General features: G+C 42.5%; 1 protein-coding gene across 1 annotated transcript; it reads right to left on the bottom strand.

The window, feature by feature from the left end:
• Window positions 1-33,550: 33,550 nt before the first annotated feature.
• Window positions 33,551-127,553, bottom strand: LOC141134080 (uncharacterized). The gene is made up of 12 exons (XM_073623667.1): window positions 127,199-127,553; window positions 63,245-65,101; window positions 61,989-62,102; window positions 60,852-60,967; window positions 60,667-60,725; window positions 57,782-57,909; window positions 57,284-57,343; window positions 54,122-54,290; window positions 51,629-51,796; window positions 39,430-39,524; window positions 37,009-37,064; window positions 33,551-34,935 (listed from the first exon to the last, which is right to left on the bottom strand). Exons 1-12 carry the CDS (start codon window positions 127,551-127,553, stop codon window positions 34,876-34,878), a joined length of 3,237 nt encoding a protein of 1,078 aa, XP_073479768.1. The 3' UTR covers window positions 33,551-34,875.
• Between the last annotated feature and the right edge of the window lie 16,626 nt (window positions 127,554-144,179).

Here is a 144,179-nt window from a genome sequence, read left to right as displayed (position 1 = left end):
TAAAAATGAAAAATTACTTTAACCACTTGCTGCCTGCTCACCGTCAAATGATGGAGGGATGGTGCGGCTTTCATTCTGGGTGAACGTCATATGACGGCGCACATGAAGGTCGATCCTGTACGCCAACAGGGGCACACAGTGTGGCGATCACGGCCGCGCCCTGTTGCTAGGACGCGGTGCGACCCCGATTTCTGTAAAGAGCCACTGACGCGGCTTTTTAACCATGTGGCTGTGTCCAAACAAGGAAGTTTCGTAATCGGCTCTCATCGCCTCACACTGTCAGAGTGTGTGGCGAGGAAAACCGATCAGCGGCATCTCGTCGCAGGGGACAGCAAGACAGGTAATCAGGGTACTGATCATCAGTGCCCTGATTATAATAAAGCGCCAGCAGTGCTAGCAATCAGTGCTAACCAGTGCCAGCAATCAGTGCCCACCAGTGCTACCAATCAGTGCTCATTAGTGATGCCAGTCAGTGCTAGCTTTTAGTGCCCATCAGTGCCACCTATCAGTGCTGCCCACCAATGCTCATCAGTGCCACCCATCAATGTCCAATAGTGCCTATTGGTGCCACCTATCAGTGCCTACCAGTTCCACCTATCAGTGTCCACCAGTGCCATCAATGAATGCCACCTATCAGTTCCACCTATCAGTGCCCATAAGTGCGGCATATTAGTGCCTCCTCATTAGTGCCACCTAATCAGTGCCCATAAGTGCCACCTCATCAGTGCCCATCAGTGCAGCCTATCAGTGCCCATCAGTGCAGCCTCATCAGCCCACATCAGTGAAGGAGAAAAATTACTGACAGAAACTAAGAAATACCTTTTTAATAAAAAATAAAAAACACAGCAGTGATTAAATATCACCAAAAGAAAGCTCTATTTGTGTAAAGCAAATTATAAAAATTTCACACGATTACAGTGTAGCATGACCGCACCATCGTCATTCAAAGTGTGGCAGTGCTGAAAGCAGAAAAATGATCTGGGCAGGAAGGGGGTGAAAGTGCCCTGTATTGAGGCAGTTAAATATAGTGCCTAGGGGGTCCGCTTAGTTTGCCTGTAAAGTGGCGCATCTGTAGCAGGCATAAAACATGCTGCAGCAAAAATGACATTTTTAAATAAAAAAAAAAAATGAGTCAAAATGACTCGTGGTTACAATTGCTGGCACCCGGCTATTGAAAAATATAAAGAAAAAAAAAACAGCGTGGGGTCTCTTTTTTTTAATTACTTCTTGTACACTTTTTTGGTGAATGGGTAGGGGTACTATGTACCTGATACTCATTCACATGGGGGGGCTTGTTAAAGGGGGCTTCCGGATTCTGATAAGCCCCTCACCCGCAGACCCCCACAAACACCGGCCATGGTTGTGGGGATAAGGGGACCAAGGTTCTGTGGTGTGGGGGGGCAGAGCCCCACCTGCCCCAAAGCATCTGCCCCTCCATGCTGAGGGAATGTGGCCTGGTATGGTTCGCTAGCTTGCCCCCCTCCTTTCCTGACCTGCCAGGCTGCATACCTGGATAAGGGTCTGGTATGGATTTTGGAGGGGCTGTGCCGTTTTATTTTTCATTTCAGCATGGGGTTCCCGTCCAAATCCATACTAGACCAGAAGAGACGAAGGGGAAGCCGCGCCTCCCCCCCCAAAAAAAATATACCACGAACCGCCGCTTAAACTCACCCATCCATCCATGTCTCCTTTTTTTTTCTTTTTAAGAAATCACTTCGAAAAACAACCCTCTAGCATTTCTAGATGCAACTATTTTGAGTAAGGGCAAATGATTGAGGTAGCATTTACTTCTTGAAAACCATCTACTCTTAGCTCAGACATCCAGGCATGAGGGTGTGCGTAGCTGAGAAAACCCCTACTCCTCCTCCTACACTGCCCATGAAGACATCTAGGATGACATCGTTTTTGGCCTAGGCCAGAAACCAGGAAGTAACTGAATAAAGTTTAAAACAAGTGAATATAATATACCTTTCTATCTTCCTGAAGTGGTCTTGACAAATACATATATGCCAAGACCACTTCTTTAGAATGCTCACATGTGCTGCATATGAGGGTACTATACTCTCCGTGAAATACAAGCTGCAAGAGAATGATACCTTGGTCTTTTACCTTGGTCTTTTGGCAGGGGCAGAGGCACTACTGCAAGAAAATAGAACCCCTGGAGTCACCACAGCAGAAGGTGAGGCTAAATCTTGCCAGGAATGCAGGCAGCAATAAAAAATATTTGTAAAGTCCAGAAGTTTATTTTATTAATGACTAAGATCAATAAATATCCGACGTGCTCAGATGGTTCAAATAAGCCCCCTTCATCAAAGCTTATTCCTGACTATTTAAACTGGCATTTGGAGCAGATTCTTCTAGACCTCCAAGTCCTCCAAAATTAGGTGAGCGGGAAGAATTGATTAAATGTCAATCGCACCAAAGGTGCAGATGCTCTTTGATGTATAACTAATAACTTCTAAGTTGTTATTGCTGTCTGTGCCCCCATTAGGGAGATTCACCCTCTCTACTTGTCCTGTTTACCATTATCACCAAAAGCGAAAGTAATAGAAAACTCCTAAATTTAGGGTTGCCACCAGAAAAGAAATAGAGGATAAATCTTCCAATGGCAATGTTCTGGTGACGATCAGGGATTCCTTGACTTTGGATGGCTTTTCTCTCACTTCCTGTTTTGGCTATGGGGCAGGAAGTCTCAGGAAATAACCCCAATGGGGCACAGATAGACAATGGTGTCAATACATGGTCAACAAATGGGCAACAATGATAATACATAAGTCACAAACAGGCAAATATGCCAATAAGTGTAAGACAAACAGGCTATGGTGGGAATACATGGGCAAGAAATGATCTTGTGTGGAAATACATGAGCAACAAATGGGCTATAGTCATAATACACAGGTAAGACAAGCACGTTAGGGACAATACACAAATGAAAAACAGGCTACCGGGGTAATACTTTGGCAACAAATAGTCTTTGGTAGAAATATTTGGGCAACAAATGGACTGGGGTGAAGGTACATGGGCAACAAATCAACTATTGTAACAATATATAGGTGACAATCAGGCTATACCGGCAATACACAGGCAACACATGTACACTCATGATATGGTATGGGAACCCTAGGGGCAGCAGACAGCTAACATCTCTGCACTGGCACTTGCACTTGTAGACAAGCGCAGTCTGTCTCAAGAATTGGGAGATGCACTTTGCTATCTGCTCCACGGGTGCCAGTAGACCATGGCCCGTTACCAGGGACACCTTTATTGTTGAGACCATTACTGAATTAGCCACTTGCCGACCGCCTCACGACGATGTACGTCGGCAAAGTGGCAAGGGCAGGCAGAATCATGTACCTGTACGTGATCTGCCTCCCGCGGGCGAGGGGTCCGGTCCGACCCCCCCCGGTGCCCGAGGTGGCCGGCATTTGTTTGCGGGCGATCAGAGGTGAGGGGGAGGCCATCCATTTGTGGCCACCCCCTTGCGATCGCTCCCGGCGAATGAAATCATTCCTCTGCCTCTGTAATGTAAACAGAGGCAGAGGAAGTGATGTCACATCTCTTCGAGTCGGTCTTTTCGTTCCGGCGCCAAGGAGAGAAGACATCAATGTGAGTTACACCAACACTACACGTTCAGTAGAACACACTAGGCACACTTTTCACCCCCCATCACCCTCCAATCACCCCCCGATCACCCCCCTGTACCCCCTGTCACACTGACACCAATAGCAGTCTTTTTTTTGCATTGGTGTCAGTTTGTGACAGTTATAAGTGTTAGGGCAGTTAGGGTTAGCCCCCTTAAGGTCTAGGGTACCCCCTTTAGGTCCAGGGTGCCCCCCTAACTCCCCCTAATAAAGGTTAACCCCTTGATCACCCCCCCGTCGCCAGTGTCACTAAGCGATCGTTTTTCTGATAGCTGTATTAGTGACACAGGTGACGCTAGTTAGGGAGGTAAGTATATAGGTTCGCTGTCAGTGTTTTATAGCGACAGGGACCCCCATATACTACCTACTAAAGGTTTTAACCCCCTGATTGCCCCCTAGTTAACCCTTTCACCAGAGATCACCGTATAAGTGTTACGGGTGATGCTGGTTAGTTTGTTTTTTATAGTTTATCATAGTTTTAGGGCACCCGCCGTTTATTACCAAATAAAGGTTTAACCCCCTAATTGCTCGGCAGTGATATAAGTTTTTAGGGTCAGATAAGGTCTGCGTCGCCCCAGGCAGCGTCAGTTCAGCACCAGTACCGCTAACACCCACGCACGCAGCATACACCTCCCTTAGTGCTATAGTATCTAAGCGGATCGATATCTGATCCGATCAGATCTATACTAGCATCCCCAGCAGTTTAGGGTTCCCATAAACACAGTGTTAGCAGGATCAGCCCAGATACCTGCTAGCACCTGCGTTTTGCCCCTCGGCCCAGCCCTGCCCAGCCCACCCAAGTGCAGTATCGATCGATCACTGACACTTACAAAACACTAAGCACACATAACTGCAGCGTTCGCAGAGTCAGGCCTGATCCCTGCGATCGCTAACAGTTTTTTGGTAGCGTTTTGAATCAGTCGCTAACAGTCAGGAGCTTTTTTGCCTGTGAGTCTCACTAGTGTACCCCTAAATTTAGAGCCTAAAATGGCAAATCGAAGGTACACTAGTGAAGAGGCCTACACGTTTCTGAGCATGACAGATAGTGAAGAGGAAGTCACTCATCTGTCAGATTCAGGCTCAGAATACGATCCTGTAGAGGACAGCGGCTCCATGACAGATAGCTCTGACGAGGGAGTTGTGGTCCCTGCTAAGGTCAAGCGTACCAGACCCCAATCTTCTTCTTCTGTCCTTGAAGTGCAAGAACCGCAGGTCCCTCGTATGGAGCAGAGAAGTACTAGCGCCGCTATTCCTTCTGGTGAACTGGCAAGCACTAGCGGCCTAGTACTCCCTGGATGAACACAGGACCGTCGTGCCCATAGTGCCCTTCCTGCTGCATTCGCCAATCCGAATTGGGAACCCACCACTCCTGCAGCACCCGTATTTCCCCCATTCACTGGCCAACCCGGAATTCAGGTGGAAACAGTTGATTTTACGCCACTGGATTTTTATTCGCTGTTTTTCACCGAAGATCTCTATAGATCTATTGTGGAGCAAAGCAATTTATACGCTGGTCAACACATCGCCACTAATCCCCAGTCCTCCCTTGCCAGAGATTGGAGACCAATTACGGTCTCCGAATTTAAGATCTTTCTGGGCCTTTCCCTCAACATGGGCATAAGTAAAAAGAGTGAGTTGCGGTCATATTGGTCCACTGACCCAATTTACCATATGCCCGTGTTCTCTGCTTCCATGGCCAGGGCACGATAAGAGCAGATTTTGCGGTCCATGCACTTCAATGACAATGAACTCTGTCGTCCTCGTGGAGACCCTGGATACGATCGGCTCTACAAAATTCGGCTCCTCGTAAACCACTTCAACCAGCGTTTTGCAGACTTGTTTACTCCCCATCAAGTTGTCTGTGTTGATGAGTCCCTGATTAAATTTTCTGGCCGCTTGTCATTCAAACAGTACCTTCCCAGCAAGCGTGCCAGATACGGGGTCAAGATGTATAAGCTCTGTGACAGGGCCACAGGCTATACATGTAGTTTTATGGTTTACGAGGGCAAAGATAGTCACGTAGAGCCGACAAACTGCCCTGACTACATAGGAAGCGCTGGCAAGATAGTGTGGGACTTGGTGTCACCCTTATTCGGAAAGGGGTACCACTTGTACGTGGACAATTATTACACGAGCGTGCCACTTTTTAGTCACCTTTTTGATCATCAGATTGGAGCATGTGGCACTGTGCGACCTAATCGCCGGGGCTTTCCCCAGCGGCTTGTAGATTCCCGTCTTAGGCTGGGGGAGAGAGCCTGCTTGAAGTGTAATAACCTGCTCGCTATGAAGTGGAGGGATAAGAAGAATGTTTTCGTTCTTACCTCCCTTCATGCAGACACGACGGCCCAAATTACTACGACGACTGGTGTTGTGGAGAAACCCCTCTGTGTCCACGAATATAACCAAAATATGGGAGGGGTGGACCTCAACGACCAGTTGTTGGCGCCGTACCTAGTTGCCCGTAAGGCCAGATGCTGGTACAAAAAAGTGTCTGTTTATTTATTTCAATTGGCTTTGCTGAATGCTCATGTGCTATACAGAGCTTCAGGATGGACTGGATCCTTCCTTAAATTCTAGGAAGAGATCGTCAGAGCCCTTCTGTTTCCAGACCACCTTCCCCAACCAAATGCAGTAAGCCGGCTGCACGAGAGGCATTTTCCTTATGTCCTCTCGAGTACCCCTACCCAACGAGCCCCCCAAAGAAGATGTCGTGTCTGTAGCAAGCACGGATTTAGGCGTGACACCCGGTCTTATTGTCCCTCCTGTCCTGACAATCCTGGTCTATGCATTGGTGAATGTTTTGAACGCTACCATACACTAGTTGAGTTTTAGCATAGGGTACAGCACTGCACAGACTAGGACACACTTTCACAGGGTCTCCCAAGATGCCATCGCATTTTGAGAGACCCAAACCTGGTACCAGTTACAAAAGTTAAAGTTACTAAAAAAAAGTGTAAAAAAAAAATAAAAAAAATAAAAAAAATAAAAACACAAAAAATATAAAATAAAAAAAACAAAAATAGTTGTTGTTTTATTGTTCTCTCTCTCTCTATTCTCTCTCTATTGTTCTGCTCTTTTTTACTGTATTCTTTTCTGCAATGTTTTATTGTTATTATGTTTTACCATGTTTGCTTTTCAGATATGCAATTTTTTTATACTTTACTGTTTACTGTGTTTTGTTGGTAACCATTTTTTTGTTTTCAGGTACACCATTCAGCTGCAGAGCGGATTTATTTATCTTGACAGCAACAGCGTTTGCTCCCACGATACATAAAGCCGTGACTCCAGCGCTGTCGGAGGTGATTTCACCACCACAGTTACATACTTCAGCATATATGCCGAAGCGTGGGGGCAGCAGTGGGTGGAGGAGCGATTTGCTCCTGCCTTTTGTGGGAGGATGCCCCCATGCTTAGGCATATATATATTTTAGGCACAGGTTGCGTTAAATGTTTTATCTTTTACTATGTTTTTTTTTCGTATTTGCTTTGCAGGTATGGTAAGTATTACTGTTATACTGTAATGTTACTTTGTTTTTTTGTTAACCATCATTTGCTTAGCAGGTACGCCATTCAGTTGCAGCGCGGATTTATTTATCTTGACAGCAACAGCGTTTGCTCCCACGATACATAAAGCCATGACTCCAGCGCTGTCGGAGGTGATTTCACCACCACAGTTACATACTTCAGCATATATGCCGAAGCGTGGGGGCAGCAGTGGGTGGAGGAGCGATTTGCTCCTGCCTTTTGCGGGAGGATGCTCCCATGCTTCGGCATATATAAACGGTGCATGTATGCCCATCATTAGAAGTGGGTGGATGAAAGGAGGTATTCTAATGGTGGGCATACCCACTGATCAATATCTTTTTTTCGTTCAGCCCACAGGCTGCATGAAAAAAAAGTTTACAATATATGCCCAACAAGGACCAGCAACGTACTGGTATGTTGCTGGACTTTGAGTGGTTATACCAGAATGATGCCTGCAGGTTTAGGTATCATCTTGGTATCATTCTTTTCAGCCAGCGGTCGGCTTTCATGTAAAACCAATCCTAGTGGCTAATTAGCCTCTAGACTGCTTTTACAAGCAGTGGGAGGGAATGCCCCCCCCACTGTCTTCCATGTTTTTCTCTGGCTCTCCTGTCTCAACAGGGAACCTGAAAATGCAGCCGGTGATTCAGCCAGCTGACCATAGAGCTGATCAGAGACCAGAGTGGCTCCAAACATCTCTATGGCCTAAGAAACCGGAAGCTACGAGCATTTCATGACTTAGATTTCGCCGGATGTAAACAGCGCCATTGGGAAATTGGGAAAGCATTTTATCACACCGATCTTGGTGTGGTCAGATGCTTTGAGGGCAGAGGAGGGATCTAGGGTCTAATAGACCCCAATTTTTTCAAAAAAGAGTACCTGTCACTACCTATTGCTATCATAGGGGATATTTACATTCCCTGAGATAACAATAAAAATGATTAAAAAAATAAAAAATAAAAATGAAAGGAACAGTTTAAAAATAAGATAAAAAAGCAAAAAAATAATAAAGAAAAAAAAAAAGCACCCCTGTCCCCCCCTGCTCTCGCGCAAAGGCGAACGCAAGCGTCGGTCTGGCGTCAAATGTAAACAGCAATTGCACCATGCATGTGAGGTATCACCACGAAGGTCAGATCAAGGGCAGTAATTTTAGCAGTAGACCTCCTCTGTAAATCTAAAGTGGTAACCTGTAAAGGCTTTTAAAGGCTTTTAAAAATGTATTTAGTTTGTCGCCACTGCAATTTTAAAGCATGTCATGTTTGGTATCCATGTACTCGGCCTAAGATCATCTTTTTTATTACATCAAACATTTGGGCAATATAGTGTGTTTTAGTGCATTAAAATTTAAAAAAGTGTGTTTTTTCCCCAAAAAATGCGTTTGAAAAATTGCTGCGCAAATACTGTGTGGAAAAAAAAAATGAAACACCCACCATTTTAATCTGTAGGGCATTTGCTTTAAAAAAATATATAATGTTTGGGGGTTCAAAGTAATTTTATTGCAAAAAAAATAATTTTTTCATGTAAACAAAAAGTGTCAGAAAGGGCTTTGTCTTCAAGTGGTTAGAAGAGTGGGTGATGTGTGACATAAGCTTCTAAATGTTGTGCATAAAATGCCAGGACAGTTCAACCCCCCCCCCCCCCAAATTACCCCATTTTGGAAAGTTGGCACCCAAGCTATTTGCTGAGAGGTATAGTGAGTATTTTGCAGACCTCACTTTTTGTCACAAACTTTTGAAAATTGAAAAAAGAAAAAAAAATACATTTTTCTTGTCTTTCTTCATTTTCAAAAACAAATGAGAGCTGCAAAATACTCACCATGCCTCTCAGCAAATAGCTTGGGGTGTCTACTTTCCAAAATGGGGTAATTTTGGGGGGGTTTTGTGCTATCTTGGCATTTTATGGCCTTCGAAACTGTGATAGGTAGTGAGGAGTGGAATCAAAAATTTACGCCCTTAGAAATCCTGAAGGCAGTGATTGGATTTTGGGGCCCCGTATGAAGCTAGGCTCCCAAAAAGTCCCACATATGTGGTATCCCTGTATTTAGGAGAAGCAGCAGAATGTATTTTGGGGTGTAATTCCACATATGCCCATGGCATGTTTGAGCAATATATCATTTAGTGATAACTTTGTGCAAAAAAAAAAATGTGTCACTTTCCCGCAACTTGTGTCAAAATATAAAATATTCCATGGACTCAACATGCCTCTCAGCAAATAGCTTGGGGTGTCTACTTTCCAAAATGGGGTCATTTGGGGGGGTTTTGTGCCATCTTGGCATTTTATGGCCTTCAAAACTGTCATTTAGTGACAACTTTTTGTAAATTTTTTTTTTTTGTCATTATTCAATCACTTGGGACAAAAAAAATAAATATTCAATGGGTTCAACATGCCTCTCAGAAATTTCCTTGGGGTATCTACTTTCCAAAATGGGGTCATTTGGGGGGGGGGGTTGTACTGCCCTGCCATTTTAGCACCTCAAGAAATTACATAGGCAGTCATAAAGTAAAAGCTGTGTAAATTCCAGAAAATGTACCCTAGTTTGTAGATGCTATAACTTTTGCGCAAACCAATAAATATACGCTTATTGACATTTTTTTTACCAAAGACATGTGGCCGAATACATTTTGGCCTAAATGTATGACTAAAATTGAGTTTATTTGATTTTTTTTATAACAAAAAGTAGAAAATATCTTTTTTTTTTTCAAAATTTTCAGTCTTTGTCTGTTTATAGCGCAAAAAATAAAAACTACAGAGGTGATCAAATACCATCAAAAGAAAGCTCTATTTGTGGGAAGAAAAGGACACAAATTTCGTTTGGGTACAGCATTGCATGACTGCACAATTAGCAGTTAAAGCGACACAGTGCCAAATTGTAAAACGTGCTCTGGTCAGGAAGGGGGTAAATCCTTCCGGGGCTGAAGTGGTTAGTGCAGTGTTTTCTGCTTTTGAGCTGTGCTTATTACATACATTTCTGATTCTAATAACAATTTAAAAATTGCAATATTTACACCAAATACCAGCCCCTGACTAACAAAATGGAATCGATAGCCACGGAACGGTGTGGTTTAAAATGTGGACTTGAAGCTTTCTTACTAAATATTGTTCTCTTGGGGAACGTTTTTCTTGGGGTATAGCTACTATATTTTTAATGCAAACATAGATATAGCGATTACTGAGACCAAAGGTATTTAAAGTTCAGGAAAACATAAAGATTACAAGATTGATATGATGTTGTCTTTATGTTGTAGAGCATTTCAAAGTCAACCTCTTTGGATAATTTAGTTGTTGATGAGGCTGATAAGAGTGGCGTACTTTGTTCATGTAATGTACGTAATTTTCCTTTATTCTTGCAATTGCATTTGCTTTTCTGTGCAGGGTTCACTAATATATGTTACCAGCTATAAACACATATACTGTACAAACTCTCCTTGTACAAGGGCTGTAAAACTCATCCACTTCAGGCAAACAGATAAGTACAAAATGAAATACGTATACGGGAGCTGTTTTATCTGCCACATCAGTTGTATTTCTGTCCATCCAGCCCTGGGATTTACACTGCTCTGCCACACATTACAACATTGTCTGGCAGGGCAGAAGACTTGATTTTTGCTGTTCGATAATACTTGTAGGTCTTGTCCCTCCTTTGGCCTTTACTAAACAGGGAAGGAAGAAGCAGCACAATGATGTTTTCATTTCTCAGAATGTTCTGTGCCCTGCAAACTCAACTGATCTTCTTCTTGTGCTGTTTCTTCCTGTGGGCAGGTGTAGTTTAACCTTCAGTCTGTAGGAGGCGTTATGTTGTTGCACCACCGAGCAGATGAAGTAGAGGTTGAGAGAAACATTGTTCTTCTGTAGACTTTTAATGGATCACCAGGGAAGCAGTGCTCTGATATGTCACTGCAATACTGAGTGAGCTTTGGGGGTCATCTTTAGTATGGGAAGTGGTATTATACACCAGTGTCCTGATGCATTTGGTGCTCATTTGTGAGTAGCTAGAGTAGGGACTTGTTAAAGACAGTGACCTAGTGGTAGGTTCCTGTTCTAAGAGTGAGAGATTAGGGACATTGCTGCATGCTTTGCTGCTGATCAACCACTGGAATCTCTGCATAGGTCTGATACAGTTGTTTTAAGAGCCGCTTGTTTGGCCACCTGCCACTCAGCCACCCCTTTTGCAGATGCTGCCCTGGAAATGTAGACCATGCCTGTGTTATCTGTGGCAGTGAAGATTTTTGCAACACCTGTAATACTGTAAGTGCCACTATCAGTGCTCCTGTACCAGTACAGTCCTTGTTACTGGGTTTGCTGTTATCTAAATGTTTGGAACTGGTGTTCTGCCACAATTACTAAAGCTATACTGCTAGTGCAAGTGATTGCAGTCTGCCCTATACCTCTGTTCTACCTGCAACTCATAAATACAGTTATTCAACCTTGTTCTGGACCACACTCTTTTGAACATGCTAAGAACACTGGAGCAATTGCATTATGAACGCTGGTACCAACGTGTTGGCAATGCTTTTTGGGCCTACAATCACACTGTCCATCAAGCCATGGGATACACACCTTGCTTTCTGATGTTTGGCCCTCCTGCCTGTAAACTTGTTGTTGAACACAAAGTAGACTATCCCCCTTTGCAAGCCTAATGATTGGGTCCAGGTGCAGTGGGATTGGCTGAGGTGAGCCAAGCAGTTGATTCTTAAACTTCGTAAGGACTTGGCTGACAAATCAAAAGTTTGAAAGAAGTATCAAGTTGGACCCCATGTGAGAAGCTTGCCCATGCAGGGTTAAAAAGCAATCTTTCCTGTCCTTATTTCTGTATGATGTGTTTGCTGAGGTTCCCAAAATGCCTTAATTAAAACTCACTAAGGCCTTGTTTGTTGAGTGGGGACTGTTCTGCCTTTCCCACCATTGATTGGGAGGAGGGGAGTACCATGGACATTCCACCAGTATAAGAAGTTCCTTTAGAATTGTACTTGTCCCCTATAGAGTTCAGGCTCTTGGATCCCGAGTGTCCTGAAGAACCTGTGGACATTCCTATGGAATATTCTGTGGACACCCTTGAGGGCACTATTGCTGATCTAAGTAAGGGGGGTTGGTCTACCCATGATAGCCTCCAAACACCCGAAGCCTCTAAGAAACATAAATCTGCTGAGGGCTCTAAAGCCTCTGAAGACTCCATAGGGGTCACCAGGGAAGCAGTGGCCCCATTGGACACTGCAAAACTCAGAGACCTTAAGTGGCCATCATGGGCAGTGGTAATATACACCAGTGCTCATCAGTCTTGGGCATGCATTTGTGAGTGGCTAGAATAGAGAGAGGAACCCTGCTTATTAGGGACAGTGACCTAGCATTAGGGAGAGGTTCCTGGTCAATGAGGGAGAGATTTTGGACATATATGCATATATACTATATGCTTTGCTGCTGACCAATCTCTGGAATCCCCTCATAGGTCTGATATAGTTGCTTCAAGAAAATCTTTTTCCACCATCTGCCACTCAGCCACCCAGCCACCCTATTACAGATGCTGCCTGGCAATGTAGGCCTTACCTGTGTGTTATCTGTGGTGTTGAAGATACTGTATACTGTGGAACATCTGTGACTCTGTAACTATCAGTGTTGCTGTACTGGAACGGTCCGTGTTTCTGAGCTTGCTGTAATCTAAATGTTTGGAACTGTTACTCAAGTGTTCTGCCACATTTACTAAAGCCATATTACTAGTGCTAGTGATTGCAGACTGCCGTATACCTAATTTTCTGCTCTACCTGCAACTCATAAATACAATTGTTCAACCTTGCTCTGAACTTCAGCTTGGAGTCTGAGCTCTGCTGTACAGGACTGCAAAAGGCTAACAGCAAGTGCAATGCAGGTACTTACACTGCCTGCATTTAAATATAATATATTTAAAGACAAATTGCAGTTAAGGCATTAGTTACATAATTACATTGGTCCAGCTTGGACCAATGTAACTATGCATATACTCTACCTGTGGGATCATTTTAGAAGCTGAAAATCATGGTAGTGGGCACTGCTCCTCCAGTGATCTTCACTAACTTACAGGTCCCAAGCCAAGAAGCTATGCTGTGAAAGGGTAACTTGCAGGCACCCCATGGATCCTTGCAATAAAGGTTTCAAGGTAGGGTTCAGCATAGCAGACCTCTTGTGCTTGTCTGCTTGCTCAAAAATGACTACCAGTTAGATTAAACTGCACTGCAGCTCTTCTATAAAGCTTGAGGGGATATTAGTATCTCTATCCTGATTTTATCATGTTCAAATGTTCCATGGGCTTACACAGTCAAACTGGCGTATTCGCCACAGCCTTCTGCAAAGTGTTCAGTGAAGTACCAGCTTATTTCTGGTCAAAATTATTAAACTATTTTTTTATTATTATATCATTTCCACATTGTATTTCAATTACTTTGTACAATATCTCAAGCCTCTTAAAGGTTATGTTCCCCTTAAGTAACATTTGTGTGTGTGAGAAGTGATCGCCAATCTCCCATCCAGCCAGTGTAACCAAAGAGTAAGGAGCAACCTCAGCCTACATGTCTCCACCAAACCACACCCCTCTGACACATTTTGCTCCTATCACCGAGGCACAGTCATAACTGAAGCCCCAGTGGGAGGGTCAAAACACGTCGGGGGAGGTGGTTTGGCGGAGAAATATAGGCTGAGACTGCTCCTTACTCTTTGGTTACATGGGCTAGATGGGAGAGCAGCAATCACTCCACAGGCACAATACATTACTGTGTCACATTTAAAATCAGCATGGCTGTGTGGGGCTCCATAATTGAGTAAACTACAAGTCTCGTCTGCCTCGCAGATCCTGACTTGCAACACTGCTTATTTAGAACAATTTACACGTAAGTATTCCAGGGAGATACACATCTTTTTTCCCCTTGCCCCTACCTTCTTTCTCACTATCTGGGCAAAACATTAGATGCTATTTGGTATCTTTTTTCATTCTTTTCAGATACGCTATGCGTTTCCTTCTGATGAGTGGCAACTGGCCACGAAACGCATCAAGCCTATCAATGTACCCAACACATAGCTTGACCTCTGCTGTGATTCATTTGTATCCTATAACCTATTCAAATGCCAGAACCCCCTTCCGGTCTTGTCTGCTCTGGCTGCAGACAGACTTGTAGTTCTCAATGTCCTACGAGTAAGTTGATCAGCACACATTTGTAGTCCATTGACACTTCTAGCTTCCTCCAGCATCCTAACTGAAAGCCTGTATGGAGGTACAGGCAGAAAGTTGGAGGATGTGTCTACAGGAGCCTGATATTGCACCCAATGATCAGGCTCCTGTGGAAAAAATAATAAATGCTAATGTTTTTCCTGCAAAAATGTATGTATTTATTACTATTTCCTAAAAGGTAAACTCACCCTTAGCCCTTAGGGAGTGACACTACCCATCTGGGTAAGCCCTGAAAAAAGTTGACACGAAAGCTTACCCAAGGTGGGCTCCTGCAGAGGGTAGGTGGTGGGTGACAGTGGATCAATGAGTACATTTTTCTGGGGAGACCTATCAGAAGACACTGTCGCCTTCTTTTTGATGAGCTGCCGAATAAGTTTCCTCACTTTTTAAAAACCTGTAAACAACTGGGTCCAGCACCCATCTACCGCTACCTCCTGAATAGGCAAAGCGGCAGCATTTATATAAATCCTGACAGCCAATATAAAATAACACCAATTTATTCAGTCATGTATTAATTTAGAAGAAAAAAAATCACATGTATTTTTAAATACCTCTAGTATAAGCATCTGGATGTTACCTAATATGAGTCATTATATAATTTGATGTACAGTAGAACTCTGTAAGATGTCCTGGATCAACTGGGAGAGGGAGGCGGGAGAAATTCAGGTCAATCAGGTGTGTGGACTAATAGGAGCAGAGAACTTTCTTCCTGTTCAGTCCCAGGCTGTGGACAAGGTGATGACCTAGTTAAATTACTATAACAGCATTAGAAAAAAGTCAGGTCATAATTCTGACTGTTGCGTCAGGTAGAACTGGGTAAATTATGCATGGGCTGGCTGGACAGTAAAAACAAACCTTATGGGAGGTATGATAGTTTCCACATATACTGTATACTTAAACTGTGCATTCAACTGTTTGTCTGGAATTCAGTTTTAACTCCTCAACATCTACCAGAAACCTGGACTGACTCTTAAAAATGTAAAATAATTATTATTTCATTAGACTGCTTCTGAAGTAAACAGGACTAACTGAAAGAGTTTCCTGAGTCACGTCTTTCTCCTTCATCACTTTCTTTCTCCTTGATCTCTGTGATCTGGTTTATAGCACCAATATGATAAGTCCCCGCGCTCTGCAATTCTTGTGACGCACAAAGAGGCATCACAAACAAAATACAAGTGCTTATTTATGGACGCTCACCAAAGAAACCAATAAAATGCTTTTATCAAGCACCACTTAACATGGGTCAAAGTTCAGAAGTTTGACGAACAACTTTGTTGAAGTACTTAACTGTGGGGTTCATCAAATCCCAGAGACGTGACTTGTGGTTAAAGAGTAACAGGATTATTATGGACTGTGAAAGTATGGCGCACTTAAATATAAACAAAGTTCAAAAGTCATTGACTCCTGAAAAGGGTCTTTGTCCTTTTCTTGAAAGTAATACACACAGTATACAAAAATGTTCACATTTAAAGCTGACCTCTAGGGTCATTTAAAAACTACCTTGCCAGTTGGGTTCCCCAAACTGCAAGGATTGAATGCTTGTTTTTTTTGTCTAGGGTACCACTAAAAATAAATTATACTTATCTTATCCCACACTCTTGATGGGCTGTGCCTTGTTTTCCCCTCTTATGCTGGTCTGGAGTGCCTGCAACCAACGAAATTCCAAAAGCAGCTTTGGTAGACAGGTCACACAGGGAGGAAGCCTGCAGGAGTGAGGGATATGGTAATTAAAAATGCTTTCTACTGGTATCCTAGACAAAAATGAGTATTTAACCCTTGCTGTCTGGGGGTAGCCCCACTGCAAGCGTATGTTATAAAGAAGGGTTTGCTTGGAGACTGTCTCTGTACCCATCCCCAAAATAACTGAAATGTGAACTTGGAAAAAGAGGGTGGTGGGGATTTTATAGGACAAACAAATATAAAGAAAAGTAAAAAGTTAAAATTGCATACAAAACAATATTTTTATCATGCTGAAAACCCAAAATAACAGCCACAAATTTTAAAGATATATCCCACATATAGTTACATAGTTACATAGTAGGTGAGGTTGAAAAAAGACACACGTCCATCAAGTCCAACCTATGTGTGTGAATATGTGTCAGTATTACCTTACATATCCCTGTATGTTGCGGTCATTCAGGTGATTATCTAATAGTTTCTTGAAGCTATCAATGCTCCCCGCTGAGACCACCGCCTGTGGAAGGGAATTCCACATCCTTACCGCTCTTACAGTAAAGAACCCTCTACGTAGTTTAAGGTTAAACCTCTTTTCTTCTAATTGTAATGAGTGGCCCCGAGTCTTATTAAACTCTCTTCTGCGAAAAAGTTTTATCCCTATTGTGGGGTCACCAGTACAGTAATTGTAAATTGAAATCATATCCCCTCTCAAGCGTCTCTTCTCCAGAGAGAATAAGTTCAACGCTCGCAACCTTTCCTCATAACTAAGATCCTCCAGACCCTTTATTAGCTTTGTTGCCCTTCTTTGTACTCGCTCCATTTCCAGTACATCCTTCCTGAGGACTGGTGCCCAGAACTGGACAGCATACTCCAGGTGCGGCCGGACCAGAGTCTTGTAGAGCGGGAGAATTATCGTTTTATCTCTGGAGTTGATTCCCCTTTTAATACATGCCAATATTCTGTTTGCCTTATTAGCAGCAGCTTGGCATTGCATGCCATTGCTGAGCCTATCATCTACTAGGACCCCCAGGTCCTTTTCCATCCTAGATTCCCCCAGAGGTTCTCCCCCCAGTGTATAGATTGCATTCATATTTTTGCCACCCAAATGCATTATTTTACATTTTTCTACATTGAACCTCATTTGCCATGTAGTCGCCCACCCCATTAATTTGTTCGGGTCTTTTTGCAAGGTTTCCACATCCTGCGGAGAAGTTATTGCCCTACTTAGCTTAGTATCGTCTGCAAATACAGAGATTGAACTGTTTATCCCATCCTCCAGATCGTTTATAAACAAATCAAATAGGATTGGTCCCAGCACAGAACCCTGGGGAACCCCACTACCCACCCCTGACCATTCTGAGTACTCCCCATTTATCACCACCCTCTGAACACGCCCTTGTAGCCAGTTTTCAATCCAGGTACTCACCCTATGGTCCATGCCAACGGACCCTATTTTGTACAGTAAACGTTTATGGGGAACTGTGTCAAATGCTTTTGCAAAATCCAGATACACCACGTCTACAGGCCTTCCTTTATCTAGATGGCAACTCACCTCCTCATAGAAGGTTAATAGATTGGTTTGGCAAGAACGATTCTTCATGAATCCATGCTGATTACTGCTAACAATATCGTTCTTATTACTAAAATCTTGTATATAGTCCCTTATCATCCCCTCCAAGATTTTACATACTATTGATGTTAGGCTAACTGGTCTGTAATTCCCAGGGATGTTTTTTGGGCCCTTTTTAAATATTGGTGCTACATTGGCTCTTCTCCAATCAGCTGGTACCATTCCAGTCAATAGACTGTCTGTAAAAATTAGGGTCAACGGTCTGGCAATCACCTGACTGAGTTCTCTAAGTACCCTCGGATGCAAGGCATCTGGTCCCGGTGATTTATTAATGTTAAGTTTCTCAAGTCTAATTTTAATTCCGTTCTCTGTTAACCATGGAGGTGCTTCCTGTGTTGTGTCATGAGGATAAACACTGCAGTTTTGGTTACTGAAGCCCCCCGATTCACTCGTGAAGACTGAGGAGAAGAATAAATTCAATACCTTTGCCATCTCCCCATCCTTTGTAACCAGATGTCCTTCCTCGTTCTTTATGGGGCCAATATGGTCTGTCCTCCTTTTTTAATGTTTACATACTTAAAGAATTTCTTGGGATTTTTTTTGCTCTCCTCCGCTATGTGTCTTTCATGTTCTATCTTAGCCGTCCTAATTGCACCCTTACATTTCTTATTGCATTCTTTATAAAGTCTGAATGCTGAGGATGATCCCTCAACCTTGTATTTTTTGAAGGCCTTCTCCTTTGCTTTTATATGCATTTTTACATTGGAGTTAAGCCATCCAGGATTTTTGTTCGCTCTTTTAAATTTATTACCCAATGGGATACATTGGCTAATGCCCTTATTTAATATGCTCTTAAAGCAAACCCATCTCTCCTCCGTATTCTTTGTTCCTAATATTTTATCCCAATTTATGCCTTTTAGCAAGGTTTGTAGTTTAGGGAAGTTGGCTCTTTTGAAATTCAGTGTCTTTGTATTCCCTTTATGTTTCCTATTTGTGTGATTTATGCTGAAACTAATTGAACTGTGATCGCTGTTACCTAAATTGCCCCGTATTTCCACATCTGTGATCAGGTCTGTATTGTTGGTAATCAGTAGATCCAGTAATGTTTTATTTCTAGTTGGTGCGTCTACCATCTGACCCATAAAATTGTCCTTCAAGACATTAAGGAACTGGCGAGCCTTAAATGAATGCGCGGTTCCCTCCGCCCAGTCTATGTCTGGATAATTAAAATCCCCCATTATGATAACACTTCCCATCCTTGCTGCTAATCCAATTTGTGATAGGAGATCCGTCTCCACTTCCTCCTTCAGGTTAGGGGGCCTATAGCATACTCCCAGTATTATTTTCCCCTTAGCTTCATCCCTTTGGAGCTCTACACATAAGGATTCCACCTCCTCTCTAGCTCCCTCAGTGATGTCATCTCTCACATTCGCTTGTACATTATTCTTGATATATAGGCATACCCCTCCCCCTTTTTTACCCTCTCTATCCTTGCGGTATAGGGTATACCCTTGAATGTTTGCCAGCCAATCATGAGAGCTGTTGAACCAGGTCTCTGAAATTCCCACAAAATCCAAATCCTCCTTGTACAACAGTATCTCTAGTTCACCCATCTTGTCTGCCATGCTCCTGGCGTTGGTGAACATGCCACATAGTTTAGACCGGTCGCATATTGTCCTCGTATTGGGTGTTTCAAAATTGCAACTAGGACTTGCTACTATACTCACCTTGTGTTTTTGTGCTTTGGTTAACCTACCACTAATGCCCCCAACACTACCCTCTGGAATATCATCCGCGCTGGCTATCACTGTCTCTGGACCCTCCCACCCATCGCCTAGTTTAAAAACCCCTCTAACTTTTTGGCCATCTTCATTCCCAGCAGATCTGCACCCTCCTCATTTAGGTGCAGTCTGTCCCTTCTATAGTACCGGTTACCGACTGAGAAGTCGGCCCAGTCCTCCAGGAACCCAAACCCCTCCTTACTACACCATGGTGTACATGTAATTAAAAGGTGCTATTTATACTATACACGGTATATTATTTGCAATCATCCCTCAAACGGAAAGGAATTACGTTGTGAATGTATAACAAACAAAAACTCCTTACCAAATGCCCAGTGAGTTTCGAGACTTGCACTTCTTCAGGGTGTAAAAACAGACTCAGAAAGCAGACTATCTACACTGTGTTGTATTGAGACTATAAATTAGATCAGATTTTTCAAAAGAAACATGATCTGTAGATACATATTAAATCCAAAGAAAGTTTGTGCATTTCATCCAAACCCCACTGGAGGCAATAGGGGAAACCCAGCACCGAAACAAATGCAGAGATCCCTCCAGGACAAAAAAGGATTGTCTTGCCAAAAATGTTTAGAAATGAAAAATATACCTAATATAATAACCAAAATCCCCCAAAAAAATATATACAAAATGTGCTGTTCCAAATACCCCCTACCCATCTTATATTTCACATAGGGCTTTTCCAGTGGCATGACAAGGTATATACTTTTTTGAAAGAGCACATTTTTATATTTATTTTTCATTATTATTATTATTATTATTTTTGATTTTGTTTATTATATTAGGTATATTTTTCTTTTTATTCTTTTTGGCACACCAATACTTTTTTGTGTTTTACAGTGTCCTAGAGGGATCTCTGTGCTTGTTTCTGAATTGGGTTTTCCTCACTGCCTTTAGAGTTTGGATGAAATGCATTGAATTTCCTTGGTTTTAATATGTATCTGCAGGCCATGTTTCTTTTGAAAATCTGATTTAATTTTTAGGTTCAATATAACACAGTGTAAGTAGTCTGCTTTCAGACTCTATTATTGTGTGAGAATGTATATGCTTGGTATAATTTATTTATTTTTCCATCTGCCCCTGAAGTAGAGCAAGTCTCGAAAAAAACACATTGGGTTTTTGGGCAGGAGTTTTTTTGGTTTACATTCGCAATGTAATTCCTTTCCCTTTTTAGGGAAGATTGCAAACTACACTATATTACCAAAAGTATTGTGACGCCTGCCTTTACACGCAAATTAACTTTAATGGCATCCCAGTCTTAGTCTATAGGGTTCAATATTGAGTCGGCCCACCCTTTTTAGGGAAGGCTGTCCACATGGCCACAAGGTTTAGCAGTGTGTCTATGGGAATGTTTGACCATTCTTCTAGAAGCGCATTTGTAATGTCAGACAAGAAGGCCATGTCTTTAGGAACCTTGCACTGGTCCAAATCATTTGGTGGAGGGGGGATTATGGTGTGGGGTTGTTTTTCAGGGGTTGGGCTCGGCCCCTTAGTTCCAGTGAAGGGAACTCTTAAGGCGTCAGCATACCAAGACATTTTGGACAATTTCATGTTCCCTGCTTTGTGGGAACAGTTTGGGGATGGCCCCTTCCTGTTCCAACATGACTGCGCACCAGTGCACAAAGCAAGGTCCATAAAGACATGGATGAGTGAGTTTGGGGTGGAGGAACTTGACCGGCCTGCACAGAGTCCTGACCTCAACCTGATAGAACACCTTTGGGATGAATTAGAACGCAGACTGTGAGCCAGGCCTTCTCATCCACATCAGTGCCTGATCCCAAAAATACACTTCTAGAAGAATGGTCAAACATTCCCATAGACACACTCCTAAACCTTGTGTACAGCCTTCCCAGAAGAGTTTAAGCTTTTATAGCTGCAAATGATGGGCCAACTCAATATTGAACGCCACGGCATAAGATTGAGATACCATTAAATTTCATGTGCATGTAAATGCAGGTGCCCCAATACTTCTGGTAATATAATGTATACACCATTTATTTTGTATAGCATATATGGCACCTTTCATTTACATGTACACCATACGGGATATAACTTTACATATTGTGGCCGTTAATGTGGATTTTTAGCTTGATAACAGTACATTTATGTATGCATTTTTAACTTTTGCCTTTTGTTTTTATTTGTATTCCCTAAAATAATACTTTAATACTGTCTTACTATTACTTCTATTTATGCTACTACTGAAAATTAACCTTTAAGTAGCATGGAGAGCCAAAGGCGAACGTTCCAACCATAAGATTGCAGTGAATGGCTCACACCTCCATGCTGGCACACATCTACAGTATATGGATATCTAAAACCAAAAATAAAATGAAATATATTGCAGCCTCCCAGTCCTTACCAGTGATTGCTGCATTGGTTTTTGTTTTACAAGCCAAGAACATTTTTTTACAATTAGAGATAATAATTTTTGGTCTTGCCAGAAATGCAGTGTACATTTAACTTCATGTAAACTGAACAGAAAACACAAACCATGTTCTCTTCCTTCTGTAAATCACCGATACCCCAATCTCCAATGTAATAGAGATGAATTGAGGAAGACATCTATGAAGTCCAGCCTACTGACAACTATAACTCTTTCCATAGATGCAGTGGAGTAACTGAGTGTAGCCACCCTGGAAAAGAAATAGTATTATTAATAAGTGATAATAAAATGGGGGAAGAGGGTTTACTACCGCTGCTACTGACCACCAATGCAGGGGGAAAGGGGTAATTAATATTGGCAATGCTGGGGGCTATTATTGCATTCACTAACACCATTGCGGGGGTTATCATTGCATCCACTGAATTTAACCACTTCATGCCCAGCCTAATGTAAAATGATGGCTGGGTGGGAGCACTGCTATCCTGGGTTGACATCATACGATGTCCTCAAGGTGCATGCCTCGTGCACAGTCTGTCACAATGCCTCTTACTAAATACCTTGGACTGTCTACTTTAGAAAAAGTTGTCATGGGGGGGGGGGGGGTATTTGTACTGTACTGGTATTCTAGGAAATGAGAAAGGCCATCAGAACAATCAGGATTGATTGTTTTTTAAATATACAGTGCCTTGAAAAAGTATTCACACCCCTTGAAAATTTTCCACATTTTGTCATGTTATAACCAAAAACATAAATGTATTTTTTTGGGATTTTTTGTGATAGACCAACACAAAGTGGCACATAATTGTAAAGTGGAAGGAAAATGATAAATCATTTTCAAATGTTTTTACAAATATATATCTGAAAAGTGTGGCGTGCATTTGTATTTAGCCCCCACTACTCTGATACCCCTAACTAAAAGCAAGTGTAACCAATTGCCTTCAGAAGTCACCTGATTAGTAAATAGAGTCCACCTGTGTGTAATTGAATCTCAGTATAAATGGAGCTGTTCTGTGAAGCCCTCAGTGGTTTGTTAGCAAACCTTAGTGAACTAACAGCATCACGAAGGCCAAGGAACACACCAGACCGGTCAGGGATAAAGTTGTGGAGAAGTTTAAAGCAGAGTTAGGTTATAAAAAAATATCCCAAGCTTTGAACATCTCACAAAGCACTGTTCAATCCATCATCCAAAAATGGAAAGCATATGGCACAACTGCAAACCTACCAAGACATGGCCGTCCACCTAAACTGACAGGTCGGGCAAGGAGAGCATTCATCAGAGAAGTAGCCAAGAGGCCCATGGTAACTCTGGAGGAGCTGCAGAGATCCACAGCTCAGGTGGAAGAATCTGTCCATAGGATAACTATTAGTCGTGCTCTCCACAAATCTGGCATTTATGGAAGAGTGGCAAGAAGAAAGCCATTGTTGAAAGAAAGCAATAAGAAGTCCCTTTTGCATTTTGCAAGAAGCCATGTGGGGGACACAGCAAATATGTGGAAGAAGGTGCTCTGGTCAGATGGGACCAAAATTTCACTTTTTGGCCTAAAAGCACAACGCTATGTGTGGTGGAAAACTAACACTGCACATCACCCTGAACACACCATTCCCACCGTGAAACATGGTGGTGGCAGCATCATGTTGTGGGGATGCTTTTCTTCAGCAGGGACAGGGGAGCTGGTCAGAGTTGATGGGAAGATGTATGGAGCCAAATACAGAGCAATCTTAGAAGTAAAGTTGTTATGCCGCGTACACACGAGTGGAATTTCCGTCTGAAAAATCTTGGATGGTTTTTCCGACAGAATTCCGCTCAAGCTTGGCTTGCATACACACGGTCACACAAAAGTTCTCTGAACTTTCGACCGTCAAGAACGCGGTGACGTACAACACTACGACGATCCGAGAAAATGAAGTTCAATGCTTCCGAGCATGCGTCATATTGTTTCCGAGCATGCGTGATTTTTTGCGCATCCGAATTGCATACAGACTATCGCATTTTCGGATAGGAACTTTTTGCGACCGAAATATAGAGAACATGCTCCCAATCTTTTGCTGGCTGGAATTCCGCCAGCAAAAGACCGATGGCGCATACACACGGTCGCATTTTCTGACAAAAAGCTCTCATCTGAGTTTTGCTGACAGCATTTCCGATCATGTCTGTGTGAATATTAAGGGGAACCCCGCACCAAAATTAAAAAAAAAAAATTGCGTGAGGGCAGGGGAACCATGTTTAACCCTTGTTTAAGGGGAACCCTGTGCCAATTTTTTGTTTAAAAATAGCGTGAGAGTCCCCCCAAAATCTATACCAGACCCTTATCTGAGCACGCAACCTGGCAGGCCGCAGGAAAAGAGGGGGACGAGAGAGCACCCCCCGAACCATACCAGGCCACACGCCCTCAACATGGGAGGGTGCTTTGGGGTCAAGGGCCTCTTCCCCATAACCCTTGCCCGGTGGTTGTGGGGGTCTGCGGGTGGGGGGCTTATCAGAATCTGGAAGCCCCCCAGATTCCACCCCCCCATGTGAATGGGTATTGGGTACCCATTCACCAAAAATAGTGTCAAAGTGGTAAAAATGACAGTAGACATTTTGGAACAAATCCTTTATTAAAAAATAAAAGTGTCCCACAATGCAACTCCATCGTCAATCACTCCGCCCAACGGACTGAAAAATGAAAAAAAAAATGCAACAACTCCGCCTCCATGGGAGGCTCCCGCCGACTGCAGGCTTTTCGATTTGACAGTTGTTATATAGCTAAGGGCGGTGCCACCTGGTGACGTAAAAGGGTGACCCTGCCCCCTCTGACACCATATGACATCACTTGGCGTCAGAGGGGGTGGGGTCACCCATTTACGACTCAAAGATCGGGCTCATCCCTATTCATGTGTTAGAATGGCCCAGTCAAAGTCCAGACCTAAATCCAATTGAGAATTTGTGGCAAGAACAGAAAATTGCTGCTCACAGACGCTCTCCATCCAATCTGATTCTTCATCAATTTAGGCCAATATGAATTCTGCTACATATTTTTGGTAACAAAAAAAAAATCCCAATAAGTTTATATTGATTGGTTTGTGCAAAAGTTATAGCGTCTACAAACTATGAGATATATTTTTATTTTTTTTTACTAATAATGGCAGTGATCAGCGACTTATAGTGGGACTGTGACATTGCGGTGGACAAATTGGATACTAATGCCCCGTACACATGAGCGGATTTGGATGGTTTTTCAGATGGAATTCCACTCAAGCTTGCCTTGCATACACACGGCCACACAAAAGTTCTCTGAACTTTCGACCGTCAAGAACACGGTGACGTACAACACTACGACGAGTCGAGAAAATGAAGTTCAATGCTTCTGAGCATGCGTCGAATTGTTTTCGAGCATGCATAGGAATTTTGTGCGTAGGAATTTGTACAGACGATCTAAATTTCGGAACTTTTTCCGACCGAAAAATTGAGAACATGCTCTCAATCTTTTACTGGCTGACATTCCACCAGCAAAAGTCCGATGGAGCATACACACGATTGCATTTTCCGACCGAAAGCTCTCATCGGACTTTTGCTGGCGGAATTTCCAATCGTGTGTATGGAGCATAACTGACATTTTTAATACTTTTTTGAGGACCAGTGACACCAATACAGTGATCAGTACTAAAAAAAATATGCACTGTCACTGTACTAATGACACTGACAGAGAAGGGGTTAACATCAACTTTCTAACTGTGTGCGAGGTGCTTTAACTGTGGGAAGACAGAGATCTGTGTTCCTGTTTAGCAGAAACACAGGATCTCTGTCTTCCCTACTAACAGAACGGCGATCTGCCTTGTTGACATAGGCAGGCCGCCGTTCTGCTTCTGTCAGGAAAACGATCGGCGGCTCCCACTGTGTCCATTCACAGTGGGAGCAGGTCGCTGGCGGCACGTGTACGCAGACCTGGAAGTGCATAGTCACGTACCTGTATGTGATTCTGCGCAGAGGAGCCGCCGCCCCGCCGTGGGGCGGTCGGCAACAGGTTAATTAAGGTTTTTGTCAAAATAGGCCTTGGAAAAGCATATGCAATGAGAGTTTCATTTTTTTTGCAAACGATTGTGCTGAGGTTTATGTGTGTCCATTAGACACTCTCTTGTGACACGGTCATTAAAAAATACTTGGTACAAGGACCGTAGCATGTTAATGTGCAGTCACTATGTACACTGTGAAATAAATAGAACAGCCTTTGGAATACAGAGTAAAAAGAAATAATTAATATTAATAAACTGTTTTAAATTGTCATACAAATATATATTTGAAATCAGATCTTTATTATTATGGCAATAACATGGTGTGGGCGGATTACTGCCAGTCACAGGCTGTAGCACACCCCTGCAGCCCGTGTCTTAGAATACCAGGGAGGTGAATCCTCCATCAATCTATTTGTAATAGATTTAGAGATCAGGTCCACTTTAAAATGTTAATAAAGCAAGAGATTGCCGCTCCAGTCTCCCAAATCTGTAACAAGACACCCACCCTAATAGAACTCACAGGTGCTGGCTCTGCACAAGCTTGAGGAAAGAAGAAGATCCTGGACGGCCGCACACCATGAATAAGTGCCACAATAGGGTGTGAAACGCGTTAGTTATTTTTCCTGTTTTTCCCTGTACATGAAGTGACTGCATTTGGATTTTACTTTTTCATATCAATAAAGATGCCTTCTGTGGTGTGTGGCTGTCCGGGATCTTCTTCTTTCTTTAAAATGTTCATGCAATGTCTAAAATAGTTTTTTTTTTCATTTTATTGTTGCAGCTTATAATAATACCTGGTGATCCTGGCATGAAGATCCTTGTTCAGATACTTCTTGTTCTAGGTTGATAATTGTCTTGCAGTTATGCTCTGGTGTTGTCACCCTGTCACAAAACCTCATGGTTAGGATTATCACAGCTGTGTTTATACTCATTTGGCAGGCATGGTCCACCATTGTCACTGCCTGGAATCTGACACAGAGCAATGATAAGCAAGCTATAAAAAAAAAAAAAAAAAAAACTCTATTAAACTAATTAGGGTTTAGATCTGATTTAACATCTGATACTTCCTTTTTACCTGTCTCTTGTCAAAAGTTCTCGACATCGCCATCTTGTTTGCAGCATCATCACTCCAAAGTGCGCTCAAGCTACCTTTGACGATAGCAAGCTGTCCAGTGGCCAATGGGGTTGGTTTATTAAAACTGGAGAGTGTAAGATCTGGGGTAGCTCTGCATAGAAACCAATCAGCTTCCACTTTTTATTGTCAGAGCTTAACTGCTTCCGGACCACCCATTTACTGTGGCAAGGCGGCCTGGCTGCGCAAAACAACGTACCCATACGCTGTTTCTGCCTCGGGTCTGGGGCACACGCGCGCACCGCCGGCGACCCACTCCTGCTGTGATTGGACAACAGCGGGAGCCAATCAGTGGGTCCGGTGGCCGCGATGGGCAATGGGACCCGCTGATCATTCGCTGAAGAGGCAGAACGGCGGTCTGCCTATGTAAACAAGGCAGTCGTTCTGTTAGAGAGGAAGAGAGAGATCTTGTGTTCCTGCTAATCAGGAACACAGAATCTCTCTCTTCCTCCAGTCAGTCCATTCCCTACACAGTTAGTAATCTCTCTCTCTCTAGGAGCACACTTAACCCTTTTATTGCCCCTGGTGTTAACCCCTTGCCTACCAGTGTAATTTATACAGTAATAGTGCAATTTTTTTTGCAGTGATCACTGTATTAGTGTTATTGGTCACCAAAAAGTGTCACTTAGTGTCCAATTTGTCCGCCGCAATGTCGTAGTCCCACTGATCGCCGTCATTACTAGTAAAAAAATAAAAATACATTTTTAAAAATGCCATAAATCTATCCCATAGTTTGTAGATATGATAACTTTCAATCAATATACGTTTATTGGGATTTTTTTTACCAAAAATATGTAGCAGAATACAAATTGGCCTAAAATGATGAAAAATTAGATTTTTTTCACATTTTTTTTATTAGATATGTTATACAGTAGAGAGTAAAAAATATTGTTTTTTTTTTAAATTGTCGTTCTTTTTTTGTTGACTTTTTTTGTTGACCCAGAAGTGATGTCATGACATCACTTCCAGTTTACAGAAGACTTAAAGGATTTTAAAATTTTAAAAGATGACAGCATTCAAAACAGCCAAACGTGACGTTTTAAATGCTTTTAAGTGCAAAGGAGCTATTTGGGGTCTTATAGACCCCGTATCCCTCCATAAAGTGTACCTGTCACTGCCTATTACTGTCACAAGGGATGTTTACATTCCTTCTGACAGCAATAAAAGTGATCAGAATTTTTATTTTCAATTGTGTAAAAATAACAAAAAAAATGTAAAGCGCCCCATCCCTCTGTGCTTACACAGCTGGGGGGGGACTGTGTAATATGCAGGGGGTCTAGGTGGGGGGGGTGTGATGTGCAGGGGGGCTGTGCAATATTCAGGGGGGCTGAGGTGTGGGGGATGTGTAATGGAAAGGGGTCCAGAGGTGGGGGGCTGTGCAATATTCGGGGGGGGCTGAGGTGTGGGAGATGTGTAATGGAAAGAGGTCCAGAGGTGGGGTTCTGTGTACTGTAAAGGGGTCCGGAGGTAAGGGGATGTGTAATGTAAAGGGGTCCAGAGGTGCAGAGGCTGTGTAATGTAAAGGGGTCCAGAGGTACGGGGGATGTGTAATATAAAGGAGTCCAGAGGTGCGGAGGCTGTGTGATGTAAAGGGGTCCAGAGGTACGAGGGCTGTGTAATGTAAAGGGGGTCATAGGTGCAGTGGCTGTGTAATGTTATCTTCATTTATTAGCAGGTGAATGCGGCCCTTAGTGCATTCAAATACATTGAATCCGGCCCTTAAAATGGAAAGGAAAGGAAAAATGTTGCTGACCCCTGCGCAACAAAATGTGATTATTTTAAAGAGGGGGGGTATTATTCTTTTCTGTACCCACTTTACATAAATTTTTTGCACCCACTGTACATTCATTTTTTTTCATTCAACCAGCTGGTTGAACAAAATAAAATGAGCCGATTACCCCATTCACATGCTCGATGCAGATGGAGAAATCCTTTCTGTTGAGCCTTTGTATTCTGACAGTGGGGAGCCTTCCCTACCTTTAGGATACAGGGATTAGTGTTGCTGGCTATAGCGGTGGCATTGATTGATCGGGAACCCCAGACAGGCTGGTTGTACAGAAGTCAATCGACTTCTGTACAACCAGCCTGTCCATACATTAATCTAAATTTGGCCGGTCCCTGCTGAACCAATCGAATTTCAATCCATGTATGGGCAGAGGGTTTTCACCTTAGTGCATTCTATGGGATGCATTGGAAATATACTTACAAGCCCAGCGGACCCAGCGATGTCCTCTTCTACACTACTTTCCTCCTACAGGTCTTTTCCCATGCCGTCATCTTCCTCTTGTATGTCATCTGGGGTTCAGCTGTCTCTTCAAGTTCCTTGCAGCTAGCCCCTGATGACGTCCCCTGTACATACACATCTATTCTAGATAGGATAAGCACGAATGAGGTGGTGGGCAGTTGTGGCTACGTTATTCTTTCTTAGGCAGAAGCGCCGGCTTGTTCATGCAAGAAAAGTATTTATAAAAAAAATAAAATTTGTGTGCTAGGAAGGAAGGAAAGGGAGCAATATTATGTAAAGAAGAAAAGTAAAGTGACGGTTCGGTTTAACGCTATTACATTCTAGAACAGGCATGTAACGAGTGACGTCCAGACTCCTGCAGATTTTTTTCTTGGTTGGTGATTTACCAAGCAGTGAACCAAGGTTCATGAAGACTGACTCAGCCAGGAAAGATTAAAGCGGTGTTCCAGCCGCAATTTTTTTTTTTTTAAGTCAACAGCTACAAATGCTGTAGCTGCTGACTTTTAATAAGGACACTTACCTGTCCCAGGAGCCCACGATGTCGGCCCCTCGAGGCCGATCCGTCCATCGGATCGGGTGCCGGCGCCGCCATCTTATTGAAGGGAAATAGGCAGTGGAGCCTTGCGGCTTTACTGCCTGTTTCCTACTACACAGCGCTTTGTGAATGGCCCTGTTGATTTCTGGGACACACACATGTCCCAGAAGACAACGGGGCATCTCGCTGAAGAGGAGAACAGCGCCGCGAAATAGGAAGAGGCAGATTAGGAAGACTGCCTAGCAACAGGGGTTTCTGGTAAGTAAAAAAAAAAATATTTTTTCAAATTTTTTTTATATATTGTTTTGAGAATATTAATGTATTTTTTTATTTTAGGGTGGACCTCCGCTTTAACACGCTCTTTGAATCTTTATTTTTTTTTATAAAATAATCATTATTTGTGTAAGAGCAAAAAACAGTGGATGCTGTAAGGAGATGGTAATCTCTGCAGGCCATCACTCATCTCTCCTTCTGAAAATGTTAACTGCCTGGACAACATGCTTTTTTTCCAATAGTTTCTACACTATATTATCAAAAGTATTGGGACAACTGCCTTTGCATGCACATGAACTTTAATGGCATCCCAGTCTTAGTCCGTAGGGTTCAGTATTGAGTTGGCCCACCCTTTGCAGCTTTAACAGCTTCAACTCTTCTGGGAAGGCTGTCCACAAGGTTTAGGAGTGTGTCTATTGGAATGTTGACCAATCTTCCAGAATTTGTGAGGTCAGTCACTGATGTGGACAAGAAGGCCTGGCTCGCAGTGTCCGCTATAATTCATCCCAAAGATGTTCTATTGGGTTGAGGTCAAGACTCTGTGCAGGCCAGTCAAGTTCCTCCACCCCAAACTCACTCATCCATGTCTTTATGGACCTTGCTTTGTGCTCTGATGCGCAGTCATGTTGGAACAGGAAGGGGCCATCCCCAAACTGTTCCCACAAAGTTGGGATCATGAAATTGTTCAAAATGTCTTGGTATGCTGATGGCTTAAGAGTTCCATTCACTGGAACTAAGTGGCCAAGCACAACCCATAAAAAAAAAAAAAAACCCATACCATAATCCCCCCCACCAAATGATTTGGACCAGTGCACAAAGCAATGTCCATAAAAACATGGAGGAGCGTGTTTGGGGTGGAGGAACTTGACTGGCCTGCAAAGAGTCCTGACCTCAATCTGATAGAACACCTTTGGGATGAATTAGAGAAGAGACTACGAGTCAGGCCTTCTCATCCACATCAGTGTCTGACCTCACAAATGCACTTCTGGAAGAATGGTCAAACGTTCCCATAGACACACTCCTAAACCTTGTGGACAGCCTTCCCAGAAGAGTTGAAGATGTTAAAGCTGCAAAGGTAGGGACTAAGACTGGGATCGGATGACATTAAAGTTAATGTGCCTATAAAGGCAGGTGTCCCAAAACTTTTGGTAATATAACGTATACATTCTGAGTGTTTGTAATAGAACACCTATACTGTACAGATCAGGGGTTTTGACTTCCCCTTGACTTTCTTTGCTGCAGGCTCATCCTGAGTTCGGATTGCAGCCAGAGACAGGCAAGAAACAAGCATTTTCTAACACAATTATTAATAGCTGCCTTTATATTTCTCAGTGCAGGTTTTATAGTTTTTAGCAACTTGTCTAGATTTATATGTTGTTACTCAATACGTTTAAAATAAAAATAAAGAAAAAAAAATGTTTAAAATGCATCTAGACATAAAAACAAAAATATAATATATTTCAGTCTTTGTTCCATTATTTTCATTGGTGATTTTGCCAGTAACACAGCTCCTGTCCTAGGACAGGAAATGGGTTAGGACTGGAGAGCACCTCCCCCTTTCCTCATCTAAATAACAAAGTGGGGAGGTGTTCTGTAGTTAAGAGATAACTTCTGTGAGGTTAATAAGACTTAAAGTGGTTGTAAAGTCAGAAGGTTTTTTTTTATCATATTGCATTCTATGCATTAAGATAAAAGGCCTTCTGTGTGCAGCAGCCCCCCTAATACTTACCTGAGGTCCCTCTAGATCCAGCGATGTTTCAGAAGTGTCTCGGCTGCCTGGGACTCCCCTCCTCATTGGCTGAAACAGCAGCGCAGTGCCATTGTCTCCCACTGCTGTCAATCAAATTCAGTCAGCCAATGAGGAGAGAAAGGGGGTGGGGTCGGGCCACGGCTTTGTGTCTGAATGGATACATGGAGCTACGGCTTGGCTCGGGTGCCCCCATAGCAAGATGCTTGATGTGGGGGCACTCAACAGGAGGGAGGGGTCAGGAGCACTGAAGAGGGACCCTAGAAGAGGAGGCTCGGGGCTGCTTTGTGCAAAACCACTACACAGGGCAGGTAAGTATAACATGTTTGTTATTTTTAACTAAAAAAAAACAAGACTTTACAATCACTTTAAAGCTGAACTCTTGGGGAAAAAAAGATTTACCCTTGTAGTGGTTCCAGCTCTCCAGTGCGAGGGTTAACTACTTGTTTTTCCTAGGGGATGATGAAGAACAGGATATACTTACCTTATACACGGCTTCCTTGGCAGCCGACACTCTCCTCCACTGCTGGGCTTTCTAGAACTGCTGGTCTTGCATTGTATGGATCATATCAGAGTGCTGTGACAAGAGGCTTCAGGAAACTGGTCATACCAAGAGGAGGAAGTCTTCAAAACAAAGAATAAGGTAAATATATCACCTTATTCATCGTTCCCTAGGGAAAACAAGCAGTTAACCCTTCCAGTGGGAAGGGTGACCAAATTGGGTTCTTTAAAAAAAAATTAGTCCGATGCTGCAGCTATCTCCCGCTGCTTTTAAGACTGAGGACTGAGCGATCAAAGACCACTGATCGCTCAGTTCCCAGTCTTCAATGAACAGAGAGCCGGTGACTGTTATGCCATGTACACACGGGCGGACTTTTCAGCATCAAATGTCGATGGTCTTTCCGATGGACTTTCGACGGAGTTACGACAGACTTGCGAACGACCGGACTTGCACGCACACGAACGGACTAAAGTCCGTTGGTTTGAACGTGATGACGTACGAAGGGACTAGAATAAGGAAGTTCATAGCCAGTAGCCAATAGCTGCCCTTGCGTCCTTTTTTGTCCGTCGGACTAGCATACAGACAAACTGATATTTCGACCGGACACAAGTCCGTCGGAAAGATTTGAAACATGTTCTAAATGAAGGTCCGATAAAGCCCACACACAGTCGGATTGTTCGACTGATTCGTTCCATCGGACCAGTCCGGTCGAAAAGTCCGCCCGTGTGTACACGGCATTAGTCACCGGCTCTCAGCTCTGCCCCTCCAGTGCTCACTGGAGTGCTGGGCTGTGGAGGGGGGAAGAAGCAACTGGCCCAGTCTCCCAGTGGCTCACAGAAAGGCTGAGCCAGCTGCCAGTACAGGAATCTGGGTCGATTCTGAACGTAAAGTAGGGATCTTTCCAGAGCCTGGACCTGCTGAGTGACGTCAGCCGACAGAGGACTTTAGCATACCGTTGACTGAAAATGAGTCGCAGGAGTGTAGAACAAACTGCGCTCCTGTGATCCATAAGAGGAGTAGGGCCAAAAAAAAAGCTTTGCCCATATTTCTCCTTTAAGCTTTAAAACAAAATTGCAAATTGCACAGAACACAGGGCAGGACTGGATTTCCAGCAGGATGAACTGGCATTTTTTTTTTTTTTTTGCATTTAACAAAATGGTTTCAATGGCAAATTTGACAAAAAAAAAAATAAGCAAATAAGAGAAAAAGAGAACATCATTGTTAATGAATAATGCAATTTAAACAATTTGACAAAAGTAAATTCAAATCCTCTAAACCATTTAATTCTTTAACCCCTCTTCCTTCAAAAGATGAAACATAGACAGAATAAGGTTATTAAAGTATTTATTTTCATCTTCATTTATAATTTTCCAGTTGTACAAAATATAGGCATTTAGAAAATAAATGCAGCTCATTTTAAAAGATACATAAATATATAAATATAAAATTTAAATAAGTTATATGCCTTTCTAAATATATATATAGATACAAGACAATTACATTTCATAAATAAATCTTTTATAATGAACGTGTTAATAGCAATATATGGCTATAGCGATAATGTTACCATAATTGTAATGATTAGGACAACGTGACTTTGTTTTTTAAATTTAAGAATGTACGCCTGCTGCACCATATTATTTAATATATCTTATACAGTATGTAATCAAGATCATAAAGATATGCTATACGTGGTATAATACTCATTTTGTTTAATGTGCATAAATGTAATACGTTTGAAAAGAAACTTTACAAATCCACTAAAAAACAATGTGTAAAAAAATGGTAATGGGAAGCCTTAAACCTTGAGCAGAGTTTTCACGTGCAATGTTTCACTTCCTTCTCCACCACAGGAAGGCTTCTACAAGATTAACATATAAAATAAAGTTCATACTAGCTCCTGTCTTTGCCCCCAAATAGCCAATCAGCAGCTCTAGGAGCAAAGAAGAATCAATTGCTGATAGTTATCCATTGAATGTTTTTTTGGGTAAGTCAAATGCTTCCACATACTGTTTTTCTTATCAAATGTTTAAAGGGGCTGTCTATAATTTAGAAAAATGCTTTTCGCAGTGCCAGAAGCCACAGAATTCAAGAAATTGAGGTTGTATATTGGCATCTCAACCTTTATGATAAGAATGCAGTATTCTTACATTTGTTCTATAAATGGTGCTTATCCCTTACCAATTCACAGTTTAACAGATTGCCATGTATGTAAGTGCTATTAAGTTTTGTTCAATGCCAAGCCCACCTTATGAGACTCCCTCAGGCCTAACAGTGAGTACTATATCTCTTATGCAAAGTTTATCAAATCCAAAATTTTAGAAAGTAACAAAAGTTATCCCAAAGTGCTGAATTTGTCAGGTAGGTCTAAAGAATGGTCGTGTTGAGACCAAGAAGGTGCCTAGAATGTTCAGTAGAGCAATATGAAGAGCTTGTTCAACCGTGGACCCTTTGGCCTTGAACGTGGCTGTACCAAAGACTTCTAGTATCACATCTGATTGGCTAGGTTTTCCATTGCCAGTAACACAAGTGAACCGTTTGTTGTTGCCTTCTTCACTGCAAGACATTGAGCCATTCTACGTGGCAAGTCAAAGCGAGAATAATGAACATCTTTAAAAGATCCTAAAGTGGCTTAAGGAACTCTTGTTGAACTTTGTTTTCAACTTCTTGATTCCCACCTCACTGCATCTGGCATGACCACAGCTCTTGGAACTTTCATCTGTGAAAAAAGAATAAAACAAGAACAAACCTTATTTTTAGATATTAATAAAACATTTTAAATGGATGACAACAGCAGTAGAATTGTCTTGTGGGTAGCCTGAGAGAAGGACCCATATAAAAAGATTATAGCAATGTGACCAGGTTGTGGAACCATAAAATGTCCATCCACAAATGGAAGCCTCCGCAAGGAGATTAGAAGCACAATCCAGCAGGAGCTACACAGTATAAAAGAGAAGAGACATACCTAAGTGTAGCAATATGGTTACATTTAAAGAAGGTACAGCATTTAGCAACTCACATGGTTGGTAAATAAAAGAGGCACATCTAAGTATGGAGGCATCTGGAGTAAAGCTGTCCACATAGACCATCCCCTGCACCACCGGCTCTCACCGATGTCAATCTGCAATTGTGATCGGGAAGACTACCCTACAGTAAATCGATCTGAAAGCGAGGCCTAAATCGCTTGTGGAGTGCATTGTGGAAAATATGATGTTGATGGCGGTGTGGAGGATGGTCTATGTGGGCAGTTTTACCCTTGATGCCTCCATACTTAGATGTGTCTCTTTTAATCATCAACCACGTGAGTTGCTAAAAGTTGTACCTTCAATAAATGTAACCATATTACTACACTTAGAGGTGCCTCTCTTCTCTTTTATACTCAGTTGTGATATGACACTACTTGTATATCAAGACATCGCTTGTATATCAAGTCAAAATGTATTTAAAAATTTTGCTTGTTTTGCAAAACGCTCTCAAACCAAGTTGCTCTCAAACCAAGGTTTTACTGTATGTCAACAGGTTTTTTTTAGCTTGTTCATTAACTGAGCTTAAAAGTTGGCAAAAAAATTTTTTCTGCAAATGCTAGCCAACAATTCCTTTTTATTACTGATAAGCAATTCAACTTGACTGTTACTGTAAATTATGTGAGGTTAAGCTTTTAAGTATTATAATTAGTTATGTTTATTAAGAGAACAAAACTAGTGTACCTTTTGATGTTTTCCAGGGGTGATATTAGCATTAGTTCAAGTGCCAATACACCTCTGTGTGTGCCACTGCTTATCTTTTGTACTGCGTTATCTGTTATCTTAATAATCGCACAGTTTACATTTCTGAGATAAATCAATTCATCATTTTAGGTTATAGTGTAGTTTCCTTATTGTCACCTATCATTGAATCACATGCAAAGTCTATAGTGCTGTTTTATATGTTCTGTGATGATTGTCACAGTAGCCATATAAATCCTGGCCAGACATTCTTTATCAGTCACACAAAGACGTTTTCTCTGTACAAGCAGATTGAAATTGTCCTCTTTTCTCTGGAGATTGTGCCACGGGTGCACATCATCAAAGCATGGGTGCTTTCTCAACACACTATTGGGTTGATTCACTAAAGGTACATAGACTGTGCACTTTTGCAAGTGCAGTTGCTCCAGAACTTAGTAAATGAGGTAAAACTTCACTTTGCAAAAAGTAACCAATTACATGCAAGGAAAAAAAAAATGAATTTTTGCTTGCACTTGATTGGATGATGGAAGTTAGCAGAGCTTTTGTTCATTTACTAAGCTCTGGAGCAACCGTTCTGGCAGCGTGCAACTGCACTTTGTAAAGTACACAGTCAATTTTCCTTTAGTAAATCAACCTCTATGATGGGTTCAAGGATGACAAATGCTTAAACTCCTGATATTTTTTTTTTGTGAAACATAGGGGTTGATTTCAGTGGAGGCTGGTGCTCAATATTTTTTTGGGGGGGGCGGCAAACAATCCTGCCCCCCCTCTCTCGCACCGCGGCCGCCGCAGGCAATGTTCACTCATGGTCTATAACCACTAGCATTACTGCAATCAGTTAATCCGTTTCATTGCTAACACTGGCCCATAGTAGCCTAACTACTTGTAACTTTGTTCTTTTCACAAGCTAAAGAAAAGCCTTCTAACAATTCTATGGAAAGGTCCCATTCATTGGTCCGTTATGCAATGTCTATACATAGTCATTAACCATGAACAGTGTTTCAATCAGCTAATTTCACCATTTCCTTTTTTATTAAAGTTTATATATATTTTTTTTATTCTCTTACCTTCAAATCTGTATTGACTTTATCCAAGTGTGGTTGAAATTCAGATCTATAAGAGCCTGTAAAAAAAAAAAAAATATTCATGGTTAAATGATTTGGTCAACCAAGTTGTATTGTTAAAGTAGAACTATAGGAAAAACTTTTTTTTTCTCATTGTGGATAGAGTAAAGGGAAGGTTATAACTGCTGAAAAGTTTATTTTTGCCATCCGTCTCCCATTGGGGGGATTAACTATCACTTCCTGTCCCATAGCCAAATTTGTACTCTGCAAGAGTAGTTGCTTCAGAACTTAGTAAATGAGGTGAAGCTTTGCTGACTTCCATCATCCAATCATGTGCAAGCAAAAAGGCTGTTTTTTTTTCAATTTCCCTTGTATGTGATTGCGTATTCTTTGCAAAGTGAAGATTTACCTAATTTACTAAGCTCTAGAACACAGGTGTCAAACACAAGGCCAGTGGCCGAATCTGACCCCCCAGGCCATATCATGTGGCCCTTGCACCCCTCCTGCAGCTGTGGCAACCCCCTCATTGTTGCCCTCACCATGTCTCAGCAGTCAGCAGCAGAGAGAAGGACAGAACTCCTCCACCAGATCCTGCACTTTTCCATGCAGCCACAGAGAGGCTTGTATCTGCCCCCTTCCCCATCTCAACAGTCGGAAGCAGAGAGGGGGACAGAACTCGTCCTACAGATCCTGTGCCTCTCTGTGCAGCTGCAGCACCCCCTCCTCTCCACCTCCCCTGGTCTCAGCATTAAGCAGACTCCAGCCCTCCTCTGGCCCTCCTCCGGACTCTGCACTTCCTGCTTCTTAGCTCAGCACCCAGCTTCTTCCTGGCAGCGGCACAAGGTAAGGGGGTGCACTGTGATGTAAGGGAGAGCAAGGGACTCTTGACTTCTGATGTAAGGGGAGTGAGGTCCTCTGGACATCTAGTCTTACAGATACTACTGGCCCTTTGACGGCAACCATAATGCTGATGCGGCCTGCGATGAAATTCATTTTGACACCCCTGGTCTAGAGAAACTGCACTTTGTAAAGTGCACAGTCTATTTGCCTTTAGTAAATCAACCCCAAAGTGTCAGGGAAAACCCTGCAAATTAAGGAAATCTCTTGGGGACCCCCAGGTCACCAGAACTAGTGTCCCCATTGGAAGATTTCCCGTCTATTCCTTTTCTGGGGACAACCAAAAAATTTGGGATTTTCTTTTTCTTTAAAGTGTTTGTTAAGTTACAAATTCATGGTCACTGCCAGCCCCTCTATTAGAGCCTGGTATACCCCACTATGTAAGTCATTTCTAAAAACGAGCATTGTAAATACCTATTTAGAGCTGTCTTCAGGTCACGTGACTCGCGGCCACTTCACAGCTCCGATACATGGCTTCTGCGGGAGGGGCCGAGATTTCCCTCTGACGTCAGCCAGGGAGATCACGTGACCTCCCGCAGATGCCCTGTCTCGGAGCTTTAAATCGGCCATGAGTCACGTGACCAGCCTGAAGACAGCTGTAAATAGGTATTTACAACGCTCGTTTTTAGAAATGACGTACATAGTGTGGAATACCAGGCTCTAATAGAGGGTTTGGCAGTGACCATTAATTTTGACTTAACAAACACTTTAAAGTAAAAGAAAGTCCCCAGTTTTGGGTTGTCGCCAGAAAAGGAATAGATGGGAAATATTCGTTTTTATAAATGACTTACATAGTGTGGTATGCCAGGCTCTAATAGAGGGGCGGAGACAGAGACACAGAGAGGGAGCTGACAGGCAGGGAGGAGGGGGAGAGAGGAGAGCAGAGAGGACAGCTGTGTATGACGGAGGGATGCACTCCGACCACGGTGAGCAGGGCTCAGCAGCCCTGATTTTCCTGGTCAGTGCAGAGAGGCGGATACAGGAAGTGGCAGGTTCAGGGAGGGCTATTTTACAGTTTAGAGGGGGGCAGAATACACAGCACAAGCACTCTGCTGTTTAATCTGCTTTAAGGGACCAGGATCTGAATTTTTTTTTTGGGGGGGGGGTTAACAAACACTTTAACTTTCACATGGTAAACAGGACAAATAGAGAGGATGAATCTCTGTAACGGGGACCCAAAGAGCAATAAAAACCTGACAAATATTCTAATCCATCTCCACTCTATACTAAAAAAAAAAATAGCGTTTTGCCTATAGTTATACTTTAAATATTTTAAAGGTATTTTTACAGGCTAAATGCACATTTTTAACCTAAGATTTTATCTTAGATTGTGGAAGGTGTAAAGTCAGTATTTAATTGGTTTTATAAAGTGAACCTGACTTTACTGTTAATAAAATTAATTCAGTGCTTGAGTCCTGCTGCTGTAATGATTTCAAGGTGTAAGAATGTAGTGTGCCAACGCGACCTTTTGTTGTAGCCTCACTATAGGCATGGCTGTGTTAAAGCCGGGATCTGACGGTGACTCACCTTGATTGCTGCTGGAGGAACTTTGCAGTTTGCCTTGTTGTTGATTATCTTCTTCCCACCCGTCCTCATACCATCTTTTCTCTTTGTCTAGTAGCCTATGCAAACACAAGAAAAGGAAAATGCTGAGTAATATTGTAGATAATAAAATCCTTGCCTCTTACGCTGGCTATACACTATAAAATGTTTCAATTTTCTTATTAGATTTCCTTTACCAGAACAATGTTCCTAACAATTCTATTTTTCTAAAAACCTAGATCAAATAGAAGACTAGTCCTTATGAGAAAAACAAAATAAAGCTACAATTCAAAAAATAATAATAATGTTGACAGTCAAAATAATGGTTAAAGAAACACATGTGGGTTTAATTAAATGACCTACTGGCTGTGTGTGTGTTGGTGCTTTATTGACTTTTTAATATCCTTTTATATCTGGGATATTTTAATTGGCAGCGCTAAAAAGTAGGCTTAGATTTAAAGTTACGATAACATTGCCAGCTTTAAAATGCCAACTTTTTAAAACTTTCAAATTTTAAAACTTTAAAATGCTATCCATTTCAATTAAACTGTTAAAAGGATTTAATGTAGACCAATGGGTTTTTTTTGTTTTTTTTTTGAGTAGATAGCGATTTATACTCTGTGCATATGGCTTTTGTTTTATTTATTAAACCTATATATGGTTTAGACATTATGTACTTTTTTTTATTTTATGTCAATTTATTTACCACACTTAGTAATCAATGGCTTATTGAATTTTTTTTTTTTTTTTTACTTTTTAATATCCTTTTATATCTGGGATATTTTAATTGGCAGCGTTAAAAATTAAGCTTAGATTTAACCTCCCTGGCGGTATGATTATTTCGGATTTTAGGTGCTGAAAGCGGTACCATTATTTTGCATGGAAATTTGGCGTTTTATATTGTAGGTCTGTAAATCTTAACAATAACACACTTAAATCTGTCCAAACCAGAGTCTAGTAGATATCCCGGGTATGATAAAGTTTGAAACACAAAAACATAAATTATAATATAATAAATAAAAATAAATAATTAAAAAAAATTAAAAAAAATAGTAATAAAATAAATTTCCCCACAATTCACTATCACTCAATTCTGCAAGTGTTCTAATTTATTATCGCTGTTTTCTAGCTGGTCTAAAGCCACTTTTGACGTAAAGGGACACTTTTTGGTTGCTATGGACAATCTCCAGTTTCCAGGCAGAAAGAACAGTGTATATCATGTAAAACTGCATGCAGGGCATGGGCCAGAGCACTGGGGACAAAAGGGATGTGAAATCATTTCATACAGTACTGTATGTGTTATGATTTTGACAGTTTTTTTGAATTTGCCGCCAGGCTCCGCCCCGTGCGTCGCGCCGCTCGCAGGGAACGGAGCCTGGCACGGAGAGGCTTCGGAGGAGGACGGAGCCCTCGGACACTGCGGGGGACATCGCAGGATCCCGGGGACAAGGTAAGTAACGCCGCCCCAGGATCCTGCAATGCGATCCCGAGTGTGGCTCGGGGTTACCGCTAATGGTACTGAATTTTAACCCCGAGCCACACTCGGGAAAACCGCCAGGGAGGCTACCAGTATAGCAATGCCAACTTTAAAATGGCAACTTTTTAAAACTTAAAAATTTTACATTTTTTTTCATTTTAAAACTTTAAAATGCCAACCATTTCAATTAAACTGTTAAAAGAATTTACTGAAGGCTAATGTATTTTTTTTTTTTTTTAGTAGCTAGAGATGTATGCTCTGTGCATATGGCTTTTGTTTTATTTCTTAAACCTATGTATGGTTTAGACATTATGTCCTTTTTTTATTTTATGTCAATTTGTTTACCACACTTAGTAATCAAAGGCTTATTGCATTTTTTTTTTTTTACTTTTTAATATCTTTTTATATCTGGGATATTTTAATTGGCAGCGCTAACAAGCAAGCTTAGATTTAAAAGTATAACAATGCCAACTTTTTAAAACTTTATAATCTTGAATTTTTAAATTTTAAAACTTTAAAATGCCAACCATTTCAAATAAACCGTTAAAAGAATTTACTGTAGAACAATGTTTTTTTTTTTTTTTTTTTATAGATAGCGATTTATGCTCTGTGCATATGGCTTTTGTTTTATTTATTAAACCTATGTATGGTTTAAACATTATGTTCTTTTTTATTTTATGTCAATTTATTTTTCCATACAGTACTCAGTAAGAAAAGGCTTATTGATTTTTTATTTTTTGCTTTTTAATATCCTTTTATATCTGGGATGTTTTAATTGGCAGCGCTAAAAGGTAAGCTTAGATTTAAAAAGTATAACATTGCCAACTTTAAGATGCCAACCTTTTAAAACTTTAAATCTCAAATTTTTAAATTTTAAAACTTTAAATGCCAACCATTTCAATTAAACTGTTAAAAGAATTTACTGTAGAACAATGTTTTTTTTTTTTTTGTAGATAGCGATTTATGCTCTGTGCATATGGCTTTTGTTTTATTTATTAAACCTATGTATGGTTTAGACATTATGCGCTTTTTTTTATTTTATGTCAATTTATTTACCATGCATAGTTATGAAAGGCTTATTGCATTTTTTTTTAATACTGTTAGGAACCTAATTAGTTTCTTTTTAGGTGATTGCCCCAATTTCGCTCCAGTTTTATTTCCACCAGTCTCTGTAAAGGCAACCCCACTGCTTATCCAATGTGCCATTATGACAAATCATTTGTGACAACCCAGTTTTTATTCACTGTACTTTTTACTGCATGTAGAGGAAATTTTGAATCAGTAAGAGAAAGTACAACAAAAAAGGTGCTATCAGCTAAATATGACTATATGATGTCAGCAAGCAGGCTGAGTAACAAAGGGTGGGAAAATGATGAGTTATTGGCGGACATTGATAGGTGTAGTTGGAGCAGCCATATAAGAATAAAGATTGTTATCGATGAAGACAGGAGATAGTTAACACAGGGCTAAGGAGTTCAGAGAAGAGATATGCAGTCTGAAATGGCTTTAAAGTGGACCCATATATTATTTTTTTTTTCCATAAATGTGATAGAGATTGGCTTACACTACATTTAAATGATTGTAAAGTCTTGTTTTAATTAAAATAATAAACAGGTATATACACACCTGCTCTGTGCAATGTTATTGCACAGAGTGGACATAAACTTCCTCTTTTGGGGTCTCCCGTGTTCTTGGCCCCTTTTCTTCTCCATGTGCCTCCATAGCAAGCAGCTTGCGGGTTCGCTCCCAAACTGGGCTGTGTGTATCCATAGACACACAGTGTGGCTCAGCCCAGCCCCAAATTCCTCCTCACTGGATTTGATTGACAGCAGGAGGAGCCAATGGCTGCGCTTGTTCTCAGCAAAGCCTGTGAGACCAGGAAGAGGGGAGAAAAGACCTGCAGCAGGGGCACAGGGCTGGATTGATAAAGGAGTCAGGTAAGTATTAGAGAGGGGGAAGGGGGGAACGATCGGATTGTTGGCCAACAAAACTTTTGTATGAAGGGCGTTGGCCCAAACTTGTCTTGCATACACACGGTCACACAAATGTTGGCCAACAATTACGAACATAGTGACATACTAGACGTACTAAGTGGTTTTTCAGCTCTTTAGCGTCACCCTTTGGGCTCCTTCTGCTAATTTCGTGTTAGTGGAAGTTTGGTGAGTGTTGATTCGCACTTTTCATTTCGCACTTTTCTTTTCACGTTTTTCATTTCGCTCTTTTCAGTTCGTTTCTGAACGTCCGCAAGTCAACCAGACGTTGCGGAATCGGAGGAGATAACATGTTATTTATTATTGACCTTGGAGTTATTGCTTTGACATTATTTTTTTGGTTGAATAATGATTTGATTTGGTATATTTTCTATATTTTTGGATGTATAGAATGCACTTTTTGGTTAAGTTTTATTGGCAGATAACATGTCTAATTTTATTTATTTTCTTTTTTTAATGCACAATAAAAAAAATTGTGGAGAATAATACTTGGCTATGTGTTTTACTTCAAATGACAGTTTGGGAGTAGTCAGTTACATTTTAAAAAATACAATGTAAAATTAACAAGGGACACCAACATAGTTGTATCTTTGATCTTAAAAACTATGGGATAATGGTGTTATGGTATCTTGCCCAAATAAAAAAAATAAAAAACATAATAATATTTTTCTTAATATCACTAGAAAAAAAAGCCTTTGAAAATTCATTTGCAATAACTCCATCAGTATCACCAGCAAAGCAGCTTCATTATCCCATTAAAGAAGAAGAGAATTGTGCGCTGCATTTGGAGATTTCATCATTTACCATGTCACAAATGTTAATTCTCCATTACGAACGCTAGTTTACAAGACCGACCGCTTCTGCTTCCGAGCATGCATGTTTGTACTTTGGACTTTTGTCCAACGGTCTTGTGTACACACGATCTGAAAATCCGACAACATTTGTTCGCAGAAAATTTGAAAACATGCTAGCCAACATTTGTCCGCGGAAAATCCGACAACAATTGTCCCATGGAGCATAGACACAGTCGGATTTACCGCCAACATCGAACATTTCCCGTCGGAAAGTCCGATCGTGTGTACGAGGCTTTAGTGTTTACAACCACTTTAAAGCCGTCTTTTTTTCATTTTTGGATAAAAGGGGAAGGATAAGAACTGTTTTCATTGGTGTCTGTGTCCCCACTGGGGAGCTTCGCCCTATCTGCCATTGTCAAAATTTTGAATTGTCAATGAAACAGGAAAAGAGAATGAATCTCCCAATGTAGGCACTTGTTCGTGTAATTGTCTTAATGTTTCAGTTCCTCCTGAGTCTTAAAGTGGAACTTTAGTCAAAAAATGTATTCCTTCTAGTTCTAGATGACTTCAGGCTGGCTTTGCAGGTATAGCTATGTAAAACATTAAAAATAAGTGTCTATACTGTTTAAAATCCAGTAATACACTGTCTCTCCCTGCTCTGCACATGCTCAGTAGCTCTCAATTTTTAGGCACTGCCGAGTTTGTAGAGGCTGATCTGCTGACAGCCTTAAAGTGGAATTAAACCCTCCTATTCTTTACAGCCAAGGAAGCTGCTTCTGTTTGATCTGCAACTGCCATCGTGCTGCACATGTGATCATTCATGACGCCAGCCATTTGATGGTTTGACAGTTTGGTTGAGGACACAAGAAAATGTAACAATTAGCAATTCCAGGAATGTAATTGTTTTTTGAAATTGTTAAATCAAGGGGTTTAGTTCTGCTTTATGATTTACTGCTGTTCAGGGGCTCTGGGCTTCAGCAAAATGGCAGCCTCCAGCAAGAAGGAACAGGAGCAATGCTGGGGGCAATTTACAGCACACACTAATTTTGGTAGCATAGTTATTATTGTGGAATGTATGTTCCTTGCTAAAGAACATTATTTTTTTATCAAGTTGTTATGGGTAAAGTTCCAATGTAAGAAGAGAAGCAAAAGAAAATCTTCCCAGTGGGAAATAAAAAAAAAAAAACAAGAAAAAAGGATTGTGGTTATACCATGTAATGAAACACAAATGGGCTGATTCTTTAAAACAAATTGAGAGTACAAAATCTGGTGTGACTGTGCATGGTAGCCAATCAGCTTCTAACTTCAGCTTGTTTGATTAAGCTTTGACACAAAATCCTGGAGGCTGAGCTGCACCAGATTTTGCACCTTCCAGTTTTAGTGAATCAACCCTAAAAAAATGGTAGGAACTGTTAAGATGCCACTTTAAACACTAACACTAACACTGGGGGTTGTAGTCATGTCATAATATATTCAAAATAAAAAAGGAGCTTTAGAGCAGCTTATGGATTGGTAACTATCAGACTGGTCCGCAGGTCTTTCCAGCCCAAGGTCCAGGGCTATAGAATGTGACAGCCATATTAAGGCTACCCTACTCCCCAGGTTACCTGCTACTACAGCCCCGCGAACCAGCCAGATGGCCATAAGTGAATATGTTATATACAAAGGTGTTTCCCATTGCCTAACATGCACGCTATGGTTATGTAGTGTAGATGTAAACATCTGCGATCTCTGAATGCATATTGCTCTTCCTCTGTACTGCTAGAAATTGGATGTAATGCTCTGCATTAGTGCTTCAACAGCCTCTGAAATGCTCACCTTTTTATAGTAGTCTAGTTGGTTGCTTAAATTATGCTTACACTGGTCCTGGGGCGCCACCTACTGACACAGAGTTTTCCTCTCAAACGCTCTCTAGTGACCGCATTATATGATACTATCACTGAGACTGCCAGCCAAAGGCGAGCAATATGCATCTGAACTGCTACATGTTGAATGTTACATGTGACATGCATACCAGAGATGGAACTCCTACTTAACCAACCTGAGGGGGCTTTGAGAACATGAAACTGCAACATCTTACTAAATATATGATGATTAGAAACTCTCACCAACGAGTACTAACAACTTAACAAATGCAACTACTGCCTTTATCCCTCCCCAGACAAGCTGACCTGGCATGCCCCTGGATATTCTGAGGACATCACGCTATATTGAGTCGCATAATCAGAACACTAGCCAGCTGTTACTTCAACTCAGAGGATACACTATAAGAGTGAGACCCGCCATACAGGTCTGTCAACAACACTATATTTAAGTGCTCATGCCCTACTCCCAACTGGATACACTCTTAGATATGCTTAGACCGCCCTGCCGTGGCAGTTAATCTACTGAACATTAATTCCCAGAATGACTGAACTTACTTAGCACTATTTCTCCCCAAAATTACTACTATTCTATATTCACATACCAGCTTGCTAGAAGCTGGAAACATATCATTCGAAATCTTACTCGGTTATATTCTGATAATGCGAAATGTATATTCCAAAGGCTTCATCAGGGTATCCTTTATCTGTTATCCTGTTTACCTTGTTTATCCTTCATATTTTAGCTCTTGTCTTATCTTACCGGGTTGCAAGTAACTTATTACGTATGTCTGTTCAATTAGTTATAGGCTCCAGGTGTTTAATTTAGAGACAAATGTTATATGACAGACATAGGTTGTATAACCTAGCGCAGACGGTTCCACTAATTACTGCCCAATGCAATATCCTCTCTAGAAGCCACCCTCCCACAGTGCACCCACTCTATTCTCATTCTCATTTTACTTAATTCCAAACCCACTAAAGTACCTACACATACTACTTAACATGACCTCCTCATCCATTTATAAACTAGCCAAATATGGCATTTTGTCTGACGGGGTAATTGGATTACTACTTCTCCCTTGACAGATCACCTCCCATGCAGTGGTAGCCCCTCTTGATACGTCATCCAAAACCATTCCATATCCTAATACCACTGAACTCTTCCGGCCATACCGTATCTACGGTATATTCCATACCCGGGCAAGTGAGCAAGTTCTCACCTGTCGCCGGATCGCCCCCTTCTGAAATACCCCTTCTACAATTAGTTCCCCTACTTCCCCTTCCCATACTCAAACTAGCTCCCTCTATACCCCCCATCCCCCTCCCCCATTTCAGCAACTTCCCAGGCCCGACCCCTAACTCAGACATTACCTCCTTCCCTGCTGCAACTCTCACAGTCTAACTAATTACGATATTTGGGGGTTCGATTTGACAGTCCTTAGTACTGTATACTATCACCCTAAACATGGCTTCTACCCCCCCTACTGGTGACAAACTCCTTGTTAAGATCATCTCGCTTAACGCAAGAGGACTCAATATACCAGGGAAGCACTCCCAGCTCCTTCTTAAAATGCAACAGAATAAAGCTGACATAACATTTTCGCACTGACGCTATACCGAGACTAACAAATCGATACTATCCTACTGTATACCACGCAACCAACCAAACGTCCAAATCAAAAGGTGTTTCAATACTCCTGGCAAAACACTGCCCTTTCCAACTCACTGACATGTTTACTGATAAAGACGGTAAATTCATCTTTCTGAAATAGTCCTACCACGTCAAGCAGATCACCCTAGCGAACATATATACCTCAAACAGCCACCAGGTTACCTTCTTTCCTGATATAACGAAAGCACTTACCTCAATCAAAGAAGGCACTCTGATTCTAGGGGACGACTTTAATGTCTCTCTGAATCCTCTCCAAGACACTTCTAAGGGCGCATCCTCTCTACCCTATAATGCTCTACGATCCATTAAGTCACAACTACGGGATCTATTACTTCACGACCCAGCCCAAATAGTAGAGATTTCACCTTTTTTTCAATCCCACACAAAAGATACTCAAGAATTGACTATTTATCTCTCAGAAAGACTTACCCTTCCTCCATTGCACATCCATCGACCCCATGTTCCTATCGGACCACCACCCCATCGCCATGTCTATATCATTACTGGAGGTACACAATCACCCCCCGTCATGGAGGTTAGACCCCTCTCTACTCACAGATCTATCTGTCGCAAATGAGGTTAAGCTCCACATTAAACAATACTTCACAGAAAAACAAACCCACAGATACCTCCCCAGTCATTACATGGGAAGCCCACAAATGTGTGATAAGGGGCATTCTAATCGCAGTCGCTGCCAAAAGGAAACGGGAAAGTCAGAGACATCTCAGAGAACTTACCACCCAAATTCAGAAGCTGGGGTGTGCACATAAATGAACACAAGCTTTAGACACTCTCCAAACCCTTCTACAGACCAGAACCAAACTTTTAGAAGTTCTAGGCAAAAAAATAAGACGTAAATATATTCTATCTCAGAAAGTGTTCTACTAATATAGCAACAAAGCCGGGAAATTGCTAGCAAGGGCCCTACAAGCTAAGAGAGCTGCCTTGACAATACACTCCCTGATAGACTCATCAGGCCACAAACTAAATGCAACCTTAAACAAATGAAACCAGGCAAGAGTCCAGGACCTGATGGACTAACATTTTGATATTACAAAAACTACTCAGAGTTCCTCACCCCCTTTTTTCTCTCAGGTTTTAACTCTTTTGCATTGCAATCCGTGCCCCCTCGTGACTTACTGATGGCTCACATTACAGTAATCAAAAAACCAGGGAACTATAGATCTCGTTATTGAACGTGGACCTAAAATGGTTTGCCAAAATGTTAGCCAATTGACTTCTCCCCTTGCTTCCTCAGCTTATCTCTCTTGACCAAGTTGGTTTCATACCATCCAATCACCACCAGGGATTTCTTCTCTCACTCGACGCAGAGAAGGCATTCGATGGAGTGACCTGGGATTATATGACGGAAACCTTAAAGACCATTGGTCTTCCCCACCGAATGCAGAACCTTATACTTACGCTCTACTCTAATCCCACAGCGAGAGTTCAGGTAAATGGCCACCTATAGGATGCCTTCTCAATATTGAATGGAACACGTCAGAAATGCCTTCTATCTCCCCTGATTTTTGTCCTTACCCTTGAACCACTACTTCCGATGCCTCAGAGCAAACCCCGATATAAAGGAAATTGAAATAGCTCACCATACCTACAAACTAGCCGCATTTGCAGACGATATCCTTCTTTTCCTCATTGAACCGATTACAACAATTTTTCAAAGTCCTACGCCCTGAATGTCACACTGCCCGTAAACACATGTCAGCAATGTCAATCCAATTTCCCGTTCAAATGGAATAAACACATGATTACATACATAGACATTTAATTACTCTCCTCCCTTGCAGATCTATACTCTAAAAATGACCTACCATTAATACAAAACATAACACAAGATCTGAAGTCTTGGTCCACTGGTCTCTTTTCTTGGTTTGGCAGGGCTGCTATCATTAAAATGAACATTCTACCCAGAATATTATACTTAATACAAACCATTCCGATAAAACTTCCACCCACCTTCTTTTCAGCATACCAGAAGGCCTGTACAGACTTCATATGGGGCACCTCCTTTCCAAGACGAAGTTCATGCATTAAAAGGGGGATCAACTGCAGAAATAAAACGATAATTCTCCCGCTCTACAAGACTCTGGTCAGCCCGCCCCTGGAGTATGCTGTCCAGTTCTGGGCACCAGTCCTCAGGAGGGACGTACTGGAAATGGAGCGAGTACAAAGAAGGGCAACAAAGCTAATAAAGGGTCTGGAGGATCTTAGTTATGAGGAAAGGTTGCGAGCACTGAACTTATTCTCTCTGGAGAAGAGACGCTTGAGAGGGGATATGATTTCAATTTACAAATACTGTACTGGTGACCCCACAATAGGGATAAAACTTTTTCGCAGAAGGGAGTTTAATAAGACTCGTGGCCACTCATTACAATTAGAAGAAAAGAGGTTTAACCTTAAACTACGTAGAGGGTTCTTTACTGTAAGAGCGGCAAGGATGTGGAATTCCCTTCCACAGGCGGTGGTCTCAGCGGGGAGCATTGATAGCTTCAAGAAACTATTAGATAATCACCTGAATGACCGCAATATTCAGGGATATGTAATGTAATACTGACACATAATCACACACATAGGTTGGACTTGATGGACTTGTGTCTTTTTTCAACCTCACCTACTATGTAACTATGTAACTACTCCAGACTGACCATTCCTAAACTCAAAGGAGGCATAGGTCTCCCAGACCTCCAGAAATACCATAAAGCTTGCCATTTAGCCAGGATTATTGATTGGAACATCCACTCCAAGGTGAAAGCTTGGCTTCAGCTAAAACACTCTATGTTCTCTCTCCCGCTATTTCAAACCCCTTGGATAGCCCAAAGACATACCCCTTTGACCCGCTAATTCATCCAACACTACTTTCCTTCCTTGAAACTTGTCTTAAACACAAAATATTGACAATTTTGGGCCCCATGACTCCACTTTGACACAACCCAGACTTCTCACCGGGAGTCTCCACATCCTTTCTCTCTGACTCAAGGCCACACCTTACCATTCGAGCAGAGCATTTCTTTGAGAGAGGTCACCTTATCACTCAATCTAAACTGGCCACCCGGATGACAAATGGCACATTCTCCTTTTAGACATGCATAAAAATCAGACACTTCCTGGAAAAACCTAACCCCCGTCCTGACTGACCACGACAGACCACCCCTTTCGAATCGCAATGCCTGAAAATGGAACCCCAAAATCACCTAATTTCCTACACGTATGCATTACTATTTGCCGAACACGACCCCAAATCTAACTTGGCCAGCCGCAAATGGGAACAAGAACTCTCCATTGACCTAACAGATCAAGAATGGGAAAATGTCTACACATGTATCCACAAGGGTACAGTAAATGTATATGCACAAGAGAATGCATTTAAAATATTCTCAAGATGGTACAGGACTCCCCTTAGGTTACATAAAATCTATCCTTCACTTTCCTCACAATGTTGGAGATGTGAGGGGGAGCTGGGATCGCTTCTACATATTTAATGGACATATCCTGAACTACAACCTTTCTAGAAAGTGGCTCACCGACTTATGTACCAGATAACCACTTACACTCTTGAATTCTCCCCAGCACAGTTTTTGTTGCACCACTCCTCGATTCCGAAAAAATGCCTACCTTCGCTCACTTGCCATGCATATAGTAAATGCAGCAAAGATGTGCATCCCTGCTAAATGGCGTTCCCCGGAACCACCATCTGTAGCCAAATGGCTTAAACATATACAGAAAACCGCGGAAATGGAGGAACTTATTCACCAAGCGAGAGACACCCCCTCTAAATTCAGGAAAAAGTGGTCTTGCTGGTTACACTTCATTACGACGGACGAGTACATGCAAGTTATGACTTGAAATTACCTCAAGAGTTATGGTAGGGGAGAAAGGTAGGTAGAATTCTGGACCCTTCCTTTTCCTCAATATAACACTATAAGACACCTAAATAACCTTCTTCAACTTTTCCTAATGTACCCCCATCCATCCCCCCTTTTGACCCCCATATATACTTTATTATCCCTACGTTTCCGATTTGCACATCATAGCCTAGCTACATGCTTATTTAAAACAACAACTAGGTATAGTACAACCTGACAGTCTCTGAAAAAACAGAGAGAACAGTGACTAAGCAGTTAATGAGCTCAGTAGCTTCCAGGATGAGATACACATAGGTTTCACTAGATACTAGGTAAACAAGAGTAACAACCTAAGAGACCATTTGCCTACTGTCATGTTATTTACATTATGTCATATGTAATCTACTTTAATCCGGTACATTTTTCTGTACGTATGTTTATTACAACAGCTGTATTTATGATTTCAATCGTTATGTCTTTTATACCCACAATAAAAACCTCTTGTACAAAAAAACTACTACTCACTTGTCTTTGTCTGACTTGTAACGTCGTCGGTATGAGATCACAGATAGTGTCACGATTGTGATGAGTAACACAGCAATGCCCACTGACACTCCCGCATAGACTCCGGGTTTACTGATAGACATTTGGCAGTTGTCTCCAGTGTACCAGAACTGTTCTGAAGTCTCACAGCTGAATATAATAACAAAAAAAAAAATGAGAGTCATTGTAAAAGACAGGATGAAAGATAGAAAGATGAAAATGTTGGGAACTAATTTTGAAATGAAAAAAAAGTTTGTTTATGACCACTTGACATCTTGGGATAGCCTTAAATGTGTGGTCCAAGAAAAAAGTAAAAAAAATATCTCTAAGGTCACACTGACTAATTTTGCCAAACAATGGGAAACAAAATTCCTTCCCGCCCCTCCTAGGAAGCGTAGATAATGGATCAAAATATGTCCATATTATCCTTTAATCATTATAACTGTGGAAACTATTAGTTCTAAGGAGGAAAATTGAATAGTAGATTAAAATGTATTCAGCTTGATTTGAAGTTCATCTGACAAATCTTTATACTAATCTTGGCCATATTTAAACTTACATAGCTTTTCCAATCTTTCACCATATTTTAATTTTTTTTGATTATTTACTTGTCCACCTTTAAATTTTCACCAAATGCACAAAAATTTAATATTGTATTTTGAAAGAGGCCTTTCAAGTCTTTTCTGAATTCTCTCCCTTTGGTCTATTTTCCCCTTTTCTGTTTCCCTTTTCTCCCAAACGGTTCTCTGACAATCAGCTTACAGGAAAGTCTTGAAAAAGAAGACAGACTGGGAAAAAGTTTCTCAGATGTCCTATGTGCCACTTTTTCCACCTCTATCACATAAGAATGTATAAACCACAGTTTAGCCAATATTGATGTAGACCAGTGGTCTCCAAGCTGCGGCCCTTTTCTTGCCTTTCTTGGCCCATGGGGTGCTATTGCTTCGACTGATATGAGACACTATTCCTGCTACTCACACCAACAACGAGGTACAATTTCTTCCACTGACACTAACAGTGGGGCACTATTCCTCCCACTAATACCAGCGATTGAGTTCTATTTCCTCCACTAATACCAATGATGGAACACTATTCCTTGCATTAATTCCAACAAGGGAGCACTACCCCCCCATTAATACCAACGATGGGGCACTATTCCCTCAATAATACCAATGATGGAGCACTATACCTATCCTACTAATATCAGTGATGGGGTGCTAGTCCCTCCACTAATGATGGGACACTGTTCCTTGCACTAATTCCAACAATGGGGCACTATCCCCCCCATCAATACCAAAGATGGGGCACTATTCCTCCAATAATACCAATGATGGGGAACTATTCCTCCTCCTCCTGACCATAGGAGTTATGTAATTTATTTACTCCCACTGACCACCAAGCCTGAAATACTTTCGACTCCCACTATCCACAGTTTGCCCCCCCTAAGTCTGAAGGACAGTAAACTGGCCCTTTGTTTAGAAATTTTGCGAGGGTGAGTCAGTTTACAATCGGGCATATAGTTGTACCACATCCAATGTTTACAAGAAATTAAACAAGATCCCCAGGTGGCGGACTTTTAAGGCACAACATGGTAAAAAGGTATATTCTAATATGAAAAGTATTTATTGAAATATGAAAAATACACAACATTTAATAAAAAAAATGTTGAGAATAAACAAAACAGTGTTGTCATACAAATCAATACAGGATACAGAAAACACTAGTGCGTTATATGTATTCTGATTTGTATGACAACACTGTTATGTTTATTCTCAACATGTTTTTTTATTAAATGTTGTGAATTTTTCATATCTCAATAAATACTTTTCATATTAGAATATACCTTTTTACCATTTTGTGCCTTAAAAGTCCACCACCTGGGGATCTTGTTTCATTTTTTGTTTAGAAATTTTGGAGACCCCTATTTTAGAGGTCTAGAACAGTGTTTCTCAACTCCAGTCCTCAAGGCGCCCCAACAGGTCATGTTTTCAGGATTTCCATTATTTTGCACAGGTGATTTGATCAGTTTCACTTCCTTAGTAATTACCACAGTCGTTTCATCTGAGGGAAATCCTGAAAACATGACCTGTTGGGGCGCCTTGAGGACTGGAGTTGAGAAACACTGGTCTAGAAGACCATTTATGGAACAAAGACTTCAAAGGAGACTTGGGGCGCCCAGAAGAAGACATTGGGGCATGTGCTTTGGGTTCCCTAGTCTAGCAATGTCAGAGACAGTATTCTATTATGGTCTCATATTTAATTCCTCAAGATTTTATTTGCTTTTACAGCTGCTGCCTGGTATTGAATCTTGCTGTATAACTTTCATTTCACATAATTCACCGCAATTTTTTTTTCAGTAATAGAAATAGTTGCATGAGTATCCTGTATAAGGACAAAGCTGCTAAATCAACATGATTTTTAACTCTGCATTCTTTTTTATAGTAGTGATAGTTGTAAGTATGGATTGGCACTCACTAGCAGTGGGGTCCTTTTAGTGTCACTGAGCACTGCCCCTTGTTGCAATTCCTTGGAGTCTCACTATTGTCACTGCATTCAGAAACACAGGTTATCACACCGGATACATTTCTTGGTATGTAGTACTTCTGAATTTCCGGTGGAATGTCCACTTCTTTTGAGCAGACATCTGGAAGACAACAAAAGAAAACAGTGATAACCACAGGATTTAGACCTTTTAAGCTTATATCTGGAAACACTTGATGTCATTGTTTGTGGTAATATCTAAAACTGGCCATGCACTAGTAAAATTTCATTTGAAAATGTTCATTTTTCAGAATGTTTGTTTGATTTTTTAATGGTTAGTGGGGTCAAATCTACATTCATTTTTGACCATAGAGATGAAAAAACGTGAAGGAGCAGGATGAAATTTTTTTTCGAACATAAAATATTAACCCTGAATGTGGTTTTCATTTTGGAAAACTATACATATTGTAATGAAACTCTTTTAAAACATTTGGAGTTTCATTCAAAAAGCAGGTCTGGATGACATTTTAGGGGCCTTCAAACAAAATTAGTTGACTCATTGGGGTGGATTTACTAAAACTGGACCATGCCGCTCTGCATTGAAACCAATCAGCTTTGAGGTTTTATTGTGAAAGCTTATTGAACAAGCTGAATTTTGAAGCCAATTGGCTGCCATACAAAGCTGCACCAGATTCAGCTCCAGTTTTTTTAAATCTCCTCCATTGATGGCCAAAAAGAATGTTCTAATGAATAATTTTTCAGTCTAAAGGTGATCTGAACCCAAAAACAAAAATGTTATATATTGCAGCTTACCAACCTTTACTGAGTTGGCTGCATTATTTTTCTTTTTTTAGGTTTTATTTTATATGCCGCATTTATCGGCGTACTTTTTTTCCCCTTAAAATCAGGGAAAAATGGTGGGTGCGTGTTATACACCGATCCCTGCTGTCTCAGGGAAGAGGAGCGAGTGTCGCTGAATTACATAGAGCCGCGATCTTCTGTGTACCCGGCGCTCCGTCACTCACAACCATGCCTCCTGGCCCCACATTAGGCCACTGTTCTGTCTATCGTATGAGCAGGGCCAGGAGGCGTGGCTGTGAGTGACTAAGTGCCGGGGACAAAGGAGATCGCGGCTCTGGGTAATTCAGCGGTGCTTGCTCCTCCTCTTCCCTCGGAGACAACAGGGATAATCCAACACTGGCGAGGCTGCAATGATGGGAAAGGTGAGGCTGCAGATCGGCACTGAACAGGCTGCATTGTTGGTCAATTTATAGGCTGCAGATAGACAAAGAATAGGCTGCATTGTTGATCAATTTATAGGCTGTAGCTAGACACTGAGCAGGCTGCATTGTTGGGCAATTTAATGGCTGTAGATGGGCACTAAGCGGTGTAGGTTGATAAGCTGTGACCCTAATTTTGCTTCGAAGTTCTTTATTTAAAATGTAAGTTTTTTTCCTTAACCACTTCCCGACCGCCTCACGCAGATATACTGCGGCAGAAGGGCACATACAGGCAGAGTAACGTATCTGTACGTTGCCCTTTAAGAGGTGGGTTGCGGGCGCGCACGTCGGGAGCTCCGTGAGCATGATCGCGGGTCCCGCGGACTGGATGTCCGCTGAGATACCCGTGATCGTCTCGCGGAGAGGAAGAATGGGGAAATGCTAATGTAAACAAGCATTTCCCCGTTCTGCCTAGTGACACTGATCACAGCTCCCTATGATCGGAAGCGGTGATCAGTGTCGTATCACACGTCGCCCCCCCTCCCACAGTTAGAATCACTCCCTAGGACACACTTAACCCCTACAGCACCACCTAGTGGTTAACCCCTTCACTGCCAGTCACATTTACAAAGTAATCAATGCATTTTTAATTGCACTGATCAGATGTATAAATGTGAATGTCCCAAAATCATGCCAAAAGTGTCCCATGTGTCCGCCATAATGTCGCAGTCATGATAAAAATAGCTGATCACCGCCATTACTAATAAAAAAAAATATTAATAAAAATGCCATAAAACTATCCCCTATTTTGTAAACGCTATAACTTTTGTGCAAACCAATCAATAAACGCTTATTGCGATTTTTTTTTACCAAAAATATGTAGAAGAATACGCATCAGCCTAAACTGAGGGAAAAAAAATTATATATTTTTGGGGGATATTTATTATAGCAAAAAGTAAAAAATAATGCGTTTTTTTCAAAATTGTAGCTATTTTTTTGTTCATAGTGCAAAAAATAAAAACCGCAGAGGTGATCAAATACCACCAAAAGAAAGATCTGTTTGTGGGAAAAAAAAGGACATCAATTTTGTTTGGGAGCCACGTGGCACGACCACGCAATTGTCAGTTAAAGTGACACAGAGCCGAATCGCAAAAAAGTGCTCTGGTCTTTGGCCAGCCAAATGGTCCGGGGCTTAAGTGGTTAAACTTCCCTCCTAAAATTGGGGTGCGTGTTATACACCAATAAATACGGTAATTTATTTTTATTTTTTAATTTATTTTTAACTTACGATCTGGCCAGTAACACATTTCCTGTCTTAGGGTGTCTTGTATAGAGGAGCAAAGGGGACAGCAGCATTGTCAATCTGGGGTGATGGTATTGTTAAATGCATTAGAGCAGGGGTAGGCAACCTCGGCCCTCCAGCTGTTTTGAAACTGCAAGTCCCACGAGACATTGCAAGACCCAATCACAGGTATGACTCCTAGAGGCAGAGGCATGATGGGATTTGCAGTTTCACTATAGCTGGAGTGCCGAGGTTGCCTACCCCTGCACCAGAGGATTTAGATGGACTTGACTAAGAAATAAAGCCGAACTCCAGCTAACATATTTTTTTTCTTTTGGGATAAAGGTTTTTACGAAGATGAATAAAATGTGACCCTCTTAAGAACCCCTGTTGGTGTTAAATGGTTTGTCTCAACTGTCTAACTGACACTTTTACTGGATAGATTGGTCTGTTGAAAAATAACAGACTTACTGGCAGGATCACCAGGTGAAAATAAAGGGGAAAAAAATGCAGCCACTACATTTAAGAGTTGGTAAATTGCAATATATTACATTTTTGCTTTTTGATTCAAAATAGGGGACAACTTTTTCAAATACATACAGTAAAATGTGTGCTCACAAAAAATTATCTTTACCAATTCAAACATTAATTTACCTGTCAGATTTAGTTTAATCTCGCCAACTCTTGTCTTATTTTGCACAAAACATAGAGTTTCTGAAAGAAAAGAATACAACATTGTTTTAATATTTTTTTAAATAAAACTTTAAGATTTTATGCTGATATTACATTGTATTTTATATATAGTATGTGTTGATTCATCCATGCCTTTGTTTATTTTTGCTATTGCAATTTTTAATGTTTGCTGATGTGTAAGGTGTATCTTAAGCTGCAACACAACTGGAATAGAATTGCAGTGTTTTGTCTAAATACCTCCCTTCCAAATATTTTCACGCAAATCTCTATAACACTCTTTCAATTAACAAAAAGTTCTGTTCAGAACCACCCTATCAACCAACACCATATTTTCCCAAGCTCTACCATTTTGGACAAGGAAAAGTATTTTTCTGCATTCTTGTCTATCATCACATTACGTATATATGTTTTGTCTTCAGAATCTGCCTAAATCAGCTTATGTTAGTTTGATCTTCTCACCATTATTTATGGATTTGGTTGTGCAATCTGTACCATATAGAATTGTGTTCACTGAAGTCATAACATTGTCATATTCACTGGATGAAATTTTCAGCAAGATCAAATATTCAACCACGACACTTCCTTGCCTGAAATAAAAAAACAATTGTTGTTAGGACTTTAGCTGGGCCGATGCAAGGACTTAAGCCGCGTACACACAAGCGGAATGTCCAACAGAAAAAGTCAGACGGAATCTTTTCATCGTCTATTCCGATCGTGTGTGTGCCTCATTGGACTTTTTTTTCAAAAATTCTGACGGACCTAGAAATGGAACATGTTCTAAATTTTTCCCAACAGAACCAATTCCTATCAGGAAAACCGCTCATCTGTATGCTGTTCTGATGGACCAAAAACGACGCATGGGAAGCAAGTATGAGATGGAAGCTATTGGCTACTGGCTATTGAACTTCCTTTTTCTAGTCCCGTCATACGTGCTGTACGTTACCGTGTCCTGGATGGTCGAACTTTGGTTGGACTTTGGTTTGACCATGTGTAGGTAAGACCTCTTGAATGGAATTCCATCGGAGTTCTGTCAGAGAAACCTTCAGAGTTTATTCCGTCGGCAAAACCGGTGGCGTGTACGCGGCATTAGATGAAGAAGCAGCTCGCGTATGCGCAGTGCGTGTCTATGAAGCCACAGCTGGGCGCCCACAGTTAGAATGCCGGCACCACAGAGAGTAGGGGGAGAGGAGTGGGGCTTCGTGCACCTGCATCGCTGGACCGTGGGACAGGTGAGTGTCTGATTATTAAAAGTCAGCAGCTACACTTTTTGTAGCTGCTGACTTTTAAATGGGACGAACTCCGCTTTAAATATTATTTTAGACCTGAAGATTATTTAAAACCTTACTTAAAAAAAATAAATACATTTTTTTGAAAGCAGAGACCCTAGAGAATAAAATATTTATTACCTAATTTTTTTGGTACAATATAAAAGATGAGGTTGTTCCAAGTAAATAGATACCCATGCCAAACCTTAAAAATGTGTGCGTCTGCAATGCTCTAAAAGCCTCTATATGTGATAGCATATACAGTACCTTGAAAAAAGTATTCATACCCCTTTAAATGTTTCACATTTTGTCACGTTACAACCAGAAACATAAATGTATTTTATCGGGATTTTATGTGATAGACCAACACAAAGTGGCACATAATTGTGAAGTGGAAGGAAAATGATAAATGGTTTCCAACATATTTTACAAATAAATATGTGAAAAGTGTGGGGTACATTTGTATTCAGCCCCCCTGAGTCAATACTTTGTAGAACCGCCTTTCACTGCAATTACAGCTGCAAGTCATTTTGGGGATGTCTCTACCAGCTTTGCACATCTAGAGAGTGACAATTTTGCTGATTCTTCTTTGCAAAATAGCTCAAGCTCTGTTAGATAGAATGGAGAGCATTCTGTGAACAGCAATTTTCAAGTCTTGCCACAGATTCTCAGTTTGATTAAGGTCTGGACTTTGACTGGGCCATTCTAACACACGAATATGCTTTGATCTAAATCTCAAGGGGTATGAATACTTTTTTCCAGGCACTGTAAGTGGCTGGAGATTTGGATTTTACCACCTCCCCCTATCCTGACACCCTAAGGAGGCTGCTTAATTTGCTTTATGGTAGCACCAGCCCTGGATTTTTGGCCGTTAGGACTGGTTAGGACCAAGGCTGACAAAATGGAAGTTTAATCTATAGTTAAGGTTTGAATGGATGTTGGACAGGGTGAGAAATAGAATAGTTGTGTTATGTTAACCACTTGCCGACCAGCCGTCGTCATTATACAGCGGCAGGTCAGCTCGATCCCGCAAATCGCCGTAGCTGTGCTTCGGTCCCTTTAACAGCTATAGCAGGCACGTACAGCGGGGAAGCTGATGTGTGTGGCCGGCAGCTGCGATGTCCGCCGGCCACCGGTGGTCGCTCCACAGAGAGCCAAAACAGGGATCTGTCAATGTAAAGAAACAGATCCCCGTTCTATCAGGGGAGTACAGAGTGATCATCTGTTCCTAGTGATCAGGAACAGCGATCTCTCTCTACTCCCAGTCAGTCCCCTCCCCCCACAGTTCGAAACACCTCCCTAGGGAACACTTAACCCCTTGATCGCCCCCTAATGTTAACCCCTTCCCTGCCAATGCCATTTATACAGTAATCAGTGCATTTTTATAGCACCGATCACTGTATAAATATCACTGGTCCCAAAAAAGTGTCAACAGTGTCTGATCTGTCCACCGGAATGTCACTGTCCCACTAAAAATCTGATCACTGCCATTACTAGTAAAAAAAAAAAAAGAATAATAAAAATGCCATAAATATATCCCTTATTTTGTGGCAACCAATCAATATACGCTTATTACTATTTTTTACCAAAATTATGTAGAAGAATACATATTGGCCTAAACTGATGAAGAAATGTTTTATTTTTATTTATTTTTTTTTGGGTGGGGGGATATTCATTATAGCAAAAATAAAAAAATATTGTTTGTTTTTTTCCAAAATTGTCGGTCTTTTTTGTTTATAGTGCAAAAAATTAAGAAACCGCAGAGGTGCTCAAATACCACCAAAAGAAAGCTCTATTTGTGGGCAAAAAAGGACGTCAATTTTTTTTTTAGGTACAGCATCGCACGTCCGCGCAATTGTTAGTTAAAGCGACGCAGTGCCATATCGCAAAAAATTGACTGGTCATTAAAGGGGATAAATCTTCCAGGGCTGATGTGGTTAAAGCGAACCTGTCATCAAATATAAACTCTACATTTAATTGCATGCATGCTATTAATGCGGTTGATTTACTAAAGACAAATAGGCATTTCACTTAGCAAGGGTCCCCAACCCCCTTGTGTTTCCCACCTAGAATACTCACGTTATATTGAGGATCTTTACACCTTGGTAGTTTTGGATTGTTCCAAACAAAAGGGCCATCTGCAGGAGGGAAGAAGAATTTATATAGTCATTGAAATAATGATTAAGCTTTCGTTTTCAACAAAAATGGTATATTTAAAAAAAAAAAATAGTTATAGAAAGATTAAATTCAATTGCCCAGCATACCTGTTCTACAAACCTCTGTTCAAAAACGTTATATTCTTTAGATTCAAAGTTTTTAAGTTCTTCAGAAAAATTCACATTCCTCACAGTGACCGTGACGTCTACTGAGGCTTCAACAGCTATGACGACATAAGCAAAGGAATAGTAAAATTTAAGCTAATCAAACTGAAAAAGAAAAGACACTGAGAACACTGAGATGTTATTAAACGCTAATGAGGGTTACGTCATATAAACATTATTATTATTTTTTTGTACAGAAGGGAACGCGTTAACAAAGCTGCTAGGTTTTTTTATGCCAAAATGTACTCCTATTTCCTGTCCCGGTTAAATAATATATCAAATAGAGAAAGGGATGGGATTTTTCTTTCTGTTAGAGACATAGACAGCAACAAATTCCTTTTTATTTTGTTTAATTGAGAGGGGTTAGATTATCGATTGGGTTTTTATTGCTGAATCTAGGACAAGAATTGAGGGGAACACAGACTGCAATGAAAACTTCACAAAAGTTCTGACTCTTTCCCACGCTATAAAAAATGTATATAAAATAAATAAATACATCAGAACTAGTTCCAGTTGTGGCACATTGCTTAAAGCGGACCTTCAGTCATTTTTTTCAACTTTCCATCTATTAAATCTTCTGCTCTTGTTGTTTTAACTTTGGATAGTAAAACATATTTTTTCTGCCAGTAAATACCTTGTACAGCCCACTTCCTATTTCTTGTCTGGTCATTAACCTAGGCTTATGACATCACGAAGAGCTCTCTCTCTCACTCTCATGAGAGTTTGGCAGAAAGGGAGGGAGATGAGTCATAAAAGGGCCAATGAGAGCTGCAGGGCTGGAGGTGTGCCTCTGTGTGTCTGTGTAAATCCAGGAAGTGAACAGGCAGCAGCTTTAGCTGCCCACAGTTAAAATGGCTGTAGCCAGACTCAGTGGAGGGAGATTTCTGCAGCATATTTGGCAAGTACAGAATCACAGTATATATAAAATAATCTGCAAAGTGGTTGGAGGGAAGCTTCAGAATGGCAGAAGATGTTTTTATTACAAACTATGTTAGCAGACTGCAGTTCCTCTTTAATTACTATATACATACATCTATGTTTTAGGAAGGATGTTCCAAAATGAAACAAAAGCAAACGTACTTGGTACTATGATGTCGTTCAGGATGAATTCACAAAAAGTCCCATAGAAGTTCGCCTTACACACACACTTTGTGCCATCATCAATGCCACCATTCAAACAGGGTCGGGCAACACCTACATGTGACAGAAATTAAAGTAATATAGGATCAAATATGGATAATAAATAAAATGAAACATATATAGTAGTAGCATAGTGCATACAGTAGGCAATATACGAAAACAAATTATTACAGTTGGGAAGTTAGGAGAGAAGAATAAAATAGTGCAGTTTGCGTTAAAGTGGTATTAAAGTGATACTAAAGTCTCATTTTTTTTGTTTAAAAATAACAAACATTTTATACTTACCTGCTCTGTGTAGTGGTTTTGCACAGAGCAACCCCAATCCTCCTCTTCTCGGGTCCCTTGCCAGCGCTCCTGGCCCCTCCCTCCTGCCAAGTGCCCCCACAGCAAGCTACTTGCTATGGGGGCACCTAAGCCAAGCTGCTGCTCTGTGTGTCCATTCAGACACAGAGCCATGGATCGGACCTGCCCCACCTCTCTCCTCATTGGCTCACTGACTTGTCTCAGCCAATAAGGAGGGAGAGTCTCAGACAGCTGAGTCTCTCGTGCAACATCCCTGGATCGAGATGGGGCTCAGGTAAGTATTAGGGGGGCTGAGGGGGGCTGCTGCACACCAACGTTTTTTTATCTTAATGCACAGAATGCATTAGGATTAAAAAAAAAAAAGCTGGTAAGCTGCAATATAATAAATGTTTGCTTTTGGGTTTAAGGGAGAAGTACAGCCAAAGCTCATTTGGCTGTACTTCTCCTTTTGCATCACAAGAGTGCAGTTTGTTCTGCGACCCATTTTCATCCAGCAGTGGGCTAAAGCCCGCTGTCGCCTCACGTCACAGAGCCGGTCCAGGCTGAGGAAAGATTGTGGACATATGGTCAGGATCCACCTAGGAGCCTGGACTCCCACCTGGATGATCTGCTAAGATCCGGAGCCAGCAGCCCCTGTCCCCTCCGCAGCTCGGCTCTCCAATGAGCGGGGGGGGGGAGAGCAGAGAACCAGAGACTGACATTCTCAGCTCAATGCTCAAAGTGGAGGGGAGAACTGAGCGATCAGCTGTGTTAGATCGCTCAGTTCTTAGCCTTAGAGACGGCGGGAGACAGATGCAGCATCACATCAATGTTGCATCCTCCTAGGTAAGTACGATTTGAAAAAAAAAAACAAAAACTTATTTTTTAATACTGCTTTAATTTGGTCTACTTACTTGAGCGTGTGGTTGTTGCCAGAATGGTAGTTTCTCTTGTTGCTTGGGTGGTTTCTGGTGTCACATTTAAAGTTGTCTGCACAGGCACATTGCTACCTGAGTCAACAGTACTTAGTTCTGTTGGCCTGGATGATTCAAGTGTAACTTGCTCTGTTGATGTTACTGATTCCTTAGTAACTCTGGTTGTTGGGCTGTAAGACTGAGCAGTAACTTGATCTGTTGGTGCTGAGGATCCTGCCGTGGTAGATGGAAATGTTTTGGAAGTTTCAGAAGATAATGCTTCAGATGGATTAGAAGTGACAGCTGTTGGATTTAATGATGCCATAGTAATTGATGTAGATGTTGACTGTGTAAAAGTAAATGGTTTTGGTGTTGCAGATATGTCTGAGGAAACAGAATCAGTCGGTTTGAAAGACCCATTAGTAACCCCTACAGTCGAAACTTCTACACTAGTGGCAAGTGTGTTGGGGGGTCTAGAAGATCCAGTAGTAATGAATGATTCTGTATTACTTGGTCCTGATGATTCTGCAGTGAAAGGCGTTGATGATAGCAAGCTATCACCACTTATTGGTGCAGTTGGCCTAGTTGTTACACCAGTGAGTCCATTTGCTGGGCTAGTTGAATCAGTGGAAGACACTGCGCTTGCTGGATCAGTTGAACTAGATGTTAGAGCAGTAATTAGGTCACTTGAACTTGATGATACTGTGGTCATTGATGTTGGCATAGATGACCCAACAGAAACTGACTCTGTTTTTTCAGATGTATCTGCAGTAAGGAAATTGGTTGGTTTGGATGACCCATTAGTAACCCCTACAGTCGAAACTCCTACACTAGTGGCAAGTGAGTTGGCTGTTCTAGAAGATCCAGCTGGGATAGTCTCATATGATGTGGATGATTCAGCTGTAACATGCCCACTTAAAGTTTGGGAATCAGTAGTAACTGGTCTTGGAGAACTAAATGACTCATCTGTAACCATTCTAGTTGTTATGGCTGATAAAGCAGTACTCTGACTATTTGAGCTTGGCGAGTCAACTGTATTCGCTTTCGTGGAACTTGGTGATTCAGCGGGAAGTGGTGTTGTAGTAATGAATGATTCTGTATTGCTTGGTCCTGGTGATTCTGCAGTGAAAGGCGTAGATGATAGCAAGCTATCACCACTTATTGGTGCAGTTGGCCTAGTCGTAACAACAGTGAGTCCATTTGCTGGGCTAGTTGAATCAGTGGAAGACACTGCGCTTGCTGGATCAGTTGAACTAGATGTCACAGCAGTAATTGGGTCACTTGAACTTGATGATTCTGTGGTCATTGATGTTGGCATAGATGACCCAACAGTAACTGACTCTGTTTTTTCAGATGTATCTGCAGTAAGGGAATTGGTTGGTTTGGATGACAGAGCAGAAGTAGGTTCAGGTGTTCCAGAAGATCTTGTAGTAACTATAGCTGATACAGTAGAAATTGATGTTTCTTCAGTAACTGATACAGATAACGTAGCTGACCAGTCAGTATTCAATTGGGTTGATCCATATGAGTCTTCTGTATTGGGTTGAACTGTACTTACTGTTCCTGTTTGTGATTGACTTGTACTTTCAGAAACTTCAGGGATTGTCTGTGACTGGCTTGTACTTGCAGAAACTTCAGTGGGTGTCTGTGATGGGTTCGTACTTGAATAATCATCAGTTGTTGCTCCTGATGTTACTTCACTTTCAGGATCGTCAGTTGTTGCTTCTGATGTGACTTCACTTTCAGGATCGTCAGTTATTGCTTCTGGTGTATCACTTTCATCAGATGTTGTACTAATACTATATTCACTTGGTCCTGTGTAATTCTCTGAATTAGTTGTAGATGTGAAAGCTATAACTGTAAAGGACAAAACATTAGTTTAAAGACAGAATCCTGCATACTACTCTTAAAGCGGTTCTGTTGTGTTCCTTTAGCTTACCTACAAGAAGGATAGTGAAATCGGTTGCAAGCAGCCATCACTACCCTTAAAATCACGTAGTAGTTTTGTAAGAAATGTTTAGCAATCCCACAATCCACTGGTGCCCTTTTTGTGTAAATATTATATATATATATATATATATATATATATATATATATATATATATATTAAAAAAACACAAAAAGGGTTAACGCTGCGCTAGAAAAATATATATTGATAGATGATTTGTAGAAGCCGCCAGCACTAAAAGTCTAATACTAAACTCCAAAACATCAGAAAAAACAGAATGAGTGCAGCGCTAAAACAAAAATTTGAGTTATATATCATACTAAAAATAACCATAAAGAAGTGATTGATCCACCAAAAATAAATGAATTATAAAAGAAGAGAACAAGTCTCCCATAGAAGACAGAGACAAATGCCTCACCTTATACCACAAGTGAAAAATAATTAAATAAAGTAATAAAAAAATGTCCCAATTATAAATGTTAAAAAACTCAAAAATAGTCCATAAGTAAAGTGAGTTGATGACCAAAGTGCATATAATCAGAAGAGATGTGACATAAGTGAATCCAGCATCCAAAGTGATTCGCACCCAAGTGAGGTATGAGGCTCCTTACCAGCTCGAGGTGACCACCATAACAGTGGTCTCACCAGGCATTTGGGAAATGATCAGGTCACCCACAAACCTATGCCGATCTTTCCAGTAGTAAATGTGGTACTCAGAAGACAAAATCAAGAAAAGCTCCCATAGCGTAACATTGCAAAACAGTATGATTTATTATGCTAAAAGTTTGCACTTACAAGAATCTTCCTTCATAGACAGCGTATAGCCAAACATAACAATCGCGGCGTCTCCACGAGCTTCCGCCTGCTTGCTGTGTATGTCCCATCAATCTCAGAAAAAGGCGTAATGACGTTATGGTATTTCGCATAGTGTCTAGAAAGGTTATGTTTACTGAAGCCCCGTTTAATGTTCCCTATGTGTTCAGATAGGCATACCTGCAGGTCTCTGCAGGTGGCGGAAAGTCTATACTTCACCTAACTTGTATGTTCCCTATTTGGCCTATATAGGCTGCCAGAAGTCAATATGGCGGCGCGTGTTTTGTTCTCATCTCCCTTGTCCGAGTAGCCAGTAGTCAACATGGCGCTGCGGGACTATTTAAACCTTTAAGCGTGATGACCGCGTCACTCGGCCAATCCCCAGACGACGTCCTATCGTGACGAAACGCGTAGGGAGGAGCCTGTGACGCTGACGTCATTACGCCTTTTTCTGAGATTGATGGGACATACACAGCAAGCAGGCGGAAGCTCGTGGAGACGCCGCGATTGTTATGTTTGGCTATACGCTGTCTATGAAGGAAGATTCTTGTAAGTGCAAACTTTTAGCATAATAAATCATACTGTTTTGCAATGTTACGCTATGGGAGCTTTTCTTGATTTTGTCTTCTGAGTACCACATTTACTACTGGAAAGATCGGCATAGGTTTGTGGGTGACCTGATCATTTCCCAAATGCCTGGTGAGACCACTGTTATGGTGGTCACCTCGAGCTGGTAAGGAGCCTCATACCTCACTTGGGTGCGAAACACTTTGGATGCTGGATTCACTTATGTCACATCTCTTCTGATTATATGTACTTTGGTCATCAACTCACTTTACTTATGGACTATTTTTGAGTTTTTTAACATTTATAATTGGGACATTTTTTTATTACTTTATTTAATTATTTTTCACTTGTGGTATAAGGTGAGGCATTTGTCTCTGTCTTCTATGGGAGACTTGTTCTCTTCTTTTATAATTCATTTATTTTTGGTGGATCAATCACTACTTTATGGTTATTTTTAGTATGATATATAACTCAAATTTTTGTTTTAGCGCTGCACTCATTCTGTTTTTTTCTGATATATATATATATATATATATATATATATATATATATATATATATATATATATATATATATATATATAATATATATTTATATATTATACTTGAACATTCTGTACACTAATAAATCTATCTAATTTTGGCTAAAACTGAGGGTAGAATAATTTATTAATTATAGTAATAACGATTTTTCAGTGGTAAAGTGCAATTATAAGTGCCTTGCATATTATCCTGCTTTGTTTCATAGTGAAATTGTACTATATATATCAAAGAAATAGAAATAGAAAATGCATACATAAAATATAAAATATGCTAGAATGGTCTATAAAAACAAATTTGGTTTATTAGGACTTGCACAAATCTATTTGCTCTCCTATCTGTCTAGGTACACCCATCTTGTTTGTGACTAAAGAACAACTGTACATATGCCCCATATAGCTGTATATATTTTAAGGGTTCTTAGAATTTTGACATTCAGCCCGTGTGGTGGTCAAAAACAGACCAATAGGCACTCAAAACATTTGTATTTGTCCTAAAATTTCAGTGCCGTTATTTTGGGTGTGCTGGTAGAACTTTTTGTTACTAGTTGAGAATGAGTATTGGCTTGCTAGAACACATTTTAATGGGTAGTTCCTAAGATAAATAAAAACATTCAAGTAAAGTAAGAATGTTTTATGTGTGCAGCAACTGGAAACACAAGCAAACAAATCTCCTAACTAGAATTCATGGGAGATACAAGAAATCGGCACATGTCAAAAAGCTGAGATATCAGTTTTCAGTGGACCTGTACTTTATTTATGACATTTTAATGCTATATTTCTATATTTCAGCTTATTACCTCTAAATATATAGCTGTCTAATACTTAAGATAACCATACATGTAAGATTATCTAACACGCAAAATGATTCAAAGCAGCTCCAAATTCAACATTTTTTAAGGGTTACTCAAAACAGTACCATGGAATAAAGCAAGGAAGCATCCAAGCCACGTGCAAATTATGGAACCCACAAGATATATAAAAGGCATATACATTTTTGATTATATCCGAGGTTGATGAACTAATAACAAAATTTCGCACTCCAAACAATAGCATAATGGATAACCTTTAACTACAGACACGTGACAGTACACAAGTACTGCATAAAGTAAATTACAAAAATATGTGGGATACATGACATAAATGTATTTTGTGGTATATTTGGACATAAATAAGTGAGATTATCCAATACATTATCCAATGCATTTCCCACAACAGGAATTTTAGGCTGTCATCTCAAACTACATTAGCAATTATTTAGATAGATAGATAGATAGATAGATAGATAGATAGATAGATAGATAGATAGATAGATAGATAGATAGATAGATAGATAGATAGATAGATAGATAGATAGATAGATAGATAGATAGATAGACAGATAGAGAGGTAGATAGAATTTAAAATCTATCTATCTATCTATCTATCTATCTATCTATCTATCTATCTATCTATCTATCTATCTATCTATCTATCTATCTATCTATCTATCTATCTCTCTATCTACATATATTTATATAAAATATATATTGGTCAATGTTAGACATATTTAGTGCACCATTTTACAACTCAATAATAACTCATACAATCATTCTTGGGTTCTGATATTGGCAAATCTTCCAGTTCTGTTTTGCAAATTTCAATGAATCAACTTGCATAACAAATTTTATTAAGCCCAAAACATTACACCATGACAGCCAATACAAAAGTTAAGCACTTTTGATAATATTTGTGGTTCTGTTTCTAACATGTCTGGGGATCAGCAAAATTTAAAGTTTTAATTTCTCTGAAATTCTGTAGAAAATTGTGAGATTGTTGCAAAATTTTGCCATTATGGCAAAATTAATTGGAGTCAAGGATGGAATTAAGATGGATTTTAAGGGAGCAATGGTCTCTAAATAGTTCAGGAGAATTACGGTACATACGCTCATTTCAAGTATCCTGGACCTGTTCTAATGCCTAAATACAGCCCGTCATTAGCATCATTATTTTACTTTTTCACAGAAAGAAAGAATATAGGCAAAAATGTAAAAATAAAAAGATGAAAACAAGAGTACACAAATGACAAACACATACAAAAAAGTGAAAAAAGTCACAAAGGACACTAAATGAAATAAATTCAGCTACTCTAAATACACCCAAAACATATCCTCTAAATGCATTAAAAACAAATATATATATATATATATATATATATATATATATATATATGTTCAAGAAAATTACTTCTAAGCAGTTCAATGAGCAAATTAAGATGTTAAGATTTTGCTTTGGCAAAATGTTGACAATTAGCAAATTGTTAATTTTGCTAAAAAATCGGTTTTGTCAATGTATTCATCCCTGACCATGACTACAATGAGTGCTACTACCACCAGCAATATTACTACTAGCAACACCTCTATTTCTTTGCTACTACTGCTAACACTAAGGGGCATATTTATAAAGCCGTAAATTTAACATTCACCAAACATTCACTGCCGGTGTATCTTCCTGGTGCCTGGGCATTACATTACAGAGATTGATCCACCTGAAGTGAATGTTTGGTGAATGTCACATTTACCGCCTTATAAAAATTTCCATTATACTGTTAATATTAGTAATAGTTATAATAATAATAGCATCAAAAATCAACTTAATTACAGTAATATACCAAAGCACTAATATGTAATAAGAAAACACTCACCCATTGCCCAACAGGCAGATAACAGCAGGGCTTTGTATATCCACAGGGTGCCCATGTTTGAGGTTTTTTGAGTGCTGCGGTCTTGCTCTCCCCTTCCTATAGGTATTATGTGTATTGTATCGAACCTCAGGGTACCACTGAATGACTGTAAGCTGATACTGCGTTATATATCCGCTCTGAGCAATTCATGAGGGATGAGCTGACGTATACACAGACGGAGCCCTGAGATGATGATGAACAATGATAAGCAGATAAGTTTTTCCAATAGCAGTCTACAGACGTAAGATGCAGTAACAAGGAGCAAAGTCCGTATTGAGTAACTGGTCTTAGAGCTTACAAAGAATCCCTTAGCAGTAACATCAGTAAATCAGGTGGTTCTGAATATCTTTTCCAGTTAAAAGTGATTTTGTTTTAGTTTCAGGTATCAGAAAATAAACATTCTCACAATTATACATTCTCTATAACTTTTTTAAATTCCGTCACATCGATTTTCACAAGCCAGGGCTGTGTAAGAATATTTTTTCTTGTTAATATGTAGGAAGGCCAGTATGGTGGCCTGAATTTATGGGAGGAGCCCGGGGGGGTATTTAAGCAGCCCGCTCACCTGTGGTGCTTGTCGGTTTCCTGTGCGCGATATACGTCACTAGGCCCACTATTCGATATACCAGCGTCCGCAAGTTCTTGCCTCGCAAGTTCCCGTATTCGATATTCCGTTCTCAAAACCTTCGAAGTCCGCGTTTTTCGTTCGTATTTTGTACCACGCGTCTGGCTTGGCTGTCGCAGGTAAGGTCCCGTCGGACTTTTCGTTTTCATATCATGTCACTAAACCGTGATTTCAAATTTTCGTTTCACTCGCATTTCACAAACTGCAATGTATATCGCTCGTACGTTCGATATGTTACCCTTTCGACAGCACCGCGACGCAGACGTCGCTTCATTTCTAGCATGTCGGTATTCAAAAAAAAAAAAAAAAAAAAATATGTATATGCGTCGGTAGACAGCCATAGCGAGTCGCAAATTGCAATTTATCAAGTCAGTTCGATACCAACCATTTCTCATTTCTGAAACATTTCTAAACTCATTTCTGACATTTCAAATCATTTCTCATTTCAGTCACTTACTGCGCTCCGATTCGAATCCAGTCGCACCAAAGGTGCGCCGATTCGTTCCGGTGTGCCCCAGTTATTACGGCCTCATTTCTATACATGCACCAGAGTTACGTTATTGTCAGTCAATTGTACCTCTGCCATGGTTATCATTTCATTTCCACGTATCACGTTCCGACATGAATTCAGTCGCATGAAAAAAAAAAAAAAAAAAATGCACCGATTCATCTCGGCGTGCCCCAGGATTGGCCTCATTTCTATACATGTTCCAGAGTTACGTTTATCAGTCAATTGTACCTCTGTCATGGTTATCATTTCATTTCCATGTATCACGTCCCGACATGAATTCAGTCGCATGAAAAATGCACCGATTAGTCTCGTAGTGCCCCAGGATTGGCCTCATTTCTATACATGCTCCAGAGTTACGTTATCAGTCAATTGTACCTCTGTCATGGTTATCATTTCATTTCCATGTATCACGTCCCGACATGAATTCAGTCGCATGAAAAATGCACCGATTCGTCTCGGCGTGCCCCAGGATTGGCCTCATTTCTATACATGCTCCAGAGTTACGTTTATCAGTCAATTGTACCTCTGTCATGGTTATCATTTCATTTCCTTGCATCACATTCCGACATGAATTTAGTCGCATGGAAAATGCACCGATTCATCCCGGCGTGCCCCAGGATTGGCCTCATTTCTATACATGCTCCAGAGTTACGTTATCGGTCATTTGTACCTCTGTCATGGTTATCATTTCAGTCCCACGTATCACGTTCCGACAGGAATTCAGTCGCATGAAAATGCACCGATTCGTCTCGGCGTGCCCAGGATTGGCCACATTTCTGATACATGCTCCAGAGTCCGGATCATAGCTAAATCGTAGACATCGGGGGATTGACCCATATCTCTGTCATGCAATTTCTACCATTTCACTCCCACAACGCATCACCGTTTCGGAACCAGTCGCATCTGAGGCGCACCATTCGTCACGGCATGCATCACTGGTTCCGATCACATTTCATACCTACACCAGAGCTCGGTTAGTTGCCAGTCGCTAACACGTCACAACCAATTCGAGCCTCGGTCAAAACAATCATTTCTCTCATTTCATTTAATACTGCACTCCTATTCGAATCCAGATGCATCAAACAAGCACCGATTCGTCCCAGGAGCACCAATATTTTCAGTTGCCTCATTCCAATACACGCTCCAGAGCCCGGTCCACGGTCGAACAAATCGTGATACGACCAGGCCGCACCTCTGTCATGCAGTTCATTCATTTCACAATCAAGGCAAAACATTTCGAATCATTTCATTGTCACAAAATTGCAAGCACCATACAAATCATGGCTTCAAGTTACTTAGCAATCCCTTCACGAATTGTCACCTTTCATCTTCCTCAGGTCAGTCAAAGTTCAGTAGGTCCACCCTGCACCAGGTTGGACGATATCCCCCCAGGTAAAAAAAAAAAAAAAAAAAGGGGAGAATAAGTCGGGTAAGTATGACTCAGCGGATCAAAGAAAAACTTGAAATTCATCTCACCCCCAATAGGTTACAGTCAACCAGGAAATAAAGCTCGAGAGATCCTCACCAGAACAACCATGTCCCAGGCCGGCAGTGAAGACTTCACGGCCCCTCTATCACCTACTCCGGTCTCAGAAAGCGGCAGCGTGCAATCCCTCAGGGGATGGACTATCCCCAAACTGACGGCAGAGCTCAGACGCAGAGGTGTCCCCTTCCCCGCCACAGCGAGGAAAGGCGAGCTCTTCAAACTCCTCTTCCCCCCACCAGCAGCAGGACCCAGTACCCAACAGGCATCCCTCCAGTCCATATCATCGGCCATCTCACAATTACACACGATGGTGTCATCTCTATCCACCTCAGTTGCAGACGTCCAAGCCAGGGTGGCACTTCTGGAGGCCCGACCGACCACGGCTGTCCCCGACCCAACTGCAACTCAGACCTTGACACCTCTTCCTACAGGTACCTCAGGCTCAAGCGCCATTGTCTACCCCTCCCACCTGGTCCCAACCAGTATCAGGAAGGACATTTTGGACGGCAAGGACGTCAACCTGGCCTCTCTCCTTATCTCCGTGCATGATTTGGCAGAAAATAAGGCCTACTCCTGGGGCGACATATCGGTGGTCCTTAAAGCCAAAGACCCCAGGCTGAACCGCAAGCTATCAGTCCCTGAATTTACCCTGGCCTTTGGCATGCTCAGAGATGTCTTGTGCTCAGCCACCCCTAGCAGGCGGGAAGAGCTGGACTTATACCTCCATACTGTGGTAGACTTGGGCCACAAGTATGGAGGTTTCGCCTTCTACGATTATCATCGTTCCTTCTCAGCCAAGGCCGCCGCCAGATTCTCACAATTCCAGATCACGACAGATTGGAGTCTCATGGACACAGAGCTCTTCTGCCGCCACTTTGCCGGCTTACGCTCACCTCTGTGTGCAATTTGCCAGTCTTCCACCCACACTGCCACCTGGTGCGCCAATACGGCGATCAGACGGCCCTTCGAGTTCCCCTCTACCTCAGGTACAGTACAGGGCCAGTCGATCCCTGAACCAACGCCTCAGGTGGACAAACTCGGACGCCCAGTCCGAACCGTGGGAGGGGCAGCCATCTGTAACAACTTCAATTATGGGTCCTGCAACTTCAGCCAATGCCGTCTACTTCACATCTGCACTTTATGCCAAAGAGCACACCCTAGGAATTTGTGTGAAGTCAAGCAACACAAGAGGGCATGACTAAGCCGAATCAACATCTTATGGTTAGGACTGTATCTCACTTCACACCCCACCCCTTCCCTGGCCACCTACCTTATCCAAGGCTTCACAGTAGGCTTTCACACCGGCCTCATTGCACTGCCCCACAATACTCACGAATGCGCCAATCTTCGTTCGGCAGCCATCGACGAACAGGCCATAGATCAGCTCTTACAGGCAGAGGTAGATCGAGACTACGTAATAGGCCCTTTCACTTGCCCCCCTTTCAGCACATGGAGAGTCAGCCCTATTGGGCTTGTCAAGGGCAAATTCTCTAATAAATTGCGTTTGGTGTACGACTTGTCTGCGCCTCATTCTTCGCACATACCCAGTCTCAATTCCCTGATCCCCTCCGAAGAGTTTTCCCTAAAATATTCCTCCGTTGACATGGCAATACAAGCGATCATCAAAGCAGGCACAGGTGCCTGGCTCTCCAAAGCCGACATCTCGGATGCTTTCAAGCTCCTGCCCATCCACCCATCCCTTTGGTGCTGGCACGGCATCAAATGGAAGGAAGCGTATTATTTTGCCACGAAACTCACCTTCGGTTCGAAGAGTAGCCCGTGGCTCTTCGACACGTTCGCACAGTCCCTCGTTTGGATACTATTACACAAGGCTCAATGCCATGAAGTCATCCATTACCTGGATGACTTCCTACTGATAGAACCGCCCAACAAGCCCCCAGGAGATCTCGACAAACTTAGAGCAATTTTTGGAAACCTCAATGTTCCTATCGCCGAGCACAAAGTAGATGGTCCAGCAAACATCATCACCTTTCTCGGGGTCAGCTTGGATACCTGCGCAATGCAGGCCAGTCTCCCCCCTGACAAATTAACACGCATTAGGGCAGTCCTTCACGACTTTACACACACCAAGGGCTGTACCAAAAAACAGTTGCAGTCTCTCCTGGGTATGCTCAACTTCGCTATGCGAATTATCCCACAAGGCCGCACATTTGTATCACGCCTGCTTAGATTTCTGTCAGAAACTCAAGACCCTGATCAGATTTTGAAATTAGACTCCGCAGCTATAGCGGACCTATCAATGTGGGAGGAATTCTTGTCCGCCTGGAATGGCATATCTCTATTTATACCTATGGTTTCGATCCATTCACCCCAGGTGGTGACTGACGCTGCAGCCTCCACAGGTTTCGCGGCAATTTTTGGCCATCATTGGTTTTCAGGACCTTGGCCTCAACAGATACTGTTGATACCTGGCTTTTCCCAAACATCTGCCCTCTTTGAGCTTTATCCCATAGTGGCAGCCGCACAACTCTGGGGCCACCACTGGACAGGACAAACCGTAGTCTTCACCACCGACAACCAAGCCACGGCAGACATCATCAACAGAGGCAGGTCCAAGTCCCTAGCAGTCATGTCCTTCCTGCGCAGGTTGGTACAACTGTCTTTACAACATCAGTTCAACATACACTGTGAATTTATACCCGGCAGATACAACTCAGCAGCTGACGCACTATCACGTTTCAATTATCCCTCCTTTTTCAAACAGGTTCCCGATGCCGATCCAATGTCGGCCCCTATCCCCGTCTGGTCACAACTGACCCTGGACTAGTTCAACATCTACACGGAGCTACGCAACTCATAAATAATTCCCTCTCCCGCAACACACTCAAAGCCTACCAGACAGCTTGGAAGGCTTTTAATAAATTCCTCACGTCCTGCCGCAAAGAACCAACAGATATCAAACAGGTACTGGCCTTCACGGCACACTGCCACACGCAGCTGGCCTTATCCTACAACACCATCCGGTTATACCTAGCCGGCATTCAACATTTCATGGCACTTAAAGACCCGACGAAATCGTCTCTGTTCTCATCTCACGCTATACGAGCCATCCTAAGGGGAATACAGAAACAACAACCAGTCATCAGCACTAAGCGCTTGCCCATTACAGGGCCCATCTTTAGGGACATGTCAAATATTTTGGCTACATCGCCATTCGGTCTGCTCCCCAGCACGGTCTTACAAGCAGCCATATATTTAGCTTACTATGGGTTCTTGCGGCCTGGCGAATTCACCTCTAACAAACCCACAGACCAAGTACTATGCAGACGACACTTGCTTCGACACCAAGACCACTTTATCCTGCACCTCGAGGTCTCTAAAACCCAGCAAACGGGCTCGGGAGTGAACATCCACCTCTACAGAACCAACAACAGCTGGTGTCCAGTCGCTGTACTCAACCGACTCCTATCTCTCCTGCCTGAGCAACCAGACAGCAGTCCCCTTCTACCATTCCCAGTCAAACCCTTAAACGCCTCTCAGTTTGTGAGTCACATAAGGATACTTCTCCGCAATCTTCACCTTAACCCTAGTCAGTATTCCGGACACTCTTTCCGCATCGGAGCAGCCTCCGCGGCGTCCCGCCACGGGGTGCCAGATCACATCATCAAAAGACTAGGCAGGTGGAAATCAGCCTGCTTCGCCCGGTACATCCCCAATCCACAAACAGAGATGGCACAGGCATTCTCCAAATTGGCTCAATAAATAACTGAAAACCAATAAAATTATAACCCTACCTGAATGTTTTTGCCCCCTTATTTTGGCATACCGGCCATTAGACCAAGGCACACTTTCAGGTCCATTTCATATGGTAAGTCCACACTTTTAGGTCTATTTCCGATGGTAAGTCTTATCTTTACTATAAGTGTTATCTATGTCCATATCGGACATAGGGCTCCGACCATAAGTAGGAAGGCCAGTATGGTGGCCTGAATTTATGGGAGGAGCCCGGGGGGGTATTTAAGCAGCCCGCTCACCTGTGGTGCTTGTCGGTTTCCTGTGCGCGATACCCACCCTCCCATCCCCATTTCATAGCATTTCTCAACTATTCATTTCATTCATTTCTCTTACAGAATAATCATTTCTTAAACCAGGGTATACCCCCTTATTTTGGCATACCGGCCATTAGACCAAGGCACACTTTCAGGTCCATTTCATATGGTAAGTCCACACTTTTAGGTCTATTTCCGATGGTAAGTCTTATCTTTACTATAAGTGTTATCTATGTCCATATCGGACATAGGGCTCCGACCATAAATATATATATATATATATATAATTAATATTATTATTATTATTATACGGGATAGTTTATGTAGCGCTTTACAACTTGAGGGTAGACAGTACAAATACAATATACTTTAATACAGTAGGAATCAGAGGGACCTGCTCCTTAGAGCTTACAATCTATATATAGATTTATATATCTACAGTATATATAGATACGGATATATAGATATATAGATGTATATATCTACAGTATATCTAGCGAGAGAGAGAGAGAGAGAGAGAGATTTTTTTTAATCAATTTTTTTTAAATCAAATATTCTGTGCAAATAAAAGAAATGGAGCAAATAAAAAATGGGCTAATCAATCCTTTTTTTGCACTTTTTTTAGGATTGTTTAGCCCATTTTTTATTTTTTCCATTTCTTTTATTTGCACAGAATATTTGTACTAGGATTTTCAGTTTTTTTTTTTTTTTTTTTTGCTATTTTCTAGGATTTTAGTTAGTTTTTCATTAAGTGATTCACTATTTATTTATTCACATGTTTTGCACTTATTTGCATTTGGATTGTTAGATGAGTCATCTATTAGGATTTTATTCATTCCTTCAGTTAAGTTATTCAGCAAGTATTATTTAATATATTTTTTCATATACTTTTTTCATTCATTATCATTTTAGAGTGTTTTTTTTCCTACACTTATTTTATTATTGATAACCTTCCCTTGATCCTCTTATCCTTTACTGCCTTGCTGCATTATTGTCTCACCTTCTTATTGCATTTGTCTTGATCCAACTGAGAATTGGTTTGTGTGTGAGAGTGGCTGGTTAGTCTTTCGGTCTTTGTTGTTACTGTTACAGAGTTTTTTGGGATGGTCATTCACCTATTGTCATAGCATTGGTTCACTAATCTCTGGCTATACAATCTGATGAGAGATTAATTCAAGGACGCATTATTCCTTTGGATTTTTCCTTTTGGAACTTCCAATGATGCAATATTTTTTAGTATGGCTGTTTTGTCCTTTTGAGTAAGTGCCACATTACTACCTATTTTTTATTGGTAGTGTCTGCTACTCCTAGCAGACACTAAGTGGTTGGTAAGGTGGATGAGCTTGACAGCAGCTTTCATGATGAACTGAAGGGGGGATAGTAATACAGGGAAAAGTAACACCACATCTTGATAGTTCACCCCCCAAGCAGGCAAGGGAGTGTTGTAACATGAAAATATACAGTGGGGAAGGAAAGTATTCAGACCCCCTTAAATGTTTCACTCTTTGTTATATTGCAGCCATTTGCTAAAATCATTTAAGTTCATTTTTTTCCTCATTAATGTACACACAGCACCCCATATTGACAGAAAAATACAGAATTGTTGACATTTTTGCAGATTTATTAAAAAAGAAAAACTGAAATATCACATGGTCCTAAGTATTCAGACCTTTTGCTCAGTATTTAGTAGAAGCACCCTTTTGATCTAATATAGCCATGAGTCTTTTTGGGAAAGATGCAACAAGTTTTTCACACCTGGATTTGGGGATCCTCTGCCATTCCTCCTTGCAGATCCTCTCCAGTTCTGTCAGGTTGGGTGGTAAAAGTTGGTGGACAGCCATTTTTAGGTCTCTCCAGAGATGCTCAATTGGGTTTAAGTCAGGGCTCTGGCTGGGCCATTTAGGAACAGTCACGGAGTTGTTGTGAAGCCACTCCTTCCTTATTTTAGCTGTGAGCTAAGGGTCATTGTCTCGTTGGAAGGTAAACCTTCGGCCCAGTCTGAGGTTCTGAGCACTCTGGAGAAGGTTTTCCTCCAGGATATCCCTGTACTTGGCCGCATTCATCTTTCCCTCGATTGCAAACAGTTGTCCTGTCCCTGCAGCTGAAAAACACCCCCACAGCATGATGCTGCCACCACCATGCTTCACTGTTGGGACTGTAATGGACAGCTGATCAGCAGTGCCTGGTTTTCTCCACACATACCGCATTGAATTAAGACCAAAAAGTTCTATCTTGGTCTCATCAGACCAGAGAATCTTATTTCTCACCATCTTGGAGTCCTTCAGGTGTTTTTTTAGCAAACTCCATGCAGGCTTTCATGTATCTTGCACTGAGGAGAGACTTCCGTTGGGCCACTCATAGAGCCCCGACTGGTGGAGGGCTGCAGTGATGGTTGACTTTCTACAACTTTCTCCCATCTCCCGACTTCATCTCTGGAGCTCAGCCACAGTGATCTTTAGGTTCTTCTTTACATCTCTCACACCAAGGCTCTTCTCCCACGATAGCTCAGTTTGGCCGGACGACCAGCTCTAGGAAGGGTTCTGGTCATCCCAAACGTCTTCCATTTAAGGATTATGGAGAGCACAGTGCTCTTAGGAACCTTAAGTGCAGCAGAATTTTTTTTGTAACCTTGGCCAGATCTGTGCCTTGCCAGAATTCTGTCTCTGAGCTCTTTAGGCAGTTCCTTTGACCTCATGATTCTCATTTGCTCTGACATGCACTGTGAGCTGTAAGGTCTTATATAGACAGGTGTGTGGCTTTCCTTATCAAGTCCAATCAATATAATCAAACACAGCTGGACTCACATGAAGGTGTAGAACCATCTCAAGGATGATCAGAAGAAATGGACAGCACCTGAGTTAAATATATGAGTGTCACAGCAAAGGGTCTGAATACTTAGGACCATGTGATATTTCAGTTTTTTTTTTTTTAATAAATCTGCAAAAATGTCAACAATTCTGTGTTTTTCTGTCAATATGGGGTGCTGTGTGTACATTCATGAGGAAAAAAATGAACTTAAATGATTTTAGCAAATGGCTGCAATATAACAAAGAGTGAAAAATTTAAGGGGGTCTGAATACTTTCCGTCCCCACTGTATAATAAAATATTTATTCATAACTATTATATATATATATATATATATATATATATATATATATATATATATATATATATATATATATATATATCTAGATATATAGATATATATATTTAGATAGATATTTAGATAGATAGATATATATATATAATAAAAAATAAAATAAAATAATAAAATAAATATTTGAATCCCTGATTAACTGTTAGTTAAACCATTAGCTGAACAGGGTGCCAATTGGACCTAATAAGGTGTATGCCTTATTTTTTGGAATGTAGTGCACTACAAAGCACAGTAGTGCATTTCTGCACATTGTGGCACGCTGCAATGCCTGTCTGTTGGCAAGGGGTGTTGAAGCGCTATAAGGACTGATTGGCACTGCAGCACACCAACATGCAAATTACCACATTACTGCAATGCAACAGTATGAACCCTGTCTTATGCTGTGACAGCTTTGGTTTCTTTGTTTTTCTTTACTTGAAAAATACGACATGTATTTAAAAAAAAAAAAAAAAAAAATTATAAATCACTTCAGGTTTGTGCCAGAAATATAATTCTAGTGATGTACGCCTTCTTATTAAAAATAAATAAACAAACTGCAAATCAATAACGATGATTGATTCAATAAATAGATAAATATAATAAATAAATAGTAACACATTACTCACTAATTCATTTTAGAACCCTAGAATAAATTTGATAACTTAAAGCAATATTTAACATGCAGTAAATAAAGTTAGTCAGAGCTATAGACATTTCCAGGGCAGATCCTGAAAAAAAAAAGGAAAGCATTTGAAATTGTACAGGTACAATCTCCAAGTCTGCCATCCTCCCTTCCACTCGCTCCCCATGATTCTCCATTTATTAAAGAGCACAAAAGTTTTCTGTTCCCTTGAAATAATTAACTATATGTAGAATTCCCACATGAATGGATGACAGCATCGCTTTAGGAACCATTTATATCTTTTCATTGCATTGCGGTACCGTAATGCATACATTACCACAGTGCACAACAATACACATCACATGCATTGCTGATTTACCATTAATTTTGTAGTCACCCTAATGAACTAATACAATGCACATTGAACTGCGGTGCGATGTTTGCACCTGAGTGCATTGAAGTGCATTGCATTACAGATTTGCTTACACATCAAAATTTTCAGGAAGTTCTGGTGTGTTGGCAGTCTATAACTTTCAGTAGGCTGCCTTACTATAAACCACAATAACTCACTTGCTTTAACACATATTGCAATTTTATTTTATTTTATTATATATATTTTATTCAGATTTTTTTTTCCAAGTATATGTAAAGCAAAAATGTTTACTTCCTTTAGTTTTAGAGTAGGTTCCCCTTATGCCATCAAAACAGCCTTGACCTGTCAAACCATGCACTCCACGAGACCTCTGAAGGTATGCTGTGGTATCTGGCACCAAGCTGTCAGTAGCAGATCCTTTAAGTCCTGTAAATTACAAAATGGGGCCTCCACGGATTAAACTTTTTTTTTTGGCACATCCCACATCTGGCATTCTATAGATGAAGGTAAAAAACCTTCCCTGTGCAGCAGCCCCCTAATACTTACCTGAGCCCCATCTTGATCCTGCAATGTGCATGAGAGGACTGGCTGAGACAGCAGCCATTGGTCATTGGCTCTCGCTGCTGTCAATCACAGCCAGTGAGCCAATAAGAAGAGGGAGGGGGCATGGCAAGCCACGGCTGTGTGTGTGAATGAACACACCCATAGCAAGCTCTTTACTCTGGGGGCAATTGGCAGAAGATAGGGGCCAGGAGTGCTGGCGGGGGACCTGAGAAATGGGGGATCGAGGCTGCTCTGTGGAAAACAACTTCACTGAGCAGGTAAGTATGACATATTTGTTATTGAAGAAAAAAAAAAAAAACTTGCCTTTAATGTCACTTTAAGCAGCCCATAGATTATGCAATTGTTATGCAAACCACGAGTGGTAGGAAAAAAAAATTGCTCGATTCCCATATAAACACAGTGAGTGTCGGTGGGGAATCCCTCCCACAGCATAATTGTATTCTGCTGGCAGGGAGCGCAGGGAGCCTTCCCTGCCAGCAGAACACAATGGTCACAGCTGGCAGGTATAGCAGTAGCAATTACATGAAAAAAATCAGACAGGCTGGTTGTACTGAAGCTGATCGATGGGTCCACTTCAATAAAACCAGCCTGCCCATAGATGAACCGGCCAAGATTCGATCAATCTATGGATAGCTTTGCTCTCCCTGCTGTGGGAGTCTGTTGCTGAGTGAAAAGCAGGGCCAGGACAAGGGGTGGTCAGGAGGGGCAGCTGCCCTGGGCACTGTGGTAGCATAAGAGATGACGGGGCTCTACAAATGAGGTAAGCAGGGAGGGGATTTGTCTTGGGTGGGGGAATTTGGGGGACAGCAGGGGGTAAGAATTATTCTAGGAGGGGAAAATTGGGGGTGTGCTAGGAAAGGTGATTTAGAGTGATTTTTGTTGGGAAGAGGATTGGGGAAGAGGATTTGAGCTAGGTGGGGGGATTTGGGGTGCTTGTGCTAGAAGAAGTAATATGATGGAGGGAGGAGGGTATTTGAAATAGGAGGGGGAATTTTTGAGGAGGGGGGATTTGTGCTGGGAGGGGGGGATTTATTTGGAGTCGGGAGGAGACGATGTTTACTCGGGGGGGGGAATTTGAGGAGTAGAGGATTTGAGCTAGAAGTGAAGTGAATCTTTTTTTTTTGGGGGGGGTGTGCTGGGATGATTTGGGGAGAGAAAAGATTGGATGGGGGAGCAAAGACTGGGAGGGGGGATTTTAGCAGATTAGTGCTCATTTTTTTGGGGGGGGGGATTTTTGCCCATATGTCTTGGGGGGTGGGGGTGGAGGGCACAGTTTGTCATTTTTGTCCTGGGCTCTATATGGTCTTGTCCCAGCATTGGCTAACAGAGCACTAAGAGGTACAAGTCTTGCCTATTTGTTTTGGGGAACCCAATATGGGACACTATGTTAGTCAGGAACTGACCTGAGTTTAGTTAGTGGCTTTAAAAAAGCAGATGTTTTGCTTGTTTTATACCATGAACATACTGTACACAGCTACACAGCCCTCCTGCGCTAAATCTATATTTATTTGCTGCATTGCTGAACAAAATTTCTGGGTGTTCCTGTTTTGTGCATGGTTTACTGTTGCCACTATCAGTTTCGCCTCCTCTGACTCTTCAAAATATGCAAAAACCTTCCCCCTTTATTTATATATATATATATATATATATATATATATATATATATATATATATATATAGTCTTAACTTTTTACCTTTTTGAATACTTTTCCAAAAAGAAATTGAAAAAAACCCCACAAAGTACAGAGACAACTGAACGCATAGTCTGTTTGTTTCCGAGGGGGAACTTGTGATTACTACATACCCCTTTTAGATGAGTTCCTGCTGTTATAGTGGTTATTGTTTCTTATTGTGATCAGATTAGATGGGCGTTTGACCTTACCTGGTATTATTTCCTCTGTTTATACTGTATGTGTATATATATATATATATATATATATATATATATATATATATATATATATATATACACAGTAGTGAGTATACCCCTCACATATTTTATTATATCTTAATATATTATATTTTTTCATGTGACAACACTGAAGAAATGACACTTTGCTACAATGTAAAGTAGTGAGTGTACAGCTTGTATGACTGTAAATTTGCTGTCCCCTCAAAATAACTCAACTCACAGCCATTAATATCTAAACCACTGGCAACAAAAGTGAGTACACCCCTAAGTAAAAATGTCCAAATTGGGCTCAATTATCCATTTTCTCACCCCCGTGTCATGTGACTCTTTAGTGTTATAAGGTCTCAGGTGTGAATGGGGAGCAGGTGTGTTAAATTTGGTGTTATCGCTTTCACTCTCTGAGCAAACATGGCATCTCATGGCAAAGAAATCTCTGAGGATCTAAAAAAAAAAAAAGAATTGTTGCTATACATAGAGATGGCCTAGGCTATAAGAAGATTGCCAAGACCCTGAAACTGAGCTGCAGCAAGGTGACCAAGACCATACAGCGGTTTAACAGGACAGGATCCACTCAGAACAGGCCTCCAACATGATAACGACCCCAAACACATCTCCAAGATGACCACCGCCTTGCTAAAGAAGCTGAGGGTAAAGACTGGACTGGCCAAGTATGTCTCCAGACCTAAACCCTATTGAGCATCTGTGAGGCATCCTCAAATGAAAGGTGGAGGAGCGCAAGGTCTCTAACATCCACCAGCTCCATGATGTCGTCATTGAGGAGTGGAAGAGGACTCCAGTGGCAACCTGTGAAGCTCTGGTGAACTCCATGCCCAAGAGGGTTAAGGCAGTGCTGGACAATAATGGTGGCCACACAAAATATTGACACTTTGGGCCCAATTCGGGCATTTTCACTTCGGGGTGTACTCACTTTTGTTGCCAGCGGTTTAGACATTAATGGCTGTGTGTTGAGTTATTTTGAGGGGACAGCAAATTTACTCTGTTATACAAGATGTACACTCACTACTTTACATTGTAGAAAAGTGTAATTTCTTCCGTGCTGTCACATGAAAAGATATAATTAAATATTTACAAAATTGTGAGGGGTGTACTCACTTTTGTGAGATATGTTATATATACCTATCAGTTATATATGCATATTCTTGCCTTTTCTGTACTGTTGCTTTGTGACAAAAAATAAAGAATTGAAAAAAAAAGAAAAAGCAAAACTTTTATATGTCCATTCACCTTAAATTTTGTCTGAGAGTCGACTCCTTAGATGATAAACCTACCAATTATGAGATGACACTGAGGTGATTTGTACCTGTTTGGTGACTCACAATACCCATAAAGTGATTCAGAGACAATCAACAGTTTGTACTTGATCCTGACAGAGCAATTGCTACGTCATCATAAATTATTTCTCAAGAGTATCAGACCTTTCAGCTTATGTCAGTGGGGTTATAAATGAAACTGTCAACATGGGGGAAAGGGTTGGTGTTGTTAAAAGTAAAAAAAAAGAAAAAAAAAAAAGATTAGCGGGCGAGAAAGCTATGAGATGTGCACAGACTTATTCCCTTCATAGATTTGGATACAGGAAAATTAATGAATGCTGTCTAAGTTTCGAATGTTCACATACACCACCCAACCACTGATACGGTACTGAGGGTCACATCAAAATGTGACCCAGAGAGAGATCCACCACCTTCTACAGTGACACATACAGCCTCTTACCACATGAAATTGACCCCCATTGTAGGTGGTCAAAACATGTAGCCAAAAGCCCCAGGTAAACAGAGGATCTGATCCATCAAATGACAGGCTCGGCTAGACTTCCTCCCAGCATGAATGGCTACACAGACTATTCCAAAAGAAATATCTCAAGAGAAGAAGTTCTCTCATAGTGTAGTAAGTTAATAAGCAAGATTATTAAAGGTAAAATATTGCACTCACATGGTTCCAAGTTAAAACAGCGTGGTAATAAAAGTGCAGAAGTTTCCAAGAAAGAAAAATGGCTGTGCTCCACTCCGATACGTGATGATGTCACACGCCAAGGCTCCACCCCAGTATCTCACCAAAAATTACATTTTTGCTGCCCAAAATCTGACTTGTATTAGTGCAGGCATCTTGGAAAACCAGTAAGCCAATCACACAAGCAGGAAATTACATTTCCAGGGGGAGTTCTGTACACCAGTGGTTCTCAACCCTGTCCTCAAGTACCCCCAACAGGCCATGTTTTGGGAATTTCTCTAAGATAAAATAGCTGTCCAAAATACCAAGCCATTGTCTCTGATTTAAAGCACTTGTGCAAGATAAAGGAAAACCTGCAAACATGGCCTGTTGGGGGTACTTGAGGACAGGATTGAGAACCACTGCTGTACACCATCTGTGTACAGAATGCCTCCAGGTTGTCGTATTGCATTGCATGTTATAGAAAATGACAGGACTGCGGATTCTAAAGGAAGGGTCATTTTTAATAACATTCAGTTACAATGTGACTTTTGTGACTGCAATTGTATATGTAATATTATTATTTGTTTTTTTTACTTTTTTTCCCATGAAAGTGAATTTAAGATTGGTTCACATTGAAATTGCATGGGAACACAGCACATGTGTGATTTTGCAGCATATTCATTTGAACAGACTGCAAATCTCACCAGAATTCAGTAAAAGTAGTGCATGCATTGCTTTTGAAAATATGACACATCAAATTGCATGGTCACGCGCTTGCAATCTGCCTTTGGGGTGCTGTTAACATTACATTGGCACCTTACAGTAAATAGCAAGGGCAGTGCATTTGAGCACTGTAAGGGAAAAGTCAGACCTTTCATTGTGTCCTGGTGTGAACCAGACCTTAAAGTTTTTTATTTTACTTTTTTCACGGTCTGTTCTTCTCTCTGTGAAAAGGATTTAAAACCCACATATTACACATGTTAGGTTTCTTATCGTACATCACGGGACACAGAGCCATAGTAGTTACTATGTGGGTTATAAGCCACCTTCAGGTGATGGACACTGGCACACCCTAAGACAGGAAGTCTACTCCCTATATAACCCCTCCCACTACTGGGAGCACCTCAGTTTTTTTGCCAGTGTCTAAGGTGTTGGTCGTGAGTAAAGATGAGCTGTGCTGAGCTCCACTGGAAAAATCCTTGCTGGGGCTAGCTATGCAGCCGGATCCATTCAAAGTGTCTTTTCAGGCCGAATTAAATGGTACCCAGGCCTCATGGTGGAAGAAAAGAGGTTTAGCCCATAATGCTTCTCTTTTTAGAGAGCTAGACACCGGGATCCAGAGCTTTGGTTTTTTCAGCCATAAAGTTTTTACTGGCGGGGTGCTTTACAGGTCCAGGAGTGTGGGATCCCTGAGGGTCCCCAGTTCCTGAAGGTTTTGTAACGGAGCCCACTGTGAGAGGTGAAGATTGGGTCTGTTGGTTTTTACCACAGAAAACCCTGCAGATGGAAAGGTAAGTGGAGATTTCTAAGGAATTTTTAAATTTTCTTATGAAATGTCTCCTTTAAAAAAGTAAATGTTGTCATGTCTAAGAGTCACCACTGGGGGCTGCATAGAGCACATACCTTGTCATTCTTTCCTCAAATATCATGCTTGTCACAGAAGCAGCAGGCTTCCCTCTGGTGAGCAGCTTAGACCTCCGGTAAGATTGGGGGGGGATTTTCCTCCATGAAACAACCCCCACCTGGACAAAGCTCTCCCCCTCTTCCTGCATAGGGGGAAGCCAAAAACGATCAGCGATGCCGCTCCGTTTTTTCACTGCCCCTGCACGGCGGCTTGTTACAGGTCCCCTCCTCAACACCCCACCTACACACACACACGCCAATCCCGTTGGATCGGAGGCCCGCACCCATGCAAGAAAACCCTCTTTTGAAAAGAGAGGGGGGCTGCGATGTGATGGAAGGGGCAGAGCTTAGCACGGCATTGGTGTCCTCCAACGTCCAGCACGGGAGTATGTTTAAAAGCTCAATTTTTGCTTGCTGCAGATGTCAGAGGGACACAATAGCAAAAAAGGGGCATGTAAGAAGTTGGTGACACGGGGATTCCCTGACACATTTATTAAAAGCATCAGGCTGAGAATTAATAGCAGTGACAGTGGCTGGACTATTGCTCAAGCAGTGGATGCAATTTCTTCTGATAGTACCTCTGCTTTTGTGCATCGGGCTAAAGTCAGAAGGGGGGGTTGAAACAAAAAAGGGCTAAAAGGTTCTCCCTCAAGCTGGAAAGCCTACTCATCTCTACAATGGCATCGTCTCCTGAGAGGGGGTGGCTGGTCACAGTGAGCATCGGGGCCATGAAATATTTGCAACTGTTTTCAACACTGCAGCCCCTGTCTATATTACTTATACAGTCAGGTCAGGTAAATATTGGGACATTGACACAATTCTAATCTTTTTGGCTCTATACACCACCACAATGGATTTGAAATGAAACGAACAAGATGTGCTTTAACTGCAGACTTTCAGCTTTAATTTGAGGATTATTTACGTATCAGGTGAACGGTGTAGGAATTACAACGGTTTGTATATGTGCCTCCCACTTTTTAAGGGACCAAAAGTAATGGGACAATTGGCTGCTTATCTGTTCCATGGCCAGGTGTGTGTTATTCCCTCATTATCCCATTTACAAGGAGCAGATAAAAGATCCAGAGTTCATTTCAAGTGTGCTATTTGCATTTGGAATCTGTTGCTGTCAACTCTCAATATGAGATCCAAAGAGATGTCAGTATCAGTGAAGCAAGCCATCATTAGGCTGAAAAAACAAAACAAACCCATCAGAGAGATAGCAAAAACATTAGGTGTGGCCAAATCAACTGTTTGGAACATCCTTAAAAAGAAAGAATGCACTGGTGAGCTCAGCAACACCAAAAGACCTGGAAGACCACGGAAAACAACTGTGGTGGATGACCGAAGAATTCTTTCCCTGGTGAAGAAAACACCCTTCACAACAGTTAGCCAGATCAAGAACACTCTCCAGGAGGTAGGTGTATGTGTGTCAAAGTCAACAAACAAGAGAAGACTTCACCAGAGTGAATACAGAGGGTTCACCACAAGATGTGGGCCACATTGGTGAGCCTCAAAAACAGGAAGGCCAGATTAGAGTTTGCCAAACAACATCTAAAAAAGCCTTCACAGTTCTGCAACAACATCCTATGGACAGATGAGACCAAGATCAACTTGTACCAGAGTGATGGGAAGAGAAGAGTATGGAGAAGGAAAGGAACTGCTCATGATCCAAAGCATACCACCTCATCAGTGAAGCATGGTGGTGGTAGTGTCATGGCGTGGGCATGTATGGCTGCCAATGGAACTGTTTCTCTTGTATTTATTGATGATGACTGCTGACAAAAACAGCAGGACGAATTCTGAAGTGTTTCTGGCAATATTATCTGCTCATATTCAGCAAAATGCTTCAGAACTCATTGGACGGCGCTTCACAGTGCAGATGGACAATGACCCAAAGCATACTGCGAAAGCAGCCAAAGAGTTTTTTAAGAGAAAGAAGTGGAATGTTATGCAATGGCCAAGTCAATCACCTGACCTGAATCTGATTGAGCATGCATTTCATTTGCTGAAGACAAAACTGGGGGGTACATGCCCCAAGAACAAGCAGGAACTGAAGACAGTTGCAGTAGAGGCCTGGCAGAGCATCACCAGGGATGAAACCCAGCGTCTGGTGATGTCTATGCTTTCCAGACTTCAGGCTGTAATTGACTGCAAAGGATTTCAACCAAGTATTAAAAAGTGAAAGTTTGATGAATGATTGTTAATCTGTCCCATTACTTTTGGTCCCTTAAAAAGTGGGAGGCACATATACAAACTGTTGTAATTCCTACACCGTTCACCTGATTTGGATGTAAATACCCACAAATTAAAGCTGAAAGTCTGCAGTTAAAGCACATCTTGTTTGTTTCATTTCAAATCCATTATGGCGGTGTATAGAACCAAAAAGTTTAGAATTGCGTCGATGTCCCAATATTTATGGACCTGGCTGTATATTAAAAGGTCTTTTTTTACTCAGCCATGAAAGGATTGGAAAAAAAGGTTAGCGGCTTTAATCGCATCCCAGTGTGGGACAAAATGCGACAGGTTCTCTTCCATTACCCAGGACCCTCAAACTGAGGACCTGGGGGCAGGAGAAGATGAATTCCCTCAGGGGACTGTGAAGAGGCTGATGACTCCTCTTCTGAGGTGTCAAATGCAGGGGGATCAGCTTTCACAATCTGTAAGATTGGTGGTGCAATTTCTTGCTGAATGGTATGCTCCACATTTATGTACCCTTAACTGAGTGTTTAGGTTCGGTAAAGCCTCCTCAAGCTGTGCATGCCTTTCCTGTCCATTCATTGCTAGAAAAGCTTTGTGTATCTTAGTGGGATCACCCAGATAAGCATTTTTTTCCCTCCTAAAAAGTTTTTCACACTTTATCCTATGGAGGAAAAAATTCACTAAAAGTGGGGTATACCAGCAATTAACGCTGCTATATCCTCTGTGAATAAAAGTTTGACTTATCCGGCAGACAATGCTCAAATGCTTAGGGATCCAATCGATAAAAAGTTTGAATTCCTATTAAAAAAAAACAAACAAAAAAACACTTTTTTCTCTGGTAGATTGAGTGTCTCAGCCTGCGCTGACAGTAATTGGTTAATCGTTGAGAGACCAGTTTAAACAAGTGCTCAAGGTTATCCTGTTCAGCAGGCCCAGGATCTGGCAGGCTACTAGCAGCTTTATGTTTGCAATAGTTGCTATGAGAGATTCTATCCTTCAGGCCTTGCGCCCTTCGCTAAGCGCCATGCAAGAAGCTCCTGGCTAGTCTTCCTTTTTGCAGTGAAACGGCTGTTTGGGGATGATTTGAGTAATACATCCAAAGAAATTCTAGTAGAAAAAGTACCCATTTGCCAGTGAAGAAAAGGATTAAACATATTTCATTTTAACAAGCTCATTCTTCTGTGCCAGGGGCATCAGCCTCCAGGCAGTCAAGATGCCTCCACCGTCAAGTTCAAAAGGTAATCCTCAGGGTCAACCCCAGGGACAAAAGAGGTCTTTGGGGAGGAAACCTACAAAATACTAAAGCCTCTTTATGAGGAGGAGCCCCCGCTCGCTCGAGTAGGGGGAATACTTCTGCAGTTCTCAAGGATCTGGCAGGAAGAGTGTCGAGACAGATGGGGGACTTCCTCAATAGCTCCAGGGTACAAACTGGAGTTTCAAGAGTTCCCATCTCCTCGTTTTCTCAGATCAAACGTTCCTAAGGATCCACGGAAGAAGAAGTCTTTCTTTCAAGCAATGGACCATCTTTTGGCAAAAAGTGATCATGGTGGTCCCCATGTAAGAGCAGGGGTTGGGGTTTGGTTCAAACCTTTTTTCACGGTGCCAAAACCGAATGGACATTCTGGATCTCAAAAATCTAATTTTATTCCTGAATATCCGCTCTTTTTTCGCATGGAGTCAATCCAATCAGTTGTCTCCATCCTACAAGGAGGAGAACTTCTGGTTTCAATCGACATCAAAGATGCATACCTCCATGTGTCTATTTCCTCGCTCACCAGTAATATCTACGTTTCCACGGTAGAAAATCTTAATTTTCAGTGTGTAGCTCTGCTTTTCGGTCTAGCTACTGCACCTTGAGTGTTTACAAAGGTTCTAGCCCCTCCTCTAGCCAGATTAAGGGCCCAAGGTATAACAACTAAGGTTTACCTAGATGATCTGTTCTTGATAGACCAGTCGGTAGCCCGCTTAGACCAAAGTATGGTCACCACATTCAACTACCTGGAATACCTAGGTTGGATTTTAAAAGGCTAAAATACTATGGTCTGATCATAGATACACCCAGAAAAGTGTATTCTTGCCCCAGGCATAGATCACTGCCATAAAGGAACTGATTCAGATGGTCGAAGCAAGATCAATTCTTCTATTCAACTTTGCAAGAGGTTGTTGGGAAAGATGGTGGCTTCATTCAAGGCCGTTCCTTATGCTCAGTTTTATTCCAGACTGCCGCAAAACAGTATCCTATCAGCTTGGAACAAAAGGGTTCAAGCTCTAAATTTCCCGTTGTGTCTGACTCCAAAGGTGCACCAGAGCCTCAGTTTATGGTTAATAACCAAAAATCTGCACAGGGGAAAATCCTTTCCCCCAGTTACCTGGGAAGTGGTAACAACATATGCCAACCTTTTTTGGGTTGGAAGTGGCAACTGTCCAAGAAAAGTGGCCCAGATCAGAAACAGCCTTGCCCATTAACATTCTAGAAATTCAGGCAGAGCACTTGGTCCTGAGGGCCTGACTGTTCAGTTTACAGAATTGTCCTGCCAGGATTCAATCCGACAATGTCACAGCAATGGCCTATATCAATCACCAAGGGGCACAAGAAGTTGTGTGGCCCAGAGAGAGGTGAATCATATCCTATCTTGGGCAGAAAACAATGTACTTTGCCTATCGGCAGTCTTCATCCTAGGAGTAGAAAATTGTCAGGCGGACTACTTGAGTCGCCAGCAGTTGTTCCCGGGAGAATGGTTCCTTTACCCCAATATCTTCCTGTCAATAAGTCAAAGATGGGGGATCCCAGATATAGATCTGTTTATGTCCAGATGCAACAAAGAAATCGACAACTTTGTGTGAAGAACAAAGGATCCGCTAGCATGCGGAACAGATGCCTTGCTATTCCCGTGGAATGAGTTCTCACTGATTTATGCATTCCCTCCTATTCTGCTTGCGTCCACGACTTCTTCACAGGATCAAGCAGGAAGGGAAGTCGATGATTCTTGTGGCCCTCAGCGTGGCTCAGGAGATATTGGTATGCAGAGATTGTAAAGATGGAGGTAGGGGACCCATGGATCCTACCGCCACGGCCAGACCTTCTCTCGCAAGGTCGGGTATTCCATCCTACTTTACAAACGCTAAATTTAATGGTTTGGCTATTGAGACCCACATTCTGAAAAAGCGTGGGCTGTCAGGTTCAGTGGTGTTTACTCATATATCATAGGTAGAATCCTTGACTTTCTACAGATGGGTTTTAAAATAAAGCTGGCCTTGAGTACTATCAAGGGCCAGGTTTTGGCCTTATCGGTATTATTTCAGTGACCACTTGCTTCACACTCTTTGGTTCGTAGCTTTTTTCAGGGAGTAACACGGCTTAATCCTCCGGTTAGGTCACCCCTGAACCCTTGGGACTTGAATTTAGTCCTGTCAGCATTACAGAAACAGCCTTTTGAACCGATACGACATATTCCCTTGGTCCTTTTGACAAGGAAACTAGTTTTTCTGGTAGCCATATCTTCTGCAAGAAGGGTATAAGAGTTGGCTGCTCTTTCTTGTAAGGCGCCATATTTAATTATTCACATGGTTGTATCGCGTCCTCATCCTAATTTTCTACCGAAGGTAGTGTCAGGTCTTCATTTAAACCAGGATATTGTTCCACCTTCATTTTTCCCAGAACCCCGTTCTGCGGAAGAAAAGTCACTACATTCTCTTGATGTGGTGAGAGCAGTAAAAATCTATTTGAAGGTGTCTGCTCAGATTCGAAAAACGGATGTTTTGTTTGTGTTGCCTGAAGGTCCTAAAAGAGGACAGGCAGCATCGAAATCTACTATTTCTAAATGTATTTGACAAGTGATTGTTCAAGCTTATGGTTTAAAAAGGAAAGTTCCATCTTTTCATATCAAAGCGCACTCCACCAGGGCTGTTAGTACTTCCTGGGCAGTGCATCACCAAGCCTTCATGGCTCAAATCTGCTACTTGGTCTTCAGTCTATACATTTACCAGATTCTATCAAGTAGAAGTAAAAGGTCATGAGGATATCGCCTTTGGGCACAGTGTGCTGCAGGCAGCAGTATAAGTCCTCTGGTTTCATGGTGCCCTACTTTTGTTATGTCTCCCTCCCTTCAGCATTGCTATGGGATATCCCACATAGTAACTAGTATGGCTCTGTGTCCTGTGATGTAGGATAAGAAAATAGGATTTTTATAACAGCTTACCTGTAAAATCCTTTTCTTTGAAGTACATCAGGGGACACAGAGGTCCCTCCCTTCTTTCTGGTGTACACGTGTATTGCTTTGCTACAAAAACTGAGGTACTCCCAGTAGTGGGAGAGGTTATATAGGGAGTGCACTTAATGTCTTAGGGTGTGCCAGTGTCCATCACCTGAAGGTGGCCTACAACACACATAGTAACTACTATGGCTCTGTGTCCCGTGATCTACTTCAAAGAAAAGGATTTTACAGGTAAGCTGCTATAAAAATCCTATTATTGTTGCACACCTTGAGTAAGAGCAATAATTATGGGGCCAAAATTCACAGTTAACTCTAAATTAGTTCTGTCTGACACCCATTAAATAGACAGGAAGTAGGGGGAAAGGAAGTGATAAGGAATCTCCCAAATGGAGATACAGATCGCTGTAAAACTGACTGAGGTTCCAAGTCTTCCATACATCATCCTAAACAAAAAAAAATGGATTTTGCAGAGATCTAAAGCAACCCTGTCAGTTGTAATATTCCATGAAGAAAAAAGGTTTATATTTACCTTTCTAGTAGACATTGGAGTTGATTTACTAAAACTGGAGAATGCAAAATCTGGTGCAGCTGTGCATGGTAGACAATTGACTTCTAACTTCAGCTTGTTCAATTAAGCTTTGCCAATATAACCTGGAAGAACTGCACCAGACTTTACACTCTCATGTTTTGGTAAATCAACCCCATAGTGTTAAACCTTTGCTCTTTGCTCTTGAAAATCTAAAGTCACCAATACTGTCAGATGCTTCCAGGTGTGTCAGATAGTGTGTAACCTTCTGGCCACTCTGGTTCCTCCTGCTAACCAGTGGCAGCTGGTGCTGTATATTTTGGGGGGGGCTGCAAACAAGACACCAATCGTCACCCCCCCTTAGTCTGTCGGTTGCTCACTCTCTCGTCCTTCCCCCCACCAGCCCCGCACTTACCCCATCTAGTAGCTTTGGCTCCTTCCTGTGTCTCCTCCTCCTTGACAGCGGCTTCCTCCTTGGCGGCTTCACCCTGCGTCTTTGGCTTCATGGCGGCTTCGTCCTCCGCGGCCAATACGATCACTTCTCCTCTTGGCCAATCGGGTCTTAGAACCCACTTCCTGATTCGCCAGGAGGAGAATCAGGAAGACAATAGTGAATATTAATTCGCTATTGTCACACAACTGGGTGGGCTCAGAGCGCAGTGCTTTGCGCCCCGAGCCCACCCTTTTTTTTTAAGCCAATTTAAGCCAAAAAAAACAAAAAACATTAAAATCCATGCGTTCGGTGCCCTGCATGTAGATTAGGGGCCGGATGCATGGATTAAGGGGGAGGCGCACCTGCGCCCCTAATGGATGGGCCACCACTGCTGCTAACCCTTACATCTCTACTGTGTCCTGGTGGCTCAAGATTACAAATATGGAGGAGATACTTTAATGAATAAGCAACTCTAAGACTCAATTCACACCTGAGCGTGCTGAAATCGTGAGCAGAATCGCGCGATTCTGCCTGAGATTCTAAAATCGCGGCAAAACACAGGACACATTTGCAATGCCATTATTTCTTAATGGCGCCCCAAACGCGGTGTGATTTCGCTGCGATTGTTGAGCGACAAAATTAGCTAAAACTGTGGCAAAAATCGCAATGACAAACGCGCCTGGCTCTGTGCCAAAATTTGGTACATGAGCTTCTTTGGTGCATTTTTGGAGACCCATTCGAATATAGTACCTTGCAAAAGTATTCACCCCCCTTGACTTTTTACCTATTTTGTTAAATTGCAGCCTTTAGTTCAATGCTTTTTATCTGAATTATATGTGATGGATCAGAACACAATAGTCTAAGTTGGAAGTAAAATTTGAAAAATATATACATAAAACTATATTTCAGAAATAAAAAACTGATAATTGGCATGTGCGTATGTATTCACCCCCTTTGTTATGAAGCCCATAAAAAGCTCTGGTGCAACCAATTACCTTCAGAAGTCACATAATTAGTGAAATTATGTCCATCTGTGTGCAATCTAATGCGTTGTTTCCACTGAGTGGATCGGTTCGGTACGGTGCGCTATTTTGAGTGTTTCCATTATGAAAGCGGCCAATACAACCGAACCGCACCATTCTGGGTCCTGCTTCGGTACGGTTCAGTTAGGGAAGAGCTACGATACATTCCACCGATTGGCGGACGTGTGACTCCATGCTAGGCATTTTTTCTAAACCCACGTATGGCCCCTGGCGGTCCGACTTGCAGTGGAAACGCTCACCTAAATAGGCCGGACCATTCTAGGCCTTCCAAACTGTACCGACCCGAACCGATCCACTCAGTGGAAACGAGACATAAGTGTCACGTGATCTGTCATTATATATACACACCTTTTTGAAAGGCCCCAGAGGCTGCAACACCTAAGCAAGAGGCACCACTAACCAATGAAGACCAAGGAACTCTCCAAACAAGTAAGGGACAATGTTGCTGAGAAGCACAAGTCAGGGTTAGGTTATAAAAAATATCCAAATCTTTGATAATCCCTAGGAGCACCATCAAATCTATCATAACCAAATGTAAAGAACATGACACAACAGCAAACCTGCCAAGAGATGGCCACATACCAAAACTGGACTGGGCAAGGGGGGCATTAATCAGAGAGGCAGCACAAAGACAGCACAAAGACCTAAGGTAACCCTGGAGGAGCTGCAGAGTTCCACAGAAGAGACTGGAGTATCTGTACATAGGACGACAATAAGCCATAGGCTCCATAGAGTTTGGCTTTATGGCAGAGTGGCCAGAGGAAAGTCATTACTTTCAGCAAAAAATAAAATGTCACGTTTTGAATTTGTGAAAAGGCATGTGGGAGACTCCCAAAATGTATGGAGGAAGTTGCTCTGGTCTGATTAGACTAACATTTTACTTTTTGGCCATCAAAGAAAACACTATGTCTGGGGCAAACCCAACACATCACATCACCCAAAGAACACCACCCCCACAGTGAAACATGGTGGTGGCAGCAGAGTCTTGGAACAATGACCAGGGTGGGGGTGGGCCTTTGTGTTAGTCCCCTAAAAGCACCTGGGCAGGTCTACAGCCCCAATAACTTTTACTGAATAGCAAGGAGCCTGCTGTGCAAAGTTTTACCCCATTCAATGCCCAGATGTGTGGGACATGTCATGGGCAGCAAAAAGGTTAATATAAGACGTTGTTTGTTTTACATGAAATGTTCCTATTCTAGAGAATAACAGTAATCACCTTCTGTCTTATCTCTTTTGTTATCATATCTTTTGGCAGACAGATTACGTCAATTGATATGAAATGACAACACTGTTCTTACGCACTTGTGTGCAAGAGATCATAACTGGCATCTTATCAGCCAAGTGTTTATGGCAGTATAATCTCAACAGCGTCTTCCAGGTAAGTTACATTTCTGAATAAAAAAAAGTGAAATTAGTTTATTTTGCAAAGTCAGGTTGATCAGTTCCTAGCATCCTATATTGTTGACTTTCTAAAGGTTATTTTTTTTGTTAAATAACAAACATGTTATACTTACATGCTCTTTGGAATGGTTTTGCACAGAGCAGTCTCAATCCTCCTCTTCTCGGGTCCCCCGTTGGTGCCCCAGCTCCTCCCCCTGCTGAGTGGCCCCATAGCAAGCCACTTGTTATGGGGGGCACTTGTGCATGCTTGCTCCTGAACCCCGCTCTGTGTGTCCGTAAGACACACAGAGTGTGGCTTGGCCCCGCAGCCCACTCCATCCTCACTGGCTGTGATTGATAGCAGCAAGAGCCAATGGCTCCTACTGCTGTGTCTTAACCAATGAGCAGAGAGAGAGCAAAGAGAGCCTCTTCTCTCACGCACATCGCTGGATCAAGATCCGGATCAGGTAAATATAAGGGGTGGCAGGGCTGGAGTTGCACCCTGAAGGTTTTTTGCCTTAAAGCAGAGAATGCGATAAAGATGGTCCCTGGCCATCTCTATGACCTTTGGAGGCCGGACACGACGTTATGACGTCACGTTCAGCCTCAGCAGATGTAAACACTTTTTACGGCTAGGAGCCCGATATCTTTTTTTTTGTAATCTCAGGCTTTTCAGCCTAGAGGTGAGATCTGGGGACTTATAGATCACAGATCTTGCTGTAAAGAGGACCTGTCAGGCCCTATTCCTAGTACAAGGGATGTTTACATTAATTTAATAGAAATAGAAGTGATCAAAATTTAAAGGGAAATTGTAAAAATTAAAAAATTAAAATAATATATAAAAAAATAAAAATAAATTAAAGTGTCCCCTGTCCTCTTGTGCTCGCATGCAGAAGTGAACACACTCTGACTGAAAAACCTCCTCTGTAACTCTAAACTTGTAACCTGTACAAAATTTTAAAGCGACACCTATGGAGATATTTAACCCATTCGCTGCCAGGTCTGTACGTCGTACGAACCTAACAGCAGGGGGTATTGCACACAATCCAGTGGATGCAGCCACTGGGATTGTGTGTGAAACTGACAGGCAGCCGCCTGATCTTTCTCACACACCCCCGGTACCGGCTCCCACCCGCGCACGCTCCCTCCATGCTTATCATGCTCCGCTTGCCCATCGGCGGGCCCAGGACAGTCATGGCAGGCGCCGGCAGGTAGGAGGGAAGGAGAAGAGCGGATACACGTCCGCTCTCCTCCCCTTCTTGCAGTGACCCGGAAAGTGACGTCTCTGACGTCACTTCCGGGTCACGTTCTCGGTGTCCTCGGTGTTTCGTCAGATTAGGCGACCCGTCAGAATGTGTAACGGAAGTGACGTTCCATCGCCACCATCTTGCTACACCCCGCACTCTTCCATAGTAAGGATACACTGAGAAGAGGGAAAGTGGACATCTTGTTACACCTACCGGAGTTTTGCATGTTACACTTATTTTTAACCGTAAACTGAGTTTATATAGTGAAATACAGTACTTGTATGAATGTTTAGATGTTGAATTTTAAAAGCAGCGAACTTCTGTCAGATTAGCAAACTTATGAAATGATCAGGCTTGCCGCTGCTTTTGAAATTCAACATCTAAACAGTCAGACAGAGTTCTAAGTACTGTATTTTACAATATAAACTCACTTTACTGGTAAAAATAAGTGTAAAATGCAAAACTCTAGTGGGTGTAACAAGATGTCCCCTTTCCCCCCTCTCAGTGTATCCTTACTATTGATGAGTGCGGGGTGTAGCAAGATGGTGGCGATGGAACGTCACTTCCGTTACACATTCTGACAGGTCGCCTAATCTGATGAAACACCGCCTCGTTTTGCAGAGAAAGGATGTTTTGCAATGCGATCTGCATTGCAAAGCATTCAGTGAAATACAGTGGAGATATGCAGGGTCTTTTAGACCCTGTATATCTCAATAAAGAGAACCTGTTACCTAAAAATCATCACATAGGGGACTGTTTGTCCCCTATGTGATGAAAAAAAAGTTAAGTAAAAAGAAAAAATTTGAGCCCCCCCCCACCCCCACATATACACACGCATGAACGTAAATGCATGCGTCGGGGCACCTACACGTGAAACCATTGATTGCGACACACATGTTACATATCGCCACATACACCAGAGTGAGAGCAATAATTCTAGCACCAAACCTCCTCCGTAACACTAAATTGATACCGTTAGGGGGTCTTTGAAGTGTCGTCTATAGAAAATATAGGGTACTGAAGTTTGACGCCATTTTACAGGTGCAAAAATAATTTAAGGTTTGGCATGTTGGGTATCTATTTACTCGGTGTCACCTCATCTTTTATATTTTACCAAAAATTTTGGTAATGTATTGCGTTTGTTTGTCCTAATATTCACGCTAGTGTGTGTTTTTACTGGAATATTGCATTTCCTAGACCTTTACAGTAATATCGTGTGACATAAAAAATTGAAACTACTGCTATTTTATTCTCTAGGGTGTCTGCTTTCAGAAAATATATAATGTTTTGTGTAATCTTCAGGCCTAAAATGATTTTTTAAACATGTGTGCAAAAAACGCAAAAATGGCTCTGGCATGTACGTCCGAGGATGAGACCCAAGAGCGTTCCTCTGGACCGTACCCCTTCCAATGCACCAGGTTCTGTATGCGCCCACGGAACCTATGGTCAATAATAGATTGTACTTCATACTCCTCATGGTTTTCAACCTGTATAGGGTGAGGACATGGCACAGAGGTGGTAAAGCGATTGCAGACCAAAGGTTTCAATAAGGAGACATGAAACACATTTGGGATGTGCATACTAGGAGGAAGGTCCAAAGCGTAAGCCACTGGGTTAATCCTGTGAAGGATATGAAAAGGCCCAATAAAACGAGGTGCAAACTTCAAAGAAGGAACATGAAGTCGGAGGTTGCGAGACGACAGCCAGACTCTGTCCCCAACCTGGTAGGAAGGTGCAGTCAGGCGTCTGCGGTCAGCATTGAGTCTGTACCTATTGTTAGCATGTTGCAAAGCCTCCTGAACTTGTGCCCAAGTGGAACGAAGACCACGGAGATGCTCCTCTAACACAGGAATACTCTGTGGAACAAACGAGTCAGGCAACATGGAAGGTTGGAAGCCATAATTTGCCATAAATGGGGACAATGAGGAAGTCGAATTGAAGGCACTGTTGTGAGCAAACTCTGCCCATGGTAATAGGTCTGACCAGTTGTTATGATGGTCAGAAATATAGCAACATAAGAATTGCTCCAAGGACTGATTGGCTCGTTCTGCGGCCCCATTAGACAGCGGGTGATATGCAGAGGAGAAAGCAAGCTGAATTCCCAACTGTGCACAAAAGGCTTGCCAGAACAGGGACACAAACTGACTACCTCTGTCTGAGACAATCATCTTGGGTAGCCCATGTAAGCGAAAGATCTCCTGAGCAAAAATGGAAGCCAGTTCCTTAGAAGTGGGCAGCTTCTTAAGTGGAATACAATGACACATCTTTGAGAACCGGTCAACCACCATAAGGATAACTGTGTTGCCCTGGGAGTTGGGTAACTCCACAATGAAATCCATAGACAGGTGGGTCCAGGGCCTCTCTCCATTGGGTATGGGTTTTAGGAGGCCCACTGGAAGGTGTTGTGGTGTCTTACTCTGAGCACACACTGAACAGGCAGCTACGAAGGCAATTACATCAGCCTGTAGACTAGGCCACCAGAATTGTTGGGAAATGGCCCAAACGAGTTGATTCTTCCCAGGGTGGCCAGCTGCCTTGGAAGAATGGTAAGTCTGGAGCACGGCAGTACGGAGACTCTCTCAGACAAAGCAGCGGTCACAAGGTTTCTCAGGAGGAGCATGGACCTGAGCAGCAAGAATTTTGTCACCCAAAGGAGAAGACTGGTGCGAACCATAGCCGGTGTACGATCAGGAAGAATCACAGGAACCGGAAACCGACTCCAACTTGGAAATGGAGGAAAATTGTTGTGACAAGGCGTCGGCCCTTACATTCTTAGTACTAGGTAAGAATGAGACAATGTAATTAAAACTCGACAAGAAAAGAGCCCATCGTGCCCTTCTGGGAGAGAGGCGCTTAGCCTCAGACAAGAATGTGAAATTCTTATGGTCAGTAAGAATGAGAACCATCACAGTGGTACCTTCAAGGAGATGTCTCCATTCTTTCAGGGCTAAAATGATTGCCAACAGCTCTCTGTCACCAATCTCGTAATTGCACTCTGCAGGTGACAATTTCTTGGAAAAGTAGCAACACTGATGCATAGCGCTCTCAGAGTTAGGACGTTGAGACAGAAGGGCGCCAACTCCAGTCTCAAAAGCATCAACTTCTAGGATAAAAGGCAGCGTAGGATCAGGATGTGCCAACATAGGAGCAGAAACAAAGGCAGCCTTGAGACTCTCAAAGGCCTTAATGGACTCCGGAGACCAACTCTGTGGGTTACCGTCCTTTCTGGTCATATCAGGGGCTTGACCAGAGACGAGAAGTTACGAAAAAACTTCCAATAATAGTTGGCAAAGCCTAGGAAATGCTGCAGAGGACGTAAACCCATGGGTCAGGGCCACTGTAGGACTGCCGAAAGTTTCTCTGGTTCCATCGAAAAACCAGCAGTGGAAATAACACAGCCCAGGAATTTAACCTGTTCACGATGGAACTCGCACTTCTCCAGTTTACAATAGAGATTGTTTTCTCTTAGTTTCTGAAGCACACGACAGACATCTGTGTGGTGGCTCTCTAGGGACTTGGAAAATATGACAATATCCACCACACATAACTGCAACAAATCTTGGAGGACATCGTTAATAAAATCCTGGAAAACTGGTGTAACTGGTGTTACAAAGGCCAAAAGGCATTACGAGGTACTCATAATGGCCTGTTCTGGTATATAACGCAGTTTTCCACTCGTCGCCCTCCTTAATCCACACGAGATTGTATGCTTAATCCGCACGAGATTGTATGCCCCTCTCAAATCAAGCTTCGTGAAAACCGTTGCTCCCTTGAGGCAGTCAAATAACTCTGTAATCAATGGAATCGGGTAGGCATTCTTAATCATGAGGCGATTGAGACCCCTATAATCAATACAAGGTCTCGGTTCCCTGCAAGAAACCAGCACCAGCAGGAGACGAGGATTTGCAGATGAAACCTCGAGAAAGTGCGTCTGCAACATACTCCTCCATGGCCTTATCCTCCAAGACCGACAAAGGGTAAACCCGGCCACGAGGGGGTATGGCACCAGGTTGAAGATCAATTGCACAATCATAAGGCCGGTGTGGAGGCAAACTACCGGCTTGACCTTTGTCAAAGACATCGCTAAAATCGTGGTACTCCTCCGGCAGGGAGGAGAGTGAAGAGGTGCACAGGACCTTGGCTACCTTCTGGAAGCATGTCTCACTGCATTGCGGTGACCAGGAGAGAACCTCAAAATGGAGCCAATCAAAAGAGGGGTTGTGCCTCTGTAACCAAAGATAACCAACAACCAGCGGAAACCTGGGTGAGGAAATAACTTGAAATTGAATTATCTCATGGTGAAGAGCCCCTACGGCCATGGACAACGGAACCGTCTCATGAGTCACATGGGCAGGCTGTAGAGGTCTCCCGTCAAGAGCCTCAATGGCAAGTGGAGTGTCACGCAGCTGCAGTGGAATCAAGTGCTGCGATACAAAGGCAGCATCAATGAACAGGCCTGCAGCCCCAGAGTCGATTAGAGCCTGTATTTCGACGGACGACTCAGCCCAAGAAAGGGTGACCGAAACTAGGGGCTTATCCTTTTGGATAACTGGGGACGAAACAATGCCACCTTAGGTCTGTCCATGACAGGACCTCAAGGTTCGGGCGTTCCCTGGACGGGTAGAACAAGACCACAGAGAGACGCATGAAGCCCAAGTGCATGGGTTCATCTTCACTGACTGACTCGGTACCAGGAGGCATGAGAGGGGAGGAAGGCACAGGTGGGACTGCAAAGCTCGGAGGCAAACGTACAGGAGGCTTCCACAAGCGCTCCTTAAAAGAGAGTCTTTCTCTGAGTCTGCAGTCAATGAGGATGGCAAACGTGATCAACCTCTCCAGCTCAATGAGTATATCTCGGGCTGCTAGCTCATCCTTGATGGAATCCGAGAGACCATGAGAAAAAGCAGCCACAAGGGCATCATTGTTCCAAGCAACCTCTGCTGCCAGAGTACGGAATTCAATGGCGTAGTCGGCAACAGTCCTCATACTCTATTTAATGGACATAAGGGACGTGGCAGCAGAAGCGGAGCGTGTGGGAACATCAAATACCATTTTAAAGGAGGCCACAAAGTCAGGGTAACTCAAGACAACAGGTTTTTGCGTCTCCCATAGAGGGTTTGCCCGGGCCAAGGCTCTCTCAGAAAGCAAAGAAATCACGAAACCTACTTTGCTTCTGTCCGTGGGAAACCAACAAGTGGATTGACTGTAACTTCTGAATTCATGGCCTTCGCCTACTATTAGGAACCATGCATCAGACCGAGACAGAAATATAGTTAAATTACACTTGTTTAATAATAATAAGGTAAACAGAGTAAGCGTGGTCAAAACAAGCCAGAGTTCAGTAACCGAATCGGGTAGTTAGCCAAGCAAATGTCAGAGAGCCAGGGATAAACGTAATAGTACAGCAAGCAGGATCAGGAGCCAGAAGGAACGTTAGCCAAGCAAGTCTTCAACAGGAACGCAGGAGAAAAGTCTCTGTGATGTTGACAAAGGCGAAGGCAGAGATCAAGTGAGCTGGACAACTTTAAGTAGGCAGGACTGACGAGCAGAATCAACAACAGCTGGGTGACTGTGGAGAGAAATGGGAGTCGGCAATTAGCCGACAGCCGACAGCTGAGCGACCAGCTCAGAGAAGGAAGGACTGAGTCCAGCCCTGACACACACTGGCAGAGACCATCATGGCCATTTTAATAATGTCCTTTTTCATTACATAACAGAACATCTTCCTAAATGCTTGTAGCTCCCTCAAATGCCAGGGCCCATAGTCGGTTGGCAAGAGGCTAGCATTCAGCCCCCTCCAAAAGCCTCTGTCCCTGGTCAGTCTATCACATTAGGCAGGGAAGCATAATGGGATGCCAGGAAGCCGGTGCCTGCTAGCTTCCTAACAACAAATCTGAAGGGGAAGAAGTGGTAGTAACACTGCTGCTAAATGTATCACTTACCACTGCAGTCGAAGGCAGGGCTGGTGCAAGGATTTTTTACACCCTAGGCGAAACCTAATTTTGCCACCCCCTTGGCTCCACCTCTGACTCCACTCCCTTTGCCCTGTCCATGTATACCCCACCTTTTTAATGAAACGCCCATCAAATGCAGCCCACCAGCGCCCATCAAATGCAGCCTCACCAGCGCCCATCAAATGCAGCCTCACCAGCGCCCATCAAATGCAGCCTCACCAGCGCCCATCAAATGCAGCCCACCAGCGCCCATCAAATGCAGCCTCACCAGCGCCCATCAAATGCAGCCTACCAGCACCCATCAATCAATGCTTGCTTGCTTCTATTTATTCAGGAGTTGGGACACAGTCCTCCGCCGCCACTGCGCCTCTGACACTATGTGCAACTGGAGCGGTGGATGCCTTCCGATGCTGAGACTTAGTTGTTTGCTGCAGAGAGAAGAGAGTATAAACACCAGTGGCCGGGCGCCCCCCTGGGCAGCAGTGCACCCTAGGCGGCTGCCTAGCTTGCCTAGTGGTAGCACTGGCCATGGTCAAAGGTTCAGCTCTGTTTAGCTTGCCTGTTCACCAAACAAGTAGTTTTCAAAGAACTCTAGTGTGGTCCAAACCCAAAGCTTATCTCTAGTAGGGTGCTTCAGTGGAAACAGGGCACAAAACAATGCAGGACCTGCAACCTATGCTGCTTAAGCAGTTTACAGCACTTGAGGGCTGCACTTTGGTCTTTTTAAATGGGTGTTAAAGCACCTTATTTCAGCACTGTATGTCACATGATACAAAGAGGACAGAAAGAAGGACATTTGTCACTCACAGGTGACCATTCTTTGTCCATGGCTGCAATCATGCTGTGCGTCTGGGAAGGAATTGCCTTCCAATGCTTCCTAAGGGTGCCTGCTTTTAATACCAAAAACATTTCAAAATTTTGCTTCCAGCTAGCGGAAATTTGTGTGTGTACTGCATGCATTCATCTACTTGCACAACATGGAAGAGATCAAAGGTCACCAGGTTGCAGCAAATTTATTAAACAGATAACCTAGAAAGGCTCCATGTAGAATGAAGAAAGGTTTAAAGAGTTCAGAGGTCTTTAGTAAGTAATGCAAAGTTTAGAGGTCAGCAATAAGTAGTATAGCATTTAGGGCAAAGGTAAGTTGTGCAAAGTTTAGCGGTCAGTAGTAAGCAATGTACAATGCAGGGGTCAGGAATAAGTAAATCAGATTGCAGGGAGTAATGCAGAGTTCAGTGGTCAGTATTTTATAACATAGAGTGCAGAGGTCAGTAGTATGGTACACAAAGAAGGTGTCAGTAGCGTGTATGCAAACTGCAGAGGTCAGTACTCTGTAACTCACATTACAGGAGTTGGGAGTAAGTATTGCAGAGTGAAGACATCAGTTCTTGTCAAGAAAGTTCCCGTGGCAGATGTAATATCGGCTGCCCTGGCATGTGCCTGTGTGCGCGTTGGTGCGCGTGCTTCTGTGGGCGCTAGTGAGCGGGCGCATGTGCCTATGCACGCTGGTGCGTGTATGCCTGTGCGCGTCAGTGCACGTACGCGCGCGGCGCTTGGCACCAATCTGCCTATTTGAACTGGAGGTTCACTCTGGATCGGTGCTGTCTGATCTTCAGCCCCCTCTTACCCTTGTTCCTGTGTATCTGTCTTGCACGTTTGATCTCCTGACAACCCGGCTTGCCCTTTTGATTCTCCTTGTCTTCTGCACCTGACTTCGGCCTGCCTTTGATTCTGAACCTGTCTGGTCCTCTGGTACCTCATTGCCCGTCTGTTGCCAACTCTGCCTGTGACCCGACCTGTTTGCTCTGCTCCTGCTCAGCATCATCTGCCTGTATACCTGCATGCCTGTCTGCTGTCCGGTTGATTACCATCTCCACCGCATCGGGGATCCAGAGCTGCCGCTCCTGCAACTACCCGCCAGGCTCTCATACCACTCTGCACTCCCATGCCTCCTGTTTACACTACCAGGGGCCGCGAGTCAGACACGTAAGGGAGACCTTCCTCTGCTCCATTGGGCTCATCAGTCAGGTACGTGAAAGTCTGAAAGTACTTTGTATAGTACAGTGCAGGAGTAAGAAGTAAGTAAGGCAGAGTGCAGAGGTCAGTAGTAGATAACACACAGTGTATTGGTCAGGAGTAAGTAATGTAGAATGCTAGGGTCAGGAGTTACTTGAGCAGTGTTTAGAGGTCAGAAGTAAGTAACGCAGAGTGCAGGTGTCAGGAGTAATTTAGAGGTTAATAGTAGCAAGTAATGCACAGTTTTTTTTTTTTCATTTAGCCAGCTGACTGAATGAAGAGTAAGCAAATGTGTGGGGGCAGCTTAACAGGGTTCTGCAGATTCCTGCACTATATACACTATATAAAAGACATTTCATACTTCTGACCAAATAGCTTATTGTCTCAACAGTTGCTGGTAGTTAGGCAGTCCCTAACTATTCTACTTGTAGTAAAGTTCTTCTATAAGGTCAGTTCAGACAAAGGGGTAGATTTACTAAAACTGGTGCACTCAGAATCTGGTGCAGCTGTGCATGGTAGCCAATCATCTTCTAACTTTATGTTGTTCAATTAGGCTTTGGCAATACAACCTGTAAGATCATCTTTTTATGGTTTCTATGCAGAGCTTCACCAGAATTTACACTCCTCAGTTTTAGTAAATACCCCTCAATGTGTTAGCTCTCTGTTTATTTTCAGTGTACACAAAATCCTATGTAATGGAAGAGTTTTACCTTTTAAACATTACTGTGCTGAGGTCTGTGAGACACTTGCTTGAGACACATCAATCAAAGCATATTTTATGGGTACAAGAGGTCTTTTATTTAACCATTCCCCTTTAAACCCCTCCTTATGCCCCATTCACACTTGAGCATAGGGTCATTAGTGATTTATCAGCAGAAGTTCCCAACAATTAGCTGCGGGCAAAAGCCCTTTTGAAAGTACTTATAGGCTGGCAGCTTCCAGAGCTAATCACAGCCCATTGCATGGAATTACTCATTGAGCAATTACTTTTGAATGATTGGCCCTAGACGCACATAGTCTGCATCCAAGGTAGATCACAAGTAATCCCTGCTTGAGCGATTACATGTGCGCGGACACGATTAGCTGAGGGAGCTGTCAGTCTCTTATTGCTTTCAGTGGGGCTTCTGGCTGCTGCCAGTTGCTGGGAACCCCCACTGGGTCTCCTACATGTTCAACCCCAATTCCAAAAAAGTTGGGACGCGGTGTAAAATCTACATAAAAACAGAATGCAATGATTTGCAAATCTCATTAACCCATATTTTATTCACAATAGAAAATAGAAAACATATCAACTGAGAAAATGTACCATTTTGAAATGGATTGATAAGGATGGCACCAACACATCTTAAAAAAAGTTGGGACAGGGCTACAGAAAGCTGGCAATGTACAACCTTAATTCCAAAAAGTTGGGAGAGGGCCACGTGTATCATGGTGTAGCATCCCCTCTTCTTTTAACAACATTCTGTAAATATCTGGGAACTGAGGATAGAGGAATGTTGTACCATTCCTGCCTGTGCATATGCTGCTCCAAAAACCATTGGGCTTCCTATAGTGTCTGCAGGAGGCACACAACAGACCCAACAGGCCACCCAACTTCCAACTGCTAATTGCCTTGCGGTGTCTGGGTCTTGAGTGAAACTACTGGAATAAACATGCAGCAAACTTCAAACAAAGAGCAAAGGTAACATTCCTAATTTCTACACTTGTTTTAGATGAATGGCAGTAAAACTAGTGAAGTGTGGCCTGGTGTATTCAAGAAATGGAAAAAATTTCAAAAATAACACCAATTAGTCCCTACCAATGCTTCCTAGCTTCCTTCTTAACGATCGACCAGCATGTACCCCTTAACAAAATAGAATGTTTGCCCTTTGTGTCAGCGCCATAAAAGTCATGCTGTTTTTCAAACAAGGTCAGTATATCCAATGGGTATGATTAGAACTGTATATACAAGTTGCTGATCGAACATCAGTTAAGTTTATCATAAAGACGCCATTGAGCTATCTCCGTTATAGGGTAATTACTGAAAAATACATCATTGCGTACACTTATCTTAAGCAATAAAGGCATAAAACAAGACATAGTTCAAAAAAGTTCATTTACTGTATATATCTAAAGATTTACACATTATATAGTTTAAACCCTGTTGTTATTATTTTTGTCCAGGGTCAAGAAATACCACAATTGCAGCAAAATTTGTATTTTCTTAATTTAAAGGCTTCCAGAATGTAGTGGGGGCACCACTTAGCCTGTGTCCCCCGCCACCCGTCCAGCTTTCCTCTACTACCTCACTCCCAGTGACAAAATAGGGTTCCGTCAGGCACTAAGCACAGACCTCATGTGATTAACTCCTTCAGCTCTCCAGTACCATCCGGCAAGATACATGGGGTCTCTGTACTGTGGGTTCGGTCCCAGTTACTTTTAGGGGGAAGCAGACAGCTATGGAGGGAGCCAGAATACCAACCCCCACCTGTCATCCACACCAGATACTACTCGGCAATTAGCTGCAGGATAGAAGACCCATTGAGCCTGGGTTCACATATATGTGAATTCGATGTGGGTTCCCCTGCATCCAAGCCGGTTCACACAGGTCCAGGGTGGCTGGGGAGCAGATTGCAAAAGGGTCCTGTGCGTGTTTGGGTCCGGTTCAGGTGTGAGTTCAGGCAAAAATTCGGACCTGAATCACACCTGAACAGGTGAACAGACATACACCGGAGCTAAGGCATGAACCTGCAGCCGCACATATGTGAAGCCGGCCTGAAAGCAATTGGAGGCTGACAGCTTCCAGAGCTAATGGCAGCCTATTGCATGGAATCACTCATTGAGCAATTACTTGCAAATGATTGTCCCTAAACACAGATAGTCCATGTCCAAGGCCAGCCATTCACAGGTAATCACTACTTGAGTGATTACATGTAGGCAAACACAATTAGCTGAGGGAGCTGTAAGCCTCCCGTTGCTTTCAATGGGACTCCTGGTTGCAGCTAATTGTTGGGAAACCCAATTCATATAATCACTTATGGCCACATACTCATGTGTGAGTGAAGCCTTACGGCTTTATTTGGGGTGCCCAAAGTCTTCTGCAATCCCAGCAATGCCCCCACATGCATGTATCCTTTTTGGTTATAGATAGGTTGTTGTTGGTGTAAGAGGAGTAAGCATCTGGTGACACGGCAGGGTTGCAATATGCCTGTTACATGACCATGATTGACCTGTGGATTACAATAAAACGATCGCTGACACCTGTTCAAGGTTTATTTATTTTGGCAAGCAGCTGATGTCAAAGGACACAACGTGACAATACTTCACTCGTTAACCTGTGTACAAAAAGCATATTTGCCATCTTATCAGCCGAGTGTTTAGGAGAGAGGCCCGCCCTTCTGGCAGAAGATACGATATATTTTGCAAAAATGAAAAGGAAAATCTCACACTAGCTTATTTTTTAAGCTCCTAGAAGTAGACATGTGCACTGCTGAAAAATGTGTTCGTTTTCGTTTCATTCGTTCTTTTTCATTTTTTTTTTTAGTTTTTCGAGTCATTCGCTATGATCACAATTCATAATTTCATGAATTCTAAAATTTGTAAATTCATAGATTTGAAAAATTTTAAATTCGTAAATTTTTAAATTAAAAAATTCATAATTTCGTACATTCGAAAATTTGTAAATTCATAAATTTCGAAATAAGGAAGAAAATCCGAAAATTAGAAAGAACGAAATCTGAAAATTCTAAATGATAACTAACTAATAATAACTACCTATGAAATTATAGGTATTGGTATTGAGGGGGAGGCAGATGTTAAGGATTTAACCCCTACACGCCCTATAGTACTTTTACTGCTACATGGTGGGAACCTGAGCGCCGGATTACGTATATATACATCATCCGACACTTCTTGCTCGGGGGCAGACATGTGCGCTGCCATCGGCTCGCTCCCACTGTGAATACACACAGCTGGAGACGATCGTCAGGTCCTGCAGACTCAATGTCCATCATGAAGAAAACACACAGAACTGCGATCTGCCTATGTAACCACTTAAGGACCGCCCCACGTACATTTACTGTGGCAGGGCGGACCTTAAACTCAAAATCACTTATGTGTACGTGATTCTCGTGCACGGCTCTGGGGCATGCGTCACAGGCCACCCGCGATTGCTTTGTGGAGAGACAGAACAGCGGTCTGCCTATGTAAACAAGGCAGACCATTGTTCTGTCAGACAGGAAGAGAGACATCTGTGATTCCTGCTAATCAGGAAAGCAGATGTCTCTCTTCCTCAAAACAGTCCATCCTCCACGCAGTAAAGCCTCGTACACACGATCGGAAAACCTCAGACTTTTGTCCGAAGGCGTTTGCCTGGATTTTGTCTTGCATACAAACGGCAAGGAATTGTCGGCCAACAAACATGAACGTACTGATGTACTACATGGTTTTTTAGCTCTTTAGTGCCACCCTTTGGGCTCCTTCTGCTAATTTTGTGTTAGTAGAAGTTTGGTGAGTGTTGATTTGTGCTTTTCATTTCACGCTTTTCATTTCACGCTTTTCATTTAGCGCTTTTCATTTAGCTCTTTTCATTTTGTTTCTGCACGGCCGTTCGTCAACCAGACATGTTGCGGAATCGAAGGAGATAACATGTTATTTATTATTGGCCTTGGAGTTATTGCTTTGACCCAAGTCCAGTCCAGGAACAGGAGGAGGAGGATTTCTTGGGTCAAAAATTGGTTGCTTTATTAATCGTAAACAACTATGTCATATGCCTTTGCTGCGGGAGCTCCAGGAGAATAATACGGATGATTTTCAGAATTATCTCCGGATGATGGATCCCTGCTTCACCAACTCTTGGCATTGTTGATCCCCTATATTAGGAAGCAGGACACATGCATGAGGATTTTATTTTATTTTTTGGTTGAATAATAATGATTTGATTTGGTATATTTTCTATATTTTTGGATGCATAGAATGCACTTTTTGGTTAAGTTCTATTGGCAGATAACATGTCTAATTTTATTTGTTTTCTTTTTTTAATGCACAATAAAAAGATTGTGGAGAATAATACTTGGCTATGTGTTTTACTTCAAATGACAGTTTGGGAGTAGGCAGTTACATTTTAAAAAATACAATGTAAAATTAACAAGGGACACCAACATAGTTATATCTTTGATCTTAAAAACTACGGGATAATGGTGTTGTGGTAACTTGCCCAAATAAAAAAAAAAGCATAATAATATTATTCTTGATATCACTAGAAAAAAAAAGCCTTTGAAAATTTGTTTGCAATAATTCCATCAGTATCACCAGCAATGCAGCTTCATTATTATCCCATTAAAGAAGAAGAGAATTGTGCGCTGCATTTGGAGATTTTACAATTTGCCACGTCACGAATATTAATTCTCCAATACGAATGCTAGTTTACAGGACCGACCGCTTCTGGCTCGTCCTTGCTTCCGAGCATGTGTGTTTGTACTTTGGACTTTTGTCCAAACGCTCGGAAAATCCGAAAACAGACCGTTGATCGCCGAAAATTTTAAAACCTGCCATCCAACATTTGTCCACGGAAAATCTGACAACATTTGTCCGATGGAGCATACAAACGGTCGTATTTTCCGCCAACAGCCTGTCATCACACATTTCCCGTCGGAAAATCCGATCGTGTGTACGAGGCTTAAGAAAACACTCCCAGGGGACATATTTAACCCTTTGATTACCCCTGATGTTAACCCTCTCCCTGCCAGTTTCATTTATACAGTGTCAGTGCATTTTTTTTAGCACTGATCACTGTATTGTGTCACTGGTCCCCAGAAAGTGTCACTTAGTGTCAGATTTTTAGCGAAACAACAGTTTTGCTAAAAATTGCTGATCACCATCATTACTTATAAAAACAATAAAAAGTCCATAAATCTATCCCATAGTTTGTAGACACTATAACATTTGCACAAATCAATCAATAGACGCTTTTGGGATTTTGTTTACCAAAAATATGTAGCAGAATACAAATTGGCCTAAATTGATGAAGAAATTAATTTTTTTTTTATTGAGAATGTTTTATAGCAGAATGTAAAAAATATTGTTGTTTTTTTCAAAATTGTTGCTATTTTTTTGTTTATAGCACAAAAAATAAAAACCACAGAGGTGATCAAATACCACCAAAACAAAGATCTACAGTGGGAACAGAAAGTATTCAGACCCCCTTAAATTTTTCACTCTTAGTTATATTGCAGCCATTTGCTAAAATCATTTAAGTTCATTTTTTTCCTCATTAACCACTTCAATACCAGGCAGTTAGACACCTTCCCGCCCAGGCCAAATTTCAGCTTTCAGCGCTGTCGCAATTTGAATGACAATTGCGCGGTCATGCAACACTGTACCCAAACAAATTTTGTATCATTTTGTTCCCACAAATAGAGCTTTCTTTTGGTGGTATTTGATCACCTCTGCTGTTTTTATTTTTTGCGCAACAAATAAAAAAGAACAAAAATTTTAAAAAAAAACACGTTTTTCTATGTTTCTGTTAAAAATTTTTGTAAATAAGTACGTTTTCTTCTTCAATGATGGGCACTGATATGGCTGCACTGATGGGCACTGATACGTGGGCACTGATGGGCATTGATGAGGTGGCACTGACGGGCATTGATGATGGGCACTGATAGGTGGCACTGTTATGCGGCACTGATGGGCACTCATAGGTGGCACCGATGGGCACTCATAGGCGGCACTGATGGGCACTCGAAGGTGGCATTGATGGGCACTCATAGGTGGCATTGATGGGTAGTTATGGGTGGCACTGATAGTTGGCAGAGATGGGCACGGATGGGCACTGATAGGTGGGCACTGATGGGCATGGATGGGCCCTGACAGGTGGCACCGATGGACACTGATGGGTGGCACTGATGACACTGATTGTTTGCACTGATGCCCCTAAGGGTGGCATTGCTGGGCATCACTGCAACATAATGGTGCCAATCAGTGCCCATTTGTGGGCACTGATTGGCACAGATTGGGTACTGACTGGGCACACTGGGCACATGTGGATGGCCATGGGGTACATACCTGGCCATCCACATGTTGCCCCTTCCCTGGTGGTCCTAGTGGCGATCCCTGGTGGTCCAGTGTGGTGACCTGAGGGGGGGCTGCGCTGATAGACAATCAGCGCAGACCCCCCCTGCCAGGAGAGCCGCTGATCGGCTCTCCTCTACTCGCATCTGTCAGACGCGAGTGAGGAAGAGCCAATCAACGGCTCTTCCTATTGACATCGTGATCAGCCGTGATTGGACACAGCTGATCACGTGGTAAAGAGCCTCCGCCGGAGGCTCTTTACCAAGATCTGTGTAGCGGTGTGTCAGACTGAGACAGCGATCCACCGATCGCCGCGATGCGCGCCCCCGCGGGCGCGCGGCGGCATGTTATCCTGCTGGACATCATATGCTGCCCAGTCAGGATAACTGAACCACCGCCCGGCCATCATCTGCTATGGGCCAGGCAGGAAGTGGTTAACCACTTCACAACTGGGCACTTAAACCCCCCTCCTGCCCAGACCAATTTTCAGCTTTCAGCACTCTCACACATTAAATGACAATTACTCAGTCATGTAATACTGTACCCAAATGAATTTTTTGTCCTTTTTTTCATACAAATAGAGCTTTCTTTTGGTGGTATTTGATCACCTCTGGGTTTTTTATTTTTTGCGCTATAAGTGAAAAAAGATCAAAAATTTTGAAAAAAAAAACACATTTTTCTTTGTTTCTGTGATAAAATTTTGAAAATGATTAATTTTTCTTCATACATTTTGGCCACAATTTATACTGCTACATATCTTTGGTAAAAATAATGCAAATTAGTGGATATTATTAGGTCTTTGTGAAAGTTATAGAGTCTACAAGCTATGGTGCAAATCATAAAAAATTGATCACACTTGATGTACTGATGGCCTATCTCATTTCTTGCGACCCGAACAAGTCAGGAAAGTACAAATACCCCCAAATGACCCCTTTTTTGAAAGTAGACATTCCAAGGTATTTAGTAAGATGCATGGTGAGCTTTTTGATGTTGTCATTTTTTCCCACACTTCTTTGCAAAATGTAGATTTTTTTTTCTACAAAATTGTCATTGTAATAGGTTATTTCTCTCACATGACATGTATATACCACAAATAACACCCCAAAATACATTCTGCTACTCCTCCTGAGTATTACGATACCACTTGTGTGGGACTTTTTCACAGCCTAGCCACATAGAGAGGCCCAACATGCAGGGAGCACCATCAGGTGTTCTAGGAGCATAAATTACACATCTAACTTGTTGACTACCCATTACACTTTTGAAGGACCTGGAGCACCAGGACAATGACACGTGACACTGACGTGGCACTGATGACAGATGGCACTGATACGTGGCACTAATGACACTGATGTGGCACTGATGACAGATGGCACTAATAAGTGGCACTGATGACAGATGGCACTAATAGGTGGCACTGATGACACCTGACACTGATGACAGATGGCACTAATATGTGGAACTGATGACACGTGGCACTGATGACAGTTGGCACTAATACGTGGCACTGATGACAGGTGGCACTAATACATGGCACTGATGACAGATGGCACTGATACGTGGCACTGATGACACATGACACTGATGACAGATGGCACTGCTACGTGGCACTGGTGACATGTGACACTGATAACAGATGGCACGTGACACTGACAGGTGGTACTGATGACAGATGGCACTGATACGTGGCACTGATGACAGATGGCACTAATATGTGGCACTGATGACAGATTGCACTTATACGTGGCACTGGGGACAGATGGCACTTACAGGTGGCATTGGGGACAGATGGCAGTGGGGACAGATGGCAGTGACAGATGGCAGTGGGGACAGATGGCAGTGAGGACGGATGGCACTGACAGATGGCAGTGGGGACAGATGGCAGTGACAGATGGCAGTGGGGACAGATGACAGTGGGGGCAGATGGCACTGACATCATTTTTTTTCAGGTTTTTTTTTTCTGACACTCACGCTGTCTCTGTGTGAGGAGGGAGAGCCAGCAATGAGAGATGATCTCATATGTTTACATATGAGATCATCTCTAATTGGAAGCTCCGATCGCGCTGTAAACGGCCGCTGTGATTGGCCATTTACAGTGATCTGTGACAGAATTTCCCCGATACGCGCCCGCGGGAGCGCGCATCATGGAAGTAAACAGGAGGATGTCCAGGGACGCCCTCCCGGCAATTGGCGTCCGCGCTGTAGCCGTCTTTTGGCTATAGCGCGGGCGCAAAGTGGTTAATGTACACACAGCACCCCATATTGACAGAAAAACACAGAATTGTTGACATTTTTGCAGATTTATTAAAAAAGAAAAACTGAAATATCACATGGTCCTAAGTATTCAGACCCTTTGCTCAGTATTTGATAGAAGCACCCTTTTGATCTAATACAGCCATGAGTCTTTTTGGGAAAGATGCAAAAAGTTTTTCACACCTGGATTTGGGGATCCAGAGATGCTCATTTGGGTTTAAGTCAGGGCTCTGGCTGGGCCATTCAAGAACAGTCACAGAGTTGTTGTGAAGCCACTCCTTCGTTATTTTAGCTGTGTGCTTAGGGTCATTGTCTCATTGGAAGGTAAACCTTTGGCCCAGTCTGAGGTCCTGAGCACTCTGGAGAAGGTTTTCGGCCAGGATATCCCTGTACTTGGCCGCATTAATCTTTCCCTCGATTGCAACCAGTCGCCCTGTCCCTGCAGCTGAAAAACACGCCCACAGCATGATGCTGCCACCACCATGCTTCACTGTTGGGACTGTATTGGACAGGTGCTGAGCAGTGCCTGGTTTTCTCCACACATACCACTTAGAATTAAGGCCAAAAAGTTCTATCTTGGTCTCATCAGACCAGAGAATCTTATTTCTCACCATCTTGGAGTCCTTCAGGTGTTTTTTAGAAAACTCCATGCGGGCTTTTTTGTGTCTTGCACTGAGGAGAGGCTTCCGTCAGGCCACTCTGCCATAAAGCCCTGACTGGTGGAGGGCTGCAGTGATGGTTGACCTTCTACAACTTCTCCCATCTCCCTACTTCATCTCTGGAGCTCAAACACAGTGATCTTTGGGTTCTTCTTTACCTCTCACACCAAGGCTCTTCTCCTCCGATAGCTCAGCTTGGCCGGATGACCAGCTCTAGGAAGGGTTCTGGTCATCCCAAACATCTTCCATTTAAGGATTATGGAGGCCACTGTGCTCTTAGGAACCTTAAGTGCAGCAGAAATTGTTTTGTAAGCTTGGCCAGATCAGTGCCTTGCCACAATTCTGTCTCTGAGCTCTTCAGTCAGTTCCTTTGACCTCATGATTCTCATTTGCTCTTACATGCACTGTGAGCTGTAAGGTCTTATATAGACAGGTGTGTGGCTTTCCTAATAAAGTCCAATCAGTATAAACAAACACAGTTGGACTCAAATGAAGGTAGAATCATCTCAAGGATGATCAGAAGAAATGGACAGCACCTGAGTTAAATATATGAGTGTCACAGCAAAGGCTCTGAATACTTAGGACCATGTGATATTTCAGTTTTTCTTTTTTAATAAATCTGCAAAAATGTCAACAATTCTGTGTTTTTCTGTCAATATGGGGTGCTGTGTGTACATTAATGAGGAAAAAAATGAACTTAAATGACTTTAGCAAATGGCTGCAATATAACAAAGAGTGAAAAATTTAAGGGGGTCTGAATACTTTCCGTCCCCACTGTATTTGTGGAAAAAAAAGGACATTGATTTTATTTGGGTATATCGTTGCATGACCGCACAATTGTCAGTTAAAGCAACGCAGTGCCGTATCGCAAAAAATGGCCTGGTCATAAAGGAGGTAAAACCTTCCGGGGGTGAAGTGGGTAAACAAGGCAGATCGCCATTCTGACAGGAGGGAGGGGATGGAGTATCTGTCCCTGCAATGCAGGGAATAAATTGCATCTCTTCCCCTATTAAAAGCACCTCACACAGTATAGTAAAATACTGGCTAGGAGCACAGTTAGTGTCACTTACTGTCAGAATGTCCACCGCACCACAGACGCTATAACACAAACCAATCAATATACGCTTATAAGGATTTTTTTTTACCAAAAATATGTAACAGAATACATATTGGCCTAAATAAATGAATCAATTTTTTTATTGGATATGTTTTATAGCAGAAAGTAAAAAAATATTGTCTTTTTTTTCAAAATTGTCAATCTTTTTTTGTTTATAGTGCAAAAAATTAAAAAGCAGAGGTGATCAAATACCACCAAAGGAAAGCTCTATTTGTGGGTAAAAAGGACATAAATGATGTTTGGGTACAGCATTGCATGAATGTGCAATTATTAGTTAAAGTAACACAGTGCTATATTGCAAAAAAATGGCCTGGTCAGGGGCGGGGGTTAAATCTTCCGGAGGTCAAGTGGTTAAACTGATGCATGCTTATACATAAGCATGAAGCGCTTCTGAAAATGTGAAAATGCTTTGCAGTCAGCTCAGCATTTTTTCTAAAAATAGTAGCAGATAAATCAAGGCATTGACATTTAGGGACATCATTTATGACCTGCTTGTATATGTACTTTTCACATACTGCCACCAAATTTAGAAAGTAGAGTTGGCTATTTATGTCTTTGGTTTAGGGACAGCTTTAAATGTTATCTTTATGACTGTTTGCTTTTTGGGTGTGGAGCCATTCTGGCATTCTGGTGACACTGATGACTTTGTAATTGCACTTTTATCTGGAGGTTCACATCACAGGGAACAGAAAGCCCCGTTGTTAATTGGTGGTTGTTGGTTATTAAACATTGGAGAATAAAGAGACTGTGATAGAGGAAAGCACGTCAACAACATTGTACATTGTACGAAGTTTATAAGGTTAATGGAGATGCCTTCTGGACTTATAGTAGAACCCCAGCTTGTGTATTTAATATGGCAACTCAAAAGTAACAGAAAAGCAAATCAGTGTGACTTATGGTGATGAGACATTAAAGTGTTTGTTAACTCCCCAAAAAATTGATCCTGTTTCTTTAAAGAATGTTATACAGCACAGTGCTTGTGCTGTGTAATTTGGCCCCCTGTAACACCTGGCTGATCCTGCCTGGCTATACCCCCCCTGTAAACTGACCATGATAATCAGGGCTGCTGAGCCCTGACACTGTGGTCAGTGTACGTGCCTCGGTCAGCCACAGCCTGGTCTCCTGTATCTCCCTCTTTCCTCCTTCTCTAAGTTTCCTGGAAGACGCTTAGAGAAACTATATTTAAGTGTTTGTGAAGGTAAAACATTTTCTTTTATAGTTCCCTCTGATATAGAACAATAAGCTCCCCAGTGGATGTCCTTTATAAAAATATGCGGTATAATAGCTTACTTCAGAGCGCCATTCGGCACTTACTTGACTGCCTGCCACTCTCCTCGTCTCAGCTGACTTCAGCGGTTTCCCAGCACCTCCCCCCTGCAGCTATCGCATCAGGAGAATACACCAGCGGGCAGTGAGCTGAGCACCAAACGGCACTCTGAAGTAAGCTATTATACCACATATTTTTATAAAGGACATCCACTGGGGAGCTTACTGTTCTATATCAGAGGGAACTATAGCAGAAAATGTTTTACCTTCACAAACACTTTAAATATAGTTTCTTTAAGTGTCTTCTAGGACAGCCATGAGACTTAGGGCTCCTCATACCAGGACAGGAAACACGTTAACCCCCACCAGATAAAAGGGCGGTCCTCCAGGCCCCCTGTTAATATTAGTGTTTCCCCCAAATGGGGGTAACATGTTTCCTGCAACTGGTTCCCCTAGGTCTCATGAACGTGGCTCCTGTGGCAATTGGGGTGGTATTCCTACCTTCTTAGGCCCCAGAATGGCACATCCACTGGGGGAGTGGGTTTGTGGCTGCTGTCACTGCTTCTCAGTGCATGGGGAATGCCAGCACCGGGGTGTACGTCCTGAGCTCCTTTCCGTGAGCTGCATGGTGGCAGTCGGCTTGTTTTCCCTGCAAAACAGCATAGCTGGAGTGTGCAGTGGAAGAGGGGAAGCCGCTCACGTGGAGGGGTGGAACTTATGCATTCCAAGCTGGCCCACAGGAAGTACCCGGTGGGGTGACTTCCGGGGCATGTGACGTCATCAGCGGGTGCCTGAGACACTAGTTGCTGTCTTTAAAACGGCACGAACAGAGATTCAAGTTCCCTCAGAGGGTTCATCTCTTAGGACTTCAGCCGGTCCTAGCACTCCACAGCAGAGTGTGGAGAGTGAAGACTCTGAGGCTGAAGCCGGATCTACCCATTCTTCTTCGGAAGAATCGGGGTCAAATACAGGGCCCAAGGATATAGAATTCGCAGGGGGCCGAAGGGGGGGTAAATCTTCCGGAGGTCAAGTGGTGTAACTGATGGCATGGAGCGCTTCTGAAAATGTGAAAATGCTTTGCAGTAGGCTCAACGTTTTTTCTAAAAATAGCAGCAGATAATTCAAGGCATTGACATTTAGGGAGATCATTTATGACCTGCTTGTGTATGTACTTTTCACATACTGCAACCTAATTTAGAAAGTAGAGTTGGCTATTTATGTCTTTGGTTTAGGGACAGCTTTAAATGTTATCTTTATGACTGTTTGCTTTTTGGGTGTAGAGCCATTGTGGTGACACTGATGACTTTGTAATTGCACTTTCATCTGGAGGTTCACAGCACAGGAAACAGAAATCCCTGATGTTCAATGGTTAATAAACAGTGGAGAATAAAGAGACTGTGATAGAGGAAAGTACGTCAACAACATTGTGCATTCTATGAAGTTTATAAGGTAATAGAGATGCCCTCTGGACTTATAGTAGAACCCAGGTTTGTTTGGCAACCTTGTCAAAAGTAACAGAAAAGCAAATCAGTGTGACTTGTGGTGATGTGACATTAAAGTGTTTGTTAACCCCAAAAAAAAGTATTGATCCTGTTTCCTTAAAGCATGTTATACAGCACAGTGCTTGTGCTGTGTAATTTGGCCCCCTGTAACACCTGGCTGATCCTGCCTCGCTATACCCGCCCCCTGTAAACTGACCATGATAATCAGGGCTGCTGAGCCCTGACACTGTGGTCAGTGTACGTGCCTCCGTCAGCTGCAGCCTGCTCTCCTGTGTCTCCCTCTGTCCTCCTCCCCCCTCCCCTCCTTGCCTGTCAGCTACCTGATCCTCCTTTCCTGCACTAAAAATAACAGCGATTTTCTTTTATAGTTCCCTCTGATATAGAACAGTAAGCTCCCCAGTGGATGTTCTTTATAAAAATATGCGGTATAATAGCTTACTTCAGAGCGCCGTTCGGCACTCACTTGACTGCCTGCCGGTCTCCTCCTCTCCTCGTCTCAGCTGACTTCAGCGGGGGTTTCACTGCACCTCCCCCTGCAGCCCACGCATCAGGAGAAGAGACCAGCGGGCAGTGAGCTAAGTGCCGAATGGCGCTCTGAAGTAAGCTATTATACCGCATATTTTTATAAAGGACATCCACTGGGGAACTTACTGTTCTATATCAGAGGGAACTATAGCAGAAAATGTTTTACCTTCTGTCAGGAAAGGGTCCATCCGCTGGTAAGATATATCGTTTGGCATGCAGTACTGGGGTCCACCAGCAGGTGTCTCCTGGCAGTGTTGAACTGTCAGGAGAATATTTCCCTGCTGGTGTCATTTCATCTTTTGGCCGCAGTACTGATGTCCACCAGCGGATGGATCCTGGCAGTATGGAGCAGACAACACTGGCTGCGCTCAGGTGTGACTTGAAGCCAATTATAGTCAGCCCTATAAATACCCGGCAAGCCCTCACATGCTCGCCTTGGTATCTTTCTCCCTGTGCCTTGACCTTGCTGCCTGTATCCTGATTGTGAACCTGTTCTGTCCCGCTCTGCTCTGCTCTGATCCGATCCGATCTGATCCCTATCCCAGGCCCATCCTGTTCTTGTCCCTCCTGATTCCCTTGGATCCCTACCCTGCAGCTTTACCATCCATCCTCTCCCCTTCCTGCTGGTTCCCCGTCCTTACCCATCTGCTGACCTCCTGTGTATGACCCTGGCTTGGCTAACGTTTATGTTTCTGGTTTATCCCTTGTTCCTGCTTACCTGCTGTGTATGACCCTGGCCTGGCTGACATCTGTGATTCCGGTATTTCCCCTTGCTGTATATACTATTGTTTGCTGTGGGTTTGTTGTGTTGGTTTTGCACTGTTTGTATTTTCTGAGTTATCACTTATTTTTAATAAATATTATTTATTCATTTACATGCGTTTGGGTTATCTCTGTGCAGTCCACACAGTCTGGTCTACTAATCTCCTGACAGTATACCAAGGCCATCCCTGACCAGACGTGGCTGCATTGAGGAAACCATCCTGGTTTATGAGGTCTGCTAATATGGATTTCAATGAAATCATTTATTATTCTCTGCTAGCAGAAGAGGATGGTGAATATTGTCGCCAGATTTTAAAAGGGTGGACTAGTGACCAGCTGACGGAAACTATCCGATCAGCTCATTCCCTAGTGGATCAGGGGTATATGTCTTTTGAAGATGCTCAGCCCCTGATCCAGTTATGTGCAAAATCAGCCCTGTCATGCATTCCCGAGGGAAGTGATGATTTTTCGCCCCCCTTCAATTATGGCCAAGTTGAATCCCTGGTTTGGTTGTTAGAGGATGATCCAGCCTATTTTATGGAACATTATTCCTCTTGTTCACAGCAAGTGTTGTCTAATTGCATCCAGTCGGTGCAATCCTTGATTAGTCAGGCTGTGTGTGAATCAGCGTTTGTTCAACCTGTGCTGCAGGCATGGTCAGATCTCCTGTCTTTAGCTAAGCCACAATATTCCAGCCCTGCCATTAATCATCTGTCTTCCCAAAAATGTATCTCCCCGTCGCCTATGGCAACCTCAGCTACAGCCCAGTTTACTCAACCCCCTACCAAATACTACTACCCAGTCTCCAAGTGTAGCACCTATCCCGCCTTCAATCCACCTGTCTCTTCTCCTCCACCTGTAACAGTCCCACAAAACCCCTCTCTAGCTACAGTTCCTTGGTCTTCCTTCGATCCAGCTACTTTCTTTTCTTTCAGCCCTGCACCTACATACAAGACTGCACGGGCTAAACCAAAAAAGAAACAAAAATTCTTTCCTACCCACACGATCCTGCCAGTAACCCAACTTGCTTCCACACCAACTAACCCGCCTGATTCTGTCAAACCTCTGCCTGCTACCCAGCCTGACAGTCCAGTGCCTGCTACCGAGCCTGATGCGCTAGTGTCTTCTACTCAACCTGTTGTGCCAATGCCTGTGCCCGCTGTACAGTTTGAGGTCCCAGTGCCTGCTGCTCAGCCTGACATCTCAGTGCCCATGTTCCAGTCTGACGCTTCAGTGACTACTGTCCAGTCCGATGTACCTATTGTTCAGCCTGGTATGCCAGCACCTGCTGTTCTGCCCGATGTGCCAGCGCCTGTGTCTGCTGCCCAGTCTAAAGTCCCAGTACCCTCTGTCTGGTCTGATGTCTCGGTGCCGGCTTTCCAGTCCGCTTTCCAGCCTGATGTGCCAGTGTCTGCTACTCAGCCAGTTGTGCCAATGCCTGTGTCGGCTGCCCAGTTTGAGGTCCCAGTGCCTGCTGCTCAGCCCGAAATCCCAGTGTCCATGTTCCAGTCTGACGCTCCAGCGACTACTGACCAGTCCGATGTACCTGTTCAGCCTGTTGTGCCAGTACCTGCTGTTCTGCCCGATGTGCCAGCGCCTGTGTCTGCTGCCCAGTCTAAAGTCCCAGTACCCGCTGCCTGGTCTGATGTCTCGGTGCCGGCTTTCCAGTCCGCTTTCCAGCCTGATGTGCCAGTGTCTGCTACTCAGCCAGTTGTGCCAATGCCTGTGTCCGCTGCCCAGTTTGAGGTCCCAGTGCCTGCTGCTCAGCCCGAAATCCCAGTGTCCATGTTCCAGTCTGACGCCCCAGTGACTACTGACCAGTCCGATGTACCTGTTCAGCCTGTTGTGCCAGTAGCTGCTGTTCTGCCTGATGCGCCCACTGTTTAGCCTGATGAGCCTGCTTTCCGGTTTGATGTGTCCATCCTCCAGCCTGATATCCTGGTACCTGTCTTCCAGCCTGATGTCGTGATGTTGGTATCCCAGCCTGAGGTTTCGGTGCCCGTGTCTCAGCCTGAAGTTTCGGTGCCCGTGTTTCAGCCTGGAGTTTCGGTGCCCGTGTCTCAGCCTGCTGAATCGATGCCCGTTACCCAGTCTGTTGAATCGGTGCCCGTTACCCGGTCTGCTGAACTGGTGCCCGTTACCCAGTCTGCTAAACCGAAGTCTGTCACTTTGCCTGTCAAGCCAGTATCCGTTATCCGGCTTGCCGAACCAGTGCCCGGTGTCCAGCTCGCTGAGTCGGGGCCTGTTACCCAGCCCACTGGGCCGGGGTCCGTTACCCAGCTTGCTGAGCCGGTGCCTGTAATCCGGCCTGCCCTTACGGTGCTCGCTGTTCGTCCCAATGTTCCAGAGCCTGCTGTCCATCTCGATGACCCGGAGCCTGCTGCTCAGCCCGATGACCCGGAGCCTGCTGCCCAGCTCGATGACCCGGAGCCTGCTGCCCAGCTCGATGACCCGGAGCCTGCTGCCCAGCTCGATGACCCGGAGCCTGCTGCCCAGCTCGATGACCCGGAGCCTGCTGCCCAGCTCGATGACCCGGAGCCTGCTGCCCAGCTCGATGACCCGGAGCCTGCTGCCCAGCTCGATGACCCGGAGCCTGCTGCCCAGCTCGATGACCCGGAGCCTGCTGCCCAGCTCGGCTTGTTCCTGTCTGCTGCCCAGCTCGGCTTGTTCCTGTCTGCTGCCCAGTTCGGCTTGTTCCTGTCTGCTGCCCAGTTCGGCTTGTTCCTGTCTGCTGCCCAGCTCGGCTTGTTCCTGTCTGCTGCCCAGCTCGGCTTGTTCCTGTCTGCTGCCCAGCTCGGCTTGTTCCTGTCTGCTGCCCAGCTCGGCTTGTTCCTGTCTGCTGCCCAGTTCGGCTTGTTCCTGTCTGCTGCCCAGCTCGGCTTGTTCCTGTCTGCTGCCCAGCTCGGCTTGTTCCTGTCTGCTGCCCAGCTCGGCTTGTTCCTGTCTGCTGCCCAGCTCGGCTTGTTCCTGTCTGCTGCCCAGCTCGGCTTGTTCCTGTCTGCTGCCCAGCTCGGCTTGTTCCTGTCTGCTGCCCAGCTCGGCTTGTTCCTGTCTGCTGCCCAGCTCGGCTTGTTCCTGTCTGCTGCCCAGCTCGGCTTGTTCCTGTCTGCTGCCCAGCTCGGCTTGTTCCTGTCTGCTGCCCAGCTCGGCTTGTTCCTGTCTGCTGCCCAGCTCGGCTTGTTCCTGTCTGCTGCCCAGCTCGGCTTGTTCCTGTCTGCTGCCCAGCTCGGCTTGTTCCTGTCTGCTGCCCAGCTCGGCTTGTTCCTGTCTGCTGCCCAGCTCGGCTTGTTCCTGTCTGCTGCCCAGCTCGGCTTGTTCCTGTCTGCTGCCCAGCTCGGCTTGTTCCTGTCTGCTGCCCAGCTCGGCTTGTTCCTGTCCGCTGCCCAGCTCAATGACTCTGACATGCCAGCCGTCTGCCCGGATGTGCCTGATGACCAGCCTGAAATGCCTTCTTCCACCATTCTGCCTGATGCCATAGACCATGGACAATTAAGACCAGTTGGAGCGTCCAGAGGCCGCTCCTTTAGGGAGGGGTACTGTCAGGAAAGGGTCCATCCGCTGGTAAGATATATCGTTTGGCATGCAGTACTGGGGTCCACCAGCAGGTGTCTCCTGGCAGTGTTGAACTGTCAGGAGAATATTTCCCTGCTGGTGTCATTTCATCTTTTGGCCGCAGTACTGATGTCCACCAGCAGATGGATCCTGGCAGTATGGAGCAGACAACACTGGCTGCGCTCAGGTGTGACTTGAAGCCAATTATAGTCAGCCCTATAAATACCCGGCAAGCCCTCACATGCTCGCCTTGGTATCTTTCTCCCTGTGCCTTGACTTTGCTGCCTGTATCCTGATTGTGAACCTGTTCTGTCCCGCTCTGCTCTGATCCGATCCCTATCCCAGGCCCATCCTGTTCTTGTCCCTCCTGATTCCCTTGGATCCCTACCCTGCAGCTTTACCATCCATCCTCTCCCCTTCCTGCTGGTTCCCCGTCCTTACCCATCTGCTGACCTCCTGTGTATGACCCTGGCTTGGCTAACGTTTATGTTTCTGGTTTATCCCTTGTTCCTGCTTACCTGCTGTGTATGACCCTGGCCTGGCTGACATCTGTGATTCCGGTATTTCCCCTTGCTGTATATACTATTGTTTGCTGTGGGTTTGTTGTGTTGGTTTTGCACTGTTTGTATTTTCTGAGTTATCACTTATTTTTAATAAATATTATTTATTCATTTACATGCGTTTGGGTTATCTCTGTGCAGTCCACAGAGTCTGGTCTACTAATCTCCTGACACCTTCACAAACATTTTAAATATAGTTTCTCTGAAGTGTGTTTTGCTTACTTGCACATCCTGTGAGTGTTCTCCCCCTTGTAACCAGTAGGGACTAGGTGAAGGGGGCACATTTTCCTTTCCTCCTGCATGGGGTGTTATGGAGTGTATGTGGCATAAAATTCATTGGGGTCATTTGTTCTCTTGCAGGCCAAGACTCAGAATAAGGCCCAAGCACAGCCACCACAAGGAAATGTGCGGTTTGCGGAAACAAATTGACCTCCTCATGGAGCAAAGTAGTTTGCCGCACCTGTATAGACAGCCTAGTTAATGATGACCCGGTAGTCTCCTGTCAGAAAATGCTGACTTCTGTTAGAGATGAGCTTACGTCTATGTTTAGCTAGTTTAAAACTCTGATTGATAAGATTCAAGTTCCTTCAGAGGGTCCATCACCTGTTAGGACTTCAGCAGGTCCTAGCACTCCACAGCAGAGTGCGGAGAGTGAAGACTCGGAGGCTGAAGCCGGATCTACCCATTCTTCTCCAGAAGAATCGGGGTCAGATACAGGGCCCAAGTATAGAGAATCCGCAAGGGGCTCTAGGTATAAGTTATCATTGGAAGATGTAGATGACTTATTAAAGTCTATCTATACGACACTTGATATATGAAGGTACAATTGTCTAAACATGAGCTTATGTACAAAGGTTTGCATAAGAAAAAGTCTGGAGTTTTTCCCGTGCATAATTCCCTTCTTGATACTATCAAGCTGAAGGAAAATCCAGAGAGAAAACCTTTCTTTTCTGGTAACCTAAAAAGAAGGTTTCCATTTGAAGAGGATACAGTGCAGCCATGGAACAAAAATCCTAAGTTAGACGCACCTCATTCAAAAGCTTTAAAAAACTCGGACCTAGCGTTTGACGATATGGGCACACTTTGGGTTTCCGATGGATAAATGAGGAGATATCCCTCTTCACAGAGCCATTGGGAATCTTAAACCAGCTCTGGCCTCCACTTGTGTAGCCAGAAATTTAGAAGTATGGTTGACACAAATACAAACACACTTGTTGGCAGGTACCTCTAGAGAACAGATTCTGAAATCTTTCCCTCTCCTCTTTTGTACAGTGGGGTTTTTGGCTGATTCTTCCGCAGAGTCGGTAAGAATGACAGCTAGGACATCGGCCTTAGTGAATTTGGCCAGAAGAAGCCTATGGCTTAAAACCTGGTCAGGCGACGCTGTCTCAAAGTTTTTCCTATGTGGTCTTCCCTTAACAGGCGATCATCTTTTTGGCCCAGGTTTGCAAGAGGTGCTGGAACGCACGGCCGATAGAAAAAAGGCCTTTCCAGAGAATAAGAAAAAACCAACAGCCAGAAAGTTTTTTCATGGCCAAAGTAGGCAGCAAGGTCCTAGAGAAAGGGACAATAGGCCCAAAAAGCACTGGACAGGGCACAAGGGCAGAGGTAGAGGGGTCTTCTTGTTTAACCCGCCAAGCCACAGTGACTCATGTCTCCCAGTGGGAGGAAGATTGGGGGCTTTTCTCCCACAGTGGGCAGCCGTCACCTCAAGTCCATTCATCCTGGACCTAGTGACCAATGGGTACAGGCTGGAATTTTCTTGCCAGCCACCAGAGCGATTATTGGTTAACTTTCCTCCTTAAGATCAGGTAAAGGCGAGGGCCCTGGGTCTCCAAATTGGAGACTTGATACATCAAAAGGTCTTGATCCCGGTTCCCCGGTCGGATCAGGGCAAGCGATGTTATTCCCATATATTTGTCATCAGAAAGCCGTCAGGAAAATATTAGCTTATCCTGAACCTCCGGTCTCTGAACCGTTCGATCAGGTACAAGCACTTTTGTATGGAGACGGTGTTCTCAATCAAAAACCTGCTTTACCCATACTGCTTCATGGCCACTTTGGATTTGAGGGATGCCTATCTGCACATCCCTTTTCATCCAGCCTTCCAAAGACTCTTGAGACTAGCAGTCAAGATGGGAACAGAGATTCGGCACTTTCAATTTCAAGCCCTCCCCTTCGGCATGTCTGCAGCCCCACAAATCTTTACAAAAGTGTTGAGGGAGGCGCTGGCTAAGGTTAAAGGTGATAACTATTATCCCTTACCTGGATGACCTCATAGTGGTGGCAGAGTCATACCAAAAGTTATTAGCAGATCTCCAGACCGTACAGGACTTCCTTTGATATCTAGGCTGGTTAATAAACAAAGAGAAGTCTTCCTTAATTCTGGCCCAGAAAGTGACATATGTGGGATACGAATTTTGCTCAGTAGACCAGCAGGAAAAGGTCTCAAGAATGATGCACACAATGTCAGCCTTACAGACCAATCAGTCGGTCTCACTGAGGGAAGTTTCAAGAGCAGTGGGTCTGATGACTTCTTGCTTTCCCGCAGCGCCATGGGCAAGATTTCATCAACGTCCATTGCAGCTGTTTCTACTAAGGAACTGGGGGGAGACACAAGTTCCCTGGAATCAAGGGTCTTGTTACTCTCCATGGTAAAAAGAAGCTTGTGGTGGTGGAGGACGCACCTCTACCTAACAAGAGGTCCATTCCGATATCCCAGATGATCACAATGGATGCGAGTTCCTGGGAATGGGGAGCCCATCTCAGCAACACAATGCCACAGGGAGAACAGTCCTCAAGGGAAGCAAGAGCTTCATTGAATCAGAGAGAGCTTCTAGCGGTTCAGAAAGCCTTGTAGGCATTTCAGACTGAAACCAGGGGTCACAATCTCCAGATTCTATCCAACAATATCGATACTGTTGCGTACCTCAACAAACAGGGATTTAAACTTCAATCTATCGCCCAGGAGATTTTATCACGGGCAGAAGGGAATCTAGCCTCAATTACAGCAGTGCACCTGAAGGGGACACAAAACTGTCTGGCAGATTAACTCATCGGGTATGTCGAGACAATTGGTTCTTTCATCCCAAAATCTTTTCGGGTCTCACCAACAGATGGGGATGTCCCAAAGCAGACCTATTCACAGATCAGAACAATCGCAAGACAGAGAAGTTCTTTTCTCTGAACCCAGAGGATCAATTATTGGGGATCGATGCTCTGGCGAATCCATGACCTTTCAGCCTCTGTTGTGCCTTCCCGCTGATCAGGCTAATTCCAGAAGTCCTTCGGAAGTTTCTTCTAGAAAAAACAGATCTTATCCTAATAGCCCCTTTTTGGCCCAAGAGGCCATGGTTTTCCCTGTTACAGACTCTGGTCTCAGAGCCACCACTGATTTATCCAAAGAGAAAAGACTTATTATCGCAGGGTCCAGTGTCGCACCCACAGGTGGTTTCCTTAAGCTTGACGGCCTGGTATCTGAGGAAAAGATACTAAGCGCCCAGGGGTTCTCTGACAAAAGTAGTCAAGACCCTGGTAAATTGCAGAAAACCAGTCACTAGAGCCATATACTCCAAGGTCTGGAAGAAATGTAACTCACGGTTATCTGAAAATCAAAGATTAACTCATGATGTTCCTTCAATTTTGGAATTTTTTTAAGAGGGTGTCTACAAATGTTTTCAGTTAGTACTTTAAAGGTACAGGGGGCAGCTATCAGTGATTTTCTCCAATTTTCTCTCTTGGAAAATCCCACTCGCTAGATTATTTAAATCAATTTCTAGGTCCAGACCAGTAGTGGTTAGAAGTTGTCCAACCTGGGACCTGTCCCTGGTGCTTCAAATTCTGGTAGAATTTCCTTTTGAGCCCCTAGAGGATATTTCAGTTAGGTTACTTACCTTAAAAACATTTTTCCTTGTGGCAATTACCTTAGCTCATAGGGTAAGTGAGTTACAGGCCCTTTCACTGAGGGTGCCTTTACTCATAATTTTTGAGGGTCAGATTGTTTTAAAAACACATCCAGGATTTCTGCCTAAAGTGGCCAGTACATTTTACAGATCTCAGGACATTGTACTGCCAACCTTTTGTAGTTCGCTAAAGGGCGACCAAGAAAGAAAATTTAGTTGTTTAGACTTTAGAAGAATTCTTCTCATTTACCTCATTTACAGACGCCTTGTTTGTCCTCTTTTCAGGAGCACACAAAGGAAAGAGTGCATTTAAAGCCACCTTGGCTAGATTGATAAAGCAAGCTATTTCTGAAACTTACAAAATTAGGGAAGTTCCTTCACCTTTTGTCACTGCGTGCTCAGCAAGAACCTTGTCTGCTTCTTGGGCTGAGAGGTCTGGAGCCTCACCGGAACAAATTGGCAAGGCTGCCACTAGGGATGGGCTGTCTGTTCGGGTCGAACATGCGTTCGACTCGAACGTTGGCTGTTCGCCCGTTTGCCGAATAGCGGACAATTTGGGGTGTTCACGGCAAATTCGAAAGCCGCGGAACACCCTTTAAAAGTCTATGGGAGAAATCAAAAGTGCTAATTTAAAAGGTTAATATCCAAGTTATTGTCCCCCCCCCTCTGACAACACGGGGAAAGCCATAGGGAAGTCCCTGTGAAGTCCCCTTGCGTCAGAGGATGGCGTCAGAGGAGGGCGGGTGGCCCCCCCTGTTATATAAGAAGTGTCAGAAGAACGTCACACGACTCCCGCTGAGGCGGATCATGCAGACGGAGCGGAGAAGAAGCCGGAGCAAGATGCGGGACGAGAAGAGTGGAGGAAGAAGAAGATGGAGAAGAAGAAGATGGAGGAAGAAGAAGAACACCGAAGGAAGATCAGAAGAAAGAAGATGGAAGAAGAAGCGGAAAGAAGAAGAAAATAATAAAGGACTTGTCAAAAACCGTCTCTTGTGTTTTTTAACCTTTTTGACACTTTTTTTGTGAAATGGTAGGGCTACATTTGTATCCCATTACCAATTTACACAGGGGGGCCGGGATCTGGGGGTCCCCTTGTTAAAGGGGGCTTTCAGATTCCGATAAGCCCCCCGCCCGCAGACCCCCACAACCACCGGGCAAGGGTTGTAGGGATGAGGCCCTTCTCCCCATCAACATGGGGACAAGGTGCTTTGGGGGGTTACCCCAAAGCACCCTCCCACTGTTGAGGGCATGTGGCCTGGTACGGTTCAGGAGGGGGGTGCTCTCTTATCCCCCCCTCTTTTCCTGCGGCCTGCCAGGTTACGTGCTCAGATAAGGGTCTGGTATGGATTTTGAGGGGGACCCCATGCCATTTTTTTTTAATTTTAGCGCGGGGTTCCCCTTAATATCCATACTAGACCTGAAGGGTCTGGTATGGAATTTAGGGGGACTCCCACGCATTTATTTTTTAAGATTTGGTTCGAGGTTCCCCTGTGGGGAAATTATATGCCGTTTTCATCAATTAACTTTTGCCGGACCGACAATTCATTATAGCCGGCGCTAGCGAAAATAGTTTTACATGACTTAGAAATGTCATTTTGCTGTCAGACTGTCAAACACGGCAAACATGCGCCCCTTTACAGGCATACTATAGACACGCCCAAGGTACGAAATTTAAAGGAATATTACACTTTTATTCCCTCAGACCATGACAGTCTAACACTCCATCATTCGGTTCTTCCACTCGACAACACCTCCCACAGCAGGCTGACCATGGGTATATATAGGAGGCCTGCCCCCTGCCAGTCCTAGTTGGGGATTGGTCAGGGCTCCCACTTACACCCCATGTCACTCCATCTCTCTGCCCTGCCTCTTTTCCAGAACCTTATGAAAACCAGAGGAGGCGCCCAAGAGCTGAAGCACATGTCAGTCAACTGCTGCTACACTAAACCACTCCCCTGCCCCCAGATCTAAAAGCTCACAGCATAGGCCTGCCTAAATTTACCTGCGCCTACAGTACAAAACAAATCCACTACTCTAGCACCTACCTACCTAAGGTAGAGGGTGCTACATTACATAAAAGGGTTGTTATGTGCTGATGGTTACTCCTCCTATTTGCTCACTACAAGGATGTTGCACATTGTGTTCTGGTAACTGTCATTTTTGTTTTTTCGTTTTTTTTCCATTTGTCATTCTCTTTTTATCCATTATTGATGAGCTCAAAGTTCAGACCTATCACAAGTTTTGACTGAACTTTGGCTGTTAAGCTCTTCTGGCCTATTAGAAAATGAGTGTTTTTAACCACTTGCCTACTTGGCCCTTTTACCCCCTTCCTGCCCAAGCCAATTTAAATCTTTCAGCGCTGTCGCACTTTGAATGACAATTGCGCGGTTAATCAACACTGTACCCATATGACATTTTTATCATTTTTTTCACACAAATAGAGCTTTCTTTTGTCTTTTATCTTTTTTTCACCACTGGGCTTTTTATTTTTTGCTAAACAAAAACAAAAAATGTGAAAAAAAATACATTTTTCATAGTTTGTTATAACATTTTGTAAACAGGTAATTTTTCTTCTTCACTGATATGCGCTGATGAGGCTGCACTGATGGGCACTGATAGGCTTCACTGATGGGCACTGATGTGGCAACACTGATGAGACGGGCCCTGATAGGTGGCACTGATGGACGCTGATAGGTGGCACTGATGAGGCGGGACTGGTGGGCATTGATGAGGAGGCACTGATGAGGGTGCACTGATAGGCTGCACGAAAGGGCTCTGATAGGGGGCACTGATGGGCGGCACTGATGGGCGACACTGATAGGCGGCACTGTGGGGCACTTATGGGTGACACTGAGGAGGTACTGATGGCCACTGATTGGCAGCACTGGTGGGCACTGTTGGGACTGCACTGATAATCAGGACACTGATAATCGGTGCCCTGATTATCAGTGCTGATGTCTTTTTAACACAAGCCGGTTATTGGCTCTCCTCTACCATCATGCTGTCAGCAAGAGGAAAGAAAAGGCGATAACCAGCTTGTGTTTACTTCCTTGATCAGGTCAGGTCATTGGACACAGCCGTGATTGGCCCTTTACCCTTATCTGTGATCAGCTGAGTGCGAAGGACTCAGTGATTACAGAGTGTGCCGCCTGTGCTCCGCATGGGGGGTACAGGCAGCACGATCATGGGAGGATGTACATGTACACCGTCCCTTTAAATTAAGCCCATGCTGTAGCCGTCTTTCAGCTATAGCGTGGGCGGGAAGCGGTTAATTTGACAGATCCAGCTCCCATTTATTCTAATAGAGTTTGGGTTGAACAATCCAAGCTTCTTTGAAGTGCGCCATATGCTTTTTGAACTGAATCTAGGGCAGTTCAGATAATCACTAGTATCCATCTTACAGCCACAAAAAAAGCTAAAACTCAAATTAATGCACATGTACCCTGTACTCATCACACTGACTGGGCAACCCAATGCTATCTTGTTTCCTTCCTGAAAATGTATGAAAGATGTAAAGTCAGCGCTTAGCGGAAAAAACAACAACTAGCACTAAAATGTCAATAAACTAAACCTTCTCAGTAAAAAATAGTAAAAACAGTGATGCACTCAAACACAAAGTTAATAAAAATACTAACATATACAATTGATATATCCATTAAAAAACCAACGTGAATAAATCATTACTAACCCTTTAAGTGACATGGAATAATAATGTGTGAATGATATGTAATCAAATTCAAAGTCAAAATAAATAAATAATTACTGTCCCTTGAAGTGACATAAGTGAATAATATATGAATGATATATATACAATTCAGTTCATCCGTATATCCCGTAACTAGTCCATTTAAGAATGATAAATAAATGTGAATTAAAAAAATATAAAATATGTGGATGTGTGTCCTTTAAAATATATGTATCTGGATGGTCTAGTTCCAATATTACACTTCTCCACAGTGACAACCGCCACCAACACATCGCACTCACTAGAAGATGTGGCTGCTTAAATTATAGGCAGTGCATAAGCATTATGATATTTCCAAAAGGAATGGATCACAGCTTTTTGTTTCCAGGAGCAGTCCCTTTAAGGATGATCAACCTCTGGTAATAGCATTGGTAAGGCCATCACTTTCCAGGGCCAACAGATATATGGTGCAGCTGTGTGAAAGAAGTGCTTACCACAGGAGCCAGAAATACCCATATAGTGTAGTATTTTATTAAAAAGCTGGGCTCAGCAAACAAATATTAAAAAACAGTATTCAAAAACTCACAAAGATATCCGCCACATGCAGGACCATGCGTCGGTGTGACATCAGCACTCTTAGCTCCGCCCAATGCATTTCAGGCTCTAGTGCATCTTCAGGGGTCAAAGAGTGATGATTGTTACATGTCATATATATATATATACACACTTTAATATGTCCCCAATGATGTTGTATCCGTCTGCCATATTACCGAAGTCCGGTGGCCATTTTGCCTTAGATCAAACGCATCTAAAAGAGATTGTGAATGGACATCATTGCCACCTGATCCAGTCACCATATTGTCGAAGTCCAGGGCCAATTTCACCACAGGACAAACACATCTACAAATATTTGGCCACTAGATGTGTGATAAATGCCGCCCATTTACAAAGCACACACGCCACGCGTTCAACTGATCTGGCAACTTCTGCTTTTATATTTATTTTTAGATACTATATTGCCTTGCGTGGCTTTATATCATGTGTGGCCACTGTTATTTGTTGAAGTCTGTTCCAGATTTATTTTCATATTTTTATTAATGGATAATACTGACAAGAGACTTATTGTTTTTGGCCATATATTTTCCTTTGTTAATATTTTTTATATGTTTTTTTTTCCTCTTTTTTATTTTGGCTATATTGTGTGCTTTGTAAAATGGCCAAAAGACCAAGTCAAAATGGCGGGCGGTATTTATTACACATCTAGTGGCCAAATATATGTAGATGTGTTTATCCTATGGTAAAATGGGCACTAGACTTCGACAATATGGCGACCGGATTAGGTTGCAATGATGTCCATTCACAATCTATTTGAATAAGTTTGATCTACGGCAAAATGGCCGCTGGACTTCGGTAATATGGTGAAAGTATGCAACACCATTGTGGATTTATTGAAGTGTGTATATATATCAGACATGCAACAATCATCACTCTTTGACCCCTGAGGATGCTCTAGAGCATGAAACGCATTGAGCAGAGCTAAGAGTGCTGACGTCATGCCGCCGCATAGTCCTTTATGTGTCAAGCATCTTTGTGAGTATTTGAATACTTGTTTTTAATACTTGTTTGCTGAGCCCAGTTTTTTAATAAAATACTACACTATATGACTTTTTCTGGATCCTGTGGTGAGCACTTCTTTCACACAGCTGCACTATATATCTGTTGGCCCTGGAAAGTGACAACCTTACTGATGCTTCAACAGAGGTTCTTCCTTAAAGGGATTGCTTCTGGCAACAAGAAGCTGTGATCTATTCCTTTTGGAAATATCATAATGCGTATGTGCTGCCTATAATTTAAGTGTGTGGTGTGTTGGTTGCAACTGTGGAGAAGTGTATTATTGGAACAGTGTCCCGCCATGTCCATCCATCTTCAATCACGCCGCCTGACGGACCCGAAAAAAAAACGGAGAAACTCTGCCTCAATGGGAGGCATCCCATGACATTGCATGATGTCAGAAGGGGGCGGGGTCAACCGGTTATATCACCTGGTTTTCCCGCCCTTGGTTATATAAGAGCTGTCATTGCAAAAAAGGCTGCAGTCGGCGGGACGCCTCCCATCGAGGTGAAGTTTTTCAGGGTTTTTTTTTCTCTCCGTCAGCGCTGTGATTGAAGATGGAGTTACATTGTGGGACACTTTATTTAAAAAAAAACCGGAATTGTCAAAAACTGTTTCCTCATGTTTTTCTTTTTTGACACTTTTTTTGGTGAATGAGTAGGGGTACAATGTAATTCTTTCTATTTCAGAGATTATAAGAGTATTCCACTGATGCATGGGGTACGGTCTTGCTAGAATTCTACCTTTGGGTTTGGAAGCTTCCATAGCAAATTTAGTGCTCTGGAAGATAATTGAAGATACATGTAGATGTCTTTTGGGGCCTACTTTTAACACGTGTGGTGGGGTTGCAAGTAAAATAAGTAGTCATCCAAATTACTTTTATATATTCCCCAGTATTTTCCATTATTGAATATTAATCTTCTTTTTTTTTCTTTTTTTTTGTCGAGTTTGCATTGGCCACCCACATCTTTTTAGTGGATGGTAATGCTTTTATTTAAGTTATCTAATCAGTTTTAAGCCATAACTTACGTCTTGCATTACAATTGGAGTGGAACAATAGGAAAAATCAAAACATCACATACACTGTATGATACAGTCTGCCACTAGCAACGTAGCAGTTCTGTTGAAACATAATAACTGCAGGAAGACCACTGCCAATACTGGTGACTATTCCCTTTGACTTCTGCAGGTATGAGGTCCTCTTTTTTTCCAAATATGGTATTATGGATCCACAAACTAGGGACGACATTAGCACATACAGTATATTGCTGCGGAACTGATTTTTTTTTTTAAATAAGCTTAGAAAGTAAGAGCAAGCTATTTTTTAAATATTTCCACTCAAAAATATATATTTTCATGTACTAGTTTAAGGAGCATAATATGTATTTTAATAATCAAGTGGTACTAGCCCTCCTAGAACTGATAGAAGAAGAAATCCAAAATACTTTATTTTGTCATCAAATTTCAACTCTGAAAATTCCAGTCAAATTTGAGTTCATTAGTTCTAAAGTATTAAAGTATTAGTTCTAAAGTATCTATTAGTAGTCTATCAGTATATGTACCCTGTTTCCCCGAAAATAAGACCTAGCGTGATTGTCGGTGATGGCTGCAATATAAGCCCTATCCCCCAAATAAGCCCTAGTTAAAGTCCTTGTAGGTCTTCTTTTCAGGGTAGGGCTTATTTTGGGGGAAACAGGGTAGAGCTTATTTGGGGGGTAGGGCTTATATTGCAGCCATTACCGACAATCACGCTAGGTCTTATTTTCAGGGAAACAGGGTACATCTTTGAAGAAATGTATTTTGATATAACTAAATATACAGCAACAGTATTAAAAAAAACTCTATTACAGTGATCATGCTGGTCAGTGTAGCAACCGGGAAGGGACTTTGCAAGGGGTTGATCTGGATTTCATTGATGGATATTTTCTTTGACAGTGTGAAAAGTGTCAGGAAAGCAAATTTTAGGATCAAATCAAATTTCAAATAATACAAAAAGACTTAAAAATTATTTCTTTTTCTTTTTTTATTTAAAATATATAAAACATATATAACAGCATTAGAAAAAAATATCTACACAATAAATATTGAGTGACCAACAAATCAGCAAATATTTTATTTAAAGGAAAAAAATGACTTCCCACAAAAGCAAAATAAACTCAAAGGACTTTTAATAATATTAAATATGACCTCTCTTTTTCAATATGTAGTTATTGTCATTTTCTAAAGTTGACAATTTTGCTTTTTCACAACATGGCAACCTATATGTTTTGCTTATAGAGTTGGTGTACAAAACTCCCATAGAAGTCTCATTCCTGCTTTCCTTAAGATGTCTCCTTAAAGTTTTTGTAGTAGGGATGCACTGATACCATTTTGTAACACTGAGTACGAGTACCGTTACTTTTTTAAAGTACTCGCCAATACCAATTACTGATACCTATTGCCTAGGAAGAGTAGGTAGAGGGGTCATTTGGGAGTTAGGGGGGCAGGGTTAGGGAGTTCGGGGGTGTTGGGCAGTAGGGGTGTAACTGAGGACAGTGTGGGCGGGTGTAGGCAGGTAAGTAAGGGCAGGGTGTGGGGAGAGAGTTGGGTAGGGGGATAAGTGAGGATAAAGAAGCACAGGGGTTATGATTATGCAGCAGAAGATTTCTCTTTCCTGTCTATGTAATCTGCCCCCCAGGTTTAACCCTTGCAGTGCCGGCCCATGCACTCACCATACAACATGGCCCCTCCATTCTCATGCAGAAGCCTGAAGAGCCAGATGGTGAGGATGAGCAGAAAAGTTGAAGACAAGCAGCTCCAGCACTCCTTGATGCTGGAGGAGCTGCAGGGTCTGGGAAGACATTGCTGTCCTGTTCTGCCCCATCTCTGCCAGTGCTGCCCTCACTCGGGACCATACTCCATACTCACTTTCATAGCCCCGCTACAGCAGTCATAGTCAGCAATGAGAGAGCTCCAAGGCTCAATATCTAGCAAGCTCGCTCAAAGCGTGAGGCCTGCACTGCATAATGGGAGCTGTAGTTCTCCGCTGTCTGTTAGTGTACGGCCGGTCAATGAACATCGGCACGGCTTCCCCCCTCCAAAAGTACCACAGTGCTACCTAATGGTGTCACCCTTGTGGCGGATGGCTGAAATGCCATTGGTTGTTAAGGCTGCGGAGGCTCCGCTCCTTAACAACCAATAATTGCCGGCATTCTTTTTTTTACATTTTAGCTGTTAGTGGGGAAACCCCGCTGACAACTGAAAAAAAAGAAGCCAGAAGGTATTGGGCCATGGTACATTTGCACGAGTACTGATACCCGTGCAAATGCCTAGTATCTGCATCAATACCGATACTGGTATCGGTGCAACCCTAATTTGTTCACCTTTTCACAAAACATGAAAAGGTGAACCATCACACAACACCTCCCTAACACCCCTGGTCCTTGCTACACTTACCTCCTTGGATGATTATCTTTCACTGCCAACTTTAGCTGATGTAGCAGTGTGGGTATTTGAAAGCCAAGCTCTTCTGCACCCTTCTTTTTTTCCAGGACGCTTTACTGAAACAAAGAGGGCTCAAAGAGATTCTCATTGTCAGTGCGGTCATCTGCCGGCATTGATCAATGCCCACCCATCATTGCGAACATTATGATGCTACACAACCTCCAGGCTGTGTACGGAATTTTCAGATGCTTGAACTGCTACACCAGCTGGCATGGGTGACAAAAGATAATCATCAAGGGAGGTAACTGCAGCAAGTACTGGGGGTGCTGGAAGGTTTAGTAAGTAAGTTCACTTTTTAATTTCTAGTGAAAAGGTGAACTAACCCTTTAGGGGATGCAGATTGTGTAGGTGGTTGTAATGAAGGCAGACCCTCCTGTTCAGATATCAACCTGAAAGGAGAAGTTGTGAAACCAACTTCCATTTCTTTAAAACAGAAAAATGTATAAATATTCAAAAAAAGGCAGATAAAATTCATGCAATGCACATATTTTACCTAAAGGAGATTGTTTTTTTTCAACTTATATTACATTGTAATGCTTAAATACAATGATGGTAATAAAATACATTACAAAGTTAATAAATTGCTTAATACATTAATAATTTAACAAATTAACAAATAAGTTAATAAATATTCTTGCATAAATTGTTAAAAATTTTTAACTTTTTTACCTATGTACAACCTTTATAACAAATTTTTAAAATATGTTAGCAAACATATATATATTTTTTTTAATACTTATACAGTACTGAGTAGGTATTTTTAGGTACCACATCAATTATTAGATATTACTACCAAAGGTAAAATGCATAAACATTCATTTTTTTATCCTCCTTTTTGCATAATGCTCTTATATAAGCAAGTGAAATAACAAAGGTTTTCCACTCCATTCTTCTCCACTTTTCCAATGAAAGAATATCTAAAGCCAAAACTGTTTTTTTTTTTTTAATAGGGAAGGGTTAAACACCTGACAGGTTTTTTTATGTGCCATTTGTGTTCCCATTGGGGAAATTTCCCTTTAATTGTTTTCCTTTGAGACACAACAGGGATTGAAGGGAGATCTCCCCAAAGTAATCAAAATCTTCTCCAAAACAGTGTCATTGTGATAAGTGCCTCTATTGGAAGATTAACCCTCCTTTCCTGTTTGCACTATCACTTGCTTTTAGTCCCAGTGACAAATGTCCCTAGGAAAAATAAGGGTGACCCTACAAGAGACACAAACAGTTTTTAGCTATAGATATATTTTAGGCAAGTAAAAAAAATCACAGTAACTTAGCATATTTTTGATATGTGCTGAATATTGGATTAGTACCTAAAGGAATATTGCTGTTTTTTTATTTTATTTCTTGAGCAAAAACTCTCCATCTAATATTCAGGATATTTTGAACCAAAGCTTAGCAATTATGTCAAGGGATGAAATGCTCGAGGTATAGTCTAGTTATTCAGTTGGGGTCTTGGAGTAACCATCTGTAAAACAAAAAATACTAATGTTCAGTGAAAAATAACTTTTATCCAGGTTTTCATTACTAATGTTCTATCAAATGAACATTTCTGGCCATTTCTGTGAACTTCAGGCAAATAACTACAAACACAAAATACATAGATAGGAGCTGTTTACTTGCTCTGCAAATTGAGTCCTAAAATTTACACGGTTCTGCCAGCATAGCTAGGTTGGTGACTTGACTTTTCTCTGCTGTAGGTAAGCAGCATAGCTAGGTCACCTCCCCATCCCCAACCTGTGATTGACAGTGAAAGAGCAACAGAAACAGAGTGATGAGCTCATCTCTCTCCTTCTATCAACATGTTCCTTGTCAGCTTTTAGTCCTGGGGTTTTTACAAGGCGACCTGATTCATGTGCCCCTAACCTAGTAACACCTCTATGCAATGTCAAGAGATATACACCAAGTATATAGTTCAAACTACCTAAAACAGACAGCTTAGGTTTTGGTGGATCAACGGGTTTAGCAGGAGTAGAATCTTTATTGGGTTCTTATGGCTTTCGTTGGCTCAATTTGGAAAATGTGTCCTCACTTTCTGTCTGAAAGACATCAGACTAAAACCTACAACCTACAACAACCAACAAGGATATTTTCCTTTCATATATTATAAGCTGCACCAACTTTTCCAATATATTTTTAAAGTCCAAAACAGGTGGCTTCATTGGGGTTTGAACAAGCTGGCCCTTAAATTATTTGTGCCAAATAGTCTTCTGAGCTTGTGGCTATGCACTCCATGGTAGGGCTACCATGTAGTGCAGGAAAGGGACAGAAGGCAAGATGCATGGTTACCTGGAAATTGTTGACTGTTTCAACATACACTGGTGTGCACAGCCTATTGCATTTGGGTGTGCACCCCAAAGCTCAAACACATATGTGTGTGTGTGCATGTGTATATATACTGAGGGTGTCAGTAGAGCAGTGAACAGTGTCAGTAGGGTAGAGATTGGTGTCAATATGGCAGTGGATAGTGTCTGTAGTTTTTATTTTTTTATCTTTTTATTTTTATAAATATTATTTTTAATTTTATTTATTAAATTATTTTTAAGGGGGCTTTGGTGGAATATCAGGGGTCTAAACAGGGGGAATCAACCCACACAGGGTGATTAGGGTGTGCCCAGGCACATCTGGCACACCCTGTATGTACACCCTAACATTGTCATCAAGTGCAGTTTAATATTATGCAAAATGGATAGATGACTGTGATCTGTCCAGGCCCTAAAGCAGCAAACGACCCCACATTATAACACTACCACCATAATGCTTTACAGTTGTTATGAGGTATTTCTCCTGAAATAATGTATTTGGTTTACAGCAAATGTGTCTACTGTTACTGTGACCAAGTAGTAATCAACACATTGTTCAAGAAGGTCTAGCCTTTGCTTGTATGTTCAATGGCAAACTGTAATTTTCCTCTAATGTTCTTTTTGGACAGCAAAGGCTTTATCTTGACAAGGCTTTCATACAGGTTAGCATCAAACCATCAGCTCTTGGGCTAAATTTGCTGGGCCAACCAGTCCTGGATAAATTAGCAGCTGTTTGAAATCTACTCCAATAATTTCCTTACACTGATTAATTTCAAATAATTTGCTGGACTTTTTAAATCCCTTTCTAGGCTTTATAGACATCTATAAATTTCACTCTTATGCCCCGTACACACGGTCGGATTTTCCGATGGAAAATGTCCGATCGGAGCGTGTTGTCGGAAATTCCGACCGTGTGTGGGCTCCATCGGACATTTTCCATCGGATTTTCCGACACACAAAGTTGGAGAGCAGGAGATAAAATTTTCCGACAACAAAATCCGTTGTCGGAAATTTCGATCGTGTGTACACAAATCCGACGGACAAAGTGCCACGCATGCTCAGAATAAATAAAGAGATGAAAACTATTGGCCACTGCCCCGTTTATAGTCCCGACGTACAGGTTTTACATCACCGCGTTTAAAACGATCGGATTTTCCGACAACTTTGTGTGACCGTGTGTATGCAAGACAAGTTTGAGCCAACATCCGTCGGAAAAAATCCTAGGATTTTGTTGTCGGAATGTCCGAACAAAGTCCGACCGTGTGTACGGGGCATTAGAGTGGTAAAAATAGGTAACTGCTATGGTTGTCTAGCGGTGGCAGGGGGCCCATTACAGAGGTGCAGTGTGGGAGAGCTGACTGTAGATCCCACAAGACCATCAAGGTTATTTTTTCTGTTTCCCTTAACAGTGTAGATTTATTGCCCCAAGAACTTCTACCAGTGCCGGGACAAGGACATCTAGAGCCCAGGGCAAACATGCCAAATTGCCCCCAAGATGTATGAGCATTATGTGTCAGCAAAAATACCCTCACCCACCAAAAAAATAAATTGAGCACTCATCTACACACTAACATCCTAAGCATAAATACCCCCTTCTCCCAATAAAAATCCGCCCCCTACTAAAATGACCTTCCCAGCACAAACCTTTGTCCCAGGCCTGACTTCTACTAAAGCCCAGCCAAAACTGTTTTTTGTTTTTTACTGACTAATAGAACATGTCTGTCCAGCACTCACTAGGTGGGCTGAGAACTTGCACTGAGGCCGCGACGTCTGACATGCTGAAAAAGACTGGACAGCTACTGAGAAAATCTAGCTAGAGCACAATGGTTAAAAGTTATTTCCCTGCACTACTGCTCTTCCTTGCCAAATTAGCCACTGGTCCCTAGTTGTTGTACTGGTTATGTTAACAACTCTCCTACCACATGTCTTTGAATTAAGATCGATGAGTTTTGTCACAGTAGGCACTGCCAACCACCATTGGTAAACTCACCTTTAAATATGGGTTTACGCTCCCCAACGAAGGATAAAAGCTTCCTGACCCAGAACTTTGAGATCCTGACCCTGGTCCAGCTGAGGTAAGGACAATAGCTGCAACGTCGTTTTCAGTAGGCCTCTCCAAAATGTAGTTGACAGGAGCAGTTTTTTCATCTGTGTTGTAAGTAGGTAAAGTATCCTTACTTTCACACTCGCTTTGATGCCATTCTCCTTCTATATCTGTTAACCTGTGGCACAAACACACACAAAATAAAATAAAGAGATTCTGTCTCTAAAATTAAAAATGACCATATAAGTCTCCCTACAAAGAAAATATTGAATACTCCCTGTCTGCAGCACTGATCTCCGCAGTAGGGAAGAGATACTTGCAGACAGAGACATAGCAGAGCTCAGAATGGGAACAGAAGGAACCAATCAGCGGTGTGATGTCTATTATAACTGAGTTCCACTTTAAAATTTGTATTTTATAAAATAGGGAAAAATTAAAGTGATTGTAAGAGCTGAAGTTTTTTTTACCTTCATGCATTCTATGCATGAAGGTACAAAACCTTTTGTGTGTTGTTCCCCCCACAGTCGCCCCCTTATACTTACCTAGCCCCCCTCTCGATCCAACGATGTGCACAGGAGCCACAGCAGTGGGAGCCATTGGCTCCCACTGCTATCAATCACAGCCAGTGAGCCAATGAGGAGAGAGTGGGGGGCAGGGCTGAATAGCGGCTCTATGTGTCTTATGGACGCACCAATGTCCCCCCATAGCAAACGGCTTGCTATTGGGGGCACTGGTCAAGGAAAGGGGACAGGAGTGCCAGTAGGAGAAGCAGAGGATCAGGGTTGCTCGGTGCAAAACCATTGCATAGAGAATGCAAGTATAACATGTTTGTTAATAAAAGAAAAAAAAATAACCTTTAGAATCCCTTTAAAACCTCTAAAAGTTTTTTTTTTTTTTCAATGTCTTCAACCATTGGGAGATTGCCTTTCACTTACAGAGAGTGTGCAAAATTCAATAAATATATGACAGAGATCCTACCCTTTCTACACTTTATCTAAAAATAAAAGTAGAAAAAAACTCTTTAAATATTTAAAATATATATGTATGAGTATATATTCTTCTACTGTAATTTTTCTCAGACTTTTAGGTGCTATTAGTTTGACAACCAAGATCTTGGTCTGTCTGGCTGCTATATTCTACACTGTACTAAAAGATAATTACGTTAGAATATTTTCTTTTCGTTGAACTAGTCACAGTCTATATAACGATTTATTCTATCAACATCACCACCTTGTGGCCTCTTTCCATACAGTCTGATAAACAAAGGAAAGCTGTACAGAGAGTGACGGGAATTGTAAACTCTGAAAAAGAACTGGCATGATTTTTTTAGTAGAATCTCAGTAGAATCTCATGCAAAAAAAGAAAAAGAAAAAAGAATGGGGTTCCCCCCAAAAATAGTACCAAACCAATACCCAAGGATGTACCTTGACTGGTCAGGAAAGGAAGAGGTCAAGTGTGTAGCTCCCCTCCCTTACCATACCAGGCCACATGCCTTCAACATGGGGATGGGGACAAAAACCTTATTACCACATCCTTGGCCCAGTGGGTGTTGGGGTCTGTTGGGGGATATTATCGGAATTTGGATACCTTCTTTAAAATAAGGGTGATAGCTGACTCCCGTTGTGAATTAGTGTGGGATACATAGTACCCCTTGTTACTCATCACACAAAAAAGTAAATAGCAAAAGAAACCCACATCCCTAAAAAGATATAAAAAAATTTAATTGTAACGTCTATCACATTGTCCAGAGCACAGATATTTTACTCATTGTTCTCCTTACCGTAACTTGTCAGAAGCATGTCTTCTTCTGCGCAAACATACAGACAGGGACACGATAATGATAAGAATCACAGCAAGACCAGCAACCACCCCGCCGATGACACCGGCTTTACTGACAGCTGTCTGGCATTGGTCTCCTGTGTACCAGAACTGGCTTGACGTCTCACAACTGGGGGAAAACAAGGGTGGAAAAGTTTTAAAAGAAACTTTGGCTTACACAACATAAATTTCAGCAAGCACATTGGCTATATATTGTAAATGTCAGTCATTTAAAGTACATAAAAACACATTAACAAGTTGGAGGACCACATAATAATAAACTTTTTTCTTTCTAACAGGGCACGTCTTTTGTGTCAATGGCTTATATCTACATGCAACTATGCTGCAGGCACTAACAAACTGTACCATGGTCTGAGGGTAAGGAAGCCTTAGAACATATTCCCAGGAGGTTGCACGATAAGTGGGAGTGGCCAGG

Source organism: Aquarana catesbeiana, linkage group LG03, assembly GCF_042186555.1.
Source record: "Aquarana catesbeiana isolate 2022-GZ linkage group LG03, ASM4218655v1, whole genome shotgun sequence".
NCBI classification, from domain to species: Eukaryota; Metazoa; Chordata; class Amphibia; order Anura; family Ranidae; genus Aquarana; species Aquarana catesbeiana.
Note: the sequence above shows the minus strand (reverse complement) of the source record. Positions and strands in the feature narration are given on the sequence as shown.

Bases quoted from the DNA above. Each gene is read 5' to 3' on its own strand.
- LOC141134080 (XM_073623667.1), bottom strand. From the start codon at position 127,553: ATGGAGAGTAACAAGACCCTTGATTCCAGGGAACTTGTGTCTCCCCCC. The intron at 57,910-60,666 runs GTGAGTATTCTA...TTTTTATTTCAG, and splicing joins GTAAAGATCCTCAATATAAC to GCAAGGAAGTGTCGTGGTTG. The intron at 54,291-57,283 runs GTAAATTAATGT...GTTGTCTTCCAG, and splicing joins GATTAAACTAAATCTGACAG to ATGTCTGCTCAAAAGAAGTG.